Source organism: Myodes glareolus, chromosome 2 (assembly GCF_982192425.1).
Source record: "Myodes glareolus chromosome 2, mMyoGla1.1, whole genome shotgun sequence".
NCBI classification, from domain to species: domain Eukaryota; kingdom Metazoa; phylum Chordata; class Mammalia; order Rodentia; family Cricetidae; genus Myodes; species Myodes glareolus.
Window position 1 is genome coordinate 86362767 of NC_142027.1, and position 144179 is coordinate 86506945.

Sequence of the window (144179 nt, forward strand, 5' to 3'; positions counted from 1 at the left end):
AGAAGAAGGTGTCACATCCCCTGGAACTGGAGTTACAGAAGGTTGTGAGGTGTCTTGTGAGTTCTGGGACTCAAACCTGTATCTTCTGGAAGAGCAGCCGGTGCCCTTAAGCACTGAGCCATTTCTCCAACCTACTATAAATTTTAGGGGGAAAAAAGAGAAAGATGTGGGGCAAAGGGGCTCTTTTAGAATAGTGAAGAATCGCTACACCAAATTTGTTTTCTTCCTTCCTTTCTTTTTTTTTTTTTTAGTTATTTGGTTTTTTTTCTTTTTTTTTCTTTTTTTTGCTGTTGTTGTTTTGTTTTTCTGAGACAGGGTTTCTCTGTAGCTATGGCGCCTGTCCTGGAACTAGCTCTTGTAGACCAGGCTGGTCTCGAACCTCACAGAGATCCGCCTGCCTCTGCCTCCCGATTGCTAGGATTAAAGGCATGCGCTGTTTTTTGTTTTGTTTTGTTTTGTTTTTTTAAGACAAGGTTTCACTGTGTAACAGCCTTGGTTGACCAGGCTGGCTTAGAATTCAGAGATCCGCTTGCTTCAGCCTCCTGAGTGCTGGGATTAAAGGCATGGGCCAGCACAGACCTGCCAGGTTTGTTTTTCTAAAGTCAACACATCCAAGAATCTCCCGCAGATTTGGTCTGAACTGAGTTAGGATCCTGGGGACTAAACTCAGTCCCCTATTACATGTTAAGCTTGGTTAGAGAAATGTGGCCCGTCCCTATCCCTTCAGTCCTAAACTCCTTTTCTACAGGTTTAGGGCTATTTTGGGAGATCTCAAGAGCCCCAGTATGACAGGAGCTGAGGTAAAAAGAGGCGCTGGCTGGAATTTTCTGGCTAGCCATGATCTAGAGCCCTTTCCAGGTGTCTCCAGGAAAGAGCTCAGAGCATTTCCAAGTCCCAGCTCTTCCCAGAGCACACGCGCCCCCTAGCGTCCTGAGCCCGGCTGGACGTCTCAAGCGCCCCGTACTGGGGCATTTGGGAGCCTCCCGGGACATCAACTCTAAACAGCTTCAAACTCCAAGCACAAGGCGCCCTAAAGTTTAGTGCCTAAACTGAGGCTGCGCTGCCGGGTTCTCACCATATCCCACATTTCCCCCAGCTGACTTTAGCGATGACACAGTGTCATCTGAAGCGTCACTGGCCCGGGAGGGCCCTTTTTTTTTTTTTTTTTTTGCCTGGGAGGCTCAGGTAGACGTTTGCTGTGGATAGTGGGGTGGGGGCAGGGGGGTTGTTTGCTGGGTTGCGTTTCAGAGTGCGCCCCCAGATCATCTCTGCGCCAGGGGGTGGCCGAGCCCCGGGAAGAGGGGAAGAACTTGTAATCGCGTGCAGCAGGACAATGCCGACTTTTGAACCTCTAACCACTAAGCAAACAACCCTTGTGCTCTTGCTCCACTGTCCAAACAGGGTTTATTGACAGGCGTTTCACGGCAACGCATAGCAACCGCGCCACCGGCAAAGGGCTGGCGTGTGGGCGCGGCCAGGACGGAGGGCCGCGCTCTTTGCTGGGGCGGGAGGCATCTAGGGGCAATGGGGATCACCTGGCCCTGACCCCGGGGAGCTCCCGCCTCGTAGACGCCCACGCTGCTTCTCTCTGGTTGGCCAACTCCTACTTCCCGCTGGACCCCCTTTCCCAATCTAACAGCAAATTCGCCACTCGGAAGGGCGGAAAAATTGGGGAGGTGCTGCCAGGGGTAGGGGGTACAAGCGTCTCGCAGCTGCGCACAGCCTGCCCTGCGTGTCTCCTCCCTCCTTTGAGTCCTCGCCCGGCTTTAGGGCGCGGTTTAGTCCTAAATGGTGGGGTAAAACTTCCCTTCCCGGTCTTGCCCCGAGATCCAGACACTAGGAGCGGCAGCAGATCCGCCAGATATGCGACCACCACTTGAATCTTACACTGATCTTGGAATTCTTGTGTTTGGGGAATGAGGGTGTGAGGACAAGGTCATTCCGGTTAATTCTAAAGGCCTGTAGACATCGAGGGCCCACGGACTTGTCTAGGGATTCGGAAGGCTATATATATAGCCACGGAAATGTCGTCTGGAAAGAACAGGAAAATATTAATCAATGCTTGTGTCCACTATACTGGACTAAGGGGCATACCTGGGCGCGCGGGGGTGTCACTAATGGAGGGAGTGGTCGTCTGTTTGCATTGAGGAGGGAGCTGAAGCCTTCTTACCCCACCCCCAGGATTCTGTAGCAGCTGGGAAGCAGCTAGCCGTTGTGAAGAGCATTTTGCCCAAAGGCACCCCCAGGAAAACCGCACATTCCACAGCCCAGTGCTGCACTGAGGCGCGGGGCTCAGAACCTGCTCCTGCTCCTTCGGGCTTCTGAAGCTTAGGGGTAAGAGGCTTCCCAGACATCAACCTCCCCTACCTTCTTCCTTAACCACCTTCACCCCCCCTCCCCTCCGCACCACTTTTAGCGTGCAATCGGAGATGTTTCCTGGGGGTGTGAGAGTGAGAATAATTTCAGTCAAAATCCAAAGAAGATAAATCTCAAGGTCTGAAATCTGGAAAGTTCGTTTATCTTTTTAGAAAATAAAAGTCGACCGTGTTCGGATACCCCCACTTCCCTTCACCACACATCACTTCTCTACCCATGACTTTTTTGAAAGGCTGACTTAGTTTGTTACACAGATCAAGGACTCTAACCGCAGCAACACCTCTGTGCTTCACCAGCCAGAGACGAGGGAAAGGACAGGAAGTCCAGGTTGGCTCTGGCATTTACAACACAGACATACATTCAGCTCCGGCAGCTCTGGTGACAGGCTTTCCAAACAAGCCCTTGTCGGCAGGGGCCTGGAGTTGGCTAACCACCCCCCTCCTTTCACCTCAGTCCCTGAGCCCACCAACCCCTTCCTGGTCTGTAGAGGGAGCAGAAAGCCCAGACCACCTGGGGGTTCTGCAGACTTTGGTTTGTCCAGTCTTCTCAGGCAGCTGCCTCTGGCTCAAGCAGTTTGAACTGTCCCTGGCCCTGAGGCAGGACGGCCAGCTGGTTCTCAGAAAGCCATCGGCAGGAAACAGCCATCTTGGTTCAGGTATTGCTCATTCCCCAGCCTCACTCCTTCCTCAGCTCCAGTCAGAAACGCAGTCCAATATTGTTGGCAAAGAGTTGGGGCAGAAGAGGCTGAAGGCTTGGTTGGTGCCTGTAGCCAGTCCTGGCAGGGAGCATGGACGAAGCCCCAGGAGTCACTTCCTCTGTCATCGCTGACAGGAAGAGTCAGAATGGAAAAGAGTGGAAAAAAAAAAACAAAAAAACACTGAACCATATATTCCCCTGAGGCCCGCAATCCCACTTGTCCTAACTTCTGTCCCCATTCTTCATCTGTAGGTATTATTTGTGGGTAGGAAGAGAGAGGTCTCTGGAGGATTCTGGCAGCGTCCACGCTCCTCACGGCTCAGCCTGGAATTGCTCTGCCGCCGCTACAGACCATGGGAGGAGTCACTGGGTGACAGTGGGGTTTAACACCCCTCCAGCTGGCCCCAGAACCCCAGGGACAGAACCAGGCACTGAGCCTTGCAGGGAAGACACAGGACTCAAGGGCTCGGGCACGCTCCTCAGTGCACCTGGCTGAGGCTGCGAGGGCTGTGGCGGAGGTGGGGCCGGCGGCTGCTGTTGCTGCTGCTGTTGCAGTTTCTTCTTGTTGATTTTCCTTTCCTTGGCTCTGCGGTTCTGAAACCAAATTTTAACCTAGAAATGGCAAGGTAGAAGAAATGAAAAGAGAAGCAGCAGCATTCCAAGGTCATCCTTGCCTGAGAAAAAGTCTCTGGCTCTTCCAGAAGTTTCCAATCACTACCCCCCACACCCCTCCACCCCACTGAGCTTTAGCGCAACGTTGAAGCATTCGTTCCCAGACTCAATTCAGCCTGATGAGAAGAGGCAATCCCATGCCTTGCCAGCCCCCCCCCCCCAGTGGCTTTTGGAATCTCAGAACCAAGGAACAGAAACTAGGCAGAAAGGTCCTTCCCCATGCAGATGGGCGGCCAGCTCCAGTGTGCTTCACGGGCATCCTTTGGCCCTCAGTGCAATGGAACTGCACTGGTCTTCAATTTGGTGCCCGCAAGCAGATTTCCTGTAAAATTTCCTGACTGAATTTGTACTGTTTTTTTCTTCTCCTTTTCCCTATACTATAGAAAGTGTTTGTGTGCCAAGCGATACCTCTTTCGTTTTTTTTTAAAGAAACAAGTTTTTATGTTTAATTATGTATATGCACATACACAGAGTGAGATTACCCACAGAAGCCAGAGGCACTGGATGACCCCTGCATCTGAAGTTACAGGCCACTGTGATGGGTGCTGATATGGGTGCTGGAAACAGAACTCAATCCTCTGAAAGAACATTAATGTACTCTTAAATGCTGAGCCATCCCTCCAGCCCCTGCCTCTTTAATGTAGACTGGGCCTTCATTTTTCTTTTTTCTTTCCCCTAGTGCTGAGATAAAGAGAACATATGCTGATACAGTATTGTCAATGTTCTTAATGCTGTGACCCTTTAATACAGTTCTCCATGTTGTGGTGACTCCAGCCACAAAATTATTGTGTTGCTATTTTGTAACTGTAATTTTCTTACTGTTATGAATTATAATGTAAATATTTCTGGCCCCACAAGTTGAAAACCACTGTCCTAGTAAATCTTGATTGACCCAAGTGGAGTTCTATGCTTCAGTAGCATCTTGATTTTTCTTGCAGTTCTCAGATCCCTCAAAATGAAAAGCAATTCAGAAAAATCAGAGAAGACAACTGGTAATTTAAGGATTCCCAAAATGAAACTGCTCTCTTCCTTTCAGGAAGGAAAGGGTGGATGGACCACCTTCCAGCGTCCCGACCCCATGCAGTAATAGCCAGACCCTGGGAAGGCAATTCCCACCTGCCTCTCCGAGAGCCCCAGTGTGGCTGCCAGCTCAGCTTTCCGCCTGATGGTGATGTATCGACTGTAGTGAAACTCCTTCTCCAGCTCCAGCCGCTGATGGTCTGTGTACACCACTCGGTATTTGTCTTTCGTCCTGGTTTTCACTGTGGAGGAAGGAGAAGCTTTGGCTAAGAACTACAATCCATCAGTCATAGGTAATGACAAACCTCCCTAACCCAGGAGCCATTTCTCTTCCTTTACTGTTGTTGGGGGGGGAGCAGGTGTGACCGTCTACTACCAAGGCTGACCATATCCACCACAGGATCCTGGGGAGGAGAAGGGTGTGAGCCTCGGGGCACAACTAACTTCTCACACAGCTCCCTCCTACCCATAATCCAAATATAGACTATTTAGGACCAGAAGAAAGGGAGGTGGGGGGAGTGGCCAGAGTCCTCAGGTATATAATATCCATTTTCAGGTTTACTAGAAATGACAGCCACCTTTAAAACACCTGGGACTGTGGTGTCAGGGTAAGCTGTTGGTTTCCCTTTTGTCTCAATACAGTGAAAAGATGGGCGCAGGAACTGGCAGCTTCCTGGAAGCCACCAGAATCATATTCTAAATACAGTAACTAACTCCTGCTCTGGAATTCTGAGCTGGGCTCCACAGCGTCAGAAGGACAATCCCTCCTGCTGAGAACACTTCATTCCTGCCCAACCAGGTTTGGCCAGGGCAACTTTTCTTTTTTAATTCCCCATTTATTCCATGCGACAGCTATCCTGACCAGTGACCTATGATCATTGGATTGAGTCAACATATTAAATCTTGGATTGATTGTTTTACTGAAGGGCCTTGACAAATAGCGCGGGATTGCTGCATCAGTCTGGAGCCTGTCTATTCACCCGGTCTGTCGGGGTTGCTTTTCGACAGAACGCTGGCCAGGAACTGTTGTTCCACGTCTCAAGTTGGAGAGGTCTCACAGCAAAGCAGGTTTTAGCGCCCAGTGCCGAGTCGAACAAGGAGATCTAAGGGGTAGGAGTTGCCTAGAGGTGTTTAAGGCCCCGCAGGCTGACTTTGTTCAGGTAAAAACCTTTGCAAACCACAACAAAAGCGCCCTGGGAGGATACAGGAGGGATCAGAGAGCTCCCCCAGCCTCTGAAAGGGGAACACAGTCGCAAACAATGCAGGACAAGGCGATCTTATCAAAGAAAAGCCCTTTCAATGCCTTAATAACAACCGCATTCTGTTTGAATTACCACTACTGAGCAAATGGCGGCCTCAGCTTTCATCCCCTTCCCCGCCAGGCGCATTAACATAAACACAGCCCCGCAGGCGCATTTGAATGGGCACTGCGGCCTCGACCCCGCGCCTGCTTTGGAAGAAAAGGGATCCAGCACATCCTGAACGCGTTCACACCAGCTACTGCCTGAAACCCACTCTCGAGTGCCCCACTCCACAGAAGACGACGGAACCAGATCCGGGTGCGCAGCCCGAACTGCACACACAACACTGGGAATCCTGAAGGAAACCATCAGAGCTGGCGTAGGACAGTTCCCCCAGAGGTTCTCGCCTTAGGATGGATGCTGCCCGTTCAGCACCACGCGCGCGGGCCGAGGAACGCAATGATAAGGACTCAGCGCTCTGAGGTCCGCTCCCTCAAGGGTCTGGGAGGCTGCCCCGCACCCCCTGGGAACCAAGCAGGGGGGCTGGAAGAGGGGAGGGATGAGAAGGAGTTGTCAGAATTCATTATTGACTGCGAAAGTCACCACCCTCTTTCCGGGCCCTAAAAGAAGACAATGGCTGGGCTGAAAAGGTGTACATCAAAGCTGGCCGGGCGGCGTACACGCCTCTGCCTCTTGACAGATGACGCTCTGCAGAGGAGTCGGGCTCCGGCGCTGCGGGCCACAGCCTCCCCACATTAACATCACAAGGGCGCCCGGCGCCGACAGCGGCCTTGCCACCTCGGCGCGGGACTTCACAGCGGCCTCTCATCTGCTGACCCCGCGACCAGGGCTTCTGAGGTTATCCGCCCCCTCCCAGGACCCCAGTCTCGGACCACCCACCCCCTGCACGCTAAAGGTCTTTCGTTGGTCTAAGACCCCTGCCCGAGAGCCCCCGCCCATTGTGTCCTTCAGGCAGGCTGGTGCAGGGAAGGTTTGGGGGTAGCTCAGGTCTAGGAATAAATCCTCTTGGAAATGACCAAGCCAAAGCCCACTCACTGGAGGCTAATCTGTAGCTTTCTGTCCGACAACATTGCCCACCAGGCCTCATGGGGTGAGCTCAGTGACGCAGAAGAGCCAGAGACAGGCCCCCAAGTGCCGCTCTGATTTATACGGCTGTAATTGGCTATAAACCTCCGTAAAGTGGCCATAACCTGCATGTGGCCTGGCTGTACCGACTACATGCAAACCGAGAGAAGCAGAAATTCAAAGAGCTGAAAAAGGTCCCACGGAACAAAAAGGGGACTCCAATACCGTTCCTCTGTCACACTGTTCTCACTTCCTTCCCACCCACACACATAGGGACATCATCAGAAAAGGCAAAACCGAGGCCAGTGAGTCCCACAGTTCGGCAAATCTGGGGTCTTTAGTAATTATCTCCCGAGTCTGGAATACACAGAACACGCAGATACACGAGATCCTTGAAGGTTAGGTTAGAGAAAAATGGCCCACATCTGAAGAAGCTGGGTCCGTTCAGGGATTCCTCTCCCTGCTTCTTCCTCTCTGTGATGACGAGAGGACTTCCGTGGGAGACTTTGCTTAGCAGAAGGAAGGGTCAGGGATCCTGGAACTCCCCCTTTTCCTTAAGGTCCTGGGGCCAGCACCTTCCTTCTCTCCAGCGGCGCACAGCAGCCTCCGATCTCTGCTCCAGCAGCGCTGACCCCTTGAGTTGGCTCTAATGGTCAAACTGGTCCTGGTTCAGTGCCCACACGCCCTGGCAATTACCCCTTTAGGGGGTACCTCAGATGGAGGAAGAAGAGTGGGTAGCTAAGTGTTGTAGGCACGGTGAGGGGATCCAAGGCCAGGCCCCCCTCTTTCGGTTGGGAGGTGTGTAAGGAATGCCGGCGGCAGGCGGAGAGCTTACGACATTGTCGGGAGCTTCCGAAGGTATCCCGATGTTGCCAACGAGGAACTGTTAGAGAGAGGAAACCTTTCCTCGGCCCTAACAAACGTGTGCGAAGCACAAAATATGCACTTCTCGGACCGCAATCAGCAAAAGCCCCCCAACCAGGGGTCCATCCCAGTATTTTTCCCCTTGCCCCTCCTCCTCTACTGGCGAGAACCTCGCAGACTGCCGGCGACAGTCCCGGTGTGCCCGGGACCTGGGACGCGCCCCAGCACCGCTTACCTTGGCTTCCCAGGGACGGCTGCGCGGGCTTCCGCATCCACTCGCACAGGTTTCGCCGCTGGCCGCTGGGCGACAGCTGCTCGGCGGCGGCAGTGGCTGCCGGCCCCGGAGGGCCGGGGTTGAGTGTCTGCAGCAAGCCGGAGGCGCAAGACGGCGCGGCAGCCGGATGGTGCGGGTGGTGATGCGGGTGATGGTGAGCGTGGTAGTCGGCGGGGCTGCTGTAGCCCATAGCGGCGGCCGGGGAGCCCCCGTTGAGGCCGTGGGCTACAGCGTTGGCCGCAGCAGCGCCCCCAGGCGCATAGCCGTTCCAGTCCTCGCGGAGAGGGGCGCCGTATGCGGTGGGCCAGGATGGCCCTGGCGACTGAGCGCTGTCCAAATTCGCCGCGGCAGCAGCCGCGGCCGCCACGTGGTAACCACCGTAGTCCGGGTACTGCGGGGGGCTGACAAAGTTCTGCGGTGCCAGGTTGAGGCCGCCGGAGTGGCGCACGGAGCTGGGGTACATGCTCACGTCCTTGTCTAGGAGGTAGCTCACGTACATGGTGGCGAGGGACCCAGAGCAGACCTCACCATGCTGCCTGGGGACGAATCCTGGAGGCTGCCAGAGGCGCGGGGCACAGAGGGCTAGGGACGAGGGGGCGCGGGGAGCTGCGGGTGGCTGGCTGCACCTCAGCCCACGGTGCTCCGCTGGCTCCTAGCGGCGCTCCTGCCTCCGGGGCAGTCCCTCCCTCTGTCCTGCCTCCTCCCTCTTTTCCTTCTTTCCTCCACCTCCTTGCCACTAGGCTGCGGAGGCGGGGGAAGACCCGCCACCACAGGTTGGCTCGCGGAGTCCCAGGCCAGCGGCCTTACGTGATTAACGAATGTTTACAAGACTCTATTAGTAATGACACAGACACCAATGGCTGGAGACGTCGAGTCGCAGCGCACGGCGCTCACAAACCCCCAGAAACACGATTTGCATTTTAAAAGAAAAGGGGGGGGGAGCTCTTGAGGGCAGCGACCAGATCACAGCTAAATATTCAATCCTTTATTGTTAAAGAGCTTCCTCCTTCCAACCTGGTGCACTTTAACCTCCAATCACAGGTTCAAAGAATGAAATCAAGGGACTTGCAAAAAGTCTTGGCAGGGGGGGCGGGGGGGGGAGAGAAAGGGAGAGAGAGAGAAAGGGAGAGAGGGAGAGAGAGAGAGAGAGAGAGAGAGAGAGAGAGAGAGAGAGAGAGATCTTGGTTGGAATCTGGGTTTAGAGACAGGAGCAGTCTTGTTCATGCATTCGCAGGGAGGAGGCCGTCAAGAAATTCTTGTTCCCAAAGAGAAAAAAGAGGCCAGAAGAAGCCATTGCTTTGAGGACATTTCTGACCAACCGAGGAGGTGACTTGTAGATCTAAGACCAGGATCATTGTTTCCCGCTCCCAGAATCAGAATGAAACTGACAGACATCCCAAACAACCGTCAGCACTACTTTTATTTCCTTGCCAAAGATAAAAGATGGTTCTCGCTCCAGGCTGCGCCCTCGAATTCGTCTTGCACTGAGGATCTGAGTTCAGTTAAAGCAATTTATTTAAAAACTATTACTTTAGAGAACTGAACACCTCTACAAAGCCACGATATATTTGGCTATGACTTACCTTGAAAGGGAGTAATTGGTGGGGTCCAAAGAGATGCCTAGAAACTCAGTAAATTTTTACCCTTGAGCAAAGTGCTAGTTACACAGTGTATTCAATTTGAAATGTCAACCAATTACACTTGTACTTTTATTAAAAGTACTTAAGAGTTGAAAAATCAAGGAGCATGTTTCTGTCAACACCTACCCAGTTACTGTTGTCTTACATTATACCTATGTCTTAAAAACCTGGAGCCAGAGAGATGTCTTAGCCAGAAAGCACCGGCTGCTCTTTAGAGGGCCCATGTTCAATCCCCACTACCAGTCTGGTGGCTCACAGCCCTTGGGGATCTGACACCCTCTTTTTACATTGTCAGGCCCCCAGACACATGAATGGTGCACAGACATATATACGGACAAAAATACCCCCAAAAAATAATAAAATCTTTGAAAACATTAAACTAATTTAAAAGAGCACTTTCTCCTCTATAATGTAAAACCCTCTCTACAGAAATCTGTTTTTTCATCCCAGGGAGTGAGGAGGCAATCTGCTGTCAGTATTAATTACTGCTCCTGAAAAGCAAGGGCTGGCACGGAGACCTGAACTGCCTTATAGCAGAGCCTTTGGGGTGGGAGAAAGTCACCTGATTGCACTAGGCGACTTGGTGAGGTTGGGGCTGCCACTTCAGAAGGGAGGTTACAAACTGCCCAGGTCCAAGCTAGGCAACTCTATTTTGCTCTTGCCAGTGGTGCCTGGGACTCAAAATACTGATAGCGCTTCTTCACAGAGCCCTTCTCTTGGGGGTCGTGGTTTCTCTTGTCAAGGTCTTCTCTGGATAGGAGTCCTTCCTGGGGCACTTTTCAGGGCCCTTTATCTTCTTGGATCCCTGCCTCACAAATCTCCTACACCTGTGGGAACCTGCATTCTTCCTACCCTTTGTATGTTGTAAGGAAGGTTAAAACTGGGGGGTGGCTGAATATTCAAGAACTGTCCCTCAAGAGGCCAGGGATCCTTGTTACTCCTCCTTAAACCCTCCTGGATGGGCGCCACCGAGCAGGAACAACAAGAGTGCCATCTCTCTTTCCAAGAATCACACCTGGAACTAAATAGCAAACCCTACTACAGAAGGCAGGAGCAGAAAGGGGTGTTCCCAGTCCCTATGGGGTGGCCAGAATGTGGGAGGTTAAGTAGTGGGCACTGCTGACTTTTGATCTTAGGAGTGTCTTCCTCCTCTTCCTGAGACTCAATACCTCTTTCCATCCTTCAAGTCCCCTCCCAGGCTTAAGCTCTGGAAGCCCAGGCCCAGACCCAGGCTCAGCCTGTGTCTTTAGAATGCCTGCATTCTGGCATTTCTTTGAAACAATCACTTTATTAGGGACAGCCATTCCCCTCAGCCCTGTGGTGGCTACTTCCTGAGTTTTTATGGCCCAGGCTGCCAGCCGCTGGCTAATTGTCCCTGTTTTCCAGCTGTGTCTCTGTGCTCTGCCATGGAAAAAAGAAAGACTTCAGGTTGGGCACTACTAGGGGAGTAGAGTTACTCTGCTCCCCCAAGGCCAAGCAACAGGGGAGCCTGAGTTTTATTTGGGGTGCTTGAACCCAGGAAAGGAATCCAGTACTAACAGGAACTGGTTTTCCTCTTTGCAAAACCTGGGCACCCTAGCAGTCATAGCCTGACCATGGTGGCAGTGGCAGAGTCTGGGCTGTTGGGAGAGGAGAAAGGGGCTTTTAGATCCGGTCCTTTGACAAGTTTTTCAGAGTGGAACTGTTGCTAATCCTCCTATCCTCCATGGCTGGGTTCCCCTCTCAGCCTAAAAAGGCCCAGCTGGGTGCCCCAGAGGGACAAGGTAGAGAGAAAGATTCTGACTTCTGTAGAAGGTGGTAAATGGGAAGGAAGCCTGAGTGTCTTTCCCCTGGGACAGTTCTTCTAGGATGGAGGTTGGTGGGCCTCGCCCATCCTCTGGAAATCCCCTCCTGACTGAAGCAGTGCCTCTAGGTAGGTGCTGACCCACAACTCTGGCATAATACAGAGAAAGGTGGGCTCCCTTACTGTTGTGCTGAGACTACTAGAGAAGGGACCACTCTGGGTGTCCCCACGTGTATTGTAGGTGGCTGCCTTCCACAGACTCTCCACTTACCAGCCCTCCGTGTTGGGAAGGCATGAGCTGCCAGGGGAGAGAGTGGGAAGGGGAAAAAAAAAGATCCCAGTAAATAAAGCCACAGGAAGACTGCGGGGGCCAGTCAACCTGGTTATCAAAGGGGTAACCCTTTGTTACCGACAGTGTAGAGACCATTCCACATTCCTTGAAGAGGGTCCCTTTTCAGGACACAGGCTGGCGGCCTGAGCAGGGGCTCTGAAGGAGGAGGAGGTAGCTACCGGAAGGGGCGGGCTCCCCCACCAGGCAGATGGGACACTCCTTAAACCCACAGATCACTGACCTGGCTCCCTCCCTGCTCAAAGGTCCTGCTGTTGGTCCCAGCAACAGAACCTCGCCTCTGTCACACAATTGTAGTTCCTGCAGCTGGAGAGCGGGTTACCCACCTAACCCAAAATAGGCTCTCTCTGCTCACCTTAGCGTCCTTTCTGAGTTCCACGAAGACAAGATTGACCTCAGTAATATGACCCACTCATGAAATACCTGAATCCCCAGGAAGAGCAAGAGAGAGTTTCTGGCGAGTTCTCTCAGAGTGGGGGCGTGGGGAGGTGTCAACGTTCTAACACTACTTAATTGGGAGGAGTTTGGGAATCTTTGAGCCACTCCACTCAATGGCAATTCACTCACACAAAGAAAGACTCGATAATACATGAATTAACCCCAACAACAGCAACCGGGCCTGCAGCAACCCACTCAGCTAACATCTCTGGGAAGGAAGTCGATAGCATTGCCCTATCTCTAGGGCTTCCCCAGAGTCTGTCACCTGTCCAGCACACTAGGCTACAATGGAGAACCAAGTGTCCGTCCAGCCAGGGTAGCAAGGAGGTACTGCAGCTGCTCAGCTGCCGGCAGAAACAGATGTGGTCTCACCTGGCAAGCGAAGCACACTGGGTGCCGGTCCTCTCCAGCTAAGGAGAGCTCCCGGAATTCGCAGAGCATTGTGGGCTGGGATGTCCAAGCTTAGGGACCCAGCTGTCTTATGCCTCTCCTAGAGGAACCACAGAGCCTTCTGATCCAGTGCGGGAGATACTGCTTGTTCTACTGTTCTGCCCAAAGTATATTCCCACAGCCAGAAGGTCCAAGAAAATAAAACTGTTAAGGAAAGGGGGACATGTTTGACTTTAGCACTCTTTTTAGAATGTTTTTGCTCGTTGGATGAAAGTTAAATATTAGGAGTGACTTATCTTTCTCTTTTGTTCTAAAATTGGATGTTTGGGGTGTTGGGCAATTCCTTTGACTTCTGTGTGGCAGAAAAGAACAGAAACCACGGGCTAGAGCTTTTGAAAGGGAAGGATGTGAGGGTCTCCCAGGCTAGGAAACACCGGGGAGAGCTAGTATCTAAGCTCACAACAGAGGGTATTCCCAGTGCACTGGCCATTGTCTCAGCCTGGAATGACCTTTGCTTGCCATATGAAAATCTCTTCCAAGGAAAGCCTACTGGGCAAGTTTAATATGGCCAGGGCAGGAAGGGGTGCAGACAAACCCGTGTCTCTCTTTCAATTCATATTCACTGACAGGCTGCCTTACCTGAAGCAGGGTGGTGGTGGTCGTGGTGGTGATGGTGGGTGATAATAGTGATGATGCCTGGTGGTGATAATGGTGGTGATGATGGTGGGTGGAGGTGATGGTGTTGGTGATGGTGGTGATTGTGGTGGTGGTTATGGTGGGTGATGGTGGGTAGTGGTGGTGGTTATGGTGGGTGATGGTGGGTAGTGGTGGTGGTGGGTAGTGGTGGTGGTTGTAGTAGTGGTTATGGTGGGTGATGGTGAATAGTGGTGGTGGTGGTGGTCATGGTGGGTGCTGGTGATGGCGGTGGGTGGCAGTGATGGTTGTGGTGGTGGTGGGTAGTAGTGGTGGTGGTTTTGGTGGGTGATGGTGGTGGTGGCAGTGGCACTTAGAACCTACACAAGTCGCCATCTTCCAAAGACCAGAGAGGAGTGGAGATCCTCCCGAGGTCTCACAGCTATGCTCAGATCTCTAGCACTATGTCTGATCTTTGCCACACGCAGCAGTCTGTACTGTACAGACGTTAATTATTACTATGTCTGTTGGTGCCACCCTGGAAACATCCCCAGTACAAAACCAGCTATCAGGATCAAGGACTGAGAACACCCCGCCCTATAGGCACCACAAGCCAGAGCAGTCAGGCTCTGGGATTGCTACAATGCTGACCCACATTCCAGACTGCTTTCTCTGGGGGCACCTGGTTCCTCAGTCTTCCTAGTTATGGAGTACATTTTTCCCCAGAAGTTCTATTCTAGTTTCTCCGACTGACTGTAAAGGTCTCCATCCACGTTTGTCTTATAGTAAACACTTTCGGGGGGGGGGATCTCCATTTTTTAATGTTGCAACTGACATTCTGTAACTCAATTGGAAAGGTGTCCATTCAAAATATGAACAAAGGTTAGGCATCAAATATGTCTCTTCCCCACTCCTCCCCTCATTAAATACCAACTTCTTTAAAGCCCAAGGCACAGAATAGTTTTTCTTAGGTTTTTTTTGTTTTTGTTTTTGTTTTTTGTTTTGTTTTAAACCATCCACAGTCCCCAGTTACAAAGGTGAGCGACTTGCCCAGAAATGGGCTCCTGATTTCCAGGCTGAGCCTTGGGCTGAGGTCCCTTTACAGGAACAGGGGGAACACTCCCCTGCTGGGCTCGGATGTTTTTGTAAGGGGCTGTAACTGTGGGGGAGGTGAGGAGCGACGCACCCCCCCCCAGTGTGTGTGTGTGTGTGTGTGTGTGTGTGTGTGTGTGTGTGTGTGTGTGTACCCCGTGGTGAACTGTCTGGTTACTGACTGGAGTGAAAAACACCCAGTCCTCGAATCTGTGGTTCTTTTTCAGTCTCAATCTTTTTCCCTTGACGAATTCGTAAGTAAAATATTAATTGTTCCCACCAAATGCAAACCAGCTATCCCTGCGCCCTCCTGGTGTTTGCTGTGTCTGCCCGACTGAGCGAGCACCTTGCGGTGCCTGCAGCGCGGACTGGTCTCCCGCATGCTGCGCACCAGAGGGGAAGGAACAAGGGGCAGCGCAAGGCACAGGCTTTCTCCCAGACAAGGAGAAAGGGAACAGCGAGCCATCTCTCTGCAGCACCGGTCGCCCGCCACCGGCCTCGGGACTTGGGGAGGGGAGGGGTCTTTAACACTGGGCTTCCTAGAAAGGGCCCTCCGGTGCGGCAACGGTTCTTTCCCAACTCCCCCTCTTCCTGCGTCTTGTGTCCAGCCCTGGCCTTCAGGCTGCCAGTGCTTCAGCGTCTTTGGAAGAGTCCTTGAGTAGCCCTCTCTGGTCACCTCACCTCCACCTCCTTCCAAAGGGACGCCAGCAACTGCCCAACCCGTGCCCTTTCCCGCAGGGGTAAAAGATTCGGGATAAGCTCTTGATGGTTGAAATGCAGTTATGTCACTAGTCAGACCCGGTCTTTCCAGAGAAGCACAGATTGCATCTATGATTCTAAAAATAGCCCTGGGAATCTTGTCCCGTTGGATTCTCTGCATCTTCGGTTTAGCAAGTTTACATAAAGAGGGTGGATTCTGCATTTTAGGGCCCTTATCTAAGGGTTGGGTTTACCCCAGGGCTACGGGGAATGCTTTGAGTGTAGTGGATTTTGAGTCTTTGGCCTGGTGCTCCCGTCCCCCAGGTGGCCCACCATAGGATGCTGATGGCAGGTGCCTTATAAGGCATCCACTCCCCCATCCCCAGTTTCTCTTGCCCACATTGCTCAGGGACAGTGATGAGGTGACAGAAGAGGTAACAGGTTCCTTTTCTTTGATTCTGAGTGCTCCAGGAGGGGGTTATTTCTGTGAACCATCCACCCCCAGAACCCAAAGTTCTGGAAAAAGGGGAGAGTACATTTTGTTTTATTTGGTCCTTTGCTAATGGAAATCAACTCTGCTTCCACCTGTCTTGTGGTGGAAAGTCATGTACAGCTTTGTTTTTTTCTTGACCAAAAGAAGCCTAAGTAGTATTCCTAGGACTCATTAACTCCCCTTCCCTTTCTCTCTGGTGGGGGGATGTTGTGATGGTCTCTCCTGCTGGCGATGTTGCTTCTTCAGACACCACAGCAGGCTGACTGACTCTGGATCTCCAGGTTCCCAAATCTGACTTGTTTTTATAGATTTCTATCGGCATCATCCCTACCCCCATATTACCAGCACTATGGGATACCATCTTCATCCAGGGCTTCACAACACCCAGGGCTGTCCAATGAGTATTGCTATTTTAATATTGGATGGCTTGCAGGGCTGTCCAGTCCACCACCAAAGGCTGACCTTTTGGAGGGACAAGGGTGACACTGGCTCCTGACCACCAAAACTTTCCAACTTGGGCACACACACACACACACACACACACACACACACACACACTGGACTCTGCAGGGCATCTTTCCCAAGTTGGTAGTTGAGTAGAAGAACTCAACTAGATGCTAAATGATCACCAGGGACCAAAACCAATGTTTGAATTCCCCCCCTCCCAACTTCAGCTTTCATGGGTGTCTCAGAGTGAGACAGTCGCTTCTGCTCACGTGTAAATGTCAGGTAAATCAAATGAAGTGGGAAAAGAAAGATCGCTATGGAATGCAAGACTCCTCTTTCAGTGCCTTTTGCATTGCCTGTTCCTGTTTATCAGGAAAGAACGGGGGCGGGGGGGGGGGGCGGGATGGGAGCTTTCAATCCGCTAAAGCTGTAGTGTCGGTAGACCGCAAGGCGAATGGAGAAATAAATGAGGCAGCGATCTGGATAAATCCGGGGCAAAGCGCTAAACTCTCTAGAATTTTGATATATTTTGGCGACGCGTGTTCATGTGGATGAGTGCACAAAGGATGCATTCATTGCTCGTGTGATTGCTTCAATTCTCCACTTCCTTTGTGTGGGTGAGAGGATTGTCCTCCCAGGCCGGAGACAACCTCCGGCGAAGGGTGTGCTGCGCCAAGTCCCCTCCGTGGCGCATCCTGCTGGCGTTCGGATCCCTAGCCCCGCAGCGGTTCCACCTTGGCGGCATCGGCGCCCAGCAAATCCGCCAGGCGCAAGTGGCAGATCTTCTTCACCTCGCCCAGGGCGGTGCGCAGCTCGGACTCAGGCTGGCAACGAAGCCGGCGGGCTAGCTCCTGGGGCACCTCGGCGCGGTCGCTCAGGCGCGCAGCTAGCACGAACGGAAAACCGAAGCGCTCGCGGTACTGCGCGTTGAGCTTCTGCAGCCGCAGCCGCAGCCGCAGCCGGTCGTCTGCGTCTAGGCTGGTGAGGCCCGCTTGGCTCTGTTCCCGCAGCGACTCGGCGGTGAGCGTGCCCTGCTGCAGATCTCGGCCAGCTAGATCCGGGTGACAGCGTAGGATGCCCTCCTGGCCTGCGGAGAAGCACAGACACGCACCAGCGGAGGGTTACTCCCTGCGCTTCAGAAAGCCAAACTGGGTGCCTGGGTAGTGGTGTCCCTCTCCAATAACGGGATGCGGGTCCCTCCGTCCCCCGCCAGGACCTGGGGGCGGGGCGCGAGTAACAGGTTTGGCCTTTCAGACCTAGGGGGATCCTGGACAGGAGGGGGGGCGGGGAGAGGGAGGAAGGGAAGAAGGGAGGGGGGGGAAGGGAGGGAGGTCGGGAGGGAGGGAGAGGGAGAGAGAAAGAGAGAGAGAGAGAGAGAGAGAGAGAGAGAGAGAGAGAGAGAGAGAGAGCAGTCGGAGAGGCTGGGAATTTACGACCTGCTCTGGGAGAGTTGGGAAGCGATAAGAAGTCCTAGCTACTCCTATCTTTTCAAAGTCCTTTGCTCTCAGGGGGGCTTTGATGTTGAAAGGGGGCCGGATGCGAAGGCCTGAAGACTTCCGCCTAAAGTCCTGGAATGGGTTTCGTTCTGACTCAAAGAAGAACAGACAGGAGCGGAGTGGGTCCGTGAGGCTTTACAAATAAATACCTAGATTTTGTGAACTCTAAGTGTGAGTTCTGGGTCTCTGGGATGAAACAGTCAATGAGCCTTGCGAGCTAACCGAAAAGAAACCCATTTCACCGAAATCCTTCCGCTCTTGATGAAAGCGGCTTGCCTTTTTATTATTGTTTTTGTTTTCCTTCTGTTTGTTTTGTTTCTTTAATTATAATCACCCACTCTGGGGTTATGTTGTTACTCCTGCTCTGTCTGACTTCAGATCCCAAAAGAGCCCGCGTGGGCGAAAGCTCTTGTTCTTCTATGCCTCACGCTTTGGGAAAGTCTTGCTGTGACGCCAGGGGTTCCAATTCAAGGGGACTCCCGGCCGGCAGTCCTGGCAGGTCGCGTCGTTTAAACACTGTAAAGAACGCGAATTGAAATTCCCTGGCTAGACAAGATCTCAAATGTGCCCTGAAGGGCGGCCCTCCGTAAAAGAAGGGCAGTGACACCTAATTTACTGATTATGGAGAACTAAAGATAACTCATTTCCCCATACCCTGGCACCTAACGCACAAGCAGTTCATGTTCATAGCAAGTCCAGGAAAACGGAACTTTGAGATGCCTTTCTACCCCATCTCCAGAGAGCAGGTAGGAGTCTATCTCCCTTTGGCAGTGGGAATAGGTGCGGCTTTGTTGGAAATGGGAAATAATTAAAACACCCTTTGGTAAGTTGTATCTCAATACTCAAAGAGGAAAACCCCCTTTAAATATGGTGCAGCCTCCCCTTCCCCAAAAGTTTTCCCCCACCCCGCCCCCATAACAGGATGGAAAGTAGAGCCTGCACCAAAGCAAATCCGTGGCCTGTGTTCTATATACGCAACTCCAGCTCCAGTGGATCCGACCATTTCTTCTGGCCTCCTTGGGCACCGCGGCGCACAAACGAGTGTCATACAATCACACCCGCATAAATAAAAATTAAATCCATTTTAGAAAAGAATATTGAGCAAAGGCTCAGAAAACAAACGTTAGTTCATCTGCCCAAGGTCACTGAGCTGCGCACCTGTACACAGTTCGCTCTAAGCCCACAGGCCGCTTTAATGACTTGCCTGTTGTCTCTGCAAGGCTAATAGGAGTTGGTCACTACTTCCATTCTCCCCCCTTCCCCCCCCCCCCGCCGTCATGGGCACCCTAATTCTAGACCACCACGCTCAGAAGTAGTTCTCTCTTCTGCAGCCCAGAGAGCTTTCCGTGTGGTGCGAAAATGTGTGTGTTAAATTTCCCACCTGGGATGCCAGTGACTGGCGGTTGCCACGCCACTCAGGACAGGTTCTCCCCACATCCATCCAATCCCAGGATGGGCAGACAGCCTTGGCTGCTCCAGGGGAGCTGCAGGGGTGTCGGGCACATTTATGCTACTAAAAGACTGCGCACCCACATCGATCCTCTCTTGTTCAGAGTTGAAACAAGCAGCCTCTGGGCCCCCTTGCCCAGGAGGATCCAATTGCTTTACTGCGTGTGCTCCCGGGTCAGTTCAAGCTGCCATTGAAGCAGTTATTGGTGGGCTTCACGGGAGTGGGAAGTCTCCCCCCACCTCAGGAACCTGCTGTTGCGCATGCGTGGAGCGGGTGCGGGCTGCCTAGCAGCGCCACCCACCCCCCCAAACCTTCTTGCCCTTACACCTCACTTCTCACTCCTAGGTTTATCTTCCCCTCTTGAAAGCATCGTCTGGGTTAATGTTTGCCTAGGAGTGAGATGTGTTTTCCACTCTTGCAGAGAAGACAAGAAGGGGGAAGAGAAAAGAGGCCTAGAATAGAATGGAGCAAAGGGCAGAAGAAAATTACGCTAAATTAGCGGAACCGAAATTTACACACACACACACACACACACACACACATACACACACACACACGGGCGCGCGCGCGCGCGCGCGCGCGCCTTTCAGCAACACAGACAAGAAAGAACTGGAATGGTAGCCTACAGAAATAAAGCTGGCTGGCTTGCCCAGTCACGGTCCCCACCTTAGGTGCTCCAAATCACTGGTCCCTTGGGTACTGCAGAGGCTAGCGCCCACGGATATACAGCAAGAGCCTTCGCTAGTTCCCATGGGCACTGTATCTCCTTCAAGGTATCCACAGCTGCGGCCATTAATCCCAATAGGAGGCTGGCAACTGGAAGTCAGCTCGCATTCCTGAGTCTCCCCTACATGGGTGGCCCAGTGCCCGGCAGTCTCTCGCACCGCACTCTCATTTGTTTCATAACATCCCATGGAAACTCTGATTTTCCCAGCTGTGTCACTGGGTGTCAGGAAGAGGCGAGGAGCAGGTAGGTATTGCTTACTGGGAACAGAGGGCAATGGCACCAAGAAGACTTGCTGCGAGAGTCCAGAGAAGAGCAGAGCTGACAACAGGACCCTCTGAGCAAGGGGCAACTGCCTAGAAGCCCACTGTGGCCCTTCTGTACCCCTCTGTCTACACCAGTCATGGGCCCCCACTCCTGGCACAAGGGATGGTCTTGTGTCATCTAGTAAAGACCAGTTTCTTCACCAGTGTTCTTACCCTCCCAGAGTTATTTTAAAAGGAGGCCTTTTATTTATTTATTTATAGTATGGTTTTTTAACTTTATTTAACTTTATTTCATGTGCATTGGTATAACGATGTCAGATTCTCTTGAACTGAAGTTACAGACAGCTGCGAGCTGCCATGTGGGTGCTGGGAATTGAACCCAGGTCCTCCGGAGGAGCAGTCAGTGCTCTTAACCACTGAGCCATCTTACCAGCCCCAAAAGGAGACCTTTTAAAAGGAGGCCTTTTAAAAAATTTATTTTTAAATTTTCTTGTGTTTACACACAAGTGTGTGCACAGAAGCATGCACACTTGCCTGCTATTGAGGCATCCAATCCCCTGGAGCTGGAGTTACAGAGGATTGGTTGTGAGTTCTGGTGTGGGTGCTGGGAATGGACAGAACTCAGGTCCTCTGCAAGAGCAGTATTTGCTCTTAATCTCGGAGCCACTCTCTAGCCACAGTGTTCTTTTGGTGACAGAGTCTCATCTAGCCAAGGCAATGCCCTTGTTTCTCTGGTCTTCCTCCCAAGTGCTGGAATTACACGTATGCACTACCCACACCGAGTTTCACATGTGGTTTCTTTGTTTTGAATTGTGTGTGTGTGTGTGTGTGTGTGTGTGACATACAAGTGGGTGCCATGCACACACCCAACCGCTTCTCTCTTGTTCAGAGTTTCAAGGAGGCCTCTAGGTCCCCTTGCCCCAGGGGCTCCAGTGGCTTTACTGCGCATGCTCAGGGGTCAGTCCACAGCGCTTCCTCCGGTGGTTTGTTTTTAGTTTGTGTGTGTGTGTGTGTGTGTGTGTGTGTACGTGCGCGCGCGCACGCGACTCGGCATACTTGTGGATGCCCTTGCAGGCAAGAGACATCTGAACCCATGGAACTAGATTTTCAGGTGGTTTTGAGCCACTCGGGGTGCTGGGAACTGAACTGGGATCCCTTGCTAGTGCAGTAAGCGTTCTTAATCACTGAGCCATTTCTTCAGCTCCTGGTTTTGGTGTCTTGAGTTTACTTGTGACTTTCCTTCTCAGATGTCACATCTACAACATCATGCATGCTTTCTACACCCTCCCCATTCCGCAGTGGGGAGCCACTGAGAACCAGGCTTCCCAAAGGCAGAGCAAGAGCCCCCATGGAGCTCCGGGCTTCCCTCCAAGCCGTTTTTTTCTTATTTCTCTGACCTTCTCACTTCCGCGCATCTCCTTCCAGGTCACTCTATCAAGTCTCCGACCCCTCACACAAACCAGTCTGCCCTCATCTGAGTCAATTAAGGACAGCAGTCTAGCCTGAGCCCATGGGCCATGCCCTGGCATCGTCCCTCCAACCTTTCCCAAGCAGGTCATTTGGCCCTGACTTGCTTCATGTGCCTGTCCTTGTGTGGCTCAGCCCAGATGTTCGCACTAAAAGGAGTGGGACTCGCATCTCTCCCTTTCTTATTTACAAAGTGTTCTTGTCTAGGGGTTTTCTTTTGTTCTGTTAAATTTTTCTTGTAGTCCAGGCTGGCTGCAGACTCCATACATGGCTGAGGATAACCTTCCTGAGTCCATCTCCCAAGTGCTGGGCATACAGCCTTTGTGCCTGATTGTGCTTTGTCCTGGGAGCCAAACCCAAGGCTTCCACATCCTAGACAACCTCTCAACCAGCCATCCAAACTTTCATCCGGTTCATGTTTAAATCTTTCTAGTCTCATGCCAGGGGTTACGCTCAGGCTCCCCTGCTAGTTAAGCACCCCCCCCCCACACACACACAGTCAGTCACGCAGTTTTAAGTGCAATAAGCTCTTTCATGGCCCCGGTCTAGTTTGTCCTTAGTTCCACCGTGTTCCTTTCTCTTATCCAGTAGCACACACAGCACCTTCATTTGAATTCTTATTAGGACCAGAACTAACAAGATCCCGGTTTTTTTTTTCTTTTTGTCTTCTGTACCCCAGAAAATTATAGCACCTCCACACAGCCACTCAGACAAGGTACTCAGGGGTTATCTTTAGCATTTATTGATTTTGATCTCCATCTGGCAAACCCACCTACCTAAATCTTGTTGACTTTAGCTCTCTCTCCTGGCCAGTCAGCAGCTTCTCACCATCCCCACTACCCCAACCACAGTACAAACAACCTGTATTGGTATGGCAAAGATAGAAGTGTATGTATGTGTGTGTGTGTGTGTGTGTGTGTGTGTGTGTCTTTATCTCTAGCACAGTGGAGGGTGCTAGAGACAAAGACAGAGAGAGAGGAGAGAGGGGAGAGAGAGAAGGGGCGAGAGAGAGAGAGAGAGAGAGAGAGAGAGAGAGAGAGAGAGAGAGAGACCTAGGAGCTCCTGTGGTTTCAACCTCCCTTCCTTTCCTTTAACCACAGCTGCCTCCTATGCTTAGGACTGTGAGAGTTGATAAGTTAGCCATACTAAATTAGCAGGTGAGGCTCGGGCCCAATAGTAATCCTCTACTGCCATCTAGTGGCCACTATACATCATAGTTTAACTTAAAGGAGAGGGCAATCTCACTTGTACTCTAAAAAATCAGTTTTCTGTCAAAGGTAGAGAGTTTTTTCTCTTTCTCTTTCTTTTTCTTTCTTTTTCTCTTTATTTCTTTTCCCCTTCCTTCCTTCCTTCCTTCCTTCCTTCCTTCCTTCCTTCCTTCCTTCCTTCCTTCCTCCCTCCCTTCCTTTTAAAAGATAACCCATGAGGATGGAGAGATGGTCCAGAAGTTAAGAGCACTGGCTGCTCTTCCAGAGGACCTGGGTTCAATTCCAGAGCACCCAGCACCCACATGGCAGCTAACAACTGTCTGTAACTCCAAGATCTGACACCCTCACACAGAAGTACATGCAGGCAAAACATCAAATGAGTATAAAACAAAAATAAATTATTTTAAAAGCATAATACAAACAAATCCTTCTCTAGGATTAACATTGTGTTTCATCCACACACCCCACCCCCACCCCCATGATACTTCATATTCATCACTTTGGCACAAACTAACTCGTTATCTGTGAAGAGAAAACCTCAATCAAAGAATTACTTCCATTAGATCAGTCTGTGGCCATGTCTGCAGGGCACTTGCTCTTTCTTTTCTTCCCATTTCTTCTTTGGTTTTTCAAGATGGGGTTTCTCTTTGTAGCCCTGACTGTCCAGGAACTCGCTGTAGACCAGGCTGGCCTCAAACTCACAGAGATCGTCCTGCTTCTGTCTTCTGGGATTAAAGGTATGCACCACTACTGCCTGGCTTGTAGGGCATTTTCTTAATTGTTAATGGATGAGGGAGGGTCCAGCCCACTGTGGGTGGTGCCCTCCTTAGGCAGCTGGACTTGAACTGGATAAGAAAGGAAGCAGAGAGGACCAGAGACAGCAAGCTCAGAAACAGTTCCTCCGTGGTCTCTGCTTCAGTTTCTGCCTCCAGTTTCCTGCCTTGAGCTCCTTGCCCTGAATTCCACAAGGACTGTGATGCGGGAAGTGTAATTCATACAAACACTTTCGATCCCAAAATTGTTACAGCAACAGAGACATCAAGTGAGGCACCCCCTTTAGGTCGTTTCTACCCTTAAACTGCAAAGATTCTATTACCCAGTTTGTTCCTTGTTGTCCAAAGGCAAAAGACTGCACGGGGGTATGAGAACTTGAGTCCCCAACACCCCGGACAAAAGCCTTGCTTGGCTGCCTATTCCAGTGTTGAAGGCGGGTACAGGCAGATTCTTCCAAGGCTTGCAGGTCATTCTGGCTAAAACAAACTTTGGGTTCAGTGAGAGACCCTGTCTCAAAGGAAAAAGCCGAGTGGAAGAGGAAGACCCCTGAAGTTCTCCTGTATGTGTGCACCCACCCCACACGTGTGCACACAGACATGTACCACACACAGCACGTGTGCATGCATGTGTGAGTGCATACATGCACACGCACAAGCGTGCGTGCACACACACACTTGCACACCTTTCTAATTTTGTTTTTAGGTTATCTAGAAAATCCTCCAGAAGTCGTGGGATTGACTTCTAGTTTCGTCATTTTCTTCAAAAACCTCTAGATTGGGGTCAAGAGATGGCTCCGTGGTTAAGAGCACTGGCTACCCTCGCAGAGGACCTGGGTTCAGTTCCCAGCACCCACATCAGGTGGTTCACAACGGCCCATAACTCCAGTTCCGGGGCTCTGATACCTCTCTGACCTCCACAGACACCTGCATTCACAAGTCGCACAGAGATACACTCTGTCACACGCATAGTTAGAGAAGGAAATCTTAAAAATCATGTTGGATTCATTATTTTAAAAATGGAGCCTTAAAAGACATTGAGTTACTAGTCGTTGTTGTTGGTTTTCCTTTGATAGAAACAACGTGGAAGGGTTGAATGCAGCTTAGTGAGTACTGGGATTATGGGCTAGGGCCACCATGCGTTCTTGATGGCCACCGAGGCCAGAAGAGGACATCAGGTTTTTCCATTCAGAGGCAAAACTGTGACAGCTGTGTGGGTGCTGAGCCTCGGTCTCCAGGCCCCTGGGAGAGCAGCCAGTGCTCTTACCTGCTGAGTACTCTCCAGCCCTCGGCTTGATTTTGTAACATTACCCCCATTCTTCCTAGGTAAGTTCTCTTATGAGGACGTCCAGGTGAGGGTGGGAAATCACTGGCCGTCGCATTGTCCTGAAGGCAGCAGTGTGTGCCTGTCCCTTTGTGAGCCCACAGGGTCACCCTCCTGCCTGAAGTCCCCAAAAGCATGTCAGACTTATTCTGGAATCCAAATAGCCTGTGAGCAAGGACTTCATGCCTTTGGCCTCTGTGCCTTTCGGGCACCAGTCTGAACCCCTACTTTCTCTTCTCCCAACCTCACAGCCCCAAATGCTTCAGGGCTTTCTCTCTCCTAGGAACACACCACTTGCTTAAGCGTCTCTTCTTTCCCCCAAAGAACCTTGGATCTGAGTGCTTGTACTTTCCTTGTCTGTTCCAAACTGGCTTTCTCTTGTGAAGGAGCCAGTTTTGCATTCCCCTTGGGGTCCCTGAGATATATTCGCTGTCCTCTCTCTTGCACCCAGAGCACTGCCAAGTCGGACCCTGGGTGGCTGAAAGGGGCTAGCCTCAGACTGTCCTTTGGCCTCTAACACACCAAGGCCTTTACCCCGTTCCGGCTCGTGACCTTCAGGCTCCAATGTTCGCCATGCTGTCTTACCGGACACACTCTTAGCACTTTAAAAGGCTGACCCTTCCAATAAAACCAGCTAGATAACAGTAAGTATAAGCAACAGGGCTAAATCAATCTAAAATATTTTTCTATACTATGTTGAAAGTCGCTTTGTGTGCATGGCCTGAAGTCTTACCTGACCTTGGAAGAGCATCGATAAAATCGAAAAAGTGTTTTTCCAAGTCTTCCGAGCCAGAGAATGGACGCTGGGACCAAACAGCAGCTGCGACCAGAGGACATTTTTCAATGACGTTCCCAAACACATCCACAAATTCACTGAAGCCCATGGTGTTGACCTTCTCCATGTCCATGGCTGAGATTCTGCTCTCCTCCAGTGAGTGGCACCGACTCTTCCTCGCAGGCTTGTATTTGCTGATCAACACAAGCTCGCCTTGTGCAATACCAGCCCAGCCGGGTTAAATGCCTCTGGGAGGAGCCTGTGCAGAATGTTCCCGCAATGCGTAAACACAGGGTTCTGTTGGTGCTAGGGGATGATACATGTGCTGGGGACAGAACTCACATGTGCTAGGCAAGCATTCTACCACTGAGTTTTATTCCACCCAGGCTTCAGGCCCTGGACAGGAGAGCAGGGCCTTCTGCATAAGGAAAGTTCCCGAGCAAGTTTGGCCATCGTCAGAGCCAGCAGAGGGGGTGGGACCTCCTGAAACTGGAGTCACAGGTGATCGTGGATCAGCACGTGGATACTGGGAATGGAACCAGGGTTGTTCCCGGGCAAGCTTTTCCTGGGAATTCAGGCAGGTCACAGGTCCACCTCCTTGGAAGCTGATTTCTCTTTTTTCCTTGCTGCTGCTCTAGAACAATGACTCTCCACCTTGCTAATGCTGAGACCTTCCAATACAGTTTCTCATGTTGTGGCGACCCGCAACCAGAGAATTTGTATCATTGCTACTTCGTAACTGTGATTTTGCTACTGTTATAAATTGCAGTGTGAATATCTGATAGGCAAGATATCTGGTCTGCGACCCCTGAGAAAGGGTCATTTGACCCACATGTCGAGAACCGCTGCTCTAGAGGCTAGGTACCGTGCTTTAATCTTTGTTTGTACCCCAGATGTTCAACACAACAGATCATTAGTGCATATGAAACAGGGTGAGGTGTCTCAGGGGGAGTTCCGCCTCCTTGTGTGTTATTTTTTTTTCCTTTTTTTTTAAAAAAAAGATTTTTTAATTTACTTGTTTATTTTTGTTTTATAGAGGCGGAACTTCACTGTGTAGCCCTGGCTGTCCTGGAACTCACTCTGTAGACCAGGCTGGCCTCGAACTCGCTGAGATCCACCTGCCTCTGTCTCCCAAGTGCTGTGATTAAAGGTGTGCGTCCCCACTGTCCGGCCTCATTTTTATTTTTTAAATTAGGTGTATTCTATGTGTGTACACACGTGAGTGTCGGTACCTACGTAAGAGGGTGTCAAATCTGCCTCCAGGTTCCGCCAGTTTCAATTCTTTCAATGATAACCTCTCCCAGGTTGTTTTGGTTAAGTGCTTTTCCACAGGAGCAGTGAAGCAAACAGACGACAGTGAGGCCAAAGAGTTCAGCTAAGGCTATTACCAGGAGAATCCTTCACGGAAAAAGAGCATAGGAAAGATTAGGAAGGAATACCGGAGACTGCTGGGTTGGGGCCCCAGACAGGAAGGCACCTACTATCGAGGGTGTGAGGATGAGAAGAAGGGGTACAGGAGGCTCTGATCTCAGGGGGACCTCAGTAAGTGTTGGACTAGGGGCAGCGCAAGAATCTCTCGTTACCGTGAATCCAAAAACGATGCACCCTGGGTAAATTATCTCCAAAGACTTTCCTTTCGCTTAGTATTTGTCTTTCCAGGAACCAAGGGGCGGTAACTAGTCAGGCCTGGTGTTTGGGACTCCGTTTAAGAAACGGTGGTGCTCGGGCGCCATCTGCTGGCACAATCGCCGTAAAGTACTTCTGGATGTTAAGGAGGGTGAGACCTTGACAGACGCTGGGGCCATTTGTTGATATCAAATGGGTGCTGCTTCGCTGTCCTGCCTACAAGCACGTGTCCTGGTCCTCCCTGGCTCTTAAATTCTTTCTACAACCACGTTCCTGGTGCCTCCTGTGGCTTGGGTGTAGGAATTGCATTGTGTGGGCACCAGGGGCTGCGCACACCAGGGTCACTTATTCTCTGCATTTTGACCAATTGTAAAGGCAACCAAGGGCTAAACACATGTACATATGAACACCGCTAAATGGATTCTGTAGGGTGTGTGTGTGTGTGTGTGTGTGTGTGTAAAACAATAGTTATAGGAGATGTCAGTCATGAACTTGATAGGCAGTGGGGGTGGGACATGGGAGGAATTAGAGGGGGAAGAGAGAGGGGTAGATATAAAATTCTGAAAAACGTTTAAAGTGGGAAGTTATGGATAGCAGTACTCTTGTTACTGCCCAGCTGGGTACCTCTTGTAGTGTATTCAATAAACCTTTCTTTGAAAAAAAAAAAAAAAGAAAGAAAGGAAGGAAGGAAGGAAGGAAGGAAGGAAGGAAAGGAAAGAAAGAAGAGGGATCCCATCAGGGACACAGCTTGACCCAAACTAAAGAGACCATGAGCATAATCCCAACTTTACTTTCTGTGAAGATCCCACGAACCTCTCCCCAACATGGCCAGCAGCATATTTAAATGATAATAGCTTGAGAATGAGCCACCATGGTGACCAAGGACTGTGTTTACACAAGACATCAGCAAAACGAGGAGCGTCAGAAAATATTAAACAGGTGGGACAACCCTCACTTAGAATGGTGGAACTGAATTCTAAATCTGCCATGATTGGAGTATTTCCATACATATAATTTACGAAATCCATTTACGCCTCGTGTGTGCCTTATGTGCACAGCCTGATGGTAGCTCGGTGCAATAACATGAGCTCCCTTTCATCCTAGCTTCCAGGGGCCAGGCATGGAATTTTCCGTATGTGACGGCTCGGCTCGTGTTCTGTGAGTTCAGATTCTGGGCTTCAGGGTTGGGGGTTAGGGATGCTCACCGCATAACACGAATACATCTCTGAAGAGCAAGTCTATTGTGCTTTAGAAACAGGATTTCTGGGGTTATTTCATGTCTCTGTATATGCCTGAATGTGGGTACACCATGTGCATCTCTGGAGGCCAGGAGAGGGTGTCAGATCCCTTAGAACCGGGGTTACAGGCGATTGGGAGTTCCCAGGGGTGGGTGCCAGGAACCAAACTCAGGTCCCTGCAGGAGCTACAGACTATTAACTGTCTCTCCAGGCCCAAGATTGTGCTTCTTAAGAGAAAGAAGTATTTGGTAGTATACATAGACTCTGATACCATTTTTGTAACACTCACAAACAAGAGACTTTCTTTCTTTCTTTTTTAGTAGAATGATCAGATTTAATAAAATAGAGGAATATTATAAAAACAGTTTCTTTTTTTTAATTGATTTTTTTTTATTGAGCTCTACATTTTTCTCTGCTCCCCTCCCTGCCTCTCCCCTTCCCTTCAATTCTCTCCCAAGGTCCCCACGCTCCCAGTTTACTCAGGAGATCTTGTCTTTTTCTACTTCCCATGTATATTAGATTCACGTCTGTCTCTTTTAGGATCCTCATTGTTGAAAAGACTTCATTTTCATGGAAATGAAGTCCTTTGGTGATTTCAACGTTGCACACAAGGAAGCCGACTCCAGGTGTAAATTGAGTGTTTGACTCCACCCACAGAGATGTCATGGACAGAGTGTGCACATATCCTGGGCGGAATCACTTTGAGAGAAGAGAGATTGCTAGAGTTAGCACATCAGCATTCTGCCTCATTGCCGTCAGCATGCACCTCATCACGAGCATTTCAAGAGGTTTTGCCAAATACCTGGAGCCCCGCTCTCTCCTCCAGTTCCATCAAAACCATGGAAAAATATAAATCGATAAAGGCCACTGGTGGGTTAACGTAGAGACAAGGCAAATCCAACAAAACCCTCAGCATTGCCTTGAAGTTGAGAGCCAGTCTGGGGTCCCATGCTAGGTTCTCAGAGACAGGAGTGATGGCCAGGGCAGAGGAGCGGGGCAGGCACTTGGGAAGCTGAGGTAGGAGGATCCTGAGTTCAAGGCCAATTTGGGGTAGATAATAAAACCTTGCCCCAGCAAGGTGGTGGTGCACACCTTTAATCCCAGCACTTGGGAGGCAGAGACAGGTGGATCTCTAAGTCTGAGGTCAGCTAGCCTGGTCTACAGAGCAGAGGGAGTTCCAGGATCATCAGAGCTGTGACACAGAGAAGCCCTGTCTCAAAACACCAATAATAATAATAATAGTAGTCATCTTATCTCAAAATAAGACAATTTTTTAAATGAGAGAGGTATTTCCACACTCATGTTCTCAGTGGCAATTTTTACAGCAAACAAGAGGCTGAAGCAATCCAAGGTCTGTTGACAGATCAATGGCCAAATAAAACATGCTATGTGCACATAGTAAAGTATGTCACCTTAAAAGGGAAGAGAATGTTTACACATATTGACACATGGATGGGTCTTGAGGACACTGTGCTGCATGAAATAAGCCAGACACAAACTGACAAACTCTGAAGGCTTCTAACTGTCTCGGGTCAGATTCACCACATCAAAACATGAATGGTGCCTTGAAGGGCTTGTGGGTTTGAGGAACCCAAGGCATTTAATAAACAGAGCTTCAGAAGTTCAAGGTCATCCTCGGTTACATAGTAGATCTGAGTCCAGCCTGGGACACATGAGGTCCTGTCTTAGGACAAAACGAGATCTAAAAGACAGAACCTAGCGGCATCCAGCAATGCTAGGGGACAAAGCATGCCAAATGTCTAAGCCCGTGGGTTGGAGGTTGCTCAGTTTCAAAAGATCAAGAGCCAATGGGGAGAAAAGGGAGTTACAAGGAGCAGAACGGACATGGCAACAGCTGTCCTGAGCCTCGTGGACTCGGGTACCTTTGATAGTCTGATGAAAGGTGGACCTTCTGCCAGACGTGAGGATGCATGCTATTAACCCCAATATCTCAGGTCTGAGGCCAGCCTGGGCTACATAATTAGTGCAAAGACAGACAACACGGAAGCCTCTCCCAGAATGCACCTGCTCAAGACAAAAACATGAAAACACAGGCAGGAAGTCATGAGCCCCAGTTAGGGCCTCCCCTAAACAGCTTGGATAAAGGCTCAAAGACCACCATTTCTATAGTAGAAAGTTTATTTCCATCCATAAAATATATCACTAAACAGATGAAAAAGTTACATATTAGTTTAAAACATAGATTTTAAAAAATCATATTTAGCTTCTCCTTAGCAAATTTTTTTTTTTAATTTTGTCTTGTTTTTATGTATTTACAAGAATATACTATAGTTTAGATACATGGTTTCCCCCTCAAGACAGCCTGGGAAGGCCTCCCAATATAGGCAGCCTCACCAATAAATCTCATTATTGGCTCTTCCTGTCCACGCGAGGGGTGGGTGGAAGTCACTTTGGAAACAAGAGTAATGGCAGACAGCAGCATCTAGAGAAAAGTCCAGCAAAGCAGCAGCCGGTAGGGCGTGCCTCTGAGGCGAGGCTAGTCTTGGCTCTGCGATCTACAGCCTGTCTAGGGTGGCGGGGGACGAAGCCTCCTCTCTAACTTCTTTCTCTATGAATCTTCCTTCCCCTGGGCCTGTGGCAATGGTGGCTTGGAGCCTTCCTCTCTGCTGACAGACCGCCTGTTTTGATAGATGGAAGGATGTTCTGGAGCGTTGCCCCCCATGTTCTGGTACATCTGGAAAAGGGAAGAGAGCAAGGGTGACCTGCGTGCCAAAAAGCAAAGGACTTAAACAACACTCACTTTTATACAGACCATTTAAAATTGTGGATGTAGGGGCTGGAGAGATGGCTCAGCGGTTAAGAGGACTGGCTGCTCTTGCAAAGGGCCTGAGTTCAATTCCCAGCACCCACATGATGGCTCACAACTGTCTGTAACTCCAGCTCCGGGGGCCTCAATACCCTCTCCTGTTTTTTGAAGATCCCCCAAACACACTAATACACATGAAGAAAAAATAAATCTTAAAAAAACAATGAATTTGGAGAGTCTCAGCTTCTAAAAAGTTTTATTTACTTTTTTTTTAAGCACAATGAGTGTGTGCCTGCTTGTTGGCATATGCGCCAGAAGAGGGTGTCGGATCCCTGGAACTGGAGTTATAGGTGATTGTGAGCCACAACGTAGGTACTAGGAAGTGAACCCTGGTCCTCTGCACAAGCACAAGTGTTCTTGACCCCTCAACCATCTCTCTAGCACCTCCCACCGGTTTTATATTTTTATTTTCTTAAATAACAGCCACTCATTTTAATGAAAAGTAGGAAAGGGGCAGATGGATTATGCTTTATAGAACTAGAATCCTGACCCCACAAGATGTCCACATTAAAGTGTCAAGTAGTACACACTACACGAGATGGAAGTGGTGGAGGCAGGATCTGAACCTGGGCTTTGAGCGTTCAAGGCTCCATCCTTGGCTCACAACTGGAACAGCTCTCTCCATAGCTGACAGTGCTAAGGAGAAGGAGTTAGTGAGGAAACCCAAGGTCCTGTTGCTAGAGGATCAGCTAGCTTTGCAAGCCATTGTACACCGAGGCCAAAGAAGGGACTCACCATCATCACTGAGGAGCAGGCAGGAGAGCTGGAATGGGGCCTCACAGCATCGGGCCAGAGCCCTTCCCAGCTCCCACAGCCACCCTGACCCAGCTGGGGGGAGCCCATGACCATGCTTCATGTTGAGTTTGAGAAGGCCGGCGGCTTTTGAAGCAGTTAAGTTTTGTTTAGCGGTCTAGTACTTTGCACTGGACCCTTAAAAGCTCCCCCATCCCTGAGACAGGGTTTCTCTGTGCAGCCTTGGCTGTCCTTGAACTCCCAGCGATCCACTTGCCTCTGCCTCCTGAGTGCTGGGATTAGAAGCACGCACCACGACACCTGATTCCTAAGAACTTGAACGTAAGAATCAGCTGGATGAAATCACAGTGGTCTTATGTCCCCCCCCCCTTTAATCCCAGTACTCAGAAGGCAGAGGTAGGAGAATCTCTGACTTTGAGGCCAGCCTGCTCTATAGAATGAGTTCCAAGACAGCCAGGGCTGTTACACAGAGAAACTCTGTCTCACCAAAAACAAAAACAAAGGAACAAAAGAAGTAGGTCTTCCTCCACACAGCTGTGAAAGAGTCATCGGGAAACTGAAAACTGAGGTGAGAAAGACTGCCTGCCACAACTGGATCCAGGGACACGGTGCCCACCCTGTCTCTCACACACCTCCTTCTTGGGAATGGCTATCATCAAGCCGGCATCTCTACATACCGCTTCCTCTGCTTCTGCCAGCTGACATCCCCAAAACGAAGTCAGATGAGGGAAGGATGGCCGCTTCCTTGAATCAAAAGCCCAGCAGGATTGCATTACAAAGTATCTGTGAAGCAAGATAGCAAAGGCCGCATTGAGAAGAGGTGAATGGACTCAAACGAACTGTCATCCGCAGTCCACACGCAGGGGCAGCATCCGGTCCGCAGAGTGCAACAGCTTGTGCATGACCCGCTAGCTTTGTGGAAACTAAGTATCAGAATTTGTAGCACCTCAGCACTGGATGATGCAAGAGGCGGAGTCAAACCTTCAAACTACGCCAGCATTGGACGCTGCCTGAGGCGGAGTTAAACTGCAGATGCTTCAAGCAAAGGAATTAAGCCCCAGAGTACTGCACCCTAGGACAGCAAAGTTAACTGAATTTAACTCTGCTTGTCTTGCTTGTTTGTTTATGGTCTACTGCCTCATGCCTCATCTCTGGAGTGCTGAGATTATAGGCAAGTGATCCTTTGCCATTCCTGATTCTTTTTCTTCCTCCTCCTCTCTCTCTTAAAATTGTTTATTAGTTGACTTTTTTTTTTCAAGGCAGGGTCTCACTATGTAGCTCTGGATGTCCTTGAACTTACTATGTGAATCTGACTAACTTCAAATCACAGAGATCCACCTGCCTCTGCCTCCCGCATCCTGGGATGTTGCGGAATATTTCTTCATACTTTGTAAAGATGTGTCATTGCAGGGAAATCCTGGGGTGAGTCCAGGCAGTCAGATGTCTCTGTCATTTCTATAGTGTTGGAAATTGCTTTCTCTGTACTTCCTATTTACTCAAGTAATATTTTATCCTTCTTGGGTCTCTGATGGGAATTGAAAATTAGATAGCTATAGTTTTCCTTATTACCAAATTCAGAAAAAAAAAACATACATAAGAGTTGTAAAATTTATAAGGTTGAGAAAAATAAAAACAAGTTATTTATCTAAAAAGATGTTTTAAGTTCTAAAAAGGTATTTTTAGAATGGTAATACAAGTCAAGACAAAAAGTGGCTTAGGTATAGCACTTTGGAGTAAGAGGATAGAAAATGGGACATTTTTCTCTAAATTCCCCAAATGAGAATGGACTGGACATTGTGAATGTAATTCTTACCTGATAATTGTTCTTATTGTTTATAGTTTTACCATGTTAGAGTTAAAACTTTTCTTTTTTATTTATACAAAAGGGGGAAATGTTGTGGAATATTCCATTACACTGTGTGAAGATGTGTCACTGTGATTGGTTTAATAAAAAGTTAATGGCCAATAGCTGGGCAGGAGGCATGGCAGGGACTCCTGGACAGAGAGGGTCTCCGGGCAGGCGGAGAGGAAACTGGAAGGGCAGTGCAGAATAAAGGGAACCGAGCTACGTAAGAATGTAGGTTAAAAGATGTGGGTTAATTGAGCCCGGCGGCGGTGGCGCACAGCTTTAATCCCAGCACTCGGGAGGCAGAGGCAGGCAGATCTCTGTGAGTTCAAGGCTAGCCTGGTCTATAAGAGCTAATTTCTGGATATGTTCAAAGAGAAACCCTGTTTTGAAAAACCAAAAAAAGAAAAAAAAGAAAGAAAGAAAAGAAAAAAAAAGATATGGGTTAATTTAAGTTACAAGAATAAGTTAGGAGTAAGCCTAAGGTAAGGCTGAGCTTCATAATTAATAATAAATCTCCCTGTCATTTTTTTGTGAGCTGGTGGCCTGAAAGGAAAAGCTCATCTACACTGGGATTAGAGATAAGTGCCACTGTTCCAAGCTTTCTCTGCTTTTAGCAACCAAGGGCTGGAGAGATAGTTCAGTGGTTAAGAGCATTGACTGCTCTTCCAGAGGTCCTGGGTTCAAGTCCCATCACCCACATGGCTCACAACCATCTACAGCTGCCCTCTTCTGGTGTGTTGATGTACATGCCAGCAAAACACCCAGACACATTAACAAATAAATCTGAAAAGAATAAAAAGAGACCTAAGCAGTATCATAGGAAAGTGATTTTTAGTTGGGCGTGGTAGTATATGACTTTAATCTTATCACTTGGGAGGCAGAGGCAGGCGGATCTCTGCGTTCAGAACCAACCTGGACTACAGAGTGAGTTCCAGGACAGAGAAACTGTCTTGAAAAACCAGAAACCAACAAACAAAAAAGGCAATGAATTTTTTTTTGTCACGCATTTGGAAGATTTACAGCACATAGTAAATGTCCTCTGTCAACCCCCAGTCTGACTGTACTTACATATCTTCTGTAGCATAGAATGGCTGGTCCATTTTAAATCCACTCCGAATCATTTTGTAGAAGTTAGCATCGACGGGAATGCCAGGGTAAGGGTTAACACCTGAGGGAAACACAGGTTCAATGGGGTCACACAAACGCGGGTTGGTTTGTTTGTCTTGTTTACATATTCTGTTGACAAACAGGCAAAGAGAACTCCCCAGTGGCCAACCCACCTGGACTGAGGGCTTCAAGTGGACCTGGAATAGTTAAGGCAGATCTCAGCATGTCAGCAACTAACATACAGTGGCAACAGAAGCTGGACCAACCAGAAGCCATGGGAGCGACCGGGTGGTGTTCCACCCGCCCTCTGACTTGGAAGACAGATGGTGCAGGAGAGGTGCAGGAGGAATGGGAGACGCAAAGCCAGAGCCTGGGGAGACCTGCCAAGTGCACACATACCCAGTGAGAATATCTCCCAGAGAAGAATTCCGTAGGACCAGACGTCACTCTTGATTGTGTAGATTCCTTCAAATAAGCTCTCAGGTGCCATCCACTTCACAGGTAACCGCGCCTGCATCAAATACAAGAGAGAATGGTGAAAAGTGCCCATGCGCAGAGTCACGGATTTTAAAGCTTTTGTTTTTACCTTAATGTATATGGGTGCTTATCTGCATAGATAGTAAGTGTACTATGTGCATGCAGTGCCAGAGGAGGCCAGAAGGGGGCGTCCGGTCCCCTGGAACTGAAGTTCTAGTGGTTCTCAACCTTTCTAATGCTGCAACCCTTTCACACAGTTCCTCATGCTGTGGTGACCCCAACCACAAAATTATTTCATTGCTACTTCATAAGTGTAATTCTGCTGCTGTTATGAATTGTAATGCAGATATTTGATATGCCACCATGCCTAGCAAAATACACTTCTTTAAAAGTCCTCTCGGGCAGAGGCTTCTGCTTGGAATTGGCAAGCCTCTCCTTTAAGGAAGAACTCATCCTTTGCTGGGAGGGAAGCGAGTTTAAGTCAATGAGCAGAATCCTTTGCCAGAGCGTTTCTCAGAACTGAGTGCAAGCGTTATCCCTGAGAATCTGGCAAGGGACTTAAGTCATCACATCTAGAAATAGCATTAGGTTGTCCTCTGTGGCTTGAGTAACTTCCAGCAGCGTGAAAGGGGCCGTGCCTCGGTCTGTGCAGCCTTTGATCTGAATCGAGACACAGTGACGGGCGCACAGGGTTTTGTTCTGATTTGGTGTCAAGAATCCTTAGGGTATATGTAATCAGCCAGGCAACAGCAGAATAACAGGAAGAGACCCCCTCTTAAATCCTATGCAAATGGGGTCACGGAATGACTCAAGCGGGCCAGCCTGGGTTACCAGACTCACTAGTAGAAGGTTCTGAATGGAATTCACCTTCCCACATGTGAACCCGGTGGTGGGGTGGAAACCGCAGGGCCACACAAAACAGTCACTGCCGCTTTGATCTCGGGGGACCGATTTTAAGCCATCGGAGATGAAAATGCTTTCACGCTTTGGAGCATTTACCCTTAGTAAAGGGCATTGACACTGGTTCTACTGATTTCCAGGAACCCAGGGGGCAAATTCAAATCCTCCAGGAGGTATGCCACTACTGTGAGTGATGCAGACTCAGACTACGTGCTCAGAGCCATGCACTGAGCAAACCACAGGCAGGCTGCTTCTCGCTGCCTCAACTTCCTCTTCACAGAGTGGGTACTTTCGGAACTGAAGCACGATTGTAAAACACCTGAGAGAGCTGGCACAGAGCAGGAACAGGGCCAGGTTTGGCAGCTGTTATTTCACGAATAGGGTGCTAATCCTGAGAGAGACCCCCAGCACCAAATGAACAAAGGAGGAGCAGCTTAGGGCTTTAAATCCAGGTGTGAGTCCTTCCTCATTCTGAGGCTTGAACCAAAGCCTCACACAGGCCAGGCAAGAGCACTATGCCCGAGTGACACCTCACTGCCTTACTGCTCTTTTCATTCATTCTATTCTTTAAAAAGAAATTTATTTATTTTATATGAGTGCTCTATCTGCATGTATGACTCTCTGCCAGAAGAGGGCATCAGATCCTGCTATAGACAGCTGTGTGTCACCACGTTAGTGCAAGGAACAGAACTCGGGACCTCTGGAAGAGCAGTCAGTGCTCTTAACTGCTCCCCCATCGCTCTAGCCCCTCATTCTCTCTATCTTTAAAAATATTATGCCATGGGGCTGGAGAGATGGCTCGGCGGTTAAGAGCACTGGCTGTTCTTCCACAGGACCCGGGTTCAATTTCCAGCAACAATATGGCAGCTCACAACTGTCTGTAACACAGTTCCAAGGATCTGAAACTCTCACATCAACGCACACAGAAAAAATGAATTTAAATAAGTAATTTTTAAAAAAATCATGCCAGGCAGTGGTGGCGCATGCCTTTAATCCTGGCACCCGGGAGGCAGAGGCAGGTGGATCTCTTGGGTTTGAGGCCAGCCTGATTTACAGAGCAAGTTCCAGGACAGCCAGGGATGCACAGAGAAACTGTCTACCCCCCAAAAACTGTTTGAATTATGTTTTAATTTATTCAAATGCATGTGTGTGGGCATTGGGGCATGCCACAACACACAGGTGAAAGTCAGAGGTTAACTTACAGGATTCTGGTTTTTCTACCATGTGGGTCTGGGAGCCAGAATTCGGGTCCTCAGGTTTGGCTGCAAGTGCTTTTAGCTGCTGAGCCATCTCCTCCTCCTCCTCCTCCTCTCTCTCTCTCTCTCTCTCTCTTCATATATATTTAATCATTTACATATCTACCTACTACTCTATTATCTATTTATCTATCTATCTATCTATCATCTATCTATTATCTACCTATCTATCCATCTATCTATCATCTATCTACCTTTTTCTTCCGTTCTTAAACATTTATTTTCCTTCACCACACTTTAAATTTATTTTAAGTTATGTGTAACTATGTGGATGAGTGTAGATATTGGAGGAGGCCAGAGACTTCGGTTTCCCTGGAAGTAGAGTTATACAGATGGTTGTGAGTTTCCTGACACGGGTGCTGGCAAACTTAAGTCCAGTGAGAAAACAGTAGGTGCTCTCAACCATTGAGCCATCACACTAGGCCCCTATCTTTCTTCCTTTATCTTTTCTGTGTCTTTTTTCTTTTTCTTTGTGTTTTGTTTTTCAAGACAGGGTTTATCTGTGCAGCCTTGGCTGTCCTGGAACTCACTCTGTTGGCCAGGCTGGCCTCAAACTTCCTGGAGATCCACCTGCCTCTGCCTCCCAAGTGTTGGGATTAAAGACATGTGCCCAGCATCTCTTTCTTTCTTTTCTTTAAATATCTATCTATCTATCTATCTATTTATTATGTATACAATATTCTGTCTGTATGTATGTCTGCAGGCCAGAAGAGGGCACCAGACCTCATTACAGATGGTTGCAAGCCACCAGGTGGTTGCTGGAAATTGAACTCAGGACCTTTGGAAGAGGAGGCAATGTTCTTAACCACTGAGCCATCTCTCCAGCCCATCTCTTTCTTTTCTAACAAGCAAATTCAGTCATGTTTTAGATCTTCCTGAATTAATATAATAGTAACAGGACAACAAATACTAATAGTTAACTACAGTGTCCTTAAATTTTAGAGTTAACATCTGTGTGCTCCTGTTCTGAAAAGAAAAAAGCCTGCTGTACATGATCAGAAACATAACTCAACAATCTTTGTAGCTAAGGAAACTGAAACAGGTCTAAGGAAGGGCAGTTTTGGTTGTTGTTGTTTTTTTTACAGGAAGACCACAAGCCAAACCCTAGCGGATCTGTTCTAAGTAGCCAGCCCAGGAAGAGACATGTGGCTCTCTTGCTCAACTTGTATCAAACATAGAACAACCTTTCAGCCTAAATAAGTAAATCCCTGGGAGGATTTTTTTCCCCTGTGCTGCCATAAATCAAAAGCTCATTGCAGAGAGTGCAGATGTTTCCTGTATGCGTGACAAAAAGCAAACGGCTCACATTGCCCCTGACGACGTAGCTGGAGTCGCTCAGGATGTCTCGGGCCAGTCCGAAGTCACAAATCTTCACCACCTTCCCATGGGTGACCAGCACGTTCCTGGCTGCCAGGTCTCTGTGCACACACTAGGAGAAAGAGGCCAGAATGACAATGGCTGTGACGTATGCCTTCGTCAAGGTTCAGGTTCACAACAGTCACAGAGGACAGTGAGGGGGCTGCAATTGTCACACACCCTGAGAACACACGGCTGACTCCTCGGTCACCTCAGCTGCAGTCCTTGGAGTCTCTACAGAGCATCCTTGGAGCTATAAGCAAAAGCAGTGCCAAAAGGTACCTTCAGTGAGCCCCGAAGAAGCTTCTAGCAGCTGTCTTCCTGTCACGCACTTTTTGTGCGTGAGTGTGAAGAGCAGTCTCTTCCGGATAAAGAAATGGCTTTAGGAATAAAACTGTGTAATATTTGGCAGGCCTGGTGGCAGGAGGCTGAGGCAGGAGGATTTCAAGGTTGAGGCCAGCCTGGGCTACATAGAGAGGTCTTGTCTCTAAATAAATGAACACACTAACATCAAAGAAAGTATTCAGAAGACATGAGTTTGGGGGGCCAAAGGGATGATGGCTCAATGGAAAAAAGCATTTGCCTTGTAAACCTCAGGACCTGAGCTTAATCCCTGGGTCCCACAGTGAAAGGAGAGAATTAATTCCCAAAGTTGTCCTTTGACTTCTATACGACACTGTGGCATGTGTGCACCCATATTCACACACGCGCGCACTCACATGCATGCACACACACACACACACTAAATAAAAATTAGTTTTGAAAGGGGAGGACTGGAGAGAGGACTCAGAGGTTAAGAGCATGTACCACTCTTGCAGAGGACCTGAGTTCAGTTCCCAGCACCCACATCAGACAGCTCACAGGGAGATCTGACGCCCTCTCTGGCCTCCACGGATACTACTCTCATATGCATACACACACACACACACACACACACACACACACACAATTCTATTGTGAAAATAGAATTACAAGTCTCTGAAGAGGAATGAACTCTTTGAAAGAGGATGCAGGAGAAAACATGACGCCCACAAAGGTTCAGTGTGCTCCCTTCACCCGTTTTGGACAAAACCTCTACAAATGAAAATGCCCGTGCCTTCACCCCTCCTGCTCGCCTTCTCCAAGACAGTTTTTGTTTGTTTGTTTTCTTCACGTGGCAATTACTTGCCGACTGTCCCTTTCCCCAACATGCCCACCCCTGGCAGCCACCTGCCCTGTCCATTTGGTCACAGCTGCTCTGGAAAAGGCCCATGATGACCAGCAAGATGTCTGCCTGCTTGGTCATCCTCCTGTCCTTCCCTCTGAATTCCACTGAGGCTCTCTTGCTCTCTCTCCTGCTCCTCATTCCTTGCTCCATTCTTTGGTCCACTCTCTTCCATGCCTCCACATCCCCCATCGAGGCAGTTCCTTCCATGCAACCTAGGGATGCAACTGCCACCACTCAAGTCTCAGTTCAACCCAGAGGCTCCTTTGGTCCTTCAGAGAGGCGTGCCGAGAACCTCCTTCCCTGGGCTGTCCCCCATCACGACCTTCCCCGATCTACATGATTTCCTTTACCCAAAGGTCTCCTTGCAGACCCACACTCCCTAACGTCCCATGTTCCCGGCTGCTGTTCTGTTCATAACCTGCCCCAGGAGCTACGTGAGCCCTCACCTGCAGCCTTTTCTTTCCCGTCCATCACTGGCCAGGTCTGTCAATCATGTCGTAGTTAGGTTTACTTCCGTGACAAAATTTATCACAGGAAACTGGTCTGATTGGTATGTGTGCTTAGGTTTCCTCTATCAACATAAAATCGGTGGGACCAGAAGTCACATCCTCCCTGTGTCTCTGCTCCAGCACAATTGTTAGCACAGGGTCACACAAATGTATGATGGAGTCACCGAGCAAGAAGGACACAATGCTGGGCACGACTTGGAGGGGACGTCCAGTGGTGAAGACAAATGGGTCTAAAAATTGAGCAAGAAGGACACAATGCTGGGCACGACTTGGAGGGGACGTCCAGCGGTGAAGACAATGGGTCTAAAAATTGGGCACATCTTAGGCTAGGATGTGCCTAAGAGGAAATAGAAGAAGGAAGCAATGCCTTTGACCCAATACAGCTTCTCTTCAACTTGCTTTCCACAGGCCTACTGAAAGTAGAGAACATGTACAAAACGTGCCATTGGCCATTGTAGCTTGGCAGCATGGGGTACTACTGATTCCCCTCCCCATCACAAGGGTTGACCACAGTCTCTGCCACTGCCTAGCATCACGAGAGAGGACTGGACTGCGCACACTAGCCCAGCGAAAGCATAAATCCAAAATTCCAAGGACTGATCCCATTGAATCTATGGCTCTTGCACCATCTTAAAATTGAGAGTCTCAAGTGGGGACCATGGGAGGAGAGGATCATGTTAGCTTTACAGCTAGCATACTGGGCCAAGGCAGATGTCTTCTGAACTATCAATAAAGGGGGCAGGAAGCTCCAGGAAAGAGGAATCCACTTTATTGAAGGTTGAGATCAGGGTCTCTGCCATATCTATACAAGTACTCAACCACCAAGCTACACCTTCAGCCCCACGGTTTCTTCTTTAGGCCATTCATTTCCCATAAAACCATTTACAACCTGTGATGGTTCACTGGTGACTGTCAGCTTGACCACATCTGGAATCAGCTAATACCCAGAAGCTGGTCAAGTCTGCGAGAGGCTTTCTTGATTGGATTATCTGAGACCAGAAGAGCCGCCTAACATCTGGGCCACACCTTCTGGTGGCAGCCCCCATAAAGGATTTGAAGAAGGAAGTTCTTGCTCTTTGCCAGCTTGCCCTCACTCTTGCTGGCAAGTTCATCTACCCTGCTGCTGAGGTATTCCTTTGCTGAGGTTAAAACCGACTTCTTCAGGATCCAGCACACACTGAAGGTAGCAATTCTCCAGGACTTCCCTGAGTCTCCAGCACCAGACTGGGACAGCTAAGACATCTAGTCTTGGGCCCTGAACAACTACCAGATTCTTGCCCTTCCCATTGAGAGGCAGCCACTGTTGAACTATTGAGACCACTACCTGGAAGCCACTTGGATAAATCCCTGTGTGTGTGTGTGTGTGTGTGTGTGTGTGTGTGTGTGTGTGTGTAGCTTTTTATTCTATCAGTTCTGTCCCTTTAGAAAACCCTAATTAATATACCATCCTAATGAGAGCCTTTTGGGGGCCAGCTCAATGCCCTCTCGGGGTTCAGAGAGGAAGCTACAACAAGGGAAAGAGAAATGTCTGAGGGAAAAACGAATCTCTCACTCTGGGCTTTTCCGAATCAGTCTCTCTGTTGCTCTGCTTCCATTCTGACTCTCCTGCCCTACCTCTAATTCCCCCGGCTGCTTCTCCTTGCTGCTTCTCTCTCCCCTAAAATCTCTTTTTCTCCTTGAAGTGACAAAGACATTATAAAAGTTACCTCTCATCGGCCAAAAGCGCACTCCTAGGGTAAATAATAAGGAGTTGAGCTGTTGCTATGGCAATAAAAGGGTTTCAGGCTTCGGGAGAAAAATTGTCACCAGATGTGGGGGGGGGGTCACAGCACCCAGTGACAAACTTTGAGACATAGGTCTATTGTTAACATGCTAGGCAAGTAAAGAATAGGCATGTCTTTCTTAGGGTGCTTGGTTGGACATCTGCGGCTCTGACCTTGTGCAGAGCTGTAAGGTTTTAAACTTACAATCTCTTTACAACAATCCTTTAGTTTAGTTTGAACTTGCTCTGAGGTGAAAGTGAGCTAATTGTGTGCAGTTAGTCTGAGCAAAAGAACAAGGCAGGCTTTTAACTCTCCACAGCCCTCCCTGGGACAAATAGATCCACTTATGAAGCATGTCCTAATATATATTCTATATATCAAAACTATACAGCCAAATAAAAAGTCATCTTCCTGACCACCGACAGATAGATGTGCCCATAAGATGGAGATGCAATCATGAGATTACGTATACACATCACATGAGATTATACACTGCAATACTGGTGTTGGGGAGACACCAAGCTGCTTTAGCAGAAGTGAGTAACAGTTTCCAGAGTCGATGGTTCTGTAGGCTTTGCCAGGACAGGATTAACATCCATCAGATAACCATACCTCTGGTGGGTTGACATCTGAACCCTAGTTGTTACCTGCTGTAATGCTCATGGTCCCTGACATGATCTCCCTGAAATACACACATCTACACCTATGGAGAAACTTTGTAAAATAGAACAACATAGCCCTTCTTTGCTTTTCCAATATTTTGTGTAGCACACACATAGGTGAAAAACGTTTTACCTGCTAATTTGCTTATTACCCCTGAACTTCAGCAGACATAAAAACCTGAGGCTTTGGTATGACAGAGAAACTCCCTCTGTCGTTACAAGGGAGACAGTCATGCAAGGAAGGAGTCAGAGAATGGCTTTGGGACTGACGTGAGAAGGCAGGGGAGAGCAGGTGCAGAGCAGGGACATGAAGCAACACCAGGGGAGAGCATGGTGTAGGCCTCGTGAATGTGGGACTAGCAACAAGGAAGAGGAACGGTCTACAGTGCTGTGGCTAGCCTTGGCTACACACAGGTTAACTGGTTGGAGGGCAGAACTCGCCAGCTCTGGGCCTCCATTCATCCCCTGAATGCAGGCAACCTATGCAGGGCCCATCCCAAATTCTTGGGTCAGCAGGAAAGGGTGGTGATACTGTGCTCCTTTCAGTGGGGCTTTTCAGACTTCCTACGAGCTTCCCGAGAAGGTCCATGGGACTTCGGCTGTAACAAGGAGCCCTGGGCCTTATGCTGCAGAGACTACATCATAGATGTGGAAGTGTCAAGGCCAGGAGGACAGATGTGAAGGGAGGGATGGGAAAATGAACCAGACGCAAACAGAAGCACACCTCTTTTTCATAGGCACGCACACGCAGCCTTTTCTATCACTCTTTTTTTATACTTTCTGTTAGTTTTCTCTTTAAAAGACACTCACCGACTTAAACTCCAGGAATTCCATGCCTTTGGCCACTTGATACGCAAAGCAAAGAAGGTCTTCAAACGTCAGCACATTTAAATCTTCTTCTTCTTCCAGCCTCTTCTGGTTTTCATACTCAATCTCATCTGTAAAATATAGCCACTCTTCACTTTCCCCCCAACACTGGGTCTGCCTTCTCAGACCTCTGTGAGACGTAGCTAAGGTGACAGGCAGCTTGATCTGCCCTCCTGCACTAGGTTCAACAGACCAAATCAAACGGCGACATCCGCCCAAAAGGTCCAGTATCCGAAGAGAAAGGATTACTTGACATTTGGAAATCAAAAGTAACTGCCAAATCTCACCAAAAGGACAGGTTCTTGGGCAAGAGGATGGAACTGCCTCTGCCTCAATCCTTACACAAGAGGTGACCCCAATGGAGCCATGGTAAGCCATCAGCTACCTTTCATCCTTCCTGGCTCAGTCCCAGGAAGATATCTGAACGGATGGGTTCTTGTAGCTCTACATCACCCTGGCTGACCTGAAATTTGCTGTGCAGCCCTGGCTGACCTTGAACTCGCGCGTGCCTATTGTCTGCCTCCTGAGTGTGTGGGTTAAAGCTGTGCACCCCCATTCCTGTCCTGCTCTTCACTTCCATTTCTTTCCGTCATTTTCCTCAGCCTTTTCTGAGCCCATCTGAACACTCATTCTGTTTTCTGAATGGAGGCACGGCTCAGCTCCCAAGGGGCTGGAGAGACGGTTCCGCGGTTAAGAGCACTAGCTTTCTCTGCAGAGAACCCAGGCTTGGTTCCCAGCCACCCGGAGGGCGGCTCACAAGCATCTGTAACTCTAGTTCCAGGGAAGGTGATGTCCTCTTCTGACCTCCACGGGTACCAGGCATACGCATGCTGCACATACATATATGAAGGAAAACACTCATAAAATAAAAACAAATAAATTTCAAAAATCGTAACTCTCAACCGAGAGGATCAGGAGTGGGGTCTTTATATAGTGGTCCTGTTGTGAGTATGGGATCAGAGTCTCTATGAAAAAGAAAGGAGAGGATGGGCAAGATGACTCATCAGGTAAAGGTGTTTCCATGAAGGCTGAGGACCTGAGTTCAATCCCTGGAAACCACAAGGTTAAAGTAGAGAATTGATTCCCATAAGTTGCTCTCTCTCTCTCTGTGTCTCTCTCTCTCTGTGTCTGTCTCTCTCTCCCTCTCTCTTTCACACACACACAATGCATAGGACACAGCAAGAAGACCACCATGTGCACGTGGGGGCCGGCTTCCCCTGAACCTTCATCTTCACTTATTAGCCTGTAGGACCATGAGAAATAATACCCAGCCTTCAGTAATCTGTTCAAGCAACCTGAGCTAAGACAATGAATATTAATTATGAATCCTTCTTGGGACTGAAAGGCTGGATCGGTAGTGGTTCAAGAACACTGGCTGCTCCTCTAGAGGACCTGGGTCCAGTTCTCAGGACCTACATGGTGGATCAAAACCCCAGGGCCAGGGGATCTAGCACCTCCTTCTGGGTCTCTGAGGGGACTGTACTCTGAGGTGGTGCACAGACGCATATGTAGGCAATGCCCACTTTATCCCTCCTTCCCTTTACACTAGATAAATCTATCAGGATGGAAGAAATGGAAGACCAGTCAGTAGACTGTCTATCATATTTCCTGAACTGTATTTTGTATGTCACGTCCTTCGGTTTAAGCCTTCCCACAGTCCTATGAGGAAAGGACCATTAGACAGTCTTAAAAGTGAGAATACAGAGATGCTGGATGTCTAAATCACTTGTCCAGAGCGAATTGTTCTGAGAGTGAAACAGGCAGAACCAAACTCTGATTCTAGAACTCGCTGTCTTACTAGGCACAAGGTAGCTCTAATTAGCTTACAACTTGGTAAAGAATATTCTCAACAAATAAAGCAGTTTTAGGTCTTTATTAGTTGACCATGAACAGAAAGTTCACCACTTTTGACCTTCCAAGAACGTACACACTGAGAAAGCCTGTTGCTTACTTTAGCAAAGACAAAACGCTTCTGCACTGGTGAGAGAGCTTTTGCCAGGCCTGAGAGCTTGACTTCTGTCCCGAGCACCAGCTCTCACTAACTGTCCTGACTTCCATAGGGGTATCATGGCATGGGTGTGTGCACATGTGCACACACACACACACACTACAATTTTTTTTTAAAAAAACACTTTAAAAAGCTGTATGGAACTCTTGGTTCATTTCAAAGTGCTACCAATGACAATAAATGATTACCTTCAGAATGGATTGAATTCCCATTGAACCCTGAGATATGATCCACGGCTGGGTGTATCTGAACTTCTCGTGAACCAGGCATACTATCAAAAAGAAATTTGTTCCGTCGTTATTTACAATGTTCTTCTGAGAAGACATTTTATTAGAAAAAGTACAATTCATCAGAGGGACAGATTCCAGTTACAAATGGGCTTTTAAGTGGAAAGCATGCTGCCGGCTTGTCAATGGTCCCCTGTGTACATTAATAACATCTGTGTGCTGGGGTTTGCAGGTCCAACCTGGATAAGAGGGGTCATTCAGTCACTGCCACACTGAAAGCTGGGTACTTAAATTGGAACGCCAAACGATTTACTATATCCTGAAATTTATAAAGAAAGGAGCAGGCTTCCAGCTGGTGCTAAACCCAAACCATTTCCCCTAAGTTCACCCAACACGGGGCTTACAAAAGGAGTGCTCTGCTATCTCTGTAAACAAGTCTGTCTGATCTTTGGGTTTCTGCTGTGCTGGGGATATAGTCAGGGCCTGGTGTGCGCTTGGCACGTGCTTGCTCTGCTGTGAGGGTGCAGCCCAGCTCGGCACCATCTTTCTGACTTCTGTAAAGCATGCTTCCTTCCTCTGTCGAATAAACAAAGAGCCACAACAGAGTCTCTTCTCAAGCACGTCAGATAGATGCTTGTCACACCAATACAACCGGGTGGTGGCTCAACATTTCCCAGGAGATGAATTCATCCCAATTTATAACTTACTACTGAAAATGGCTTAATGCTTCCAGGACGGAGATAGTCCAAATAAACTGCCAGGTTATTTAACACCCCAGTGACCAAACTAAAGCAGAGGCGCTAATTACTGGTCACAGACATCTGTGTCAGGGTCGTTTCTCTGTTCAGAGTGCGCATGGGCGCATGGCGGGCTGGGGGGGATGAGGCTCGGTGGGGGAGGGCGTGTTGAGCATGCACTGCGCCTTGGATTTGACCTCTAGCACCTGAAACCCTCCCCACATGTAGAGATAATAAATACATAAAGTACAAATTAGCAAATAAATCAGGCCTAGTAGCAGGTGAGCAGCAATAACCAGTGATAAAACAGCAGCAAGGTTACTAATAAGCATTTGTAAAGTTAACTTAAACTTAAGGAAACTTTAGGATTGCTTATTTCTGGACGTTTCTACGTTGTGTTTTGGGACCGTGGTTTTCAATGGGTAACTGACACTTTACTAAGTAAGAGAGATAAAGGGGCGGGCAGAAGTTCAGAGCACAGACTGTGACTGCCTGAGGTCACAGCGCCTACCAGCACTTGCCCGGGTGTGTGTGTGTGCGCGCGCACGCGCGCACGCATGCAGGAGTCATTGTATGGCTTTGTCCTGGAGTATGCAATCATAAAGCTTCATGTGTTGCTTACCTGGAATTGGAATGTGACTGGAACGTGGGGTAAAAACTGAAATTATGCTCCTTGAAAATCTCTGTCCATGTCCTGTGAAACTTTTCTCTTTTACTTCTCAGATAGTTGAGGAGGTCACCATAGCAACAATACTCGAAAATCAAGTACACTGGCCCTGTGACAGATATAATTTTTGTTACAGGTAGACAAACCCCAGGTCATCCTTTCAGAAGCCCATACAGCGTGACAGAGCCTGTGACTTTTCAGGGCTCCCCTTCTAGAAAGTATTTTTTGTTTTTGTTTTTGTTTGGTTTTGGTTTGACTTGGTTTGGTTTTTTTGAGTAGCTTTGGCTGTCCTGGAACTTACTCTGGAGAGCAGGCTAGCTTTGAACCCACAGAGATTCGCCTGCCTCTGCCTCTCCAGTGCTGGGATTGCAGGTGTGTGCCACCATGCCCAGTCTGGAAATGACTTTTGATGAGCCCATATCGTAGATTTTTTTTAATATATTTATTTCTTTACTTATTATGTATACAATATTCTGGCTGCAGACCAGAAGAGGGCACCAGACCTCATTACAGATGGTTGTGAGCCACCATGTGGTTGCCAGGAATTGAACTCAGGACCTTTGGAAGAACAGGCAATGCTCTTAACCGCTGAGCCATCTCTCCAGCCCCCGTATCATAGATTTTTACATTCAATCTCAGTTTTATGCTCAAGCATCCGTGTCTTATAGCCGTTTCTCTTGAGCTCTGAGCATATGCCCTCACCATCTCCAATGGGTGTGTGGTGGGCTCTGAATCTAATTTCACTACTGCATTTAGGCCATCCTCACAGCTCAGGGAGGAGCTCAGATACCATGCCGTGAGCGTGAAGGGTGAAGGCTGTTTTTCAGGAGGGCAGGATTCTGTGATAGAGTAGGTGAAAAAGAGGGACCTGTGCTCTGTGGAGTGGCCAGCGGCTAATCTGCTTGAACTGGGACTGAGGAAAGAGTGAAAATGGGAACAGACCGGGTGGTGGCAGCGCGTGTCATCAATCCCAGCAGCTGGAGCTCTGAGCTGGAGGCCAGCATGGTCTACAGGGCCAGTCCCAGGCCAGCCAGGGCAGTTACACAGAAAAATCCTGTCAAAGACAGACAGACAGGAAAGAAGGAAGAAAGAAAAGGAAGGAAGGAAGGAAGGAAAGAAGGAGAGAGAGAGAGGGAGAGAGAGAAAGAGAGAGAGAGAGAGAGAGAAAGAGAGAGAGAGAGAGAGCGCAGGCCTCCTGCCTCCAGCAGCGGTAGCTGAACAGGCGCTGCTCTCTCTGCAAACGGTACCTGACAGCGTGCACGCTCCCAGCAGATTGACAATGTTGTCATGGTGCCCCAGCTGCGTCATCATTTTGAGCTCTGACATGAGTGCCTCTTTCTCACAGCTGTCGGCTTTTTCTGTTAATGGGGGGAGTAGAAGCAAGGTTGACCTCTCCACTATCTGCATGTTGTTTTATAAATCAAAAAACTCCCCCAGTTCAGACCACAACTTCTACAAATTCAAAACTGCGAGAGAAAAGCAGATACAGAAATAACACGGGATTTCTGATAACAATGTCCTATGTTGTAAGGCAGAATTGTAAAGACATGAGTTATAAACGTTGATTATATGAATATATCCTTTTCTTAGACCTTTCTTGAGACAGCGTCTCACTATTAGCCCTGGCTGGCCTTGAACTCACCATGAACATTAGGTTGGCCTCGAAGCCTAATCTACCAAGGCCTGCCTACTTCTATCTCCTGAGTGCTTGGGATCAAAATATGCACTGCCATGTCCAGCAAGAATATATGTTTCTACTAGATTTTCCCCAACCAACAAAAATAACACCCCACCCCCACCCCAGCTCTCAAAACAGGCAGACAACATGACTTTCCTCGTGGAAGAAGCTGCTGGGTGGTTATTTTACATTGACAGGAAGGCCAGGAGGAGCTTCAGCAAGCATAGTTGTCTCTAACGTATAACTGGTCCCCTGGTCTAGAAATGTCCGTTTGTAAGTATGTCTGATGGGGGGCAGGGTTGGAAAAGATAACACATGTACTCTCTAGCCAATGCAATCTCTCCAGGGAACGGATTGACACACTGTGACCAACTGTGCTCACGACCTTGCTAGGAAGCAAGCCCAAGGTGTTAAGGCGGCGCTCCTGATGCCGAGGCCAGTGTAGCTGCTTAGGGCACCCCTACCACAGTGGGTTTGGGAGCCCCAAGGACAAGGGTAGTATCTTTCTTTGGAACCTCTACTCCAGGCTCCGAGTCCTCTTGGTTCTACGCAAAGACTGCCATTTTATAGAAGGGACTTTGTCATCTGGGATTCTGATATCTGCCAAGGGGACAGTGGAACTGACTTCCTGAGGGGGGTGACGACCTCACAAAATTAAAGTAATGCAATGAAAGGACTTTGGGGTTACACTAGGGTGACACCGAACAGCCTGGATAGGTGGGTAAAAGGGTCCGCTGCATCCCGGGAGGAAGCCGAGTGAGTCTCCCACAGTGGGATTGGACACAGGAGACCACTGCAGACTGAAGCAGAAGAACACATAGCACTAGGGCAGAACAGGAAACACCGCATGCGGCTTTCAGAAGGCTTTGGACTAATGCAGCAGGTGAGACATGAACTGGATAGTTAAACAGACAAAGCTGTGCTAGAGTCTGGAATTCTAGAAGTCTATGCGGTGTTCTTGTGTCTTACCGCAGAAAACTTGATTCTCTGTTTTGTTTTGCCTTCTTTTGTTTGTTTTTTGTTTTTGCGTTTCAAGACAAGGTTTCTCTTTGCAGCCCTGGCTGTCCTGGAACTCATTCTGTAGATCAGGCTGGCCTTGAACTAAGAGATCCACCTGCTTATGCCTCCCAAGTGTTGGGAATAAAGGTGAGTACCACCATTATTTTCTTTCTTTTTTTTCAATGGTAGGATTAAACTCACAGCATCAAGCACACTGAGTATATGTTCTACTACACAGTTATATCCATAGCCTTCAGGGACTTGATCTTGTCCATGGTGTGAGAGGAAGCTTCCCTAAGGAAGTGGTCTCTGAGCTGACATTTGAAAGATAAGCATATTCCTAAAGCGAAGGGGGAAGAGCAGGTGGGAGGGTCTACCTGCGCAAAGACTGTGAGTGGGGAAGCATGGCATCATGGGGAACTGAGAAGATGCATGCTGGAAAGGAGAGCTAGGGAGGCTGAGCCGCGGGTGAACTGCTCAAGGTTGTGGGAACCATTTTCCAAGCAGTAGAAAGCCACTGGGCAGCTAGGCGGTGGTGACACACACCTTTAATCCTAACACTCGAAGGCAGAGGCAAGTAGATCTTGCATGGGAAGTCCTTCTGTAGATGTGTTGCTTTTATTGGTTAATGAGTAAGGAAACTGCTTTGGCCTGTGATAGGGCAGAATAGGGCTGGGGGGGGCGGGGATGGGAAACTAAACTGAATGCTGGGAGAAAGAAGGCAGAGTCAGGAGAAACCATGTAGCCAGTTGCCGGAGGGAACTTTACCTGGTAAATCACAGCTGCATGGCAATACACAGATTAATGGAGAGATGGGTTAGTTTAGGATGTAACAGCTAGCCAAGAAGAAGCTAGAGATGATAGGCCAAGCAGTGGTTTAAATAATATAGTTTCTGTGTGATTATTTTGTGGTCTGGGCAGCCAGGAATGAACAAGCAGCCTCCTATTACATGGATCTCTGAGTTCAAGGCCAGCATGGTTTACAGAATGAGTTCCAGGACAGCCAGAGAAACCTACTTGGAGAAACCTTGTCTCAAAAAAACAGACAAAAAAAAAGAAAGAAGCTAAGGTAATGCCATGCAGGAAGATGGTGTGGTCTGTTCTGTACCATGGCCAGCAGTACCTCAGCACATAGTCCCCAGCAGAAGATGCAGGGTGCCTGTTTTGGAAGCTACCATTGGTGAAGAGACAGAACTGGATCATCATGAAGACAGAGGGAAGAGGAAGGGCCCAGGAGACACTGTGCGGGAAACCTGTTGGGGAAGAGTGGAAGAGGACCAGTGACAAGGACCTGCTTCCTCTTTTCTGTCATTGTGTGGAATGTATTCTCACTGAAATGACACAGTAATCACCAGGTTGGAGTAGAGATGGGGTCCAGGGTTGAGGGACTTCAGCTCGAATGAGTGACACTGAGATACATGCATTTGGGCACATGAAGGGACATGGCTATGAGAGCTCAAGAGGAAGCTGGGTTCCAGAGGGTGGCCCCTGGTGTGCGCACTGAGTGGAGATACAGGACCCCCACACAGGTGATGGTGGCCCCTGGTGTGCGCACTGAGTGGAGATACAGGACCCCCACACAGGTGATGGTGGCCCCTGGTGTGCGCACTGAGTGGAGATACAGGACCCCCACACAGGTGATGGTGGCCCCTGGTGTGCGCACTGAGTGGAGATACAGGACCCCCACACAGGTGATGGTGGCCCCTGGTGTGCGCACTGAGTGGAGATACAGGACCCCCACACAGGTGATGGTGGCCCCTGGTGTGCGCACTGAGTGGGGATACAGGACCTCCACACAGGTGATGGTGGCCCCTGGTGTGCGCACTGAGTGGAGATACAGGACCTCCACACAGGTGACGGTGGCCCTATTACAATAGTCATGCTGGGTAACCAGCCTAGGAACCTGCAGCAGATGAATGGACAATGGAAACGTGGTTCATAGGATGGCTTTATTTAGCTGTGAAGAATAAGATTATGTCCCTGACTTCAAACTCTACTACAGAGCCACAGTACTGAAAACAGCCTGGTATTGGCATAAAAACAGACAGGAGGACCAATGGAACCAAATCAAAGACCCAGAAATCAATCCACACATCTATAAACACCTGATTTTTGACAAAGAAGCAAAAAATATAAAATGGAAAAAAGAAAGCATATTCAACAAATGGTGCTGGCATAATTAGATATCAACATGTAGAAAAATTAAAATAGATCCATATCTATCGCCATGCACAAAACTCAAGTCCAAATGGATCAAAGACCTCAACATAAAACCAATCACACTGAACCTCATAGAAGAGAAAGTGGGAAGTACGCTTGAACACATTGGCACAGGAGACCACTTCCTAAATATAACCCCAGTAGCATAGACACTGAGATAAACAATTGATAAATTGGATCTCCTGAAATTGAGAAGCTTCTGTAAAGCAAAGGACACGGTCAACAAGACAAAATGGCAGCCTGCAGAATGGGAAAAGATCTTCACTAACCCCACATCAGACAGAGGTCTGATCTCCAAAATATACAAAGAACTCAAGCAATTTGTCATCAAGAGAACAAATAATGCAATAAAAAAGTGGGGTACAGACCTAAACAGTGAACTCTTAATAGAGGAACCTAAAATGGCTCAAAAACACTTAAGGAAATATTCAACATCCTTAGTCATCAGAGAAATGCAAATCAAAACAACCCTGAGATTCCATCTTACACCTGTAAGAATGGCCAAGTGCAAAAACACTGATGACAACTTATGCTGGAGAGGTTGTGGGATAAAGGGAACACTACTCTATTGCTGGTGGGAATGCAAACTGGCACATCCCCTTTGGATGTCAATGTGGTGATTTCTCAGAAAATTAGGAAACAACCTTCCTCAAGACCCAGTAATACCACTTTTGGGTATATATCCAAAGGATGCTCAACTGTGCCACAAGGACATGTGCTCAACTATGTTCATAGCAGCATTGTTTGTCATAGCCAGAACCTGGAAACAACCTAAATGCCCCTCAACCAAAGAATGGATAAGGAAAATGTGGTAGGCAAATGGATGGATCTAGAAAACATCATATTGAGTGAGGTAACCCAGACCCAGAAAGACAAACATCATATGTACTCACTCATAAGTGGCTTTTAGACATAAAGCAAAGCCAGCCTACAATTCATAATCCCAGAGAACCTAGACAACAAAGAGAACCCTAAGAGAGACATACATGGATCTAATCTACATGGGAGGTAGAAAAAGACAAGATCTCCTGAGTGAATTGTGAGCATGGGGTTCATGGGAGAGGGTAGAAGGGGAGAGGAGTGGAGAAAAATATAGAGATCAGTAAAAACAAGCTTACAAAAAAACTAAAAAAAAGTGCTTGAATGTTTTATATTAGAAACAAAAAATTATTTGTTTTTATTATAAAAAAATCTGTTAAAAAAAGAAAAAGGAACAGAGGATCACACTAGGTGATGGAGTTAGGCAGCGACAGGTGTTTACACCAGGTACCATGGTTTGAGTGGAGACCAGATGTCTCGGAGAAGATAAACTGTAAAAATATTCAGGATGTGTGCGGTGGAGCATCTAGCTGGAAAGCCTCTGGGATAGGTTTCGTCAGCATAGTGATGAATTTATCCCAGAGGTTTTTGTTGTTGTTATTTTGTATTTCACCCAATTTTTTTTCCAGCTAGAAACACTAACTTGAAAGTTCCTGATCAGATATATTCCATTTGAAATAACTTCTCTACAGCAAACAATTCTCTTATATTTGAAACATGTCAAAGAGAAGAATTAGTATTTCATTATTTTTGTGTTTTGAGTCTTGATTGCTAGCAATCAAGGAACTGTGGGACAATCCTGGTGTCCTGGATGGCTCAAGAAACACAGTAAGGGGGGAAAAAAAGAATAGAATTATGCCATCTGGAAGAAGATGGATGGAACTAGAGACTGTTCTATTAAGTAAAAAAAAGTCAAACTCAGAAAGACAAAGAGCACATATCATCTCTTCTATGTAGGATCTAGAGTAAAAGACAAAGGCATAGAAGTGGAAGGGAGGAGCCGTCTGGGAAGAGGAAACGGACCAGTCCAGAGTGAGGGTGCTGGGAAGTGGTGAGCAGGACCAAAGTGTGTTTCAGATGTATGTGTGAAAATGCCACAATGACACCCTTTGTTTTGTGGAACTAAGATACGCTGGTTTAGGCGGAAGCTCCACCTCAGCCCCACTTCTCTCTCTCCTGACCCCACCGACAGAAAGCCTGCCATGTGGCAGCTCCTCCCCATGAGATGCTGGTGATGATGCCTACAGGGTATTTAAGACCCAGTCCCTGGACCTGTCTTGTGATTGCCCTCCTTCCTCCCCTGAAAGTCACCCGGGAATTGCTTTGCTCTGTTTATTAAACCCGGTTTTATTAATTCAGCTGGATTTGGCTTATTGCATCGGTAGAGAAACCCACTACTGGGATCTCAAAAATACTTATCCATGCTCATAAAGAAAAAGCAATGTAAAAGAAATCTACATATTTGCTACCCAGATTTAACATATGTTAAATGTCCTAATGATAATGCTCTGATATTGCTTCAGGGTTCTGTACCTTGCAGATACAGGAGGGAATTTATCCCTTTTCATGCCCTGAACTTGATCTATAGAAAATGTATGTATCCTAAACCAAGATATATATAGTGAGTTTGCATTTAAAAAAAGGAAAAACTAGATGGAAGAAGAGCGAACAAAGGCCTGAGATGCAGGCAGGGATGTAGGGGAAAACGCAGTGTGGAAAATAAGAAGTCAAGCATTCTGAGATGGAAGGACATACAGCGGCATTTTATGTTCTAACTGACCCCGGGCTTGAGGGCTTGGAGGTGCTGAAGCTCAAAAGACAACACCCCAAGCCCCAAACAAAGCATGGTAGCTTTGGCCTAAAGGAGCAGCCTTGAGGCCTCCCTACCCTTTCATGCCACCCTCACCCCCGCTCTCAACTCTTGATCTTCTTCCAGTTCAAAGCACAAAGCTAGACCTTTGGAGGTTCCTTTATCTGCTTTGAGAAATTCCCTTCCCAGGAGAAGTACAATTGCCATGAAATCTTGGAAAGATGAGACTAAAAATCTCCATGCCCAGGACACCCTATCCAGAAAGACTAGAAAAATCACCTAAGAGACTTTATTATATGATAAGACAGACAGACAGACTACACGCACACACATACATCTTTCATTCTTCCAACAATACAAGCTTCTATTTCTTTCTATAACTCAACATGTATAGAAGCTTAGCCACTTGGCTTGGGCCTTAGACTGTGAGATTTCTATTCCACAATTTCCTGTGTGCCATTTTTCCTTAACAGTCTGCATGTTGTAACTCACTTCAGTGACTGTGTGTGGGGGAAGTTGGGGAGCTCCCTTTACCCTTACAGACACCACCTTAGCAAGAGAGTGGGCCAGCCGGGCATGAAGGCATATACCTGTAATTCCAGCATTCCTGAGGGAAAAGCTGGAGAGTTGTGAGTACAAGACCAACTTGAGCTATACAGCAAGGCAGGGTGTTACAGAATGAAGGGCTGGGGATGTATCTCTGAGGGAGAGGGCTTGCCTAGCAGGCATAAAACTCTGGATTCAATCCCTAGCCCTGGGTTAAAAACTAGGTGAGGACGCCCTTGCCTGAGGGTGGACGCCAGATGGGAGTGGCCAGAGCAGAATGGGAAGTGAGAAGTTTCTGGTTTGTACTCCTACCCAGAATCTGTGTCAAACTGTAACACAGAAGTCAATAAAAGCTGAACAAAGAGAGAAGAGGAAGAAGGGGTTTGCTCTCCTGGCTTGTCCTCTTTACTCATGACCTTGTCTGCTGCAGGCTCCTCATTAACCTTCATGCTTGGCAAACAGGAAGCAGCAGAACGCCCGCCCAGGAGAGAGAGAGAGGAGGCCGCTGCACCCTGTCTCTGAGTGACTTTTGCACAGTACCTTTCAGCATTTTCACCGCCACCTGAATGGAGACTCCCGTTTTACTAATCCCGTAGGCTGTCGCATTCATCACCCTGCCGAAAGCACCGGACCCCAGAACCTTCCCTGCAAAGATGGGATAGGCGTGTGTTAAAGATTTTGCAAGGATGCCAGGTGGTGATGGCGCACACCTTTAATCCCAGCACTTGGGAGGCAGAGGCAGGAGGATCTCTGTGAGTTTGAGGCCAGCCTGGTCTACAGCGTGAGTTCCAGGAGGGCAAGGGCTACACAGAAATACCTTGTCTGGAAAAATTTAAAAAAAAAAAAAAGATTTTTGCAAGGAAGAGGAAATGGCACAGAAACGCTGAGCACTCATTCCTTACCGAACTCTAAGTTTTCCCTTGGAAACTCCCACTTGAGGTCGTAGTCATAGTCCCTGAAGTCAATGTAAAAGTATTCGTTATCCAGCGGTCCCGTCACCTGGACCATCTGCAGCTGGCTTTCATACCTAAATTGCTTTAGAGACAAACAGGGAGTCGGCGACGGTCTGCAGTGCTGCCGAGCCAAGTCAGGCGTGAGTCTCCACTGGGCTTTACCTTTTTGTACTTGTGACAGACCAGCACAGTTAAGACAACGATGAAGGGAAGACAGAGGCCGATCGTCGCGTAGAAGGAGATGCGGTCTTGGATGAAAGGGAAGGGGCCTGCAAGAGAAGCAGTCGCTAGGCAGTGACGTAAAACTCCCGTTGGCAGGTGTGAGTAGTCAGCCCTCACCAGTCAGACTCTCTCAGCCTGTTCCAGGAACCACCATTCTCAGTCCTCAGGGACATTCTGTATGTATGGGGCGTCCCACAGAAAACCACTGTTCCTATACACAATGAGTTCCCTTTCCAGAAAAATTAGAAACAATTCTGAATGCGTTTTTAAAATTGAACGATTAGGTCAGAAGAATGATAGTCATTTAAGCTTTTCACCAAGCCCACCAGATATAAAGAAGTCTATGTAGTTGATACCCAGATCCATCACATTGAGTGCAGAGAAGTTACAGGTGTGAGTGTCTGCCTGCATGTGTGTCTGTGCACCAAGTGCATGTCTGGTGCCCTCAGAGGCCAGAAGAGGGTGTCAGTCCCCTGGGACTGGAGGTGATTGGTTAAATGGCTAATGGGAACTGAACCCTGGTCTTCTGCAAGAACAGCACGTGCTCTTAACTGCTGAGCTACCTATCCAAAGCCAGAACTTTGGCTTATTTGTTTGCTTTGTTTTGCATTTTTCCGAGGCAGCATCTCTACGTAGCCTAGACTGGATCTGAACTTGGGGTCCTCTAGCTTCTGCCCCTGGAATGTGAGGTGGGCTGCGTCCACCACTCCTGGTTTGACCCACCACTCCTGGTTTGAATTCATCAGTATTATCCAGGCACCCTAAAATATTGATGCTGTCTTAGGAAGACTCTAAAAACAACCCCATGATGTAGTAAGGCAGGCTAAACGTAAATAAGGGGATTAACAAAACTGGAAGGGATTCCAGATCACCAAGTCTGTTTTGCAGTACCTGTGGTAGCTACTCAGTGCACCAGGAGCGCACGGGACTCCCAGGCCTGGTGAGTCATAACACCCATGGAGAACCGGGTCCCGAAAAGGAAAATGGGACAGTTTCTCTGGGGATTCTTGCCTGACTCAAAAAAGATCTTACACTCGTTCAGAACTACACTGTCTTAGAAAAAGTCTCCGGTCAAAGCCAGCCACTGTGCCCGACTTCACGTGGGGAATCTCTGGGGACAGAGCGTGTTGATGACATCAGCAAAGGGCTGCACACCTGTGGAGTTCAGAAAGACGGTCTCGCAAGACGTGCCCTCGGAATTGTACGCGCAGCACTTGACGGGAAAGCTTTTTCCAGCCTGGTTCATATCGAGGGTGCTGCTCGACACCCACTGTCCAAACACTTTTCTGTCAGCCTTTTTATTCCAAACTCCTTCTGGGATTTCCTCAGTGCAGCTGAAAAAAAAAATGGCAGGAAGAGAAGTTATGAGCTGTGGCCATTTGGAGTGACAGCCGAGTGAGGCACGCATCTCTTCCCCAAGCTGCATTCATGGTGAAAGGTTCGGGAATCTTACTCCTCCTTCTCATTCTCCTTCCTTTCTTTTTCTTCTTTCTCTCCCTCTCCTCCCTCCCCCCTCCCTCCGTCCCCTCCTTCTTGTTTTTTGGAATAGGGCCTCACTATGTACCCTATGCTGGCCTCAAACTCTAAGATCCTCCTGCCTCAGCCTCCCGAGGGCTGGGATTACAGGCGGGCACCGCCATGTCCAGCTTGGCTCTTCCATTTCGAGAGACGTCAAGCTTCTCATTACTTGGGAGACTGGTCCGAACACTTCCTCCACGTCCAAGAGGGTAGCGGGTATCCGTCAGAGGAGCAGGACACCTGGCCAGCTGAGATGCTCGCTAACACTTGAGGTTTCTCTGTGGAAAGTGACATGCAGTAAGCTCATGAAAGATGGGTCTTTCCAGAAACAGCTCAGTGCTGGCTTCAGTTTAGGCTGCCTATTTACCCCAGCCTCTGTACCCTGGAGAAGTCCCTCATTCATGATGTCTCAGATCTTTGGTTGGTCCCTCCCTCTGCTGTCATATAATCTTCTTGACGGGTGGAGGCATCACCTCTCTGTGGCTCACTTCCTAGGGGGAGCTAAGGGACAGAAGTCCCATCTACAACACTTAGCTACAACACTTAGCTTCAAGCTATCTGCAAAGACAATCTCATGAAATATATTGTCTTTTTCTTACTTTTGCACAGACCAAAATGAAAGTCATTAGAACAAAAACAGCCGGTGACTCCACAGCCTTCCTTGTGTGTTCCTTTCAAAGTGCCAAGCCAATAGAGTCACAGTAACAAGGGCACGGACACATGGGAGACAGAGCACGTCTTAGCTCTGAGAGGAGATATAGATGTGTCTCAAGTCAACATAAAAGAAGCACATAGCTTACAAAAGCAGTTTCAGGGGCTGGAGAGAGGGCTCAGGGCTTAAGAGCACTTGCTGTTCTTCCAGAGGACCTAGGTTTGGTTTCTAGCACCTACATGGTGGCTCATAACCATTTCTAACTCTAGTTCCAGGGGAGATCAGGCTCCCTCTTCTGGTCTTTGTGGGTACTGCATGCACATGGTGCAGAGACATCCATGCATATATATATATATATCATCCCTTCTAAGCTGTGTTTGACTCTTCCTGGTAAAATTAATAGGGAATAAAATGAGACAAAGTGAGAGTTCACTTACTTCTTATATTCAGCGTGAACATTTTGGTGAACTGAGCGTCATCGTTTTCTGCATGGAATATGTATTCTCCTGGCTTGTTCTTATGATCACAAAATTTAGATATGCTGTTTGAGAAAGAAATAAAGACATACTTAGCCCCCTGCTTCCAGGAGAGGCTACAGTGAAGAACCAGATGAGGACATGTTTGTATTCTAATTCTTCTTACTCAAAGCGCCAAGACACACATCATCATCAGCACCATCATCGGCAGCATCTGAGGGCTTTGTAGAAGTGCAAACACAGAAAGGGTTAGGGCTTGCTAGGGCTAGGGATCCCAAGAGAGGCAGGATCCCTGGTCCTGCTTCTCCACACTTCACTTTGACTTTCCAGGACAGAGATGAAGCCCTGCAGGTAGAGAAACTTCCTCTATCCTGAAGTGACTGAGTCCCTGGTGGTCAACCAATCATCAGTGATCCAATGGTCTACTACTGACTTACACATGGATGTTAACACTAGGGAAGGCTCAAACCCACTGAGTTCACACAAAGATTTTTAACTGAACTGGGCAGGCTCCAGTGCCTACTCAGGATGCACAGTAAGTGTGGAAGCCCACAGAAGTGGATCCATTCCACCTTGACTAAAGGTTAGAGAATTCAGACCTGTTCTTGCTCCTTCGAGGTTATATAACAGGAGGTTTGATCTAAGGGATGATATGGGAGTCCCCTCTGTATGCTGTGATATGTTTTATTACCATTGATTAATAAGGAAGCTGCTTTGACCTACGGCAGGGCAGAATATAGGTAGGCGGGAAAACTAAACTGAATTCAGGGAGAAAGAAGGAGGATCCAGAGAAACACCATGTAGCTGCCCAAGAAGCAAGAAATAACAAACCACAAGCCTGGTGGTAAAATATGAAATAATAGAAATGGGTTAATTTAAGATGTAAGAGTAGCTAGGAATATGCCTGAGCCATTGGTGAAACAGTGTTCTAATTAATATAGGTTTTGTGTGATTATTTGGGTCTGGGTGGCCGGAAAACAAAAGTGCAGTCTCTGTCTACAAAGGGGTGGCTACTAACCGGGTGTTTTGACCAAGGTTACTTGGTGTTTTGGGTACTAAGAAGGTAATTACTTTGTTTGTTCTTGTATCATGGTAAGGAAGTCTCTTGCTTTCCCCCTCCTCTTTGGATTGGGGTATATAAAGCTTATGAGGAATAAACATGAGGCGAATCTCAGCATTTACTGATGCCCTCCGGACTCTATCAGTTGTCTCTTGTCTATTTCTTTTCTAATCCTCATGCTTCCCTCCAAGCACGGAGGAATAAACCAGGTGGGACCCAAAAGTTGTCGCCGGGTATGTGAGACATGACAAGTGAGTGGGTGCTTTTACATGGGTAACTTCCTATTGCTGGAGACTGTAGTGGGATGCTGGTTAGAGTTAGAGAAGGCAAGGAACTAGGAATACGCTTTCACATACCCACTGTCACAAGGACCAAAAGGAAAGGAAAGGCTTGCTCAGGAGATACTGATTTTTTTAAAAAAATAAGGTTGTTAGAGGAATCATATTTTTATGTATTTTATTTTAATTAAAATTTTGCATTTTTAAGCTATAAAAAGTTCAAGTCAATGGGTTTCATTATGGCATTGCCACACATTGTCATTATCTCTGCTCTCCTTTGTCCCCTTCCCCTGTTCTTTCCCTGAGAAAATATTTAATTAGACCATAACTTGAAGATGTGTGAGAAAGAGGGGGGAGGAAGCATGCAAATATGGCAGAATAGAAAGACGGACAGGTGTAGGAGGAATTTTTGTCGGGACCGTCAGCTCCAAAATAAATGCACAGAGACTTACTCTTAATTCTAAATGCTCAGCAGATAGCCTAGGCTTATCTCCAGCCAGCTCTTTCAACTTAAATTAACCCATTCTGTTGACCTACATGCTGCTACATTCATTTACCTCATCTATGAACTTCCCATGTTGTTTCTCCCACATCTGACTTGTAACTCTCTTCCAGCATTCTCTCTGCCTCGGAAAATCCCGCCTAGCTATGACACACCTGCTCCTTACCAACCAATGAGAGTAATACATACGCATATTGTCCCAAAAGACTTCCAGGCCTGGCGGTGGTGGCACACACCTTTAATCCCAGCACTTGGCAGGCAGAGGCAGGTGGATCTCTGTGAGTTCAAGGCCAGCCTGGTTCACAAAGTGAGTTGTAGGACAGGCTCTAAAGCTACACAGAGAAACCCTGTCTCGAAAAACAAACAAATTAAAGAAGACTCTTCCATAACAGGAAGTGTGCTGAGAAGATGGCCCAGCTGTGGCTCTGGTCCCCGAACCTGACAAGCTGAATTTCATCTCTGGAATGCACAAAGTGGAAAGAGAGAACTGAGTTCCAGGGCTGTCCTCAGACCTCCACACACAATGCATGCAGACATACACACAATAAATAACTAGATAAAATGAGAAAAATATTTTTGAGTGAAAGATAGGTAGGCATGAGCCAGCATGGATGCCATCCAGGAGTCCACTGTGCAGGACACAGACCTGGAAGTTCTCGTTAGCTCGCTTTCTGTCCACCTAACAGAGAGCTGAGGTAAATCAGCGCATAGAGAACAAGCTGATTGGGGCGCAAAGGTTCGGAGGTGTCAATCCACTGTTGGCTGTCCTTGTTGCTCTGGGACCTGTGGGGGGGACAACATGGCGAGAGTGCAAGACGTGGCAGGGAAACCAAAGGTGGAGTGGGGGGCATCCCCCACTTCAAGAGAGTATACCCCACCATCCACAGACTTCCCACAAGGCCTCACCTCCTAGCACCACTTTAAGGGGACAGGCCTTCAACATGGAAGGGCTCAGCTGTTCTCCTCCCATCTGCAGAAAGACTGTAGCTCCAGTGGGCTGGAAGCACTGAAGCATTAGATGGAGGGTACGTAGCTGCCCAAAGGAGGCAGAAGTCAGCATAGAATGTTCTGTGGACTTCACAGACGCAGGACTGGAGCTCACTTAACTTAGAAGGCAAAAAGGAGAGACTCAAGGAAAAGCAACCACAATACTGAAGGCAGGAAGCCATGGGCTATGGAAGTGGGGCCTCCTGACTGAAACAGAGGAAGGCGCTGGGATGTCTGGGACGAGAGGGCTAAGGGGGTAGAAAGGAGTCCACTAATTAAGACCCCTGAAAAACAGTCTAATTGCTCAGAGAGCTGAAGGCTGGCAGGAGATGCTGCGGATTCCTGAGCCCAGTATCCACAGCATGGGCAACCTTAGATTTGCCTGATTGTCCTGGGAGGAGTTTATTGGTGGAAAGCCTGGAGATGACAGCGACACTCATTCGGCTACCAATGGATACCTGATTCTGTGGGAAGAATTAAGTCTCCCCTGCCCTGAGTTCACATCCTTGAGTGCTGGCCATGCATAGCCACTGCCCTGAGTTCGGTCCCCAGGACCACTGAAACGAAAATAAAATGCTCTCAGCAATTAAAGGCTGAGAATTGTATACATTTTTCTCCAGTTCTTTCCCCCTTTCTTTCCTTTCTTTTTTTTTTTTTTGAGGGGGTGTGGTTATTAGGGGACAGGACCTCACTGTAGCCCTGACTGGCCTAGAACTCACAGATCCTTTCACAACTTCGTCTCTGGCATTCAGACTGACCTTTGAACTCCCACTACTAGCTTCTACCTTCTGAGTAGGCCACCATGTCTGGTTCTATGAAAGCAAAGACTGAACCAAGGGACTTTGTGGGAGAGGCAAACAAGCTGCCTGTCATCTGAGCTACTCCCCAGCCTCCATTTCTTACCCTGGCCTACTTCAGAACAAGGAAGAAACGCTGGTGAAGTGAAGAGATGGCAGGACGGTAGAAAAGTCAAAGGCCAGATGTGGGGAGGCATGGGTGTGGGGGAGGGGGAGCGTTGGCGGTGGGGCCAATGGCCGCAATTCCCAGGGCCAGCTGTGGGGATTGGGGAGGGGTGGAGGTAGGGGAAGGGGGAGCACTGGTGGTGGGGCAAATGACAGCAATTCCCAGGGCCAGCTGTGGGGGTGGGGTGGGGTGGAGGAGGGAGAGCGCTGGCGGTGGGGCCAACCACAGCAATTCCCACGGCCAACTGTGGGTGTGGGGGAGGGGTGGGATGAGGGTGGGGCAAAAGGCAGCAATTCCCAGGTTTCAGAAAGGGAAGAACAATAGGAGCCTCCAAAGCAGAAAATGTGACTCTCTGGACAGTGGCCAAAGGCCTTGAAAATGAAGAGAGGAGAGAGTTAACAAACAAACAAACAAACAAACAAACAAAACCCAGCCAGCAGCCCACATGGCACTGGCACACACCTGGAATCTCAGTGCTCAGGAGGCAGAAATGGGAAAATTAAGAGTCCAAGGTCAAGGGCTGCAGAGATGACTCAGTGGGCCAGTCTTTCAGAGGACCCGGGTTCAGTTCCCAGAACCCACATGGTGACTCACAGTTACCTAAAACTCCACCAAGGGGTCCAACGCCCTCTTCTGGCCTCCATGGGCACCAGGCATGCATATAGAAACATTTAGGCAAATACCAATAAACAGAAAATAAAAATACACAAATTCTTTTAAAAACAGAGTTCAAAGCTAATGTGGATCACACAGTGAGCCTTGCTTGTATCAAACAGGAGAGGAGACAAGACAGAGATGGAGAGACAGAGAGACAAGAGACGTGAGGGACTGACTGACTGACAGGGCTAGCTAGGGACCATGGCGAAAGGTCTGCTCAGTTTGGTGGAGAAACTAATGACCACACAGCTGTTGTGGAATAATCTTTTTGTACACTGTGAAGATGTGTCACTCAGATTGGTTTAATAAAAAGCTAGGGGGAAAAAAGGCCAATAACCAGGCATGATTTTTGGGGGCAGAGAGGATGCTGGGAAGAAGGGAATCACCAGACAGACACAGAGGATGCAAGACATGCAGGAGGAGAGGTAAAAGCCACAAGCCACATGGCAAGATGTGGACGAATAGAAACGGGTTGGTTTAAGCTATAAGAGTCAGGCGACAAGCCTGAGCTATAGCCTGAGCTTTCATAATTAATATGAGTCCCCATGTCACGTTTTATTTTGTTGTTGTGAGCTGGCAGCCCAAGGAAAAATCCGACTACACACAACCATTTTGCATCGTGAAGGACAAAGCGCAAGGCTATGTGAAGATTCTTCTTTCCTGTCCCTCCTTTGTGTTGTCCACGGGGCATGGCTCACCACAGAGAAAGCCCCTGAGGTATTTTCTCTTCAACAATATCCAGATAGCTTTACGGGTTTCTCTTGCCTTTACGTGGCCTCGACAGACCCCAGACTCACGCTCTTTCCTCCTTCAGCCTCCAGTGTTCCAGGGCGTTAGGCCTGTGCCCCCACATCTGGCTTTCTCCCACCCTTATGACCCTAACAACAATCTGAGGGACCCGGAGGCTCATCAAGAGGTTCAGAGCCTCATTTCTTCCAGTTTTTTTTGTCCTTCTTTATTTCTTTTTTTTTCAAGTTATTTATCTTGGAGACTTAGCCTATGTAATGTCATTACAATTAGGAAGAGGGGTTCATCCTGCCACCAAATCACTTTCTACTTCCTTGTATTTGCCCCCACCCGGCACTCCCCAAAGGGAGGAGTTGAGCAGGGCCAGACTTGGTCTAAGGGCTCTGGAATCTGTTTATGATTCATAAAGAATGTTATATCTAGGGCCAGGCATGGTGGCACCCACCTTTAATGTTAGCACTCAGGGGACAGAGGCAGGTGGATCTCTTTGAGTCACAGCCCAGCCTGGTCTACACATTAAGCTCCAGGCTGGCCACTGCTACACAATGAGATCCTGTTTCAACTTTCAAAATCTATAACACTAGGTAGCTTTGAAAATTATAACTAAGATACAATAGTAAAACTATTAAGTTAAAGACACTTATTACATACATTTAAGACAGGATCCCACCGTGTACAGCCCAGGAAAGGAAGGAGCCAGGGCCACAGCCTAACTGAAGGGAGATGTAACTTAGTTGGGTCTCATGTTCTTGCTCTAGAGCCAAATAGCTTTCCCTTCCTTTCTGTATGCTTTCAGGCTCATGTCTCCCTTAACCCCAGACCCCACTCAGTAAAAGGTAAATGTCAGCTCTGCCTCAGGTCCTGCTGGAGGCTTTTGTGTCCCTGCTCCTGTCCTGAGCAGGCCACTAGCCGGTCATCCAGACTGTGAACACGTGGGAGATCCCCTTGCTCAGTGAGAGCCTCGGTGGGGAGGGAACTGGGACTCACCAAGCAGAGAATAAACTACCTCTGGGGAAAAGTTATGCCAAGCTTATACTTTTTCTACCATGGCACTAATGTGGAGTTGGCGTTTATTAGTAGGTCTAGATAATTACTCAAGTAAGGGGCCAACAATCTTCGGTCTTTTTCTTTTCTTTCTTTCTTTCTTTCTTTCTTTCTTTCTTTCTTTCTTCCTTTCTTTTTTTTTTTTTTTCAGAAGTAAAAGGCCACCAAGGCAGCTAGAAACCGAACGCAAGCACGGAAAGGCAAGCCCCAGTAGACCTTTGGGTGAGATTTGAGGAAGTAAATTGCAGAAACGAAGCTGCGAAGGTGGGGAAGCTGAGAGGGTTCTGGCGTACACCATGACCACACTGAAGCTTCTGCAGGAATCCAGCTACTACACAGATAAAAAAAAAAAAAAAAAAAAATTCTGCCACCCTACTCGGCTCTCAGAACACAAAGAATAACAATCTTGATTCTTTGATACTTTGCCATCCCAACACCCTTCCAGTAAACTGCCGCATCCAGGGCGGAGTGAAGGCTGCACGCTCCCTTGGCTTATTAGTACATTTGAAACTTTTTATCATCAAAAGTTGCACAGAGCTTGTGTTAACCTCCCACCTCAGCCCAGAGCCTCCAGCAGAGCCCAGTCATGGAACACTGAGGACCGAGCTGAGGGATCTCACCATTCAGCTCTCTCCGCACTGAAAGGGTGCTCGTTGTTACACTTGGCACAGTTTTAACTCTCTGGGAACCTTCAAAGAAACGCACGGCACTCGGTGTCATGTGTGGGTCATGGGAGACACCACGGATTCCGCTTTCTCCTAGAAGTGATGTCCAGAGGTCTCTTCCCTGCTTCACAGACACACTTCCTGAACGAGGCACGGAGTGGAGTTAGAGGGATGACCGTGCAGCTGTCTTTATGGCGATTAGAGCCTGCTCCAAGATGGCGGAAACGGGGGAACCCAGAACTGCTCAAGCTGGGGTGGAAAAGCTGCTGGGGTTCAGGCTTGTGGACTGGAGCCCCAGATGCAATGTGGCTACCCAGCCTCACTGTGTGGTAGACACAGCTCTGTAATACCTCAAGGCTTCTGCTGTGTATCACCATGTCACACAGTGACAATACGTGTCCTCTGGGGGAGAAGGAAAGTGGTAGCACCTTACTGAGTCACATGGCACTTTGCTGTGTAGTCCAGGCTGGCCTGGAACTCAAGGTGTAGCCTAGGCTGCTCTAGCACTCACAGAGATGGACTGCTTCTGCATTCCATCTGCATTCTGGAATGCTAGGGTTAAAGGTAGATACCCCCACTACCTGAAGGGGCATTTGTTAAACAAATTTAACTCTTCCTTTACCTGAGTCAGGCTCACAAATATCCTGGAATGCAGGGGGGGCGGGTCTAAGGCTATGTTAGATCACACTGGTGCATTGGGGCCAGAAAGTCAACCGTCCTTCTAAACACAGGCTGCATGGTCATCAGGAACTTCTGGAACTACTTCTGGAACTCAAGTTCCGGATTAGAGTTTATGAGACCAGGCATGGTGAGTTCAAGGCCAGCTTGGTCTATATAGCAAGTTCCTGGACAGCCAGGGCTATATAGAAAGACTGTGTCTCGAAACTAGGAAGCAAGCACACAAAGAAAGAAACAAAAGAGTTCATGAGAATAGGTGGGACTCTTGATCAAGGGTGGTTCTTTCTGCCATGAGACATCCAGGATATATTAGGTCTGTAACAACTGAAAGAAGGTAGACAAGCTGCTGGTATCCAGTGAGTGGAGCCAGGGGTGCTGGTTAGACGGTCTACAAGGCAGACAACCCTCTGCAACAGAGGGAGATCCAGCTCAAAATGTTGGCATGCTGAGCACACTGCTGGTAGGAAGTCTGCATTTTTAGTTAACCTCACATTACCTCTCAAACACTAGGATAACTTTTGTAAGGGAAGGTACATAGCTCTCTGTAATCCCTGCATTACAACTCTAAACCCCAGCTAGGGAGCTGGGGAGGTGGCTCTGTGGATAAGGCGCTTGCTACACAGCATGAGAACCTGAGTTCAGACCCGTACCAGGTAAAAGACGGGTACAACAGTGTGCTTCTGTGACCGTAGGGCTGGAATATGGGGGCCACAGAGAGATGGGTGGATTCTGGGGCTTGATGGCCAGTCAGTGTAGCCAAAACGGTGAGCTCTAAGTTCAGTGAGAGAGTCTGCCTTAAAAAAAATTTGTGGAGGGGGGCTAGAGTGATGACTCAGTGGTTAAGAGCACTTATTTTTTTAGAAGACCCAGGTTTGATTCCTAGTTCCCCCATGGTGGCTCATAACTGTCCATAAGTCTCCTTCCAAGTGATCTGACACCCCATCAGTCACACATGTGATCTGCACCCAACAGGTACATATGTGATCTGATATCCCCTCAATCACACATGTGATCTGACGCCCCACCAGTTATGCATGTGATCTGATACCCCATCAGTCATACATGTGATCTGATATCCCACCAATCACACAACAGGTACACATGCATAGACATACATGCAAGCAAAACACTCATATGCATAAAATAACAATAATGTTTTTAAATCATGGCAAACAATAGAGAATGACCTCCACTGTTGGTCTGGCCTCTGCATGTGGGTATACACACATATATACACACCCCACCGGACACCCCTATCACCAAGAAAATCTAGGGATAGAGAGGTGTCTCAGGTGTTAAAAGCTAGTATTGCTCTTCCACAAGACCCGAGTTCAATTTCCAGCACCATATCAGGTGGCTCACAACTGTGTATAACTCCAGTTCCAGTGGATCCGTCACAGGCGGGCAGGCACACACACACAAGAGATTAAAAATAAATCTTTAAAAAACAAACCCAACAAAAATCCAAAATGGCTGGGGCTGTAGGTCAGTGATAGAACACTTGCTTAGCATGCAAGGCCCTAGGTTTCATCCCAGTACCTCTTTTGCTCTCTTGCTCAAACAAAGACCCATTACAAATCACTTTATAGGAAATAAAAAAAAGCACAATATCATGAAGGCAGCGCCAAGCAGAATCAAGGTAAGAAGAACTCAGTTTTTAGCCATCACAGTCACCAGAGATCCAACAAGATCATCATGAGCCACAGACACGACACCAGCCACATTCTCCTTTTTAAGACTCCCCACCAAATGTGTACACAAATTAAAAAGAAGAGGGTAAAGCTAAGCGCAATAGCTGAGTTCTTTAACCCAGCACACCTCAGACATAATCATTTAAACACAGCACAACATGGAAATTATTAATGAGATTTTACATTCTTTTGTAAATACAAAGTCTTCAAAACCCAGAGTGTATTTTCCATCTCAATTTAGACTACCCCAGGGTAAAATCCTCACTAGCCGAATGCTGGTGGCTACTGCGTTAAACCAGCAATAGAGGCCTTCGGATCACTGTTGCCGAGCACATAGTGCCAGTCACTCAGGAGGTCAAGGCAGGGTCGTCTGAACTCAAGGATTCAAGTTCAGCCCGGGCAACACAGTGAGCCCCTATCTGGAAAAAAAGATCAAATCAACTCAAGGTAACTTGTCTCAATTTTGATTCAGCATGTCTATAACAGGAGCCACGAATCTGCCATTTAAGACAATTGCCTAAGTGACTTATGGATCTTACACTTATGAATTGCGTGCTGAGAGACAATGACCATTCTAGACTGCCCGGCTCTCACAGTCTAACTTGAAGTCACGGGCTGTAAGAAGCAGGAGATGCTGTGCTGCAGACTTGGTCCAGCAGTTAGGAGCACAAGTCCTTGTGAAGTCCAGCACGCATGTCAGCAGCCAGCAGCTCACAACTGCCTGTAACCAAGCCTCTGGCCTCCAAGAACAAAGCATGCAAAGACTCTCTCTCTCTCTCTCTCTCTCTCTCTCTCTCTCTCTCTCACACACACACACACACACACACACACACACGACTAAAACTACTAAAAATAAAATCTGAAAAAAGAAAGAAAGAAAGAAGCACCATAGTTAAAGGAAGAAACTGGGGGACGCTGACTTTTGCTTTTCAAAGAAGGAATAAGAATTTCTCCCTCAGAATATAGTTGGACAAATCCCTGGGGAATTAAATTACCACTTATGGGTGGGCTGTCTCTGCATTTTCACTTGAAAACATAAACCCGTATAGTTATGGACCATATTTATGGTTGGCAAGGAGGTTTGATCCCTACATAAACCGGTACATCTATGGACCATGTTTATGAGTGGCAAGGAGGTTTGATTCCTCCATCACTCAATGCACTTGGCCCCAGGGTACTGCCACAGTCCAGCACTCTGACAGGAAATCACAATCTCTTGACGGAAAGACTGCCAGGATTCTGTTTTCACACGGCAGGCTTTCCTCCCAGAAGAGAGTGTAGGGCAGCTACCCTCACATGGTGCCCTTTGCTTTCCATCTTCAGGTCTCTGATCAACAATAAATCAACTTACACACTCGTGGGGCTGAGCCTATAGCTCAGTGGCAGAGTGCTTGGTTAGCGCTTATAAGGAAGGCCCCAGGTTCGATCCTCAGTACCGGTGGAGGCGGGGGAGGGTGTGCGTGTCTGCGTGTGTACATACACTCATAACGAGAGAATTCACTTCCACAAATACAACATCGTCTTTCTCAAGGGCCAGGGTGGAGAACTGTGCTCTGTCCTCTCTCACCTGGATCCATCCTCCAGACCCCTTTGTTCGCAAGGAAATGACGTTTGAGAGAAGGTCCACGTACATCGGATCCGTGGGTAGGCTTGAAACCTGACTGAAAAGCAGAACTTTTCGTATGGGTCGATTTCATACTCTTCTTGTGAGTTGGTAGCGTTTATGAATCCTTTTTCTGCAAAAAGAAAATTTCACAAATTAGATATTCATATCTGTGTTAGGATGGTAAAATAATCTTAACACACACACACACAAACCCAGGGTTTTACTGTGTAGCCCCAGCTGACTTGGAACCTGATTATGTACACCAGGCTGACCTCATAAGGATCTGCAGTAAAATGATTTCCAAGAAGAAACACAGGAGTTTCAGCCCCGGATGTCGGGCTGAACTCATCTTCTACAGTCAGGATTTTACTAGGGATAGGATGTTGGAGCTAGAAGGATGGCTCAGAAGCTAAGAGGACACACTCCTCTTGCTGAGGCCCCAGGGACAAGCCCCATGTTAAATAATCCCCAGGTACAAATCAATGGTCAGCAACACGGACAAGGCTTCCCTAGGAACCTCCATATTGTTCTGCTAAGAGCACAACTGACCCCTTTGCTTGCTCACATTGCTAAAGCCTGCACCCGAGAGTGACATTACCTATATGTGGCTGTTATTCTGTAACCCTCAAGGGCATCCCCAGTTCCCACTCACTCAGCATGAGGATACTTCTCACAGTCATCACTAGGCATGTTCCCAGAACAAGGACTCCTTTGGCAGGTATTTAGGACCAGGTTCTGGGACTCCAGGGATAGAAGGGACTGCCCTGCCCATAGGAAGTTACGGTCTATGGAGGACAAAGTCAGGCGAGCAGATTGATACCGTCGCGATGTGCTCTGAGTGCAGACAGTGGTATCCAAGTGTGCATAGCTGGACCACACTGTTCTAATTCAGCTTCTTTTACCACTTTTGGCTGGAAAGATGGCGCAGTAGCTACAGCACTGGCTGCTCGCCCAGAGAACTTGGTTTCAATTCCCAGCACCCTATTGAGGCTCACAGCTACCTGTAACTCCAGTCCCAAAGTATCTGGGACTGTCTTCTGGCCTTTGTAGGCACTACGCACACAAGTTAGGGCGCAAACATAGGTGTGGGCAAAACACCCATGCACATAAAATAAAAACTAATTTTTAAAAAAAAACTTGCATTTATATATTGAGTTTTGGGTCATACCTGTGGCAAAGATCACATGTAGAAGTTGTAAGGTAAAAGAACCAGCCAAAGAAAGTTTTCCTGGCTCTGAGACCCGAGCCAGTGGAAGAAATGCTTTATGACATTTTGGTATCTTTCATCTGACCATCCATATCAAATGTTTTCATTCAAACATAGCCCAGCCTCATGGTTTACAGTCAATAACATGGTCCTTACATCTGTTGACACTTGAAGCTTTTATACTACGATTCTGCAGCAGTGTCAAGAGAAGACTAACTAGGAAATTGGGGTTGTAACAATCAAAACCAAAAAAATAAAATAAAATAAAAAGTCAAAAGGAAAAGAAAAGAAATGCTTTAGCTCAGAACCCAGAACCAAAGAAAAACACCCTGACTCTGAACCATTGCCAAAGAAACACACTTTGGCCCTAGAATCAGAGTAACTGAAAATAATATGCCCTGACCCCAAAACTAGAGCCAGAAAGCTGAAAAAGGCCAGTGAAAGAAACCCAGATTGACCCTGAAGCCAGAGCCAAATCTGCCCCTGATCAACTAAGCTGAAAACCATCCAATCCCTGTGCAGGGAAATGAACCAATCCCTGAGCAGAAAATCAGTAATCCCTTGGCAGAGATCTAGCCAATCTGAGCTCAAGAGACTGAACTCTGACCAATGCCCACCTTGAAAATCTTCTCCCTAGAAAAACTCAACCCCTAAAATACCCTATATAAGCCCTACACCTGCTCAGTTTGTGGCTGCTCTTCTTCCACCCTGGCAGAGGCAGCCACCCTCCTGGATTCTTCCCTCCCAATAAATCTCTTGAATGGGGTCTGGGTGAAGACCTACTTTTGCCAGAGCAAAGGCAGAGTGGAGCAGAGAAGGCTGCAACACTTTCCCTGGGGGAGCCTTTTCCTAGCAGCACCCATTTCACTGGGGAAGCCCGAGACTGAGGAGAAGCAGGGCTGTAACACTTTTGCTGGGGAAACCTTCCCCTCGCAGACCCAAGTTGTTACATTCCCGGGCCCTCTCCTGCTGGAGCAGAGCTGTTACACTGGGGAAGCCTTTCCCTAGATCAAGGCTGTAAACTGCAACGCTTCCCGTGACCTGGGCTATTTCCTGGCTCCTGACTGCCAGAGAGCTCTCCCACCCGAGCTTGACTCCCGAGTGCCAGGATTCCTTTCCATCTGAGCTCCAGTGCTTACAGAGGTCGGAGGTCAACCTTCAGACATCAGTCCTCTTTCTACTGGAGGCTCCAGGGGTGGAACTCAGGCCACAGGGCTTGGCAGCAATCGTCTCTGCTCGCTCACTCATCTTACCAACCTCCCTTTTAGTTTCTTGGTGGCAAGGTGGACCAAGAATTCTTGGAAACAAGAATCTAGGCTGCATAGTCCATATTCCATACTAAAAGCAACTAAAAATACGAGCTGAGTGTGGTGGCGCATGCCTGTAATTCCAGCACTCTCGAGATGTCTAGTTCGAGGTCTGCAATCTACACAGTGAGTTCCAGGAGAGCCCAGGCCACATAGAGAGATTCTGTCTCAAAAACAAACAAACAAACAAACCAACAAGATTTCCTGCGCTGCCTGTGTTACCTAGGATGGTCACCAACGCGGACTGGCTGGGGTGCTTGGAGGAAGAGCAGGTGTAATAGCCGGTGTCGTTTCTTCCCACAGAGGACACAAAAGCCAACAGAATCCGGATCATGGTTCTGTTTGTGGAGTAGGTGCTCATCTCAAAGTAGCTGCCCTGGGCGTAAAGGGAACGAGAATCTGCATTTCAGGTTTCCAGCGTGTGCCGGGCACTTGCTGTAAATACCAATGGTGTTGTTGGTAGACTGGAGGCTGGGGCAGTGAGGCATGAACCACAGGGCTCAGCAAACCCACATAGGAGATTATTAGGAAAGGATGGGAGTAAAGGGAAGGATGTGGGAGGAAGTGGGGTCGACCAAGAAGGAGCGGGGAGAAAAAGAACGAACAGGTGGACGACATATGGGTGCTGGTGGGGTGTAGGAGAGTTGGGGCGGTGGGGGAGCGGGGCGGGGGGGGGCTGGGGGTGGTGGTCAGTATAATGTTGGAGTCCTAACAGATGGTACCATTACCTCCTCGAGGGCTTTGTTTTCTCGCTCCCAGGTTAGCCCAAACTGATAGTTCAAATGGATAGCCTTGCACCTTATCCACAAGGGTTCCCCCACTTTCAGGAACAACTGAGGCAGTGTGGTCTGAGGAGTTTCATTTAGATCTAGAAGATTAAAAAAAAAATCCCAAATAAGAAAAAAAAGTTATTATTTTTGAGGTGTTTGATTTGTCACAAAAAAATCTCATGAACATTCTGAAAAGCAAAGGTGCCAAGGTCCCTGATATTACTAATCAAATGAAAATAATCTTGAGTTGAGAATGGCACAATGGAAGAGGCCAGCCTAGAGAAGCCCCGGACTTTGTTCCCAGAACTGCAGAACAAGGGCAGACATGGTAAAATAGAACAATCCTCTAGAGACAGAATATCCTTTGTTGACGAGATCCCCACTTACAGAATCTATAATATTACATTTTAAATGGTATGAATGGGCCATTGAGATGACTCAGTGGGTAAAGAAAGGCATCTGCTGCCCTGCGGGATAACTTGCCTTTGATACTGGGACTCCATAATAGACTAAGAGAATAGACTCCCACAGATTGTCCTCTGACCTCCACATGTGTATGCGCACACAATGAATACATGTGATAAAGTGGTGTGAAGGGTCTGGAGTGGAACCCAGTGACAGAGCATGCACCCAAGAGCATGCACTCGAGTCCCCAGGTTCAAGCCCAGCACCTAAATAAAGCCAAGTCAAACAAAATGCTCTGAAAGAAAGAAAAAAGAATTTCTGGGGCTGGAGAGATGGCTCAGAGGTAAAGAGCCCTGGCTGCTCTTTCCAAAGGTCCTGAGTTCAATTCCCAGCAACCACATGGTGGCTCACAACCATCTGCAATGAGGTCTGGTGCCCTCTTCTGACCTGTAGGAATACATGCAGACAGAACACTGTATACATAAGAAATAAAAAAAGAAAAAGAAAAAAGAAAGAATCCCTGAAGTCCAGTGATCACCTAAGGAGATGCCATCAGTCCCAGACAGCACTCCAAGGAATAGTCCTTGACAATACATTGGTGACAGTCCCCGGTTACCTATGGTGAACAGCTTGGTGCATTCGCGGCCCAGTTCATTTCTTGCACAGCACCTGATGTCTGCTCCGAACAGCTCGTAAAGTACCTTTTCCTCCTTTCTGACAGCAGGAAGGCTTTCTTCTTTACAGCTGCAATTAGAAGGTAAGTTTCCTTCATGAAATGTTTCCAGTATAGACTTCTTACATAGCAGCGTCTGCGAGGCCCTGGGTTCAAAGCCACCCAGCGTGCATAGGGGGATGAAGTTACAAAGCATATCTGAAGGATCAAAGAAAAGAATGGATGGAAAAATAAGAAGCTCAACTGTATTCGGCTTGGGATCCCAGGGACCAGCTAGCGACTCTGTAGCTAATTAACATATTAAATAATATTACACGATTACTTTAGACCCAGATAGGGTTTCTTCACACCATTCAGGTTGACCTTGACTTTACTATGTGGCTCAGGCCAGTTTCAGACTCTGAGGGGTCCTCTCGCCTCCGTTTCCTGAGTGCTGGGATTACAGGTGTGTGTCGTGACACACACATGCTTGGTGACCTTCTTCTTTTTTTCTGGCTATCATTTAAAGGCAGGCAAAAAAGAAAAAAGGAAGAACTAAGGAAGAAAAGGGGACAAGAAGCGTAGCTGGGCTTTGACGCAGCTGAAGAGGGCTGGCAGCATTTTCTCGCAAGTACAGGCAAGGAACATACGGAGAGAGAGGCCGTCAGCAGCAGCAGGGTGAGCTCCCAGCACAAATCGGAGAAGAAAACCCAAAAAAGTGTGCCTTCTAGGGAAGACCACTAGGTCTCGGCAGTCTTCACAGAGTGACATTCTCCTGCCTCCACGGGAAATGCCCCCACTCGGCTTTCCCAGGGTATATGATAGCTTTGGGGGCTGTGTCCCTACTCGTGGCTTTCTCCACTAAATCAAGGGCATTTTCTTTCAAATTTGAAGTCACCAACTTCCTATTACCCCAAAACAAATACTGTCACACTGATGTGACAGTATCCCAGCCATCTTATTCTATATACGCATTCCATACATATATACATAGGTGTACACACACATGTATGTCAAACACACACACACACACACACACACACACACACAGAGTTTAGGTCATCTTTTTTTCCCCATAAAACTCAAGATCACATTAATAGTATTTGAAGAACTGATTTCCCTTTTCCTTTTCCTCTCCTGCTTTGTCCCATTAGTTTTCAGCAGGTACATAGCATTGCTGACCTGACTAGTGGGGACCCAGTGGACATTCAGCTCCAGTTCACATGAGAAGTGGAGGGGACTTCTACTCTGTGCCTGGTACCTGCCAGGCTGGCTTTGTGGCTTCACATCCCAATTTACTCAGCCATCCAGATAATCCCCATTCTTCCCTTTTTAAAAATCTGTCTAAACTGGGGCTAGAGAAACAGTTCAGTTGTTAAGAGCACTGGCTGTTCTTCCAGAGTACCCGGGTTCGGTTCCCAGCAATCACATAGTGGCTCACTTCTGGCATGCAGACAGAGCACTTACACATTAAAACACACGTCTTTAATCCCAGCACTCGGGAGGCAGAGACAGGTGGATCTCTGTGAGTTCTGATAGGAATGGTAGTCACAGTCACGGTGAGGTGCACCTTACCTCTCCTCGTGGGACCCACAGAGCACCCACTCCACAGTGGGCTCTGGAACACTCTCGGATTCGCAGACCAGCGCTTCCTGGTTTTCCATCTTCCTGAAGTAAGGTCTTCTCAGCACGTACAGCTGCGTATCTGAGACACGACAACACGCTACCACTTAGTACTCAAACCAGAGTCCACACCATTTCCAAACAGCTAATCTATTCCACCACAGCAGAGTCTGGCTCCCCACTGCCCTTAGGTGACATCAGGTTTGCTGTCTGTGTATTTGTTTTGAGACAGCATCTCACTGTGTAGCCTTGTCTGGCCTGGAACTTTCTGTGTAGATGGAACTGATCTTGAACTCACAGAGCTCCACCTGCCTCTGACTCCCGCGTGCTAGGATTAAAGGCGTGGGTCACCACGCTGGGTGTGATACAGTCTTACACATGGTCTCTTGTCAGTTTCTTGGGGTTCACAAATCCATAGATGAATAAGTAAGGTGAAGTCACACAGCAGAATGTAAAAGGATAAAAAATGAGCAAAACCATAGAGCTTAGCTCTTATCTAAAGTTTAAAATCTACTTTCTTCCCATCTACAGCTAGGTGCAGATTAGTACAATGGAGAACGGTGGAAATAGAATAGAACAGAGTGAAAACTAGAGCAGAATTGAGACGTTTAGCTTAGCCTTCCATTCAGCCTAGACCTTTTTACACACACACACACACACACACTCATACACACATATACACATATGTCTATATACACTCATATACACATGCACACACATATGCACACACATAAAATACACATACAAAAATGACTACCATTTTATTCAGCTACTCAAGAGGGGATATTTTTGCTTTAGCTTCGCCCTTATTTATAGATGCTTTTTATATGTTATCACTATCAATCTGTAGTTGATTGTAAACTGCAAGTCTTCTCATTCTATGGCCATTTTCATTTTCTTTTAAATCCCAGTGATTTCCAAACTTGGTTCCAATTCTACCCTTTATTAGGGATGTCCAGGCACATCCAACCTGCTCCCACCCCATAAGTATCATGGTCCTGGAACACTTACCAATGGGGACAAGACATGTGCCGACCACATTATCATGTTGCAATATTCAGAGGTGGGACACCCCTACTTCAACAACTTTTTTTTTTCTTAAATACAACATTGAACCCAGGCGTGGTGGTGCATACCTGTAATCCCCAAATGTAGGAAGTGATGAGATGGTGAGTTCAGAGCTAGCCTGGGCTATACCTTCAGACCTTTGTAAAAGAAAAACCTCGCTGCTTTGCCTCCACATGACAATCCTTTAAGTACCTTAAATTAGAAACTGGGGCCCTGGGAGCTAGTTACCATGAGTTAGGGTTCTCTAGGCAGACCCCAGGTCATTTTCCCTGTGTAACTCCTCAGAGGACCCCCCACATTACACTAAGCACCCCTGGTTCCTGAGATGCTCCTAACTGTGGGAATTCCATGAGTTTTGCTATCTTGGTTGATCTGTTTTGTTCTTTTTCAACTGAAAAAAAAGTAAAATTAAAAATAGCATAATGCCAGGAATGGCGGCACACACTTCTGTGCCACACATGGATAACAGAGGCAGGCGGATCTGTGCATTCAAGGGCAGCTGATCTACAGAGGGCCAGTCAGAAACAAAGCAAGATCCTGTATCAAAAAAAAAACTCTATTAATTTTCAAGAACAATGACGACATTTGATTTGTTTGTTTGTTTGTTTGTTTGTAACCATGCCCTGCTTTTGATCATTGAGTTTATGACCCACTCCTCCATATTGGAGTTGCCTAGTCTCTCCTGCATACTGGGATTGCTAGTCAAGTCTATTCTCCATACTGGAGTGGCTCATCTCTCCTCCATCCTGGAATGGCTAGTCTCTCCTCCATATTGGAGTGGCTAGCCTCCCCTCCATCCTGGAGTTGCTGGTCTCTCCTACTTTTCCCTTTCACAGCTCCCCACTCAGGGAATGCCGGAAAGTTATCATTTATATTTTATTTTGGGGGTTGCTGAATCCTAAGGAACTTCCATTATGGATGGTTGCCAGCCACCAAGTAAATGCTGGGACCTGAACCCTGTGGCCCCTGGGAAGAATAGAAAATGCTCTTGACCACTTTATTTTCATTTTTTTAAAAAAAATAGTCTTGTTTTGTAGCCCAGGCTGGCCTAGAACTCACTATGAAGCTCAGGCTGGAGCATCAAGCTTGCAATTCTCCTACCTCAGCTTCCCAAGTGCCAGGATTGGGGATGTAGAACTTGAAGTAAAAGGAAATCACTGTAAATATAAGAGACACAGAAAATCTTCCACCCGGCATACACATCTACACATGTCGTGTTGGAAGAGAGAGAGAACACAGATGCCCATGACAGTCTGTGTCCTCCTTGGGCATGGAGCCCATACTTAATGTTCTACAAGAGAGTTGAGGAAGTATGAAGAAGGAAGGGGTGGAGGCTCAAAGCAAAGAGTAGAACAAGACAACTTTTGAGTTGTATACTTCTGGGCTGTGTTCCTACCTGCTTCAGAGGCACTGCAGGACTCCTCAGAGAAAACGTGGGAAATTGTTCTAACCTTGATTTTATCATGCAAGCTGACTGTGTGGCCCAAGGTGAGGACCCTTGGGAAACCTAGTGTAAGCCCCCTGAGCCACATAAGTGGCCAGGCCCCTCCTGCGAGGACCTCTAACCACCAGGTTCCGCCCACAGAACACTCTTAACTGCTGGACCCAGCCCCATCCTACAGAGTAAAAACCCTACTTTCTGATTGTGAAATTCCCCCAATCTCCACCCTCAAAAGTCCACTCCAAAAAATTCCACCCCCTTCTCAAGAAACTCTATATAAGCCTTATATCCTGATCAACTTTCTGTTGTTTCTTGCCTGAGCAGAGGCAGCTACCCTTCTGTTTTTTTTTTTTTCAGGGTTTTTTTTTTTCTCCTCCCAATAAATCTCTTAACGTGAGGCTTGCTGTGTGATATGGGATTTCCCTTTGTAGGCTGTGAATACCACTGGTTAATAAAGAAGCTGCTTTGAGCCTAAAACAGAGCAGGGCAGAACAGAGCTAGGTGGGGAAAACTAAACTGAATGCTGGGAGAAAGAAAGCAGAGTCAGAGAGAAGCCACAGGAAACAGACACTGGAACTTTACCTGGCAAACCACAGCCTCATAGTGATACACAGATTAATGAAGATGGGTTAATTTAAGATATGAGTTATCCAGAAATACGCTTAAGCTATTGGCCAAACAGTATTGCAAATAATACGGTTTCTGTGTGATTATTTTGGGTTTGAGCTGCCATACGTCTGGGAAACAAACGCCCTTCTACAACAGTTGTGCAGTGTGACTTTGTGGCTACCAGCTTCCAGGATACCTTTCTGGCCAAACTGTGATGCTTACACCTAGCATGTTCCCCAACGCTAGTAGCTATGACTGTAAGACCACAGGTGTCACATAGGCCCATAGTGGAGCTATGAGCAAGTGCAGACCTAGCTTTCATGGGCCCCTGAATTTCTCAGTCACAAAATATGTTAGGTGTCTATGTTCACGTCAACCTGCAGGCCAACCTCTGTGAGCGCCTAAGATGGAGCGTGCCAAACGACACACCAGAAGGTCTCTGTTCATTCTTGACAGACCCCTCTGTGGCTGCACATTACCCCAGCTTCATGCATCTGAGTCACTGATGGGGAAGAAAGCAGCCTGGCGAGTCCTAGCAAGGTGCAGCAGGCGACTTAGCTGCAATGATGTCAACTCTGAGCCCGTGGCACTGCCTCAGCCCCCGAGGACTCAAGGCTCCATGCATGCAGTCACCTCCCCAGTCACAAGAAAGAAAACGGGGTATGCTGTATGTGTAGCACCGAGTCTGCAAACATAAGGCCTATGGGTAATGGGAGCAGACGGGCAGAAGTCAGAGAGTCCATGCTGGTAGCATCTCTGCTGCCGACACAGCTCCCAGCTGTGTGGATATCCAACCACTCTGACAGCTTGTGTTTGCACAAACCCGCATCATCCACTACGGTGGCCACCGGCTACATGCGGTTATTTAATTTCAGATTTTAATTACTTTGCATGAAATAAAATAAAGAATTTGGTTCCTGGGTTACACTAGCCAAAGTTCAATTGTTCAGCAGGGGCATGCATCGGGTCTGTGCGGCTGGGTGGAGGAGATAGGAACAGTGCCATCATGTCAGGAAGTTCTGTGAGGTCACACGAATGCCTTGTAGTCCACAAGGCGTGTATTTTTTCTTTTTAGATAAATTAGTCTTATTTCATTTTTTACGTGTAAGGGTATTTGGCCTGCATATGTCTCTGCATCATGTACCTGCAATACCCAAAGGTTAGAAGGGATTAGATCCTCGGGGACTGGAATTACCTATGGTTGTGAGCTGCCCTGAGGGTGCCTGGAATCCAATCCAGCTCCTCAGCACGTGCAACCAATGTTTTTAAACTGCTGAGCCACCTCTCCAGTCCAGAGATGTATTTTCATCCCCCTTTTATTACAGATATGGGAGTTGAGTTATTTCATTCCCAAGTCAAAGCATTTTCCAGTTCTTACAGCTCCGTGTTTAAAAGCCTCTGAGTATCTGAATTTGGTGACCCCAGCAGTGAGGGAAAAATACAATGAGTCCTGGGACACTCCCATGGGGTGCTTGAGTACCCAGTCCCGAGGAGGTCCTGTGGTATACTGGAGCACCCAGTCCCAAGGTGCCCCTGTGGGGTGCTGAAGTACTCAGTCCCGAGGCGACCCTGTGGGATACTGGAGCACCCAGTCTCAAGGTGCCCCAGTGGGGTGCTGGAGCACCCAGAGGTGTCCCCATGGGGTGCTGGAGTACCCAGTGCTGAGGCACCCCCATGAGATGCTGGAGCACCTAGTAGTGAGCTGGACTTACTTGGTATACTCACTGTGAACAGTACTGTGTAGTTTGCAGCTTCACTCTGAATATACAGTAGGTATTCTCCTGCCTGGGTCTCTGTCACGTTCAAAATGGCCATGGAAACAATTCCTCTGTGGAAAGAGAAAGAGGATTGGCTACTGTGGAAAACACTCAGAGCCAAAAGCAGCAGGTTCACCCTGAGTCAGATGAGGCTGTGACCCTGAGGGCTGCTCTGTGGAGAACATGACTCTGGCCCTATCCCAGCCTCAGCCTGAGTGCCATTAGTCTGGCTGTGACTTTTGCCAACCCTCAAAAGCGAGTTTTGACTTGGTAGGGGGAGAGGGCTAGGCATTGGGAAACCCCACAATTTTAGGTCTCTTACAAGTTTACGGAATACTGTTAGTTATTAAAACATTTTGTAGAACTGTGTCTCATATCCAATAACAAAAGACTTCTTTTGTCAGAGCAAATCAAGGTTTCAAATTACATATGTAATTTATATGTAAATAAACTTTTAAAATTATTTTGGCTGGGCAGTGATGGTGCATGCCTTTCATCCCAGAACTTGGCAAACAGAGAGGCAGGTGAATCTCTGTGAGCCTGGGACTAGCCTGGTCTACAGAGTGAATTCCAGGACAACCAGGGCTACACAGAGAAACCCTGTCTTGAAAAACAAAAAAAAAGACAAACACAAACAAACAAACAAAATAAACAAATAAATTATAAATTATTTTACTTTAAATATTTTTATTCTTATATATGTTTTATTATTGTATATGTATGAGTGTTTTGCTTGCAGGTATGTATGAATACCACTTGCATGCAATGTTCATGGCGGTCAGAAGAGGGCATCAGATCTCCTGGGGCTGGAGTTACAGATGGTTGCGAGTGGCTGTGTGGGTGCTGGATCCTCCGGAAGAGCAGCCAGTGCTCTTAACCACTCAGGCATCTCTCAACACTCGTGATTTTATTTTTTTAGAGTAGTTTAGAATGTGTCCTTCCCACCACACATCCTCAACATTATTAACAGCGTTTTCTTGGGATGGGGGGGTTCACCGCAGGGTTTCGCTGTGTAAGAACCTTGGCTGTCCTGAAACTTGCTCTATAGACCAGGCTAGCCTCAAACTCACAGAGCTCTGCCTTCCTCTGACTCCCGAGGGCTGGGATTAAAGGCATGTACCACCATGCCCAAGGCATGTCACCATCAGCTGACATCCACGTCACCATCGGCTGATGCCCACACATGCATTCAGTGGCCTGTGGGGCAGCATCCCTATGACTGGCAGATCCATAGTGTCATGTGTCCCTAGCCTAATTCTACATCTAGTTCACTGTTTCACGAGAGATAAGTTACAACACGCATGGATGGGAAGCTGGAAGGGGAATCTGAGCCCAGACCAGTAGCCCGTGCCTATAACCTCAGCATTCGAGAGACAGAAACAGGAGAATCTTGAGTTTTGCAGAAAGAAAAAAAAAAGTGGGAGAGTACAAATGAGTTACATTTTATGCAGGAAATTTGGCTCTGAAATCCTTGTGGCCCACGCTTACCTGTTTTGTAAATCAAAGTGTGGCTGGCAGCCCAGGGAGCTGTGCTTAAAGACCCAGAGGCAAGAAATGTCCCCTGGGGTGGTGACCAGTACTTGCAGTGTGAAGGAAGCAGACTTGGCCACCTCCACAGTGGCAGCTTCGTACACCACCCCTGCATGGCGATGCCTCACTGTACACCCAAGGTCTTCTGGGGATTCTGAAACCTGTGGTGTAGACAGAACAATGAGAATTCAGTTTTTCTTAATATTGAGCCTGTTTTCTGCATATGCAGTGGTTTGAAAATGAAAATGGCCCCCATAGGCTCATAGGGAGTGGTGCTAGTCAGGGGCGTGGCCCTGTGGGAGGAAGTGTGTCACTGGGGGTGGGCTTTGAGGCTTCAGATGCTCAAGCCAGGCCCAGGCTCTCTCTTTCTGCTGCCTGTCAGTCCCGATCTAGAACTGTTAAGTTCCTTCTCCAGCACTGTATGTGATGGCATGCGTGCCATGATCCCCACCATGACTGTAATGGACCAGACCTCGAAACTGTAAGCCAGCCCCAATTGAATGTTTTTCTTTAAAAGAGTTGTCATAGTTAGCCGGGAGATAGTGGCACATACCTTTAATCCCAGCACTAGCGAGGCAGAGGCAGGTGGATCTCTGAGTTCAAGGCCAGCCTGGTCTGCAGAGCAAGTTTCAGGACAGCTAGGACTACACAGAGAAACTCTGTCTTGAAAAACAAAACAAAACAAAACAAGAGTTACCTTGGCCTTAGTGTCTCTCCACAGCACTAAAACCCTAAGACAGCATACAATATCCAACTAAACTAATCTGGTACCTACTAAGAAGGTATCACTGGGGCAGGGCGGTGGTGGCATATGCCTTTAGTCCTACGGGAGGCAGAGGCAGGTGGATTGTGAGTTCGAGGCCAGACTGGTCTACAAGAGTTAGTTCCAGGACAGACTCCAAAACTATAGAGAAACCCTGTCTCAAAAAAAGAAGAAGAAGAAGAAGAAGAAGAAGAAGAAGAAGAAGAAGAAGAAGAAGAAGAAGAAGAAGAAGAAGAAGAAGAAGAAGAAGAAGAAGGTATCACTGGTTTGGACAGATGTTTCAGTGGATAAGAGATAAGAGGACTGACTACTCTTCCAGAGGTCCTGGGTTCAATTCCCAGCACCCACATGATGAGTCACAGCTGTATGTAATTCCAGTTCCCTGGGATCTGATGCCTTCTTCTGCCTCTGAGGAAACTGCACACATAAATACTTGCAGGCAACACACACACACACACACACACACACACACACACACACGCACACACACATTTTAAAAATTGAGAGACACAAAACTAAAAACACAGTAGAGAAAAGGGAAAAAAAAACCTGACTAGGCAATTCACATAAGCAAAAGATGGATGGAGGTGATCCCTTCCTGTTTCGGACCACATGGAATCAGCTTGCTCAAATGAAGAGCTTCTTTGAACCTGAGATGGCCACCCCAGGGTTATACTTGATTTCCGTGTAACCCTATGGATGCTGTCTAAATTGCCATCAGAGAAGGAAGTCAGAGGCTCACGAATGTGCAGTGATGGGTCTGAAGTCCAAGCTCCAGCTATGCCATGCTGAGAACATGTAAACATACACAAGGGAAAGCTCTGGGGACTGAGCATTGTGACTCGGTGGTAGAGTTCTTTTTTAATAATTTATTTTTATTTTGTACACATTAGTGTTTTTCCTGCATGTATGTCTGTGTGAGGGTGTTGGATCCTGGAGTTACAGATCATTGTGAGGTGTCATGTGGGTGCTGGGAATTGAACCTGGGTCCTCTGGACAAGCAGTCAGTGCTCTTAACCCCTAAGCCATTTCTCCAGCCCCTAGCAGTAGAGTTCTTAACATGGGTAAGACCCTGGGTTCCAAACCCCACACCAGAAAAGAAAGGTGGCATGAACAGAAAAATCAAAGGGCTGGAATGTAGCTCGGCCATACAGTGGATGCCTGGCACACACAGACCCTTGAAGAAATGCAAAACATGAGAAGGATGAACAGGCCCAGGACAGGGGAGGACAGGCCAAGTGAAAGTGATCAAGCAGAAGCAAAAGAGAAGGCTGAAAATGGGAAGTCCCTAGGGTGTGGGAGAGTCCATGCCCATGGAGAAGAAATGTAAGAGTTCAAACAGCGGGGAGGAAGAGGGTGTGGAAGAGCCTGCTCCCTGAGCCGTGCCTCCCTCTGCGGGAAGAACAGCTCAACACAGACCCATAAGTCACACCCTGAACTCAGCTCCTTTTGGGGACCAAAGGAATCCTGCTGCCCCACTACACTATTGCTAAGGGCAGTGTCCCTGGGGTGAGCGCAGGGAGTGGGGCCCTGGGCCATGAGGAGGAATGACAGTTTACCACCAACGCTGAGGACCAATTACAAGCCTTTTATGTCTGACCAGTGGTTTCCTATAAGGCAGCCCTTGTATTACCCAGGTCTACACACCAGCAAAAAGCTGTAGACATTGTGATCTTTCATTACTTTCAAAACAGGGTCTAGCAGCCCTTGCTGGCCTAGAACTCTCTGTAATGAAGCTGACCACAAACACTAAGATATCTGCTTGCCTCTGCCTTTGCTGGAATTAAGGTCAGGCACCACCACACCCAGCTTCCATTTGTTTTGAGACAAAACCTCTCTATGTAGCAAAGGTTGCATGCCACACCCAGATTAGATAATTTTTTCTTTCTTTTTTTTTTTTTGTAAAATTGGGGAACAAATATGGCTTTGCCCATGCTACCTGGTAGGCGTTTTGTCATTGGACCTCCCCGTCATGTGATGTTTCCAGGTACTACCAAACAGTCTAACATGTCTGCAGTCATCACAAGAGCCAGTAACTAGATTGTAAAAATTAAAACACATTAAAATGATCCAATCTTAATCTAAAGAAGGTGGAGGATGAGGAGAAGAAGAAAAACAAAGAAGCCAAGCCTAGAAAGACAGCTCAGCAGTTAAGAGCACTGGCTGCTCTTATAGAGGATCCAGGTTTGATTGCAAGCACCACATAGTGGCTCACAACCAAGTGTCACTCCAGTTTCAAGGGATCTAATGCCCTCTTTTGAACTCTAGAGGACCTTGAAAGCATATGGGGCCCAGACATACACACAGGCAAAACAGTCATATGCATAAATAAATAAAAAAAGGAAAGATCTTTAACTTTTTTTTAGTTAAAGATCTTTCTTTTTTTTTCCCCAAAAAGCTGTATAGTAGCCCTCAAATAGACAAGAAGATGTTGAAACCCACATACATTAAAACACTTCTCATCGACGAGACTGGCAAACACTGAAAAGTCTACCAATGCATTCTGACAGTGAACCTTTGAGGAAGTGGGCACTCACACACTGCTACAGGAATTTACACCAAACAACCTTCTGGAGGGGAATTCAGCAGCACGAGCCAGCAATCCCCACGTGACATCGATTACAGAGCTAGTGGCAATGTCAAAATCTTGGAAACCATTTAAATGCTCAAACAGAGGAAAGTGAGCTAACAAACTGTAGAGTATCCATACAGTGGACAGGACACGGCTGGTTATTTAAAAAGGAATAAGGACACGCCCTGGGAACTGATTTGCAGTGATTTCCTGCATCACTCAAAGGGAGAAGCTTATTACAAAATTCTCCTCGTATGTGATCATGAGCGAGAAAGAGGCAGGAGTGAGACACATGCATTTGCTTGTTTTGTACAAGGAATTCAGGACAGATACCTAACAACTAAAAGTATCAGCTAGCTGCAGGAGATAGACAGGACTCGGTGGTAGAGATGTGGAGGAGAAACTTTTCTGAGTATATATTCCTAAAATAAAAGACATGAATACATGTGAATGCATGTGTGGGTTTATATGCACCACACAAGTGCAGAAGACTGCAGAGGCAAAAAGGCCTTTCTAAAAGGGCATTGGAGTCCCTGGGACTGAAATTACATATAGTTGTGAGCCACCATTTGGGTGCTGGGAATTAAACTCAGGACCTCTGCAAAAGCAGTAAGTGTTCTTAACTGCCAACACATCTTTCCCCCTCCTGTGTCTATTTTTTTCAGTGCTCTACCACTAAGCTAAACTCATAGCCCTAAAGACACCTCTAATAAATATGATTTCCAGGATTCAAAATAAATTTTAAGAGTAAATAAACAGCCAGCAGCCAGGAATAGCAACCTCTAATCCAAGACTTGGGAGGACTACCTGTATTTGAGGCCAGCCTGAACTACATAGCTTGAGGCCAGCTTAGGCTATAAAATGAGACCAGTGTCAAAGAGTGAATGGTGGGGGAAAGAACTACGCAACCAGGATATTGTGGAGAGGCATCAAAGTGGAATATAAACCAAAGTAACCCAACTGTATTGGAATAAATCACAAAACCATAACGAAAAGGGTAGGGGAGGAAAGAACTGACATACATTATAGATTGGTACCACATGTGCAGGCTCAAAGAAACAAACATAAGGCTAAGAAGAGCTCTGGACAAGGAGCTAGACGTGGCTTCCTAATTCCACAGTCTCAGGCAGATGGATAATCATTGTGCACAGAGGCATGGTTACCAGCCTCCTGCAGGTTTGAGCCAACCAACCATCAGTGCCATGTGCTAAGGGGAACCACATGGAGACAGACTAGCTCTTTAAGGCTTGGCTCATGGAGTCAGAGAAGTATGCAGAAAGCCAGGTCCAGACAGACACAAAAAAAACTCTAAAAAGGTACGGTATGCTTAAAAAGATGCCTAGGTACTAAAGAAAGAAAAGAAAATGGGTTTAGACAGTCATAGAAAGAAATAAATAGTTTAAAAATTATAAAATTTTTAAAGAAAGAGTAAAGTAAAATATAAAAAACAAACTACATAGGGTTGGAAATACTATATCTTAGAGAGTTTGGACTTTATATGGTGCTTCGTTAATTCTGAACTTTTTGAATGCTAATGAACAGAAAATGGCAGCTGCTGAGAGACACTGGATTGTGGAAGGGACTGCTGAATTAAACCAGCTTAGATACTTTAGGGATGTCTTGACTCCAGAATGGAAGTCAGGAAATGTGTTGCATTGGGGACGGGGTTGTGCTTAAATACCTTTAAAGTTAATTGAGATCAGATTTGATTGGGGGAAACCTCCTGAAGATCTTGTCTACAGAAACAAGATAAAAATCCAGGAAAGACTGCAGGACAGGTGATGTATGTGCTGACCCCTCAACACGGGTACAGCTCTGAGACTGGATGAGATGTGATAAATCTTGTTGGCTACAGAGTCTTCATGACTTACTGTTACATGCTATCCTTTCATATAACATGGATGGAGATTTATATTACAGTGTGGGTATGCAGTTCAAAATGAACTTACAAAATTGACAGATGGCTTTTATCTGCTCAAACCTAGAACAAAAAAAATCATCTTTAGCTGACTTGTGCACACCACAATTCCATACTTGTATTAATATACATTTATATGATACCTTTAAAAGTTAGTGTGCTTTCAGAAAAAAGGACCAGACACCAATAAAGACAAGTAGCTCAGGTGATTCAGCCTCTCAGAATGACTATTACAGTTTCCTCAAAACTCTGCATCCAGAACAACTTCAAAGCTGCTAGTTGAGATGGTTCAGCTTCATGCACTACTTTAGCCAGAACTTCAGATAAGCCCTGTACTTTCCATTACACAAAAAATGGACAACAAATGCTACAGCTGGTTTTCCCAGGACTTAACCATTATCCCAATTTTCTCAGGGTACCCTAAAGATGCTGTTGACCTAAAACAACAGGAAACTGTCTAGAGAACACAACACCCACATTCCCAAAAGGAGGAGTGGGTGATTTTTGGATATTCAGTGGGTGTTTGTCATCGTTTAGGGGGATTGATCATAGTCAGGGAGGAAACTAAGCAAAGGAGATTAGATTCAGAGATCTCATTCTAAAAAGAAAAAGGCAGGATATAGGAATCAAAGGATAAAAAGGTAGATTATTGAATCTAGTTGTTGTTGTTGTTTGTTTTGTTTTGTTTTTGTTTTGTTTTTCAAGACAGGGTTTATCTGTAAATCAGCTCTAGCTCTTCTGGAATAAACTCTGTAGACCAGGCTGGCCTCAAACTCACAGAGATCCACCTGCCTGCCTCTGCCTCCTGAGTGCTGAGGTTAAAGGCATGTGCCAATACTGTCCAGCCTTAAATTTATTTATTTTTATTTTTATGTGCATTGGTGTTTTGCCTGCATGTATGTCTGTGTGACGGTGTTGGACCATGGAGTTACAGGCAGTTGTAAGCTGCCATGTGAGGGCTGGGAATTGAACCTGGGGTTTCTGAAAGAGCAGTCAGTGCTCTTAACCACTGAGCCATCTTCCAGCCCTTGAATCTACTTTTAAACCAAAAAAAGCAACTACTAATCTCAAATATTTTACATTGTTATGGATTCTTGTTTATCAATATAAATTTAAGGTTATTTTTGTTTTAACATACTATATATATGTTTCTACTCCTTTTTTTTGAGACAGGGTTTCTCTGTAGCTTTTGGGGCCTATCCTGCAACTCAAAATTATATCTCTGCCTCTTGAGTACTGGAATAAAAGGTATGAGCCACCACATGTCCAGCACATTTCTACTCTTGTTTAAAGTACTGTACCCGTGCAGTTCTGTTGTAGAATATTATTTTAAGGTGTGTTACTTTTGTTTACGCTCTGAAACATTTGCTTAATGATGCAAAGATGTGTTTGGTTAAATAAATTCCCCTGCAGTCAGGAGGTTGAGCCAGAAATTAGCTGAAGTTGTAGGGAGGAACCAGGAGGAGAAGGTTTTTTAAAAGAGTGGCCAGGAAAGGCACAAGGACTTCTTGGGAGATGTAAGGAAGTGAGCTAGGTGAGCTACTTGCTGTTCAGCCTCTCTGGGAAGTAGGACTCTACCTCAACTTTTGAATCTTTAGTTCTTTAGAAGAACAGAGATTTAAATCAGTTCCCTTAGTAGCTTTGAAAGAGTTCGTGCCTAAGGGAACAGAATCTCCTCAGTCTACAGCTCTTGCAGCCAAACCACTGCTGGAAGCAGCAGAGTTGTGATTGCTGACGAGGAGAGCCATAGCGTAAAAGGCAGCATCAATTACAAAAGAGTACAACACTGCTCATTTAAAAGTGTAATATAAAGTTCTAGTCCTTAAAGGTTATTATTGCAACCTGTTTAGGGTAACTAAAAACTGTAGGTTACTAGTTAGTCATCTATATCAAATTTGTGCCACATGTTTTCAAGGTTAAACAAAAATCGTTTCAATAGATAAGTGGTCTTTAAACACCCCAGCAACCTACAAAGTATGACATTTAAGGTGTTTTAATAGCATAATGCTTTTCATGACAGCGAGACACATCTGCTCATGGCAGCATCAATTTACTTCAAAAGAGGGATGACGGGCATCAAACAACTTTCTTAAGGACCTTGCTTTCAGTGTGACAAACTAGTCACCTGGGCAAGAAACTGCCCTTGCCTTGTCTGCTGACAGTGTGCAGTCCAAATTGAACAATCAGGACACAAAAGAAGGTGACTGCTGAACTTTGCCAAGATAAGGTATGACAGTCCTTCAAAATTCCTGTTATGTAGAAATGTCTGTCAAATATTCTAGGCCCATAGGCTAAAGATGGATACCTTTGGGTGACTGTCCAGGCAGTCAGTTGTTTCTGTCATTTCTATAGTTTTGGAAGTCATTTGCTCTGCATTTCCTGTTTACTCAGGTAATATTATGTCCTCCTTGTGTCTCTGATAGGGATTGAAGACTAAATAGTTATACCATTTTTTGTTACCAAATTCAAAAAAAGCATACACAGAGAGATAAAGTTTATAAGATTGAGAGATATAAAAGCTTAAGTTGTTTATCTAATAAAATGTTTTAATATCTAAAAAGATATTTTTAGGATGGTAATACAAGTTATGAAGAAAGTGGTTTAGGAATAAACTTTAGATTTGTTAAAATGGGATGGATAATAAAGTATTTTCTCTGAATATGCCAGACACAAATGGACTTAGACAATATAAATGTAATTCTTACCTGATAACTGTTTTTATTGTATATAGTTTTACTATGTTGGACTTAAAACATTTCCTTTTTATAAAGACGAAAATGGGGAATGTTGTAGGATATTTGTACACTATGTAAAAATGTTTTGCTGTGATTGGTGCAATAAAAAGTTGAATGGCCAATAGTTAGGCAGAAGAGTATAGGTGGGACTTCTGGGCAGAGAGAGAACTCTGGGAAGAAGAAAGGCAGAGTCACCAGCCAGACATGGAGGAAGCAGGAAGGGCAGTATGGAGATGAGGTAACAAGATTCATGGGAGAATGTAGATTTAAAAATATGAATTAATTTTAGTTATAAGAACTAGTAAGAAACAAGCCTAAGCTAAGGCTGAGCTTTTATTGTTAGTAATAAGTCTCCATGTCATTATTTGTGGACTGGTGGTCTCAATGAGAAAGACCAAAGCTATTGCAAATATATAACTTTGGACAATAAATGTGGGATACTACACAGCAAAAGACAAGCCCGCTGTGTGCAACTCTTATACACAGCTCCCCTAGTACCCACTGGGGAGCCTTGGTTATAGACTAGAATGGAATAAATGAACAAGCATATTTCAGGTATGAGCCGGGTCTCTTATTTTTTTTAAATAAAATTCTCTTTGATGTCATGATGATACCAGATTGCTATAACATTTATTAACATTTATTCTCCATGTTCCTATCTCATTATAAACCTCTCTAAAAGCTCAAAAATCAACACCATTTCATTAATTATGATTCCAGAGTTTGTTTGTTTGTTTATTTATTTATTTATTTGTGAGACAGGGTTTCTCTTTTTTTTTCTTTTTTTCTTTTTTTCTTTTTTTCTTTTTTCTCATATTTTCTCTCTTTTTTATTGAGCTCTACATTTTTCTCTGCTCCCTGCCTCTTCCCTCCCTACCTCAATCCTCCCCCAAGGTCCCTATGCTCCTAATTTACTCAGGAGATCTTGTCTTTTTCTACTCCCCATGTCTATTAGATCCATATAAGTCTCTCTTAGGGTCCTCATTGTTGTCTAGGTTCTCTGGGATTGTGATTTGTGGTCTAGTTTTCTTTGCTTTATGTTTAAAAACCACCTATGAGTGAGTACATGTGATAATTGTCTTTCTGGGTCTGGGTTACCTCACTCAAAATAATGTTTTCTAGTTCCATCCATTTTCCTGCAAAATTCAACGTCATTTATTTGTTTGTTTGTTTGTTTTTTCCTGCTGTGTAGTACTCTGTTGTGTAAATGTACCACATTTTCCTCATCCATTCTTCGGTTGAGGGGCATTTAGGTTGTTTCTGGTTCTGGCTATGACAAACAAAGCTGATATGAACATAGTTGAGCACATGTTCTTGTGGCACAATTGAGCATCCTTTGGATATATACCCAAAAGTGGTATTGCTGGGTCTTGAGGAAGGTTGTTTCCTAATTTTCTGAGAAATTCCCACACTGACATCCAAAGGAGTTGTACCAGCTTGTATTCCCCTGCAGAAGTGTTCCCTTTATCCCACAACCTCTCCAGCATAAGCTGTCAACAGTGTTTTTAATCTTGGCCATTCTTACAGGTGTAAGATGGAATCTCAAAGTTGTTTTGATTTGCATTTCTCTGATGACTAAGGATGTTGAACATTTCCTTAAGTGTCTTTCAGCCATTTTAGATTCTTTTGTTGAGAGTTCTCTGTTTAGGTCTGTACTCCATTTTTTATGGGATTATGTTATCTTTTGGTGTCCAATTTCTTGAGTTCTTTGTATATTTTGGAGATCAGACCTCTGTCTGATATGAGGTTGGTAAAGATCTTTTCCCATTCTGTAGGCTGTCGTTTTGTCTTGGTGACCATGTCCTTTGCTTTACAGAAGTTTTTCAGTTTCAGGAGGCCCCGTTTATTAATTGTTTCTCTCAGTGTCTGTGCTGCTAGGGTTATATTTAGGAAGTGGTTTACCTGTGCCAATGTGTTCAAATGTACTTCCCACTTTCTCTTCTATAAGGTTCAGTGTGACTGGCTTTGTGTTGAGGTCTTTGATCCATTTGGACTTGAGTTTTGTGCGTGGTGATAGATACGGATATATTTTCATTCTTCTACATGTTGATATCCAGTCATGCCAGCACCATTTGTTAAATATGCTTTTTTTTCATTTGATATTTTTTGCTTCTTTATCAAAGATCAGGTATTTGAGGATGTGTAGATTGATATCCGGGTCTTCTATTCAGTTCCATTGGTCCTCCTGTCTGCTCTTATGCCAGTACCAGGCTGTTTTCAGTTCTGTAGCTCTGTAGTTGAGTTTGAAGTCAGGGATTGTGATGTTTCCAGAAATTCTTTTATTGCACAGGATTGTTTTGGCTATCGTGGGTTTTTTGCTTTTCCAAAGAGAGAGAAAGAGAGAGAGAGAGAGAGAGAGAGAGAGAGAGAGAGAGAGAAAGAAAGAAAGAAAGAAAGAAAGAAAGAAAGGGGTAGGCTGGAATGAACCCTCACCATGTTGTACTGAAACCACAGTTATCATCATTAACTTAGGGGGAGAAAGAGACACAAATGATGGAAAGTCATGTGGTAGTAGTGAGTGTTATTCTGAATGGGCTCAAAATTTTCACGAATACTCAATGTCATGAGTCTGTGATGAGCTAAATAGATAACTCAGTAAGTAAATAAATAAAATGGTGGAAAAGACACAGCTCTTCCTCACAATATAATTCCAATTAATAAATATAGAAGAAGCCAGGCATCTACCTAAGGGTACTGGACTATAGGATTTCCAAACAGGTGTCTCAAAAACAAATAAGCCCTTTCATCCTAAAGTCATTTTTGGTCATGGTCACGGTTATCACAGCAACAGAGGGCAAACTGAGATAATGCCCCAGCAGAACAGGTTCCATTTCAACCAGAGCCCGAGGACAGGAACTCATCTTTTCTGCAGTTCACATTTGCATGGCTATTTGTTACACTAGTTTATGAACTATGTGGTCTTCACATATGGTGGTTTAAAAGAAAATTGCCCCAAAGCGAGTGGCACTATTAGGAGGCGTGGCCTTGTTGGAGGAAGTGTGGTGCGGGAGAATTGTCTGTATTCTGTCAATCATGTTTTAAATAAACGCTGATTGGCCAGGCAGGAGGTGTAGGTAGGAAAACCAGACAGGAAGTAGAAATGGTGCAAGGAGAGCAGGAGAATTCTGGGGAGGAGGAAGCTGATTCCTCCCATTCCTGCCCAGACCGAAGCAGCAGGATGTGAGCTGCCCTGTAACATGAGGGGGCCTACTTGTTTGTGTTTTCTGTGCCTCCCAGTACCCCACAGCTGTTTAGTCCCAGAGAAAATCAACCACAGAGAACTCCGTAAGTTATAAAGCTGATTGGCCCATTAGGTCAGGCTACTTATTGGCTAACTCTTACTTGGGGCAGCTCACATCCTGCTGCTTCAGTGGCCTGGGCAGGAGTGGGGGAATCAGCTTCCTCCTCCCTAGAATTCCTCCTGCTCTCCTTGCATTATTTCCACTTCCTGTCTGGTTTTCCCACTTACACCTCCTGCCTGGCCAATCAGCGTTTTATTTAAAACATGATTGATAGAACACAGACAATTCTCCCGCACCACTGCCCCACTAAAAAAAGGTACTGAGCCACATGGCTAACATAGATCAGAAAAATGGGTTAATCAAGATGTGAGAGCTAGCCAGTAAGAAGCCTGACCTAATGGGCCAATCAGCTTTATAATTTATAGAGTGCTTTGTGTGATTTTTCTCTGGGACTAAATAGCTGGGGGAACTGGGCAGGAGAAAAACACAAACAAGCAGGCCCCATCATGTTACAGAAGCGTGTCACTGTGGAGAGACCCCATAAATGCTCAAGATACCATCCAGGGTCTCAGAAGATGTAAGGACTCTCAGCTCCAGCACCAGGCCTGCCTGCATGCTGCCTTGCTTCCTGACATGATGATAATGGACTGAACCTCTGAACTGTAAGCAAGTCACCCCAATTAAATGCTTTCCGTGAGTTACCATAGTCACGGTGTATCTTCACAATAATAAAAAGATATCACATGAACATCAATAATGTCTAAGAATATTATGTTAGGATAATAATACATGATTGATTAGTAGGGACGAAGACCAATGGACATGCAGTTTAAAGATCAATCTCTATAAGAAAGTATGTAAGGGTTGATAAGATAGCTCAGTGGTAAAGGACCTGAGTTAAACCCAGGGATCCACATGATGGGAGGTGAGAACTTTTGTCATCTGATGTCCACATCTTTTGTATCCACTCTGAAACGTTACTATGCTGCAATCTGCAAACTTTGGACCTGACTTGGGGCAGCCAGGAAATGATGACAGACACACAGGCAAACATGCAGAAACACTGGGATTGGGTGGGATATGCATGCTCATGGAGACTCACCGGCTGCCTGGAAACTCAGTGTGTTTATTATATACAGCTCAACAAGGAGGCAGGGGAGCTGGCTTAGGTCAGGGTCTGTGTAGGGGAGTGGTCTCAGGCTGCAGTCTTCAGGAGGAAGAAGCTATGGCTGATACTTTCTGCAGATACTGTCAACAACCTTGCCATTCCCGAGTCTGACCATTCCCATGAGTTTGGGACATTGGGGTCAATAACATGGCAGTACTCACTTCAATAGTATACATTCACTCAGGACATCATCTGTTCTCCCCACTGTTGTATGTTTAAAATGCCTTAATTATTAATACGCCAGTTTGTTATAATGCCAATATCTATTTAAAAGTTAAAACCAATAATGCTTCTGCCAGCAGGGAGTGGTAGTATACACCTTTAATCCCAGCAGTTAGGAGGCAGGCAAATCTCTGTGAGTTTGAGGTCAGCCTGGTCCCAGAGTAAGACCAGGACAACCAAGGCTGTTACACAGGGAAACCCTGCCTCAAAAACAAAACAAAACAAAACAAAACCCAACAACTTAAGATTATTCCTAGTCTCCAACAGTTGAAAGAGGGCAAGCCATAACATATATTTTTTCTATCTCCATGGAAGAAAACCGAGATAGTGAGTTTTATTTATTTACTTGTTGGGTGACAGTGAATTTTAAGCTGAAATGGGCATAGAGTTAGCTGACATAGTCTTAGCTGGCGTACAGAAGTGTCAGGGTTTTCGGTTCTCTGTCATGTAAGCTTCCTTCATCTGAGTGCATTCATAACCATATATTCTCACAAATAGACAGGTGGAAATAGCCAGGTTGGATGACTAGTATCAAAGAGAGGGGGCTGGGGAGTTGGTTCAGTGGTTAGGGGCACTGGCTGCTCTTCTAGAGGTCCAGGTTCAGTTCCAAGCACCTACATGGCAGCTCATAGCCTTCTGGAATCCAAGTTACAGGGAACTGAATACCCTCTTCTGGCCTCTGTGGGCACCATGCATGCATATGGTGCACAGACATACATGCAGGCAAAGACACCCATACACATAAAACAAATAATAATAATAAACAATAACTTTGAAAGAGAGAGGAATGGGCTAGAGAGATGGCTCAGTACTTAAGAGCGCAGGCTGCTTTTGCAGAGGACCTAGGTTCGGTTCCCAGAACCCACATGATGGTTCACAACCATCTGTAACTCCAGTTCTAGGTGACCTGATGCCCTCTTCTGGTCATGGTGAGCACCAGAATGCACATGGTGCACATACATACATTCAGGCAAAACACTCATACATATCAAATAGAAGTAAATAAATCCTTAGAAAAGAAAATGGAAATGCAGGCAGTGTAATAGCTCAGTGGGCAAAGGCACCTACTGCAAAGCAAGAGAACCAACTTGCTCCAGTTGTCTCTGACCATCACACCAGCATGAGTACACACACACACACACACACACACACACACACACACACACGTAAGGGGGAGGAGAATGGAAAGAAAGAGAAATGCTCATCACTTCTTCACACTAGGTATACATACCCTTCTAAAGCCACACCCACAAGAGAATATAGATCTTCCCATGTGCATGTGTATATACAAACACACTAACCCTCGATGCTGGGAGTTCAATCCACAGCCTCTCACACCCTAGAATATGGTTCTTGATGCCATTGGTGGCAAGGGAGCTGGTGGCATAGGTGCTGTTGCACCCAATAAGAGGTCTGGTGACCGCTTAATCATGACAGGTTTCAATAACCTACAAGGTACAGTCCCTAGAGAAAAACAGAGGAAACTATATGTTCATATTACTTTACCATGATATATGATGATGACTTCCCAGCTGATGAGCCATTGTTCTTATGACGGATTAAAACACACTTGATCACAGGCTGCTCTTGGTTTGTAATGGTCTCAAGAATCGTTACTGACAAAACAACTGTAAAGCAAAACAAAATAATGACATTAGTACACACATAACACGCACACACACACACACACACACACACACATACACACACCTTAGAAAGAAAATAAGTATTTGTTTTACCAAAGAACGAAGACACAAAATGCAATTAGGGAAAAGCGGCCAACAGAAAAGAATATAGGAAGTGAAGTTTCATGAAAGCCAGTCTGCTCTAAGTGAGGAAGGGAGCCACTGAGAGCAGCATCGCATGGAGCCATCAGCAGTGATGGGAATGTTCCCCATCTGTGCTGTCCAGCATGGTGGTCATCGGTCACAGGTAGCTATTAAGCTTTGGAAATGATGCTGGTGATATTGAAACACTCATGCTGTTGACTCTGGGGACCTGTAGTAAAGGGCAGTCTCTCTGTCTCTGTTCTCTCTGTGTCTGTCTGTCCCTCTGTCTCTCTGTCTCTGTCTCTCTTATGTTGGAGATCATACCAAAGACCTCAGAAAATGCATGCTAAGTGAATATTCTAGCAATAAGGACTTTTCAGCGAGGTATACCCCAACCCCGATCTCTCAAGTTTAGGAATTTTTAGAAACTTATTGAGTTGTTGATTTATTGACTTTTAATTCCATGCATACAAAGGGATGTGTTTCATGATGGCATTTTTTTGTGTGTTGGGTTTTACTTAAGCTTTTTGATTAAGTCAATGCAAATATATCTGGCAGTGGGCTTAGTGGTATTGTGGCAAAAACATGCTGTCTGCAGCGACCACTAGAATCAAACTTACTCACCAGGCCCGTGGCTCACACACCGCCCTAAGCAATGAGTAGCCTCCGGGTCACATTTAGCGCATGTGTTTCTGTCGCTCAGAGGATCTTCTACTGCCACTGAATGATGGCTTTGATAGAGACAAGAGGTGAATCTATGTGTCCAGCCATCTCTGTCCCCCGTGATCTCAGGGTCTCAGGGATGTTATCATTCTTTCTTGTCACACTCTCTAATGCTTTTTACTCTCCAGTCTTCTTTGAAATGTGACTTTGCCAGGCGTGGTGACGAATGTCTTTAATCCCAGCACTCAGGAGGCAGAGACAAGTGGATCTCTGAGTTTGAGGCCAACCTGGTCTATAGAGCTCACTTTCGGCCAACCAAGGCTACATAGTGAGACCCTGTCTTAAAAAAAAAGAAAAAAAAAAACAAACAAACAAGAACAACCATGACGCCATGACGTTATAGTCTAGTTTACTTAGCTTGTCCGCATTAAAGCACGTAACTTTGGAAATGTGTGTGTGTAACATATATATAACACTACACAACCACCCTGGCATACACACTCATGTTGATAGTAAGTTTTTCATTTATCCTCCAAAGTTTCCTGTTTCAGAGAGGTGCTGTCCTCTGGTACTCCTCTATACTGTGATAGACATGGGAGTCCAGCTGTGTCACATTTTTGTGTGTAAGCTGGCACATCCCTGTGTGTGTGCCACAAGCCAGGCAGCTGAACTTCTGTGCAAGCACTTTACCTGCTGGATCATCTTCTGCCTACAAGACTTTCCTCTTCACAGGATAGTAGATGTGTCCTCACTGTGGCTTTTCTTCTGCCTTCTTCATGACTGAGACAGAGCTTTCTCAGTACCCCTTGTGAGCCGCAGAGTTCTGCCTTAGGCTCTCGGGAGCTGGAGAGATAGAGGTGAGCCATACCCGGACACACTATGGCTTCAATTGCCCTGTTGAATTATAACATCCGGTATGCAGCCACTTTAAAAAGTATTCTCTGATTTCTTTCACTCCAGATGTTTTGACCAAGTCAAGCTTTTTAAGATTTTTATTTAATTTTAAAAAGCTGATTATAAATGTAATACATGATGCTTTTCACATCTGAGCACTCTGCAGCCACACTGCAGTTTGGGTCTTTGGTCTTGGCTTCCCTGGTGGTCTCACCAAGGTTCATCAGTTTAACTCATCTTTTACGAATCTTAGTTACATTGACCTTTTCACCATCGTTTTGCTTCTCTTGTTCACTGATTTCAATTCTGGTGATGACTATTTTCTTTATTTTTGCTCAAATAGCACTTGGGGCAGGTAGTTTGAACGTTATTGGCCCCATAGAATCATAGGGAGCAGCACTATTACGAGATGTGGCTTTGTAGGATGGAGTAGGTGACTTTGTTGGAGGAAGTGTGTCACTGTAGGGGTAGGCTTTGAAGTCTCCTATGCTCAAGCTATATCCAGTGTGACAGTGTACTTCCGGTTGGCTGTGGATCAAGATGGAGAACTCTCAGCTCTTTCTCCAGCACCATGATTGTCTGCACACCACCATGTCCCAACATGATGATAATGGACTGAACCTCTGAAACTGTTAGCCATCCCAATTAAATGTTTTCCTTTATAAGAGTTTCGTGGTCATGGTGTCTTTTCACAGCAATAGAAACCCTAACCAAAACAGAGCTTAATATGTTATTTTCATTCTGGGTTCTTCCTTTCCTATTTATTTTGTTGTTGACAGGGTGTACTCTCTGTGCAGCCCTGCTGTCCTAGAACTCACTATGTAGACCAGGTTGGCCTTGAACTCAAAATTCACCTTTGCCTCCTGAGTGCTGGGATTAAAGGCATGCACCACCATGCCTGGCTTTCTTTTGTTTCTTATGGTTGAATGTGATGCCACTGATTTGAGATTTGTATTTTTTTTTCATAGTGGCTCATGCCTATAATCCAAGCACTGGAGGGGCTGAGCAGTAAATTTCTTTCCATGAGAAATTTTTAGACTAGTCTGGGCCTTAGAGTGAGACTCTGTCTCAAAAACCAACCAAACAAACAAACAATCATGACACCATAGCAAAAGCTCTAATTAATAAATAAGAAAATGTCTAATAATAATCTAATGTTAAAAAAAAACTAATGTTCTAAATTTGGTTTTGGGGGCATGACTCAGTAATAGAGGGCTTTCCTCAAACATATGAGGCACTTGGTTCAATCTCTAATATCAGAAAAACCAAACACACACAACTTGTGCTAGAACGATGGCTCAGCGGTAATTCCTGCTCAAGTATGACTTTAGAGGGACCCCACATATTACCATATTCATCTAATTTCCATTGTCATTCAACTCAAAATACATTGATTTTCTGGTTTCTTCTTGACCCTTGGACTCCTCAAGATTGCTATGATTTCTCAGTATTTGGTGACCTTTCAAATACTTTTTTTTTTTTCTGCTAGCAATTGCCAGTTCAATACCATTTCAGTCAAAAGATCTATCTTGTATTTCTGGAATCTTTCAAAGTCTGTTGAAATGTGTCTCATAGCTCAGATCATGCTCTGACTTTGTAAGCACATTCACTGCACATACTTGGAGGGAAACGGGTGTGCGGAGCATCTGACTGACGTCATCATGTCAGCTTGGTCGAGAGTTAGCCATGGCTTCTCTCTCCTTTATTGTTCTCTGTTCCCTCACAGTGCTAACTACTAAAGGAGTACTGAACTCTGTGAGGATGCAGGTGGCTTTGTCCACGGTTCCTTGCAGCTCAACTAGAGTTCCCTATATACACTTCCCAACTCCGTTACTAGACACTAGACCCAGGAATGCTCTTTTGACTAAACAAACCTCACAGGATCGCAAATGACTCTGCCCTGAAAGACATGTTGATGCTGTTAAAGTCACATTGTTGTTTAGATTAGTGTTAGCATGAAACTTTGCCTTCATTGGATTAATTAGTCAACTAATTAATTTTGAGACAGGGTCTCACTGTGTAGCCCTGGCTATCCTGGAACTCACTATGAAGACCAGACTGGCTTTGAACTCACAGGTATCCTCCTGCTTCTGCCTCCCCAGTGTTGATATTAAAGGCATGCACTGCCAGACCTGGCCATTCATACTTTTCATTTTAGCCTATTATGTTCTCATATGCATGCTTGACTTCATTTATGTGGCATGAAGTTTGAACTTCTTTTCTTAACAAAGTTTGACCAACTTTGCCTTTTAAAACATGGATTTTTCATTTTCATGTTTTAATTAAAACTTTATTATAAAGAATTTGCATATAAAAATATCAAACACCAAAAATTAACTTTTTTGTTGTGAAATTGGTGCTATTTAAATTCCTGAGATTATTGGTGTGATTGAGCTTCACTCCATCATCCTGTCCTTTGATTCTATGTATTCCATTTGCTCTTAATTTCCTTGTCTTCTTTTCCTGCATCCTTTGGGGAGAGCTGACTTTTTACTTTATTTATGTGTGTGTGTTCATATGCACACGTGCACACCACCTTACTTGTGCATACAGAGACCGGAGAGTGACTTTGGGTGTGTTCCTCCATCACTCTCCACTTATTTTTCTGAGACAAGGTCTGTCATTGAACCCAGAACTCTCTGTTTCAGCTAGACTGGCTGGCAAGCCACTGGGATCTCCCTGTCTCTACATCAGCAGCACTGGGGTTCTAGAGGCATGCTCTTTACATGGGTGCAATTAAACAGACCTATAACTGCTGAAGAAATAGAAATATTCATCAAAAGTCTCCCAACCCCCCCCCCAAAAAAAGCCCAGGACCAGATGGGCTCAAAATTTTTCAGCTCAAAATTCTACAAGATTTTCTTTCTTTTTTTAATTTTTAATTTTATTTATTTTTCTCTGCTCTCTACAAGATTTTCAAAGAAAAAGTAATACCAATACTCCTCACATTGTTCCACACAATAGAAACAGAAGGAACATTGCCAAACTCTTTTTATGAGGCTATAATTACCCTGTTACCCAAACCACAGAAAGACATTACTAAGAAAGAGAATTTAATTACAGACCAATCTCACTCATGAACATGGATGCAAAAATACTCAATAAAATACTGGCAAATCGAATCCAAGAATACATCAGAACCATCATCTACCATGATCAAATTGGCTTATCCCAGAGATGCAGGGATGGTTAAACATACAAAAATCTGTCAACGTAATCCACCATATAAACAAACTGAAAAATAAAAACCACATTATTATCTCATTAGATCCTGAAACAGCTTTCGACAAAATACAACATCTCTTCATGATAAAGGTCTTAGAGAGAGCAGGGATACAAGGAACATACCTAAATATAATAAAGGCAATATACAGTAAGCCAACAGCCAACATCAAACTAAATGGAAAGAAACTCCCGGCGATCCCACTGAAATCAGGAACAAGACAAGGTTGTCCACTCTCTCCATATCTATTCAATATAGTTCTTGAGGTCCTAGCTAGAGCAATAAAACAACAAAAGGAGATCAAGGGGATACAAATCGAAAAGAAGTCAAACTCTCACTATTTGCTGATGATATCATAGTTTACATAAGCGACCCCAAAAATTCTACCAAGGAACTTCTACAACTCATAAACACCTTCAGTAATGTAGTGGGAAACAAGATTAACTAAAAAAAAAAATCAGTAGCCCTCCTGTACACAGATGATAAATGGGCTGAGAAAGAAATCAGAAAAACATCACCCTTCACAATAGCCACAAATAGCATAAAATATCTCGGAGTAACTCTAACCAAACAAGTGGAAGACCTGAATGACAAGAACTTTCAATCTTTGAAGAAAGACATTGAAGAAGGCACCAGAAAGTAGAAAGATCTCCCATGCTCTTGGGTAGGTAGAATTAACATAGTAAAAATGGCAATCTTACCAAAAGCAATCTACAGATTGAATGCAATGCCCAGCAAAATCCCAGCAAAATTCTTCAAAGACCTCGAAAGAACAGTACTCAACTTCATATGGAAAAGCAAAAAACCCAGGATAGCCAAAACAATCCTGTACAATGAAAGAACTTCTGGAGGCATCACAATCCCTGACTTCAAACTCTACTACAGAGCTCCAGTACTGAAAACAGCCTGGTACTGGCATAAAAACAGATTGGAGGACCAATAGAACTGAATCAAAGACCCGGATGTTGATCCACACACCTTCAAACACCTGATTTCTGACAAAGAAGCAAAAAATATAGAATGGAAAAAAGAAAGCATATTTAACAAATGGTGCTGGTGTAACTGGATATCAACATGTAGAAGAATGAAAATAGATCCATGTTTATCACCATGCACAAAACTCAAGTCCAAATGGATCAAAGACTTCAACATAAAACCAAACACACTGAACCTCATAGAAGAGAAAGTGGGAAGTACACTTGAACGCATTGGTACTTCCTAAATATAACCCCAGTAGCACAAACACTGAGAGAAACAATTAATAAATGGGACCTCCTGAAACTGAGAAGCTTCTGTAAAGCAAAGGACACGGTCACCAAGACAAAACAACAGCCTACAGAATGGGAAAGGATCCTCACATCAGACAGAGGTCTGACCTCCAAAATAAACAAAGAACTCAAAAAATTTGTCATCAAAAAAATAAATAATCCCATTTAAAAAAAAAGGAGCACAGACCTAAACAGAGAACTCTCAACAGTGGAAACTAAAATGGCTGAAAGACACTTAAGGAAATGTTCAACATCCTTAGTCATCAGAGAAATGCAAATCAAAACAACTCTGAGATTCCATCTTACACCTGTAAGAATGGCCAAGTGCAAAAGCACTGATGACAACTTATGCTGGAGAGGCTATGGGGTAAAGGGAACACTCCTCCATTGCTAGTGGGAGTGCAAGCTGGTACAGTCGCTTTGGATGTCAGTGTGGCAATTTCTCAGAAAATTAGGAAACAACCTTCCTCAAGACCCAGTAATACCACTTTTGGGTATATATTCAAAGGATGCTCAATTGTGCCACGAGGACATGTGCTCAACTATGTTCATAGCAGCATTGTTTGTCATAGCCAGAACCGGAAACAACCTAAATGTCCCTCGACCGAAGAATGAATAAGGAAAATGTGGTACATTTACACAACAGAGTACTACACAGCAGAAAAAAATAACAACATCTTGAATTTTGTTTTGGATGGAGCTAGAAAACATCATTTTGAGTGAGGTAACCCAGACCCAGAAAGACAGTTATCACGTGTACTCACTCATAGGTGGTTTTAAACATAAAGCAAATAAAACCAGCCTATGAATCACAATCCCAGAGAACCTAGACAACAATGAAGACCCTAAGAGTGACATACATAGATCTAATAGACATGAGGAACATAAAAAGACAAGATCTCCTGAGTAAATTGGGAGCATGGGGACCTTGGAAGAGGGTTTAAGGGGAGGAGAGAGGCAGGGAGGGGAGCAGAGAAAAATGTAGAGCTTAATAAAAATTAGTAAAATTAAACTATGTAAAGGTGTGTTATGTTTGATTCTTCTGCATTTGTTTAATGATGTAAGATTACATTTGTTTATGCTGCATTTGTTTAATTATGAAAAGATGTGTTGCTATTTCACCTTGACTGCCTAAAGCACCTGATTGGTTTAATAAAAAGCTGAATGACCAATAGCTAGGCAGAGAAATGATAGGCAGGGCTGGCGGGCAGAGAGAATAAGTAAGGGGGGAAAAATCTAAGAATGAGAGGAGAGGAGAAGAAAGGAGAGAATGAAGAGGAAAGGGAGTTGCCCAGGGCCAGCTAGTCAGCAGCCACCAGCCAGCTAGATGGAAGAAAACATACAGAACAAAAAAAGGTAAAAAGTTCTGAGGCAAAATGTAGATGAAGAAAAACAGGTTAAGTAATAAGAGCTAGCAAGAAAATAAACTAAGCTAAGGCCAAGCCCTCAAAACCAATAGTAAGTCTCAGTGTGGTGATTTGGGAGCTAGTTGGTAGCCCAAAAGAAAAAGCCTGCTACAAAAAATGTCATTGGGATGGGTACTCTAAAGGCATGACATCAATCTAAAACCAAAGTTTAGGCTAACGCAAGGACTGTCTAGGCAACTCTCTCTGGAGAAGCTTATACTTCCTCTTGTGTGTTCACACCCACCACCCTCCTCCCGCTTGACTCATGCTTAAGTCTATATGAAAATCTTTAAAAAAAACCCACAACTTTGTTTCACTAAAAACAAAAGTAGGTAACCCAAGTGTGGTAGTGCATTCATGTAAGCCCTCCTGAGCTTACAGTACTCGGGAGGCTGGGGCAGGATCAGGCAAGGCTGGTCTGTAGGAATTCAAAGTCAGTATGAGCTACACAGCAACACTGTGTCTCAACAAAGAAACACAAAACACAAAGTCAATAAAATCTGCTCTCCGATTGTGTGACAGAGACAGGAGACTGCCAAGACATCATTTCCTTTTTGGCTTGTTTGTTTTTGTTGTTGTTGTTGTTGTTGAGACAGGGCTTCTCTGTGTAGCTTTGGAGCCTGTCCTGGAACCCCCTCTGTAGACCAGGCTGACTTCGAACTCACAGAGATCCACCTGCCTCTGTCTCCCAAGTGCTGTGACTAATGGTGTGCACCACCACCACTCGGCCATTTCCTTTTCTTTTCTTTTTTTTTTTTTTAGCAATACGAAGAAAAGTTTCAAAGTTGCTGTATGCATGAGTGTTTGCATGGATACATCATATGCATGCCTGATACCTTCAGAGGCCGAAAGAGGGCATCAGATCCCCTAGTACTGGAGTCAAAGATGGTTGTGAGCTGCCCTGAGGGTGCGGGAGACAGAACTCGGGTCCCTGTAAGAGCAGCAGTGCTCCTAACAGTTGAGCCATCTCTCTAGTGCCAAGGCCTCATTCCCAAGTGAAGTCTTGTGAGACAAAGAGAACAGGCTAAGAATTAGAGACCTGAGTGCCAAGCTCCCCTCTGGAAGTTTACTTTTGATAACACTGAATTTGAACCAATTATTTAACCTCTTTGAACCTCGTTTTCATCAGCTGATAAGTGAGGGTTAAGCTCTTTTTTGTTTGTTTGTTTGTACTCTGTGCTCCTTCCCTGTAAACCCACGATTTTAACCACCATCTCTTTACCGATGGGCCCCAAATGTTTACACAGAGAGATGGGTCTCACACCTTTGAATATATAGCTATCTATCTGGGTGGCCCACCAGGAATATCAAGGGAAATTGAAACCACCTTTCCTCTGTTCCTCTTGTTACTTCTGTTCTCTCTGTCCTCTTCAGTGAGTTTCAATGCCCACACAGTCGCCAAAGCTAGATATCTAGAGAGCAGAGCATTTTTGCTGTGAACTCTTGGTCTCAAAGGACCCTGCTGCCTCAGCATCCGACATTGCTGGGACTGCAGCTTTGGGCATCCATCTGCCAAGCCCAGGAATACCTTTGAATCCTCTCCCACCCTCATTCCCCATCCAAGCAGTAGACACACCCTAACCTTTTCCCTCCTTGAAAATCCTCAACTCTTCCCTCAGTAAAGCCTCTGTGTTATCAATATCATGATTAAAGTCTTGACTGTTTCTGGCCTGGGCCACTGCAAAGGGCTTCCGTGCTGACCTTTGTGTACCAATTGAGCTGACCCACTCCATCCTCCACATAAACACCACACGTCCACCACTCAAAGCCCTCCCCAGCTCACAGCGCTGGTTCTTCCCTTCTTTTGGACTCACTCCCTTTGAAAAATGAAAGAAAATAATAAACACTTTCTCTTAAAACAAATCAATAAAATAATATACTTAGATGACAGAGAGAAAGAGAGAGGGGAGAAGGGGAGAGAGAGGGAGGAGAGGGAAAGGGAGTGGGAGAGGAAAAAAATAATGTAATGGCTCTCCTGAAATCAGTCAGAGGTCAATAGTCTCTAGGATAAAGGTCAAGCCCCAGGCCAGCAAGATGGCTCTGTGGGCACTTCCCACCAAGCATGGAATGGTCTCCTCTTGGAAGCTTGGCCTCGCTTTCTGCCTGGATTAGAGGCCACACTTCTGAAGATGCTTCTAATACTGCATCATCAGCTGCAACTCCATGTCTGACTCTTGTTGTGGGCACCACAGCATTAGCCTGGGAATCCTTTGAGGGCAGTGCTGTGTAGTATCTGGGAAGGTGCTGGGGACAGAGCTAGGTCCTCATGAATGCTGGGCGGTAAGACTGAGGCACAGCTCTGTGCCGCATTTAACACTGTAGAATTTTGCTCAAAAGCACTTAGAAGAAGTGAGGAAGGAGAGAGAGAGAGAGAGAGAGAGAGAGAGAGAGAGAGAGAGGGAGAGAGGGAGGGAGGGAGGGAAGCCTTATACATCAGGATTGACTCCGAACCCTAATGATATTTTCAGACTCAGTGTCTCCCTTCTGCAAAGCGCCCGCCTAAAGCAGACCCTATGGGATTCATCTGATGACCAGAAAGAGGAACTTCAATTGCAGAGGCGTCCCCACCAGCATGTTTCCTATTTGCATTGTGGGTCCTGAGATGTCTATCTGCATTTCCTCCAAGAATAGAAAAGCATTAGGAAACCTGACTCTGATCACAGAGGATTTTGAAGAGAAGACTGAATTTGGCGAGTATCTTATAATTAAAGCATAGTATTGGAGAGAAAGAATGACAAGATCCTGCTCCAGTGTAGACTACAAATAATCTATGGAGGATTCTTGGCTCCCAATCAACATAATATTGACAGTAGTGAAAAACACGTATTTTTTTTAAAACTGTTTAACAAACCCCCAAAATACCAATAGTTCCTCTTTTAGGGTCTTATGCAATTCCTCTAGCCACAAAAGAACATTGTGTGTGGACTTTGTATTATTTTTATGTTTCCTTCTCATGTGTCGGTATCCAAAGGGTAGAGTGGAATGAGTCAAGTTAACGACCATCCGTGACTTCAACAACAGCTTTCATTATTTCATGGCCACTGAAGAGACAACCACTAGAAAAACCAATCAAACCACGTAGGCGCACACCCTGTCCCTTAAAGGAAGAACAACTTTTGACTTTGTAACTACCTTGTTCCTTGCTAGCCTACTGCTGAGCATGTCCTTACCCTCTGCTTCCCTTGTTACTGATCACATCCCAGTCTGGAATAGTCTCCTCTTGGAAGCTTGGCCTCGCTTTCTGTCTGGATTAGAGGCCACACTTCTGAAGATGCTTCTAACACTGCATCATCAGCTGCAGCTCCGTGTCTGGCTCTAAAACCTCCTTAGAAGCCACAGCGAGGCAAAGTCTAAAGTTCAACAGAATCAGAAGGCCATGGTGAGCCCAGTACTTGGAAGACTGAGGTAGGAGGGCCTCAAGACCCAGGACAACCTTGTCTGTGAGGTTCTTTGTCTCAGAAGAATGCAACCAACTACCACGGCCACCAAAAGTAACTCAGATTCCGAACGCTGTTCTCGGGTTAACCCCTCCGCTGGAGGGTCAGTTTATCTGCGCGAGTGAAGGGTGGGACAGTGCAGCAGGAACAAGTTATGGAGTCTGCTAAGCCAAATTTGCATTCCGATTATCTGCAGACCCCTTTGGGGCTCCTGAGGAAGGTGTGGTAGCACACCGCCTGTAATCCCAGGACTAAGGAGGCAGAGGCAGGCGACTCAGGCCAGCTTGGAGACCACCTGAAAAGCCCTCTTGATTTAAAACCCCAGAAGAGGAGAGGGGAAACAATAAAATGCAATATTTTACTTTGTATGCTAATTAAGTTTTAAGAAAAGTTTGCAGCGTTCCTCAGATTATTTGGGGTTTTTTGTTTTGTTTTGTTTTGTCAAATCAAAACTTCACCCAGAGCCAGGTATGGTGGCACATACCTTTATTTCCAGCACTCGAAGACAGAGGCAGGTGGATGGATCGCTATGCATTTGAGGCCAGTCTGGTCTACATAGTAAGTTCCAGTTCACTCAAGACCCTGTCTCAAAACAAAACAATACATGCTAGGTGTAATGATTCAGCCACACAACATGGCTGACATTTCCGGGTTCCAGGGCCACGTATGTGCGGACAAGCCCTCAGCCAGAAGTGCCTAATGGCTTAAAGGACCCTGCCTGACCCACGTGCAGTATGGTTGCATCATCTATGTATGACGCAGCTGCATGAACCCTTGCGCACATGCATGAGCTCCATCATCTGCATATGATGTAACCACGCCATCCACCTGGGCGCATGCGCTAGGCAGCCCTTAAAAGCTGAAAGTTGCACACGCCTTTAATCCCAGCACTCGAGAGACAGAGGCAGGTGGATCTCTGTGAGTTCGAGGCCAGCCTGATCTACAAGAGCTAGTTCTAGGACAAGCACCAAAGCTACAGAGAAACCCTGTCTCAAAAAACAAAAAACAAAAAAACAAAAAAAAGCTGGAAGTGCCATCTTTAGCTCTCTCTCTCTCTCTCTCTCTCTCTTTCTCTCTCTCTCTCTCTCTCTCTCTCTCTCTCTCTCTATATATATATATATATATATCTGCAAACCAATCTTCCCCAGGCCTGTACATATGTACACACAAACCCCCAATAATAATAAACTCCTAAGCTTGTTTGTTGCATGTTCCGTGTTTCCTTCTCACTTGTGCCAGGTAATTTCACTAGGTAATACTTAGGAGGTATTTTGAGTCAGCAATCTATAGATGGCAATTTTCCTTCCTTCCTTCCTCCCTCCCTCCCTTCCTTCCTTCCTTCTCCTTCATTTTCTTTGTCTTTTAACAACAATATCTATCATCGAATGCTTATTTTACTGTCAGGGGCTCCTGCCACACTGATTTCTGGGTATCATTAGGGAGTGAAGACAGGAGAGGCACAGTTTAAACTGAGAAGAATTTATGGTATGGGGGAAGCGGGGAGGTTCTCAGTGAAGCACAAATACTCTCCAGTGATAAAAATGTAGTCAACACATTTGTTCAAAGAACAGTTTAGAAAACTGCTTCTTGCTAGGTACCATGGCATGAGCTATAGGAGCTTAAAACCAGCCTACTAACATAGTGGAATGACCATCTGGAAAACTCAAAATAACCCCAAGTCAGGCTTCAGAATGTATCCTTCTAGTCCTAGCACTTAGAAGGCTGGGGTAGGAGGATCAAGAGTTCAAAGGTATCCTTGGTTATATATTAAGTTGGAGGTCAGTCTGGGCAACCTAACTCTATCTCATACACACACACACACACACACACACTTCCAAACCCAAATTCTCTTTTCCCCAAATGCAAAGACCATATTTGGTTAGGTGTGGTGGTACACGTCTCTAAGTCTAGCACCTGGGAGGCAGAGGAAGAGGCAGGCAGATCTCTATGAATTTGAAGCCAGCCTGATCTACAAAACTAGTTCCCGGGTAGCCAGGGCTACACAAAGAAACTCTTGAAAAGAAACAAACAAAAAAGATCATATTTGACCTTGTGACGAATCATTCATTTTACCTCAGATGCAAGAGCATTGCTACTTCCATGGGCATATAAAACAATCTGTCTATATTTGAGTAGTTTTATAAGGTAACACCCTTGGAATCCCTCTTCTTATCTAGTTGAAACTTAATTTAAGCAAGCTGTATTTTTTTATTTTTTTTATTTTTACCTCATGTGTACATGTGTGGTTCACACACATGAGTGCAGGTGTGTATAGGCTGGTGTGTACCTCTGGAGCTCAGAGGACAACCTCAGGTATCTTCACCTCCCACCTTATCTGAGGTAAGGCTTCTTTGCTGTTATTTGCTGTTGCATAAGGTAGGCCAGCTGGTTCACGACTTGTCAGGACTCTCCGGTCTCCCCCCTCCCTGTGGGAGTGCTGGGACTACATACTGAACTCAGCTTTTAAAGAGGTTCTGAGGTTCCAAACCCATGCTGTTCTTAATCTATAGATATTTAGTGACCAGCAATATGTCTGTGTTACTTTACCTCTTTCCTCATTGTCCCCTAAGCACCCCAAACAACTACTGAAAAGTTGATCTGACTAAAAGGGACTTCATGGGACTGGAGAGATGGCCCAGCAGTTAAGAGCACTGGCTGCTCTCACAGTGTACTGGAGTTTAACTTCCAGCACCCACATGGTAGCCCTCAGAATCATCTGCTACTCTAATCCTAGGGGATTTGACTCCCTCTTCTGGCCTCTGTGTGCACTGCACACACATGGTACATATACACACAGGTAGTGAAAGGAGAGAACCAGCTCCTTCTGACCTCCACATGCTCACTGTTGTAATGGTCTGTCCTGTATAACAACTGTGACATGCACACACAGAATAAATGAATAGCCAGTTTTATTGTTTGTAACAAATTCAAGCATAAGTTATGACACCACCATCTCTTTCCTTTTTGTACACATTGTCCAAAAATGTGCTGTGCTTGGTACAGAAATAAGTGTTCAATAATGTGTGTTAAATTAAGAAATATTCTCCTCATTTACGCTTGTATTAATTTTTTATCTGAAGTCTTCCTGGGAAAATATGTAAACTTTCAACTTTTAAAATATTTATTTATTTATTATGTATACAATATTCTGTCTGTGTGTCTGCCTGCAGGCCAGAAGAGGGCATCAGATCTCATTTCAGATGGTTGTGAGCCACCATGTGGTTGCTGGGAATGGAACTCAGAACCTTTGGAAGAGCAGGCAATGCTCTCAACCACTGAGCCTTCTCTCCAGCCCCCCAACTTTTTTTTTTAAAAAAAAGATGTATTGTGTGTTTGTGTGTGTGTGTGCATGCGCATACACGCACATGTGTTTGTATGTGTGTGCATGCACGTGTGTACACATTGGTATGTGTATGCTAAGTGATGGTGTCCACATAGGTCCAGAGGCATCAGATCCCCTGCAGCTGAATCACAGCTGGTTGTGAGCTGCCTGACATGGGCATTGGGAACTGAACTCTGGTCCTCTGCAAGAGTAGTGTGCATTCGTAACCACTGAACCATCTCTCTGATCACTCTTTAGTACCTCCTTACCTTAGTACTTTCAGTTTGACACCAGGCAGTTGCAAAAGCATTGGAAACATCTCAACTGATAACTAAAAGGTACTGCAAGTACCATTTTATTTATAAAATGTAGATCATTCTTTAACAGCAGGCATGAGCTCCCCCATTAACCCTCAGATAATTTCCTACAGGCAAATATGAAGTTCCTATGAAGAGGCTAATAGCGAAGCTAAACTCAGATGAGGCAAGAATGGAAACTAAAGCATTAGAATCCAGGGCCATCAGGGGTCTGTTATATCCTCTAGACCAGACCAGTTTTTGCACAGTCGTTTGCTTCCAACCTCTTTCTGACCCACTCCTTCTTGGGTTCTCAAGATTGAGATAAAGTACATATGATGGTTTGAATTAGACTGCCCCCATAGGTTCATATATTTGAATTCTTGGTCCCCAGTTGGTTGAACTGTTTGGTAAGGATTAGAAGGCATGGCTTTGGAGGAGTTATGCCACCGGGGATGGGCTAAGGTTTCACAACCCCAAACCATTCCCAGGTCGTTCTGTCTCTGCTTGTAGATCAAGATGTGGGCACTCAGCTACTGCTCCAGTGCCCCACCTGCCTGCCTACTGCCATGTTCCCCACCACAATGGCCATGGGCTCTAACCCTCTGAAACTGAAAGCTCCATTAAAATATTTTTCCTATAAGTTGGTTTGGTCATGGTGTAAGTAACTAAGACAAAGAAAAATAACTAAGATGGAAGTTTGGGCCAGGAGTGGGGTGTGGAAGATTTTGAGCAGTGGAAAGAGAGCTTAATGGACCATTCTACTAGGCACTTGGAAGGCAATAGTGTTAACTAGGGAGGAGTGTGTACTGTTGACTAGACCGCAATGTAGGCTAAAATGTACAGTTGGGAGAGAAAAAGCATCAGAAAATTTAATGTGGAAGCTAAGTTTTGTACTCAAAAAGATAAAAAGTTTAAAGACAGTCTTAATGAGAAATTGAAGAAAGGGAATAGTGCCCTCAGGGCAGGAATGCACTTAGTTAAGCTTCCAACTTGCAAAGAGGAAAGGCCTAAGGAATCTTCTGCTCCTAAATGCAGGAAAGTTTGTTCAACAAAGGAATAAAAGATCAAAGCTCTTGCAAATGTAATTCCCACCAAAGAAGGCAGCAGAATTTGCCAGTGTCATGAGTTTCTGGCAGGATAGTTATGAAGAACACAGGAGTAAAGAAATGGTAGACTCTTCCTCTGCAGTTGAGATCCTCCAAGAACGGCATGTGCCAGTGAAGTCTCTGCATGGACCAGCAGAGGCCCACACAAAGAGCTGTGAAAGTGGAGCCCAGGTTGTGCTGAAGACCCCAGGAAGTTGGGGATGCCAACGCTATGGGATACCTGCCAAGGGGAACTGTAGACCAGGAGTGGAACCAGTCCAAGGAAGAGAAGGGTGCTGCAGTCACCAAGGAAGAGCCATCCAAATCCTTCCATATCAAACATAGAGTGTAGATTTGGAGATTGCCTTGCTGAATTTTGGTCTTGCTTTGATCCAGTAGTTTCTCACTATGCTTCCATCGTTCACTTTTGGAATGGTAAATGTATATTCTAAACCATTGTATGCTGGAAGTATGCAGTTTGCTTTTTGCTTTTGATTTTACGGGGGCTTACAGTTAAGAGACCGCCTTGAGTCTCAGAAAGAGACTTTGAAGCTTTAAACTGTGTTGAGATTGTGATAGACTATGGGGGACTTCTGAAGTTGGACTGAATCCATTTTACATTATGATAGGGCTACAAGTCTTTGGGGGCCAGGGAGTGGAACTTGCTGGTTTGAATGAGAATGGTCCCATAGACTCATGTATTTGCATGCTTATGCCACAGTTGGTGGAGCTATTTGGGAAGGATTAGGAAGTGTGGCCTTGTTAGAAGAGGTGTGTCACTAGTGTTGGACTTTGGTGTTTCTAAAACCCTAGTAGGCAGTGGTGGCGCATGCCTTTCATCCCAGCAAGCCCAGGCAGAGGCAGGCAGATATCTGTAAATTTGAGGCCAGTCTGGTCTATAGAGTGAGTCCCAAGACAGCCAGGGTTATACAGAGAAACCCTGTCTCAAAATCAAAACAAAATAAAACAAAAAAAAATAAGCAAACAAATCAAAATTAAAAAGTCCAAGCCATTCCCAGTTAGCTTTCTCTGCCTTGTGCTTGTGGATCTAGATGTAGCTCTCAGTTACTGCCCCAATACCATGCCTGTCTGCTGCCATGCACTCCCTCCCCATGCCATAATGATCATGGACTCGCCCTCTGAAACTATAAGCAAGCCCCCAATAAACTCTTTCTTTTATAAGTTGCCTTGGCCATGGTGTCTCTTTACAGCAATGGAAAAGTAACTAAGGCAAGCAAGGACAAAAACAAACAAACAAACAAAAAGTGACGAGAATATGCAATTCAAGGCTCTGACTATGAACTCTCAGACAATGAAAGAGGCAGTATCTCAGTTACTATAATATTGGAATCCTCTCTTTACAGTATCAGTGCCCAATGTAGATAAAGTCACAGAGAGCTCCTTCCTGTTGTGGGATATTTGTACACTGTGTAAAGGTGTTTTGCTGTGATTGGTGTAATAAAAAGTTGAGTGGCCAATAGCTAGGCAGGAGGTATGTGTGGGATTTTCTGTAGAGAAAGGAAGGGGAGGAGGAATCTTGGTATGCAGAGCCAAGCAGAGAGCAAACAGGAGGTGCACGATGGAAGAGAGAAAACACCAGGTGATAGAACGGAGAGTAGTATGAGTGGGCGAATTTTTAAGAGCTGGTTGGGAACAAGCCTAAGCTATAGGCCAAGCTTCCATAATTAATAAGAAGCATGTGTCATTATTTGTGAGCTGGTGGTCCAAAGAAAAATCCAATTACAGCTTCCCACTCTTCCAGAGCCTCTTAGAAAATATCATCATTATCCATGAAAAATGGTGCTTACAAAGGCAGCCAAAATCTCTCCTTGTAATGCAAGAAATTTAACTCCTGAGTATTTTAAAGTCTTTAATATTTTCCCCCAGTTTTTGGATATCCTAGAACTCACTTTATAGACCAGGCTGGCCTCGAACTTAACTGAGATCTGCCTGCCACTGCCTCCCAAGATCCACTTGCCTCTGGCTCCCAAGTACTGACATTAAAGGTGTGTCCCACCATGGTCGGCTGAAAATCCCTACTTTTAAGCTCCTTACTTTACCCAAGAAGAAAACACTTATGAACGAGCATCACAAAGGTTTGGGCTCTATTTCCATGCTGCTAGTAGGACTGTGAATTGGTACAACTACTTTGGAAAACTGCTTTGTAACACCTACCCAAATGGCATACATGCCCTCCCTCTGGGAAAATCCTACAAGAAATGGGAGCCAGGTCCACAAAAAACAAAAACAAACAAACAAACAAAAAATCAGACAATCATATATGATTGCAGCAGTAATATTTGTAATTACAACAAAAACAGAAATGACTTCTTAAAAAGGGGTTCTAAGAATTGAACCCAGGAGGTTCATGTGTACTAAGCAAGTACTCTACTACGGAGATAACATCCTTAGTCCAGGAAGAGCTTGAAAGATCAATCAGAGAATGGATAAACACATAGTAAAGTGCATCACGTCAAAGAACGGCAGCCAATGCTGTTTTCAAGAACTATCTTATAGGGAACAAAGTCTTTTCTCATAAGCACTATGTTGAGGCAGAGCAGCTGGACACTGGGGCTGGAGAGACAGATTAGCAGTTAGGAGCACTTGCTGTTATTGCGGAAGGCCAGGGTTTGGTTTCTAGAACCCACATGGTGGCTCACAACCATCTCCAAATCCATTTCAAGGGAAGCTGGCCACCTTTTTGGACCTTCACCGGCACACATGTGGTGCACATACACATGCAGGCAAACACTCGTCCACACATAAAAATAAAGCCCTGAGATTGATCCCCCAACACTGAAGAGAGAAAGGAGTGAGGCAGGGTTACAGCAACGATTTGCTTTTTGTGAATTTCAAAAACAGGCGAAAGTAATATAGAGTTTGAGAAATCAGAGTGGTGGTAACTTTGGAGCTGAGTCGTCCTGTGTTCTGACTCCCCTCCTGTGGTTATGAAGAGATACAGATATATAACAACGGATGAAAGGACTTGTAAGATTGTGCGTATTTACTGTCTGTGTGTTGTTGCACTTTGAACTTGGAGAGGGGTATAGATATTCCCTAAGAAGGAGTTCAATGCGGTTTGAGCATGGTGGCAAGTACTGCTCCAATATCAAGTTATTTCCCTAGACCCCTTTAGCCCTCTAGAAAATCTTTTCTGCTATGGAAAGGGCACTAATATCATACACAATCAAAGTCTTTTGCATTAACAGACCCTGAAAAGAAAAGCATACTATACTATGTATTTGAAATATACCTATTTACAAACCAGTTTAGGAAAGATAAACCATGTGTTTTCCCACCCTTTTTCTTTATCTTCTACATTTTTAACTTTATAATTCTTATTTTTTTAAAAATGACTGGAAATAATTTCTACTCATTATGTTGCAAATATCTTCTCTGTTTGTCACCGACTGTTCAAGCCAGAATCCTAAATGTCGGAGCTGAAGGGGAAGTAGGTTACGGGGCAAAGGAGGGCGCCAAGGCCAGACCAAGAAAGCCTCACAAGGCTGCAAAACTAGGGCAGGGACTGATCATCCCCAGATTCTAAGAACTCTGTCTCCAACTTAAATTTAATCCAACCCCCTCATCTTTCCAAATAGAAAGATGACGCGAACCGTTCTGAACTGGGTCAGAAGGGGACCTTTCCCTTAACGTTTTCAGTGACAACTATAACCCAAGCAGGTAATTTGGAAGGGCAGTTCTAGGAGTCCTTGAAAATCTCAGTAGGGGTTAATCCTAGGGTAAGAATAGAATGGAGACGGGGAAAGACAGCCAGTATAGTATTTCCAAAGTAACTAGCCATTGATCTAGCTGATCCGAAAATAGGCACAGATGGGGGTCGTCAGCGGGGATGACAGTTCTAGCAGAAGATGCCGGTGTTTTCCCATTAGAGTTTACTCGGTCAACCCATGCCTAAAAGAGGTGAGAACCCCACTCCTCCAGAATCTACAGTAGCCAGGGGACGGGTCAGCAGGCTCCCGAGCCACCTGCGCTGCTGCAGACTCTCCGGGGATGGCTGAGCGCATCCTGGCCCAAGCCTAGGCGCGACGGCCTGAGGACTGCAGAGGAGCGCTGCGGAGGAGGGCGAGGGCGGGGGTGGGCGAGCTGCAGTCAAGTTCACCGCTCCAGCGGGAGGCGCGAACGAGGGGAGGGACGCAGCGGCGAGGGGAACGAGGGGATGAGGGTGCGCGCTCGGCCGGGGCGGGGAGGGGGCCAGGGGCCTTACCGAGCAGCGGCAGTCGGCTGCGGCGCAGCACCAACGCCCGCATGGCCTCCGGAGCGCGTGGTACCCAAGCCGCCGGCCCAGCCTGTGATGCGGCCCCTGCGGCGCGCCCCGGGCTGCAGGTGGCTAGCCGAAGGATGCGCGTCACCGACCACAGATTCCCTCGGACTGGTGCAGAGCAGAGGGGGGAGGAACCTCTCCCCGGAGGCCGGGGCAGCGCGCGAGCCCCGGGGCTGCCAGGAGAGCCGAACTAGCGCAGCACTGCAGCCGAGCCCACGTGCCTGCCGTGGTCCGCAACCTGCGCTCCTGGGCGCCCCGACTTCAGCGGGGGAGACTGGGTGTGGTCCCGCTGGGGAAGTTGCTCGGACTCGGTGACTCGGACCGTATTGCGGTCCCGGGAGTCCCCGGACCTCGGCTTTAGATTCCGGAGAGAGAAGAGCGATGACCCACAGTCCTCCCTCTTTTGCGCACGGGCATCTTTGACGCTCCATGAAGGGTGCCTAAATCGGTGCCACACACTGGCCACTCCGCGGGTTTTATTCCTCACTTGGTAGATCTTCATTGTGGACTGATTTTCTTTGTCTCCTCCTCTTATCTCTTAGGATAACCACGACTCCCAACTACCTCCTATCCAGAAAAGCAGGCTTGGTTTCAATGTCAACTGAATAAACTGGGGAGGTTAAACAAGAAGTTCAAACAAATTAGATTGTGCATCTCAAAGGATATTTTAATTGTCCTCTTCTACTTCTTGCTTTTAGTCTCACTGTGTTTCGAGGCGACAATTATTTTCCATGCATTGAGCTGAATATTGAAAGCTCAGAATAGCAGCCCTGGCTTTTCCATTAAGGAGCCTTCCTAAACCATTTGTCCTCTGCGTCCTAGCTCACTCCCCAGAGTGACAGATGTGCATCAAATTGTCGGTAATGTCTCTCCAGCATAGCAGTTCTATGCTCTTTATTCTTTTCATGGTTTTCTCTTTAGGCATGACCATTGTGGATGTACAACCTCGGTCATCACTGTTTCCCCTCCAAAGCAGTCCACAGCATTATCATTTTTCCCTTTAGGGGAAACTTCAAAGTGACTTCTGTAATGCAACCACTGTGGATAATGACATGGGCTTGGTACTTGAGGTATTTTAAGGTCATTTGACCGACCCATCGACTCCACTTCTGGAATTGCAGCAGGGGCATGCGGAAATATTTTTACATCCCTGTCCACAGCGTTCCAGTAGTGAGGCTGTCCACTGATAGGTGTTCAGATAGAGAAAATGTGCATATATAAAAATGCATTCCATATTTGATAAAGAAGACAGTTCTGCTACATATGCTACAACATGGGGATCATGAGGACACTGTGCTAAGTAAAATTTTCAGAGACAGAACGTAGAAAGCAGCCAGTGACTAGGGAGTGGTGGAACAGCAGACAGGTATCTGATGACCACAGGGTTTGGTTTTTTAGGATGAAAGGAATGGCAAAAATGTGTGAATATACTTAACACCCCAGGCAGCACACTTAAGGATGGTTAATATGGGGTGTGGTAGTGTGGCTCAGCAGTACAGCGATTCACCTAGTATGTGCAAGACCCTAACACAGAGTCAGGTAGAGGGAGAGCGAACAGTCAATTTAATGTATGTATGTAAAGCAACAGTCAGACTGGTCATGAGAAGGAACCTGGGCTACAAGGTTAGTTCAGGGTTAGCCTGGGATACACAGCAAGGCTTTGTCATTGGAAAAAAAAAAAAAAGGCCAGACCGTGGTGGTGCACACCTTTAATCCAGCAACTGGAAGGCAAAGGCAGGCAAATCTCTGTGACTTTAAGGCCAGCCTCGTCTACAGAGGGAGTTCTAGGATAGCCAGGAACTCTATCTTAAAAAAACAAACAAACAAACAAACAAACAAACAAAAAACACATTCAAGAAAATTTAAAGTTAGGAAAGGGCATAAACCAGATAATATGACCCCTTCTGAGTTTTAGAAATAACACACATGTATGTCGAAAGCAACGCACCAAGTCGGGCAAGATGCCTCTAACTTGTGGCCCCATGAGTGAGTTAGAGATGGATTCCTTTAATCCCAGCACTCAGGAGACAGGCGGATTTCTGTGAATTCGAGGACAGTTTGGTCTACAAGAGGTAGTTCTAGGACAGGCTCCAAAGCTACAGAAAAACCCTGTCTCAAAAAACAAAACAAAACAAAAACAAACAAACAAAAAAAACAGAAACCTGAGTTCAAGCTCTGAACTAGGAGAGACTGAATCCATTGAAATTCCAACTGGCTTCCTTCTAGTCCCTGCTTCAGACTTAGCCACACTCTGTTGGCCCCGCCCACCAGAGAATGACCTCAAAAAAGGATATCTTTTTCCATTGGCTGTTACAAAGCCCAAGACAAGACCAGAGCCCAATACCAAAAGAACAAGTTTGTTTCCTGACCAATGAAAGTAAAGGGGGAATCCAACCAAAAACCCCACTTCCCAGCCCTCTGAAGTGAAGACTCAGAGGGGAAGCTGAGATTAAGAAGCCAAGTGGGAGGTGACTGTGGAAGGCCGAGGCTGCCTGGCCCACAGCATCACCTACTTTTCTATAATCTGGTACTTACTGTCATGATAATATGCCTTTTACCAATAAAAAAATGGCATTGGTCACCAAATATAACACAATTAATAAAAATGCAAAGACAGAAATTGGGGTTCAATCTGAAGGTCAGAAAAGCAAAACAGTCAATCGCTGGCTCTGACCTCTACCTCAGTCCAAAATGTGACCCTGCCTCCAGGAATCTCAGAATGAGATTGTGTGTGAGAGCTGTCCCCCCTCCACCTCCGTCTCCATCTTCTATTCCTCTCTAGTGCTGGGATTATAGGCGTGCACCACCACCACCCGGTTTCTATGGCAAACTAGTGTGGCTACTGGGATGAAAGGTGTGTACACCACTGCCTGGTCTGTAAATCTGACCAGTGTAACTGTTTTGCTCTCTGAACTTCAGGCAAGCTTTATTTAGTAAAATACAAATGAAATATCACTACATTGCTTATTTTAATAATATTTAATAACTACTCAATAAGTTTAAATGATATTCAGTAAATACATCTAATAAAAATTGAAACTTAATAATAGTCTGAGTATTCGTTTGTGGCTGCAAATTTAAGTGCTTAGTATTTTAAAACTTTGACCTCAATTCACACATACTGTCATTTTATTTCTAAGTCTAGCATAGCTTGCTTTGAAACGTAATGCTCTCACTCTATGTTGGTTAGTAAGCATTTTATTATATTAAAATACTGAATTTTAAGTCCCTCTAAACATTCAAGACCTTCACCAAATTTTCCTAGACAAATGTCTTAATCACTGTTCTGTTGCTATGAAGAGACACCATGAGCAAAGCAACTCTTTTTTTTTATCTTATATATTTATATCTTATGTATACGTGCTCTGCATGTATATCTACACGCCAGAAGAGGGCATCAGATGCTATTATAGATGGTTGTGAGCCACCATGTGGATGCTGGGAATTGAACCCAGGTCCTCTGGAAGAATAGAGGGTACTGTTAACCACTGAGCTGTCTCTCCAGCCCCCAAAGCAACTCTTACAAAAGGAAGCATTTAATTGGGGCTTGCTTACAGTTTCAGAGGCTTAGTCCATTATCATCATGGCAGGAAGTGTAGCTGCAAGCATGGTGCTGAAGCAGTAGCTGAGAGCTACGTCCTGATGCACAGGTCAAGAGAAAGAGAGGAGGGGAGGGGAGAAGAGGTGAAGAGAGACGAGAGGGAAGAACTGGGCCTACTAGGGTGGCATGGGCTTTTGAAACCTCAAAGTCTACCCCCAATGACATACTTTCTCCAACAAGGCCACACCTCCTAATTCTCCTTCAAATAATGCCACTTTCTGATGACTAAGCATTGAAATATGTGAACTTATGAGGGCCATTCTTATTCAGACTGCCACAGTACAAGTCATACATTAAATTTATTTTTTTTCAGTGCTTCAAACACTTAAAAAAGTCCAACCAAAATTCTTCAGTGTTTAAGTAGTATTTACATGATTAGGACAGATTTTGTAAATTTAATAATTAATGTTTCCAGTTAATGTTTAAATAGCAATTGCAAACTTAACTATCTTTAAAAAAAAATTTCAACTTGCGGGGATGGAGGAATGGCTCAGTTGTTAAGAGCACTTATTGTTCCTTGAAGAGTACCCAGGTTCAGTTCCCACAACTGCCTGTAACTCCACTTCCAAGAGAAATAGCGCCCTCTCAGGTCTCTGAGGGTAACAGCACATACAGAGTACACAAAGACTCACAAAGACACACAGACAGTCACAGAAATAAGTGAATAATAATTATATCTTTTAAACATTTGATTTATTTTTATGTGTGCTGGTGTTTTGCCTGCATGTATATCTGTGTGAGAGTGTAGAAGCCCCTGGAACTGGAATTACAGTTATGAGCTCCCATGTGGGTGTTGGGAATTGAACTCAGGACCTTTGGGAAGAATAGTGAGTGCTCTTTATCACTGAACCATCTCCTCAAGCCCAATAAATGTATCTTTAAAAAGATAAAACTTCAGCCGGGCAGTGGTTATGCACATCTTTAATCCCAGTACTCGGGAGACAGAGGCAGGTGAATCCCTGTGAGTTCATGGCTAGTCTGGTCTACAAGAGCTGGTTCCAGGACAGGCCCCAAAACTATGGAGAAACCCTGTCTCGAAAAACCAAAATAAATAAAGAAGTAAAACAAAACAAAATTCCAATGTATAAGCAAGTCTAACATGTGAGATTCTCTTAAAACATATGAGATACCTCAAATCATGAATCAGATACAAGCTATTCAGATAAATACAAAGCTTGATTATACCTATCATACTAACTCATGCTGGCATAAACGGATTTATTTTTTAATTATATATATATATATATATATATATATATATATATATATATATTTAAAATGGCAGGCAATGTGTACCATGGCCCACCCATGGAGGTTGTAAGACAACTTTCAGGAGTCTTTGTGTTTCACTAAGATCTAGGGGATCAAACTCAGCTCATTGGGCTTGGTGGCAAGTGCCATTACCTACCTACACAGCCGTCTCTCCAGCCTGTCCATGGATTTTTATCATCTAAAATCTTTCTGGGGCTAGAGCTATAACTCAGTGGTAGACTGCTAGCTTAGCTCTCACAAGGCCCTGGGTTATATCATCAGGAAGAAAAAGAAAAAACACAAACTGAAAAACTCGCAACTGTTGTGAGTTCACTCACCCCATCTTTTATATAGAGCTCAGGAATGCTTGGTGAGGTACGTATCTGTGATTAATGGTTAGTCACGTGGAATCAGAGAGAAAGCTTGGGGCCCATTCCAGGACAAGTTCACAGAGGCCAGGTTTCCCTTAGGAGGGCACTTCTATAAAACAAACAAAGAAATAAAAAACGAACAACAACAACAACAACAAAAAAGCCCATGCTTTGTTTGTTTGCTTGCTTTGTTTTTGCCTTTAATGAGATGGAAAGAGAAGACATTTCATGACACCAATACTAAGTGTTTCCAGTCCTGGTACTTCAGTTACAATCACTGACAGCATTTTCTAAACTTCAGAAGCTAGACTTGTTGGCATGCACCTGCAACCCCAAGAGGCTGAGGCATCCCTGAGCATTAGTTAGCCTAAGCTATGTAATAAGACCTCATCTAAAACCAAAATGAATAAAAACACCGGGGTTGGGGTGGCAAGGGCGATGGCTCAGTGAGCTAAGTGCTTACCTCACAAGCAGGAGCACCCCAGAACCCAGAGCAGCTCCCATCTGTGTAAGGATCTACCCTCAGGATCTACCCTCAGAGGCCAGAAGAGGGCACTGGTTCTCTTGAAAACCAGTTACAGGCAGTTGTGGGAACTGAACCAGGGTGAAAAGAGTAGTGTTTGTTTGTTTGTTTGTTTCCAAGATAGGGTTTTTCTGTGTTCTGGAACTCAATTTGAAGACCAGGGTGGCCTCGAACTCACAGAGATTTGCCTACCTCTGCCTCCCAAGGGCTGTGATTAAAGGAATACGCTACCACCACCTGACACAGTAAGTGCTCTTAATAACTGAGGTGTCTCTCCAGCCTCATAAGTTGAAAACTTTAAATTCAGTCTCCAGAATCAATGTGGAAAAAGCCAGGAATGGTGTTGAATATTTGTAATACCAGCATTGAGGAGGCTGAAACCAACAGACTCCCCAGGGTCCTCCTGGCCTGCCACGCTGGGCGAGATACAGGCCAGTAAGAGATCCTGACTCAAAAAACAAGATGGGAAGTGGGGAGGCAGCTCAGAAGGTTAAGAGTGCTTGGTGAACAAGCCTGAAGATCTAAGTTCAAATCTCAGCACCCACATAAAAAGTCAGGCATGGCAGTGATGTGCAGGAGTGTTTCTAACCTCACTACTATATGGTATGGAGACAGGAGGATTGCCGGGGCTTGCTGACCACCATCGTAGATCTGGGCTCAATGACTAACCTTCTCAGGGGAATAAGGGGAGATTGTTAGAGCAGGACACCTGATATTTTCCTTTGACCTTCAAGCATAGGCATGGGAGTATGCACCCACACACATCTACACACGCACTACATATATGTACCACACACGTCATGTAGATAAAATAAATGTTTTTTTTTTTAAAAAATAAGCCACAGAATAGGAGAAAACATTTGGTACTGGGGATATAACTCAATTAGTAAAGTTGGGTTTGAGTTCAGAACCACATAAACCAGAGGTACCTATCTATAATCTCAGCATTTAGGAGGCAGAGGCAAGAGGGATCGGAAATTCAAGGTCATCCTCAGTTACACAGCAAGTTGGAGGCAGGTTGGGTTACATTTGATCATGTTTCAATAAATAAATGATAGATAGATAGATAGATAGATAGATAGATAGATAGATAGATAGATAGATAGTGTTCTGGCTGGCTTTACACCAACTTAACACAAACTAGAGTCATAAGAAAGGAGGGAGCCTTGGTTGAGAAAATGTCTTTATAAGATCCTTTAGGCACTTTCTTAAATAGTGATTGATGGTGGAGAGCCCAGTCCATTGTGTGTGGTACTATCCCTGGGTTGGTGGTCCTGGGTTCTATAAGAAAGCAGGTTGAAAGACAAAATGATAGCCTACAGAATGGGAAAAGATCTTCACTAACCCCACATCAGACAGAGATCTGATTTCCAAAATATACAAAGAACTCAAAAAACTGGCAACCAAAAGATCACATAATCCAATGAAAAAAATGGAGTACAGACCTAAACAGAGAACTCTCAACAGAGGAATCTAAAATGGCTGAAAGACACTTAAGGAAATGGTCAACATCCTTAGTCATTAGAGAAATGCAAATCAAAACAACTCTGAAATTCCATCTAACACCTATAAGAATGACCAAGATAAAAACCACTGTTGACAACTTATGCTGGAGAGGATGTGGGATAAAGGGAACACTACTCTATTGCTGGTGGGAATGCAAACTGGCACATTCCCTTTAGATGTCAGTGTGGTTATTTCTCAGAAAATTAGGAAACAACCTTCCTCAAGACCCAGTAATACCACTTTTGGGTATATATCCAAAGGATGCTCAATTGTGCCACAACAACATGTGCTCAACTATGTTCATTGCAGCTTTTCTTGTCATAGCCAGAACCTAGAAACAACCTAAATGCCCCTCGATCGAAGAATGGATAAGAAAAATGTGGTGCATTTACACAATGGAGTACTACAAAGCAGAAAAAAATAACAACAGCTTGAATTTTGCAGGCAAATGAATGGAGCTAGAAAACATTATTTTGAGTGAGGTAACCCAGACACAGAAAGACAATTATCACATATGCTCACTCATAAGTGGTTTTTAAACATAAGGCAAAGAAAGCCAGCCTACCAACCACAATCCCAGGGAATTTAGACAACAATGAGGACACTAAGAGAGACTTACATAGATATAATCTACATGGGAAGTAGAAAGCAGAAAAAGACAAGATCTCCTGAGTAAATTGATTACATGGGGACTTTGGGGGAGGGCTGAAGCGGGGAGTGGAGAGGCAGGGAGGGGGGCGCAGAGAAAAATGTAGAGCTCAATAAATATTATGGGAAAAAAAGAAGGCAGGTTGAATTGCCATGCAGTGATGGTGGTGCATACCTTTAATCCTAGCACTTAAGAGGCAGAAACAGGTAGATCTCTATGAATTTGAGGTCAGCCTGGTCTACAGAGTGAGCTCCAGGACAGGTTCCAAAGCTAAAGAGAAACTCTGTCTCAGAAATAAAAAAGGAAGGAAGAAAAAAGAGAGAGAAAGAGAGAGAGAGAGAGAGAGAGAGAGAGAGAGAGAGAGAAAGTAGGCTGAGCAAGCAATGATGAACAAGTCAGTAAACAGCCCCCCTCCATGGCCTCTGCAACAGCTCCTGCCTCCAGGTTCCTGTCTTCACTGATTCTGATGATGAACTGTTATATGGAACTGTGAGTGAAATAAACCCTTTCATCCCTAGCTTGCTTTTGATCATGTTTCATCACAGCAATAGTAACCTTAACTATGACAGTTAGTTAGTTAACCCTAACTAGACAAGAGAGAGAGAGAGAGAGAGAGAGAGAGAGAGAGAGAGAGATCCCAAACCCATATTGTTGACAGAGGTTTCTGTCCCACCCAATCCCACAGCTGTTCCATCCCAAAGAAACACACAAAGGTCTACATTAATCATAAACTGGTTGGCCTATTAGCTGAGGCTTCTTATTAACTCTTACATCCTGCATTAACCCGTAATTCTTGTCTGTGTCAGCCACACGGCTTGGTACCTTTTATCAGCAAGGCATTCTCATCTTGCTTCCTTTGTGTCTGGGTGACGACTGCAGACTCAACCTTTCCTCTTCCCAGAATTTTCCTGTTCTGGTTGCCCCACCTATACTTCCTGCCTGGCTACTGGCAGTGTTTCATTAAAGCAAAAAAGTGACAGGGTACAAGACCATTGTCCCACAGTACCACATTGCCTGTAATTCCAGCTCTAGGTGGGGAATATGATGCCTTCTTGTGGCCTCTGCTAGTACTCTCGCACTGTACACAGAGAGATAGATGACAGACAAAGGCATATATACATAAATATATTTTAAAATGTGAATGGCACCTGAGGAATGACACTCAAAGCTGACCTCTGTGGTGCAGGACAATTGTCTATATTCTGTCAATTATGTTTTAAAGAAATGCTGATTGGCCAGTAGCCAGGCAGGATGTAGAGGTGGGACAACCAGACAGGAAGTAGAGGCAGGTCAATGAGAACAGGAGAATTCTAGGAAGGAGGAAGCCCATTCCTCCCCAGTCCTTCCCAGATCACAGAAGAAGCAAGATGTGACCTGCCCTGCTGAAAAAGGTACCGAGCCATGTGGCTAACGTAGATAAGAATAATGGGTTAATGTAAGTTTAAGAGCTAATATGAAGCCTGAGTGAATAGGCCAATCCGTTTTATAACTTATGTAGACCTTCTGTGTGATTCTTTGGGACCTAATGACTGTGGGAACCGGGCAGGACAGAAACCCCAACAAGCAGGCCCTCTTGTTACACCTCTGGCTCACACACCTACACACATTTATGTATCTGCATTCATGAGAAAACACACAGCTTCCTACAAAAGGAACATATCACAGATTTTCACAGTGTGACTGTACAAGGGTAGTGCTAACCTTCCTGTATTGTTATGATTTTAGTATATGTGTTGCTGAAGCATGCGTCAAGCTAAATGTATTTTTAAAGGTTTGTTTTATTTTTTTTTTGTGTGTGTGTAGGTATGTGCACATGTGAGTACCATGTCTGAGGAGACCAGAAGAAGACACTAGATCCCATGGAGATGAGTTACAGGTAGTTATGGGAATCAATCTCAAGTCTTATGCAAGAATCGTGCTCCCTCTTAACTAGTAGGCCACCCTTGCAGTCTCTATGTTAGCTTTTTTTTTTCAGTTAAAATATGGCGCATAATATAATTTTGTGGCCCTTTAAACTGGATCTTTTTATATAACTTTTCATTTCCTGACTTGGAATGTTGCTACCCCCACCTCCACTATTTCTCAGCCGTTCTCAGCAGTCTCATTCTCACTGTGATGCTGCAGAGTACACCCTCTACCCTCAGGGAACACAGATGCCCTTGCTGCAGACAGCTCCTGCACCACAACCACCCATCTGTCCCCACAGTTATGCCCTCTCTGATGGGCCCCAGTCCCTGTTCCTTAATTCAGGTTTAATTAGATCTGTGTGATTAGTCTGGAAGGTGAGCTTCAGATGACGTTTATGGGAAGGAGACGGGGATAGATAGAAACTGGAAGGACCTAAATATCACTCAGAGAGACTGCTAAGGGACAGCCCCACAGGGAACTCAGATGAGTCAGGCTCACAGCTAGAGAGGAAGTGAGTTAAATGAAGCGGGGGGGGGGGGGGGGGGGAGGGATGGCTTCATATGGTGTTTGGATGTGAAGGAGGAATTGGTGGAAACTAAGGTGTCAGATATTCCATGCCATGGAAAAGAAGGAAGAATATTTAGACCTTGCCTATAACACAGCAAAGATTCCACAGTTGACCAGCAACCTTCTCACCTCTGACTGAAACCAGGCCAGAGCAAGCTTCAGGGTGTTTTCCTCATGTGTTCAGGATTTCAGAGATTTTTGTTTGTTATGTTTCCCTTCCTCCCTGATCCTAAGTATTGCAGTATTACAACAAACAGTAGCAAAATGGTTTCTGTCATTCGGAAATGACATATGTATACCTCCCAGCACTGGAGAGGCAGAGGCGGGTGGATTTCTGTGAGTTCGAGGCTAGTGTGGTCTACAGAGCAAATTCCAGGACAGACTCCAAAGCTACACAGAGAAACCCTGTCTCTGAGGGGGAAGAAAAAAGGCTGTTTTGGGCTACTAAGGTTTGGGGTGATCCACTAAGCAACAAGCAATAACTCCATAGCTCCTTTCTTCAGTTCATGTGCTGGTGAATTAAGGAAAAAATGTAAAGAACTTTACTCAAACCATTATATTCTGTGAAAGGAGGAAGCAGGGAATGGTGGCCCATGCCTGTAATTCCAGCACTCCAGAGGCTGAGGCAGGAGGGTTGCTGCAAATTCAAAGTCAGCCTGGGCTGTATAGCAAAACCTTGTCTCAAAAAAGCTAAAACAAAACAAAATAAGAACCGCTCTGAATGTGTTGAAAGAACAGCAGTGCTAATTTACTAGTGCACATTATAAATGAACAAGTATTTCTATCTTTAATGTTGCAGTTTGGATCATGTATTATGCAGGCCTGGTACTGTGCAGGTAATGGTGCTATTGGGAGGTGGCAGGGCCTTCAGTAGGTGGCCTGGTAGAAGGAAGAAAGTCACTGGGCAGCGACCCTTGAAGGCGATATTAGAAGCTAGTCCCTCTGTCTCACCTCCTCCTTCCTGGCTGCACTGAGGTAAACGGTGTGCCTCTATCGTGCATGTTCACTGTGATGTACTAAGAACCAGACTGATACATCTGAAACCATGAAAGTTTCCTTATAACAGATTTTGTTTTGCAGACAGGAAACTAACAGTGTAATATTTATTTTGTGTTGACCTCTGCCTCTGTATCCATCAGTCACACTTTCCTTCTCGGGTCCAATGGTACATACCTGTGGTGAAGGCAGCTGGGGCGCTGGACTTGAACCCCAGTATCCTGAGTCTACTTTTCTCCAGCCACCTTTTTCTCACTGAAATTCAAAATGTCTTCCTGCATCTTATTCATTGACCAAGCCAGCAACTGACACACAGATCCACAAGGCGCCCGGTGTGGCTGTGGACCCAACAGTGGCAGGGTGTATTGCTGGTTGGAGTCCCTATACCACTGGGGATTGGTAGAGCCTAAGGGATTTGCTGTCTTCATGGCAGAGATAGGGGAGAATAGGCTAGGGTCTAGGGGAGAATAGACCTGACTGACAGCTGGGTCTGGAGTCCTCTGGGAGCATCATCGTCACCTAGGTGACAGGTAGAGCCGAAGTTTGGCCAGTGTGCTGACCTTATCAGGCAACCATATATTGATGTTTTTTCAGGTATGTTTATCATAGCAACAGAAAAATGAATTAACATAATATTTAAGACAAAGGCTGGAAGATAGCATAGACCAAAGAGAGAAAACTGCTTTCAGTGACATGGTTTATGCTTCTTGGTGTTTTGAAACAGCTCTTCTGGTTTTTATTATTTTTATTTATTTTTTTAGACAGAATATCACTCTGTAGCCAGGTTGACCGGAAGTCACTACGTTGCCTACGCGAGCCACAAACTCATGGTAAACCTCCCGCTAAGGTTATGGGCATGACTTTCTCCCCCAGGTGCTGGGGGCTGAACTGAGGGCCTTGGTGCACATATTCTATCACTGAACTATACCTCCAGCCCCATTAATTAAGTCATTATTTATCATCATTATCGCCTTCATCACCATTATCGTTTAGATGGGATTTTGCTATGTGTAGCCCAGGCTGGTCTCAAACTCAAGGCAATTCTCCTGTTTCAGCCCCCTGAGGGTTGGAATAGACAGCACAGCTAGGTATTTAAGATTCAGTATTTGTGCTACACTTCACACATAATTTGGGCCAAATTTTACCTTTAATATATCCCATATTTCAAGTGCTAGACAGCCACACATGGCTAATGACAACCATATAAGACAGTACTGTCCCAGATCTTCTGTGTGCCATCCAGAAAATATTATCTATATATATATTACAGATAACAGTCATATTATCTGTAAATATATTTTCGTTTTTTCCAAAACAAAACTCAACATTTCTTTATTATCAGTTCTAATTCTTCTATTAAAAAAAAAACAACTAGGGTTGGAGAGAAGACTCAGAGGTTAAGAGCACTGACTGTTCTTCCAGAGGTCCTGAGTTCAATTCCCAGTAACCACATGGTGACTCACAATCATCTATAATGAGAGGTGGAGCCCTTTTCTGGCCTGCTTTCTTACAGAATCCAGTTCAGGGATAGCACCACCTACCATGGGCTGGGCCCTCCCAAATCAATCACTAATTAAGAAAATGCACTACAGGCTTGCCTACCGCCGGATCTTATGTAGGCATTTTCTTTGGATTGAGGTTCCCTTCTTTCAGTTTATGTCAAGTTGACATACAACTAGCCAGCACATGGATGTTCTCTATTTGTTTATTACTGTGCTTTGATCTTGTTTTGTAAAACGCTGTATTGTTACTTTGCTTCCTTCTTTCTGAGCAATGCTGGTTATGGAGCCTGGCACCTTGAACTCACTGCGCAGCTGCCTTCCGGCCCAGGAACACCCACAGTCCAGTTGAAAGAAACTGTACCTTCCTTCAGCCATGACAGAGACATCCCCTGACCCTGGTAGATAACTTCCTTCTATAGATCAAAGTAATCATGGTGGTGTGTGTCTGTAATCTCAACACTTGAGACTTACAGTCAGGAGAATTGGTGAAATTACCTGGCGCAAGTGAGAAGGAAACACAGAACACGCAACAAACCCGCTTAGGAGATTATTAGAGGGGGCATGCATAGGCCTGGGCAAGACAGTATGCAAAGAGAGAGAGAGAAGAAGATAGCTTGTCCAGTTTTTAAAAGCTGCTAGCGCATGTGCTCGGTGAGGGGGCGGGGGTTGACGTGGCTACGTCATACACAGATGACTGGGCTCTTGCAAGCTCGCAAGGGCTTAGCCGAGTCATGCGTGGATGATGTAATCCATACTGCACATGGGTCATGGGGGAGGGGGATTTAACATCCCCGGGGCCATTAGGCTTTTCTGCCTGAGGGCTTGTCTGCACATGCAGGGCCCTAGAACCGGAAAGTATCAGCCTTATGTGGCTGAAATCATTACAATTGGGATATTCAAGGCTATCTTTGGCCTATAACACTTCAAAGGCAGCCTGGACCACATTTCAAAAAATGCAAAACGGGCCCAAGAGAGGGCTCAGACTGCATGTGCCGCATGATTATCTGAGTTCCATTTTAGGAGCCCTACATGAGAGAAGGATAGAACTAACTCCTGAAAGTTGTCCTTTGACTTCTGCACATGCGCAATACATGTGACAAAGAAAAAAGGTGAAAACCCCTCAAAAAGGAAGTTTTAACAGGACCCAGCCCCCTTGAGTCACAGGCTAGGAAGATAAGAAGCTCTGCTTCGGGCCACTCACCATCTCAGCAAGGAGGTAATTAACTGGCGTGTACAGTAGTGCACCTGGCGGGCATTCAAACTTCCCACCGCCGGAGTACTCCTGCGCAGTCTGAGGCACTGCCACAGAGGGTAGTGTGCTTATGTACACCACACCGTTCTTGCCTAAAATACCTGGGAAGCGCCAGTCTCGCGATATCTACAAAGGCAGCAGTTCTCACAGGTTCTGACATAAGATGTGGTATCACTGTGAGCCTATTACAGCCAAAGAAGCAACATAGAAACTACAGTGCAAAATCTAACTGGAATCTAACTCTAAAGTACACAAGCTGATAGCCAGAAGTGTGTTGTGAAGACAAGGCTACCCCTCCACAAGAAGGCCCTCACACAATAGTGAAAGAGACATCGCCCCGATATATACAGACATCTATCTTAACATAGAAATATGAAAAAGAAGGCAACAAGGCCTTTCTAAAAGTTCATAGCTCTCTAGAAATGGATTCCACAGATACTGAAGTGGATGAAATATTGCAGAAAGCCTGAAAAAGGATGATGCTAAATCTCAGCGAATTCAAGCAAATAGCTGACTGGATTAAGGAAGACAATCCAGGTATAATATAGAAATTCAGTAAAGAGATAAAGATTTTGAAGAAAACAAACAAACAGAAAGATGTAGACAATCCCAGAATTTGTGTTCGTTTTTAGCCAGGGTCTCACTAAGCAGCTCCAGCTGACCTACAGCTCGCTCTGTAGACCTAGCTGGCCTTGAACTTACAGAGATCCGCCTGCTTCTGCCTCCCTCCTGAGTGTTAGGATTAAAGACATATGCCGTCCTACACAGCTGCAATCCCAGCGTCTGGGAGGTGGAGGTAGGTAAATCCAAAGGGCCAGTGTACTTACTCTTTGTAACAAATTTCTGACTGACCTGTGCTACATGAAACACCACCCTGAATAAATAAATCTTGGAACTTAAAATCTCAATAAATCAAATAAAAGTTGAAAGTCTCACCAATAGACTAGAGACAGAGCACGGGAGAGAACATCAGGGACTGAAGACTACGCTGCAGGATTAACATCTTCGGATACGCAAAGACAAAACAGGAAAGAGAGAACAGAACACACAAGGGTCCACAGGATGCCATTCCAAGACTAGGCTTAGAATTGGTGAGTAGAGCTACTGACTGAGGCAATAGGAAATCGAATTAGTGAAACAATAGCAAATTCTCCAGACTGTGGGAAAGATATGTAAATTCAGGTAGAGGAGGCATTTCTAATCCCAAACAGACACAACTAGAAAAGAACCTGTAGCTATAGTTAATAGTTGGGCTTACTCAAGTGAGTACATGTGAGAGATGAAGGTGATATTGCAGCAGATGGCAGCAAAGCCCACAGGATTATCAGCTTGAAAACCATGAGCCAGTTCATTGGAAAATGGACATCTCCCCCTCCCCCACCTCTCTCTCTCTCTCTCTCTCTCTCTCTCTCTCTCTCTCTCCACACAAACATACAGACACACACACACACACACACACACACACACACACACGCGCGCGCACGTATGTGCATATGGCATACTGAAATTGAAACATGATGACATAAAGAAACTTAAACAATAGTAATCATTGGGAGAGCAAAACCTTACGAAGTGTTTCCCAGCAGAAGTCCAGGACTGGAAAGATCCACCACCAAACCTTGTCAGACCTTTGAAGGAAAACTAGAAGGGATGCTCTTCAAATTCTTCTGTAAAAGAGAAAGTGAAAGAAACAGTTATTACTCTGTTAAGGACCCGACCTTAGAACATCACCCACAACTATCTAACAATATCTCTCATAAATATAGTGGCAACATTCCTCAATTAAGGCACTTGGAAACAAACAAAAAGACTTGAAAACAGAATTTAGCAACATATTAATAATTCATACATGATGATCAAGTTGGTTTTAGCCCATGGATGGCTCAACATGACAATAAGCACAATATAGGACACAAAATCAGGAAAAAAAGTTAATTTGAAGTCATATCATCTCAGGAGATGCTCCAGAAGCCTTGATATTTATTGCTCAACATTTCTTCACAACAAAACTCCAAAAAACTCAGTATAGAAGGCTCTTACCTCATGTCTGACTTTTTATTGCTGTGATAAAACACCATGACCAAAACTAACTTGGGAGGGAGTTTATTTCATCTTATAATTTGTAGGCCATTATCCAAAGAAGTCAGTTCAGGAAGGAACTCAAAGCAAGAACCTTGAGGCAGGAGTGGATGCAGAGACCATGGAGGGATGCTGCTTACTGGCTTGCTCCTCATGACTTACTTGACCTGCTTTCTTATTCCACCTAAGACCACCTGCCCAGCAAGGGGAAAGCTGAGAACATTTTCTCTAAAATCAGGAACACAGTGGATGTCTGTTGTGATATTTTGTTTGTGTCCTGACAAGTAAAGCTTGCCTGGTGATCAAAGGGCAGAGTTGGACACTAGTTAACCATGGAGGTTAACAAAGATCTACTTCTGGCCTGCAGGGACACATGTAGGCAAAACATTATACACATAATAAATAAATCCATTTTAAAAAATTAAAATGGAAGCACAAAAGAGTCCAAATAGCCAAAATATCAGGAAAAACAATGCTAAAGGTATCAAATACCTAATTTCATATACACTACAGAACCACATTAACAAAACCAGCCTGCCAGGTGGTGGTGGCACACGCTTTTAATCCCAGTACTAGGGAGGTAAAAGCAGGTGGTTTCTTGTAAATTCAAGGCCAGCCTGGTCTACAAAGCAAGTCCCAGGATGTCCAGGGCTGTTACACAGAGAAACCCTGTCTTGAAAAAAACAAACAAAAAACAGCCTGGCTTATGCATAGAACAAACATGTATGATTGCAATAGAATGGTCCCAAAACAAAAAATGTAGCCCCAGCTATCTGATACTTGACAAAAGCACTGAAAGCAGATGCTGGATAAAAGAAAACTTCAGACTTCCACTGGAGCAGAGACCTCCACAGGAGCAGGGACAAGGGAGCAACCGCCAAAGGAGCAGGCCTGAGCCAGAGACCTCTGCAGGATCTGGCGTAAGTCAAGGGCCTCCGAGGGAGCAGGCCCAAGCCAGGGACATCTGTGGGAACAGGCCTGAGCCAGCTACCTAAGCTGGAACAGGCCCAAGGCAGTGACCTCCACAGAAAGCTTGAGCCAGTGACTCCACTGGAACAGGCATGAGGCAACAACTTCCACAGGAACAGGTACAAGGGAGCCACCACTGAGGGAGCCAGCCCAAGCCACAGACCTCTGTGGACCAGGCATAAGTCAGCGACCTCTGAGGTAGCAGGCCCAAGCCAGTGATGTCCACTGGAGCAGGCCTCAACCAGTGACCAAATTAGCAAAATCAGAAATTGTAACACCTGATTCTGTGTTACCTTCTTGCTACAGTTCGCCCGCCATTGTACCGTACAGCCGTGAACCGGGGAAGGGCCTGGAGATTGAAAGAACACACAAGAGATCTGGATCATTCAAAAGATCAGTCAAATGCTGTTTATTCAACCTTGGGGAAATCCTTACCTAGCTATTGCACAAGGAATATCCCCCCCACCCCCCCCCCACCCCCCCCCCACCCGCAAGTGGGAAGTTGCCACACCCAAGATGGAGTAAACAATGCCCTACAGCTAATCACCAGGTGGCAGAGGAAGCACAGGAAAAAACAGAATGTTTCAGCTGGCTGACCAGAAACTGTTTTCAAAATGAACCCCAGGGGCAGGGGTAGGCCCGGACCCCACAAGAAATGAAAAGGGGGACATAACAACAGACACAGAGGACATTCGGAGAATCATTGGGTTAACAAGACAAAATGGCAGCCTAGAGAATGGGAAAAGATCTTCACCACCCCCACATTGGACAGAGGGCTGATCTCCAAAATATACAAAGAACTCAAGAAATTGGTCATTAAAAGAACAAAATAATCCAATAAAAAAAATGGGGTATAGACCTAAACAGAACTTTCAACAGAGGAATCTAAAATGGCTGAAAGACACTTAAGGAAATGTTCAACATCCTTAGTCATCAGAGAAATGCAAATCAAAACAATCCTGAAATTCCATCTTACACCTGTAAGAATGGCCAAGATCAAAAACACTGATGACAATTTATACTGGAGAGGTTGTAGGGTAAAGGGAACACTCCTGCATTGCTGGTGGGAGTGCAAGCTGGTACAGCCCCTTTGGATGTCAGTGTGGCGATTTCTCAGAAAATTAGGAAACAACCTTCCTCAAGACCCAGCAATACCACTTTTGGGTATATATCCAAAGGATGCTCAATCATACCACAAGGACAAGTGCTCAACTATGTTCATAGCAGCATTGTTTGTCATAGCCAGAACCTGGAAACAACCTAAACACCCCTCAACCAAAGAATGGAGAAGGAAAATGTGGTACATTTACATATGTAGGACTCAGCCATGATAAGCTGAATAAAACCAGAACACTCAAAAGAAGTTCTTAACTTCCAACCATTATCACCTGTCAGTGTAGGACCCAGTCATGACAAGCCTAATGGAGACCCGAGTCTCAGTAGTTTACCCTGAGGCAATACCTGGTTGCAATAAGGATCATAAACTGAGATTACCCAGGCACCACCCAAGAATAGATCATCCAAAGGAAATTCCTAATGTTCCAACCATTGTAGATAGTATTACCTGCCAGCACACATTCACCAGGACACCCCTAGACAAATGTCAGCCAATCAGGGGTTTTAAACCTTAGAAATTCCTCACCCCCACCTTTACTACTATAAAAACCCAACTCTAACTAATCTCAGGGCTCTCTGATTATTCCAATACGTTGGACACATGGAGAGACCAAGTTTACAAACTTGCATAAAATCAAGGTTCTTATGCTTTTACATAAGGGACTTGGTCTTCTTGTTGGTTTTGGGGGGACTTAGTGGATCTGGGCATAATACATAATGGAGTTCACAGCAGAAAAAAAATAATATCTTGAAATTTCTGGGCAAATGGATGGATCTAGAAAACATATTGAGTGAGGTAACCCAGACCCAGAATGAGAAATATCATATGTACCCACTCATAAGTGGTTTTTAGATATAAAGCAAAGCAAAAACAGCCTACAAACCACAATGCCAGAGGACCTAAACAACAACGAGGACCGTAAGAGAGACATACATGAATCTAAACTACTTGGGCCGTAGAAAAAGACAAGATCTCTGGAGTAAATTGGGAGCATGGGGATCATGGGAGAGGGTAGAAGGGAAGGGGAGAGGAAGAGAGGGGAGTGGAGAAAAAAATATAGCTCAATAAAAACAATTTTTTAAAAAAAGCAAACTTCAACAAATTAGTGGTGAGGAAATTGCATGTCCAATTAGATAAGGACACTAGATCCCTCTCTCATTTAAAAAAAAGCCAGCTCTAAATGAAATAAATGCTTCCAGTGGTTTGACTATTAAATGCTCCCCACTGCCAACTCGTCCAACCCTCCCCATCCCCACTAGATGCTATGATGATTCAGCCACAATATGACTGACACTTCTGGTTCCTAACCATGTCATCCCCCTGTGCACATGCACTAGGCAGCCCTTAAAAGCTGGATGTGCCATCTTCAGCTTTCTCTCTCTCTCTCTCTCTCTCTCTCTCTCTCTCTCTCTCTCTCTCTCTCTCTCTGCAAACTGATCTCACCAAGCCTATACATCCCCCCGTTAATAAACTCCTAAGTAGGTTTGTTGCGTGTTCCATGTTTCCTTCTCACTTGCGCCAGGTAATATCATTGGTTCTGTGAGACTCAGGAGGCCCTCCTGCCGCTCTCCCAGGGTCAGGATCCAGAACCGGGTATTTTTTTCCACAACAATTACGTGTTCCATCTGCCTGAGCATGACCTCTATGCACACCACCAGCTTCAGTTGGTGAGTTTCCCCATTCTGGTCAGCTTAACCGTTTCTCCGAACCAGAGGAATTCACCATTGAGCTCCTGGAAATCTTCTGGTGTTCCTAGAAACAGGGGGACAGCCCCCAACCACAGTCTTCATGGCTACAGTAGAGCCCTTTGCTGACTTTCATCTCTGGATTGCTTCTTTTAGCTAAAAATGTGATTGGACAACTCAGGGTTGCCCACCACCTCAGATTTTTCTTTTTCTCTTCTTTTCTTTTCTTCTGGACCACTCATCAGTGGTCCCCACCATGGGAGACCGCTCTGCCTTTAGCCTCTCTGGATTCCCAGTCACCCTGACTGGAGTCAGCCAGGCTTGAACACCTGCCTGTAGATAGAAGATGCGCATCTACAAGTCCTGCGGTGTTCACCACCATCACATCCACCCGTAGAGGGGAGATGTCCACCTATAAGTCTTGTGGTGTCACTGTTTTCATGGTTTCAGTTATGGATAACAAGGCTTCCAAGACCATCAATCCAGCCTCCCCCCTGGGATGCCTTTTAGAGGCCCTGAAATCCCAGGCCTTAACACCCTACTTACAGATTCCCACAAATGTCCATCTTTGTTATTTTTTGTTTTTTAAAAAGGCCTCATTACAATTTAGATAACAATATAAAGTGGTTGCCTAGTGGCACCTTTGATCCTGATATTTACGGGAGCTTGCTGACTACTGTCAGCACACAGGCAAATGGAAGGAGTTTCCAGATATCCAAGCCTTTTATTATTGAAGCTCTAAGCCTAAGCCCTCTGTCCTTGCAAGTTGTTCGCCTGCTCACTTGTTCCTGGCTATGCCATCTGAGCAGGAAGAACACTCCTCTTCTGCTCTGACCCAGCTAATGAACTTCAGCGAGCGTTCCCACCTCAGCGAGCGGCTACTCCCGCTCCTTCTTATAATCTCACCTTTCAAGATATCTACACGATCCTATCTAATAACCTACTTCCTGGAGAGCGCAGGCGAGTTTGGGAGCAGGCCAGACTACGTGCAGACAAGGTTCACAAAACAGATAAAACACCACACCCAGGGCCAGAGGCGGTCCCCAAACAGGAACCACACTGGGATTAGAACACTCCAGGTAGAATTTTAGCTGGGGACTGTTTTTTTTACTTGCTTCTGCCAGGTCTCCGTAAGGCTGCCCTAAAGGCAGTAAACTATAATAAGCTCTTAGAGGTCATTCAAGATACAAAGGAAAATCCTGTATTTTTGGAACGCCTCACTAAACCCCTGTTACAATATATTAACTTAGATATAGAAACTACAGAAGGCTGACTCATTTTTTTTTTTCTCAGCGCTACCCTGACATTAAGGCTAAACTTAGATGTTTGGAGAAAGGCCCCTTGACCCCACAGGCCTAAGTCTTAGAGTTGGCTTTTAAGGTGCACCATGCAAGGAATGACAAAGCCTGCAACCACTACAGTCATGTGCTAGCCACGGCCCTCTGACTGACCAAGGCAACAGACTGCCTGATCTGTGTTGTCCATGTTGTTCCCTGCCCCCCTCCCCGGGGGCTTGAGAACCACCAGGCCCATGTTTCAAAAGCAGTAGAACTGGTCACTGGACCGGAACATGCTCTAATCCTCATCTTGGTCCTGCGAGACCTTGTCCTAGATGCAGTAGGAAAGGACACTGGGCAGTCAATTGTCCTTGTGCACATCGTGGCATGGAGACATCAAACCCAAAAAATTCCCAAGTTGGCCTTCTAGATATGGCCATGGACGAGTGAGGCTGCCTGGGCTCCTTTGACCCGACCACAACCATCATCTATAACAGGGAGCCACGGGTAAGCATCATAGTACCAGAACAGCCCGTCTCCTTTCTCTTGGACACTGGAGTCACATACTCGGTACTGAGGAATTCTGGGGGCCTACCTCTCCTTCTAGTTTCCCTATTGTCGGGGTAGGGGTATAGCCTTATCTACCTCAGCAGACCCCACCACTTAACTGTGTTTTTAGGGGTATTTATCTCACTCATTCATTTTTAGTCATGCCAGCCTGCCCGGTACCTCTTATGGGCAGAGATTTTTTAGCAAAAGTAGGAGCTTCTGTTTCATTTGCTTCTTTCATTCACCTTACCCCAGACTCGCCAACAGCTCCCCTCCTCCTCCTTCTGCCCTCCCAACCTCCCAACTCCAGTGTATCTTTTCCTCTATCAGCCTCTCAAGTGGATCCCCAAGTCTAGGGCACCCCAAGCCCCTCTGTTGCTAAACATCATTCCCCCATTGCTAGCCAATTACAGGATCCTACTAAGTACGTTACTCAAGCTCAGTACCCTCCCCCCACCGAGCCTTAGGGAACTTAAGCCAATTATCTCTGACCTTCTAATAAAAAAAAGCTACTTCGCCCTACCTTCCTTTTCTCCTTTTAACACCCCCTATACTTGCTGTTAAAAAAACCTAATGGAACCTATCACCTGGTTCAAGACCTCCAGATCATTAACTCTGCAGTGGTCCCTCTTCATCCTTAGTGCCTGTAGTGGAACTTCTTTCCACTGTCCCCCCAGAAACCTCCCACTTCTCAGATTTAACTTGTCCTTTCTCTCTCTATGTAACAGAGAAGGAGGGATATGCCCTTAGGGTCCTAGGACAGGAGCTGGGACCTTTTTTATTTTTTTTAAAATATTTATTTATTTACGCATGCACACACACCGGAAGAGGGCACTAGATCTCATAGCTACCATGTGGTTGCTGGGAACTGAACTCAGGACCTCTGGAAGAGCAGCCAGTGAGTGCTCTTAACCTCTGAGCCATCTCTCCAGCCCCCGAGCTGGGACCTTCTTTTGCACCTGTAGCTTACCTGTCAAAGAAGCTAGACCTGACCTCTTAGGGCTGGGCACCCTGAATATGCACTTTAGCGGCTGCTGAGCTTCTTATTCGTAAGTCAAAGAAACTAACCTTTGGGTCACCCACCGTCTTCTCCCACCACAATCTGTCCCATCTCTTAACTTACAAAGGCTTACAAACCTTACCCCCTTTCCGATTTCTTTCTCTCCATGAAAGAAATGGTGGCATGGTAGAAGATACCACACTCACTTTCCAATATTTCCCACACCTTAATTTCTCAAATCTCCTATCTCAACCTAACATTAATTATTCCTGCATAGAAACTTTAGAGGATCTACTGCCCCACCCCTTACATATACAGGAGGGCAAACTGTCCCAGGCCACTTATATCTGGTACACAGATGGCAGCTACTTTTTATATGAAGGGACCCATAGAGCAGGCCATGCCATAGCGTCAGATACTGGGGTGGTGGAGGCACAGGCACTCCCTACCCATACCACTAATCAGCAGGCTGAATTAATAACCCTTACCCGTGCTTTCCAGTCAGCAAAGGGACACTCTTTAAATGTTTACACAGACTCCAAATATGCCCTCCATATCCTCCTGTCCCACACAGCTATCTGGAAGGAGCATGGGCTTCTTATGACAAAAGGAGGATCCATAACTAACTCAGGTTACATTATGAACTTGTTAAAAGCCTTCCATCTCCCCAAAGCTATAGGAATTATTCACTGTCTGTCTTATCAGACTGACAGTTCCATTATTTCCAAGGGAAATAACCGGGCTGACCAAGCAGCTAGAACAGCAGCATTCCAGAGCCCAAACACACCTCAGTTACCTCAGGGGGTTCAGACAGTACAGCCTACATTCTCACAGACAGCCCCTGCCACCCAACAAATTCTGTCCTACCTACATCAGCTCTTTCATCCTAATAGCAAAGCTCTGCTTCATTTTGTCAAGGCTCACCTCCAACCCACCCCCCAGGACTTAGAGTTCTTAAAAGCTATCACTCCCTCTTGTAAAGTTTGTCAAAAGACGGATCCCAGGACCAAATATTGTAGCTTCCCTTTTCCCACCCACCAGGCCAGGGGCTACCTTCCAGGAACTGACTGACAACTTGATTTTACTCATATGCCCAAGTTAGATGAGTTAAATATCTCCTGGTTTTGGTGGACGTTATGTCTGGGTGGATTGAAGTGTTTCCCACCGCTAACAAGAGGGCCCAGACAGTTTCCGAGAAATTATCCCCAGGTTTGGAATCCCAAACTCTCTTTAGTCTGATAATGGTCTAGAGTTTACCTCCCAGATCTCTCAAACTTTATCTAAGGCTCTTAATATCCCCTGGCATTTTCATATCCCATACCATCCTCAGTCTTCAGGGAAGGTAGAACAAAGTAACCGTTTCTTTAAAAAATGTTCTTGTTAAGATGTCACAGGAGCTTCACCTCGACTGGGTAAAACTTTTGCCTCTGACCCTTCTTAGGCTTAGGGCTCTCCCCAAAAGCCCCCTTTCCATCTCATCCTTTGAATCGTATGGGCAGTTGGTTTTAACTCCCGGCCTCTCACCTAAAACCTCTCCCCTTCCTGATCCCCTGCTTACTCCACTGTTATCCCATTTTCGCTCCCTTTTATGGGATTTTACTGACTACTCATTACCTCAACCATGTGCCAATTCATGCCCACCACCGACTAAAATAGGAGATCAGGTACTATTCTCTTCCTCAGACCAACGCCCCTCACCCTTTTCCCCTAAATGGCAGGGCCCCTTTAAAGTAGTTCTTGTAACTTCCACAGCTGACAAGCTCAAGGGACTCCCTCATTGGATCCACCTGTCTCACCTTAAACCTTTTACTCTTTCAGCTCAAGATACCCCCTTGTATACAATAACTCAAACAGGGCCCTGCTCCCTTAAGTTCCAGAGGACACCAAGATCAGCCACTTTTTCTCCACTTCCAGAAAAATAAGTTTCATTATCATACTCAACTCTCCTGTGCCAAAAACTACATATACTCTCTCTCTTCCTCTTTCTTCTATCTGCTTTACCAACCTCTCTATATCTCCAATGTCATGCTTAAATTTCCGGTTAAGCATTCAACTGTTGTACAGGGACCAGCATTAACCATAGAGCCAGAGGTACAAGGATTGCCAAAAGCCCAGGTGGTAAGAAGTAATAATGAGTTTGGGGACATTCACAACCCCAAACTCCAAAAACTCACAAAGCAGACTTTAGCATAACAAGTTTATCACTGACTGCAGCAGTGAATCCTGGGTGTTAAGGTAATACCATGATGCTAAAGAGAACAAGTGCCTTAAGATTTGATTCAGGTAAGACATTGAAGGGTCTAATACCCTTTCTAATAATTCCCTCTTCTTTTCTTCCCTCCTACCCACTGTCTTCTATTTCAACACTATACCATTGCAATCATAAGCTCTTAATATATCTAAAATTTATTTCTTTTCAAACATTTTTTCATAAGCTCCAGGGAGCCAACTGAACCTATCTAAATGGATCAGACTCACCCAGAATAAGTATCATTTAATTCTTCCCTTATTATTACTGGTCTTGGGAACCCCTGGGAAATTCCCTTCTCCACCCCCCCAAAAAACCATTATCTTCCATCTAGAGACTCTCCTCCCTTAATCACCACGATCTAAAATTTTTTCCAGACATAATTTTTTGCCTTTCCAGCATCTTGCGAGGTCCAAGCTGTCAACCAGCCAGTTCCACAGAGCCTGAAAAAAACACAACAGTAATCAGCCACCCCAGGATGTGGTCAAGCATCTCAACTCTCCGACGTCCACAAAATCAGCAAAAAGCAGTCACAAGAGAACTTACAACGCCCCATTCCCACCCATAAAAGACTCTAAACTCCCAAATTTTTGCCCCATTCCCACTCATTAAAGACCCTAAACTCCCCAAATTTTTATAATAAGCAAAAGGGTGTGGTGTGGGAGAATTGTTTGTATTCTGTCAATCATATATTAATAAAACGCTGATTGGCCAGGCAGGCAGTATAGGCGGGAAAGTCAGACAGGAAGTAGGGGTGGAGCAAAGAGACTGGGAGTATTCTGGAAGCAGAAGCTCCCTCGGGCACTCCTGCGCAGACCACCGAAGAGGCAGCATGTAACTTGCCCAGCTGAGAAAGGTACGGAGCCATGTGGCTGATGTAGATAAGGATAATGGGATAACATAAGTTATAAGAGTTAACAAGAAGCCTGACCTAATGGGCCAATCAGTTTATAATCTTATGGAGACTTGTGTGTGATTTTCTCTTTGGGATTTGCCGGTTGTGGGGTACTGGGCAGGACGGAAACCCCAACAAGCCGGCCCCTTCATGCTACAAGGGTGGAATGTTATGATTCAGCCACAATATGGCTGACACTTCTGGGTTCCAGGGCCACAAATGTGCAGACAAGCCCTCAGGCATGACCCACTGTAGTATGAGGAGTGGGTCTTTTTGTTCTTCCCACCCAGATAGCTTACACCCAAAATCATCACACAGAAATTGTATTAATTTCTGCCTGGCCCATTAGCTCTAGCCTCTTATTGGCTAACCCTTACATCTTGATTAATCCATTTCTATTAAATCTGTGTATCACCACATGACTGTGGCTTACTGGCAAGATTCTAACCTACGTCCCTCTCAGGCCAGAGATTCATGGCATCTGCCTGTCTCTGTTTTCTTCCTCCCAGCATTTTGTCCTGTCTTCCCCATCTACTTAAGTTCTGCCCTATCAACTAGGCCAAGGCAGTTTCTTTAATAACCAATGAAAGCAACACAAATAGAGAAGGGCCTCCTACAACCCAATGCAGCATGGTTGCATTACCTATGTATGACGCAACTACATGAGACTTTGCACACATGCATGAGCTCCATCATCTGCTTATGACATAACTACGTTATCCCCCTGTGCATATGCACTAGCCAGCCCTTAAAAACTGGATGTGCCATCTTCAGCTCTCTCTCTCTCTCTCTTTCTCTCTCTCTCTCTCTCTCTCTGCACACTGACCACACCAGGCCTGTACACCCACGCCTTAATAAACTCCTAAGCGGGCTTATTGCATGTTCCATGTTTCCTTCTCACTCGTGCCAGGTAATTTCATTAGGCTCATGCACCTCAACACTTTGAGTCCAGTTGGTAGCGCTATTTTGGAATGTTATGGTTCCTTGAGGTGCAGCCTTTCTGGAGACTGAGGTTTTATAGACTGGTTGCATTTCCTGCCCTCTGCTTACTACTGATAAATGATAAATGTGACCAGCTGCCCCATGCTCTTCCATTATCGATTCCCTGCCATGGCAC

General features: G+C 46.0%; 3 protein-coding genes across 3 annotated transcripts; all 3 read right to left on the reverse strand.

Moving 5' to 3' along the window:
* Nucleotides 1-2497: 2497 nt before the first annotated feature.
* On the reverse strand, nt 2498-9032 carry Cdx2 (caudal type homeobox 2). The gene is made up of 3 exons (XM_087902617.1): nt 8191-9032; nt 4861-5006; nt 2498-3684 (listed from the first exon to the last, which is right to left on the reverse strand). The coding sequence occupies exons 1-3, from the start codon at nt 8726-8728 to the stop codon at nt 3436-3438; spliced, it is 933 nt and encodes a 310-aa protein (XP_087758743.1). The 5' UTR covers nt 8729-9032; the 3' UTR covers nt 2498-3435.
* Nucleotides 9033-16696: 7664 nt separating this feature from the next.
* Nucleotides 16697-25909, reverse strand: Urad (ureidoimidazoline (2-oxo-4-hydroxy-4-carboxy-5-) decarboxylase). The gene is made up of 2 exons (XM_048418619.3): nt 25632-25909; nt 16697-17280 (listed from the first exon to the last, which is right to left on the reverse strand). Exons 1-2 carry the CDS (start codon nt 25804-25806, stop codon nt 16907-16909), a joined length of 549 nt encoding a protein of 182 aa, XP_048274576.3. The 5' UTR covers nt 25807-25909; the 3' UTR covers nt 16697-16906.
* Nucleotides 25910-30658: 4749 nt separating this feature from the next.
* On the reverse strand, nt 30659-117296 carry Flt3 (fms related receptor tyrosine kinase 3). The gene is given in 25 exon segments (XM_087902621.1): nt 30659-31120; nt 31122-31232; nt 32795-32900; nt 35035-35134; nt 35473-35584; nt 39013-39135; nt 44014-44141; nt 46267-46349; nt 47665-47818; nt 48957-49067; nt 56322-56426; nt 56684-56816; nt 56897-57003; nt 58112-58290; nt 58644-58752; nt 59564-59667; nt 70442-70610; nt 73217-73370; nt 73723-73862; nt 74786-74913; nt 76397-76526; nt 81275-81390; nt 82808-83010; nt 96976-97097; nt 117061-117296. Coding segments are annotated over 25 exon segments (2997 nt in total). The 5' UTR covers nt 117104-117296; the 3' UTR covers nt 30659-31093.
* Between the last annotated feature and the right edge of the window lie 26883 nt (nt 117297-144179).

What these genes read in the sequence shown, in the direction of transcription:
- Urad (XM_048418619.3), bottom strand. Translation starts at nt 25,806, where the DNA reads ATGGACATGGAGAAGGTCAACACCATGGGCTTCAGTGAATTTGTGGAT. An exon ending in CGATGCTCTTCCAAGGTCAG is followed by an intron (nt 17,281 to 25,631) that starts GTAAGACTTCAG and finishes GCTTCTCCGCAG; the next exon opens with GCCAGGAGGGCATCCTACGC.
- Cdx2 (XM_087902617.1), bottom strand. Translation starts at nt 8,728, where the DNA reads ATGTACGTGAGCTACCTCCTAGACAAGGACGTGAGCATGTACCCCAGC. An exon ending in GCCGTCCCTGGGAAGCCAAG is followed by an intron (nt 5,007 to 8,190) that starts GTAAGCGGTGCT and finishes CTTCCTCCACAG; the next exon opens with TGAAAACCAGGACGAAAGAC. An exon ending in TGGGGCTCTCGGAGAGGCAG is followed by an intron (nt 3,685 to 4,860) that starts GTGGGAATTGCC and finishes TGCCATTTCTAG; the next exon opens with GTTAAAATTTGGTTTCAGAA.